At 43.0% G+C, this 125,809-nt stretch overlaps 2 protein-coding genes across 5 annotated transcripts; both read left to right on the plus strand.

Annotated features, from left to right (window-relative positions):
* The first annotated feature begins 2,417 nt into the window (after positions 1-2,417).
* Positions 2,418-58,641, plus strand: CLPTM1L (CLPTM1 like). Its single transcript, XM_090039120.1, has 17 exons — positions 2,418-2,683; positions 5,481-5,581; positions 6,211-6,400; positions 14,874-15,016; positions 16,725-16,803; positions 18,120-18,237; positions 23,287-23,381; positions 27,258-27,342; positions 29,037-29,140; positions 33,067-33,132; positions 38,752-38,802; positions 40,065-40,147; positions 44,415-44,449; positions 44,967-45,022; positions 45,125-45,169; positions 54,575-54,690; positions 55,716-58,641. The coding sequence occupies exons 1-17, from the start codon at positions 2,522-2,524 to the stop codon at positions 55,792-55,794; spliced, it is 1,608 nt and encodes a 535-aa protein (XP_089895246.1). The 5' UTR covers positions 2,418-2,521; the 3' UTR covers positions 55,795-58,641.
* Positions 58,642-59,976: 1,335 nt separating this feature from the next.
* Positions 59,977-116,099, plus strand: TERT (telomerase reverse transcriptase). Of its 4 annotated transcripts, XM_090039121.1 has the most exons (16): positions 59,977-60,231; positions 62,123-64,031; positions 69,872-70,064; positions 72,550-72,739; positions 73,611-73,793; positions 75,455-75,616; positions 76,024-76,119; positions 82,695-82,780; positions 84,750-84,863; positions 87,315-87,386; positions 89,653-89,844; positions 94,076-94,202; positions 94,531-94,592; positions 101,277-101,401; positions 101,961-102,098; positions 115,636-116,099. In XM_090039121.1, exons 1-16 carry the CDS (start codon positions 60,004-60,006, stop codon positions 115,737-115,739), a joined length of 3,981 nt encoding a protein of 1,326 aa, XP_089895247.1. In that variant the 5' UTR covers positions 59,977-60,003; the 3' UTR covers positions 115,740-116,099. The 4 variants fall into 4 exon arrangements, 3 of the variants coding, with proteins under 3 accessions (XP_089895247.1, XP_089895248.1, XP_089895249.1); XR_016441327.1 differs by lacking the exons at positions 101,961-102,098; positions 115,636-116,099 and having other exon boundaries at positions 89,653-89,699; positions 101,277-101,346; XM_090039122.1 differs by lacking the exons at positions 101,277-101,401; positions 101,961-102,098; positions 115,636-116,099 and adding an exon at positions 94,863-101,263.
* The last annotated feature ends 9,710 nt before the right edge of the window (positions 116,100-125,809 follow it).

A 125,809-nucleotide genomic window follows, 5' to 3' on the forward strand; every position in this document is an offset into this window, starting at 1 on the left:
TCTGTAAAAGGGAGAAAAAAAAAATTTGGTATGAGTAAACAACTTGTGATCTAATAGCATATTAAGTTTTTAAACCAAATTATACTAAAAAGCAGTTAATTACACTATCCTGAAACATGATAATAGCACATCTTTACATTTAAAAAAAAAAAAAAAGAAAGGATATGTTAAGGTATATAATTAGATCCTCATTATTATAGAATTCTCATCTACTTGCCCTTAGTGTGTGGATCTAGAAAATAAAAAGGTGTGTTGTCTGCTGCAAGTGAGGTTATATGGCTGAAAAGGAAAGTGAGGGGAGTGAGAGAGAATCCCTTATTGTACTTGACATTACGATAAATTACTGTACAAGAGTCCAGACAGAAAAGAAAGAGGACAACAACACTAGGCTTGAGAAGATGAAGTCTCCTAGTAACCTTTGTTGGATATCAGCACCCCTCCTCCTTTCAGTGGTACCCTCTGCTGTGAGCAGGTAGGTGGATGCACAGAGTAAGCCACACCTTGCAGCCTACCTTGTCCCCTCCACTCCAACCCACTCCACTCCTGGCACAGGCAGAAGAGGTGGTGGGGATGGTCACTGGCATGCAAGACCCTGCACAAACAGCCTCAGTGGAGGGGGAGGGCTGCCCTTGGTCTTGCCCTTGCCCCCAGAGGTACAGATTAGAGAGGGGGAAGGCATGCATGGTGAAAGAGCAGGGCACAGCAGGGTGGGGTCCTGCCCTTGCCACCCTTAAGTGACACCTGCTGGGTCAGTGGGTTTTTTGGTGGTTTTTTTTAGCCTTAAGACTCCCTCCATATCTTTTCTGTATTTACAGCTATCTTGGTGATTTTTGACTGGGGTATTGTGAAATTCAGACAAGTTATGGAGGGGAAACCTTGAAGTGAAAGAGGTTAAGATCCATCAGTACAAAGATGAATTATTTACTGAAAGAAAGATGTATTTGGTGCTTCTGTGTTTAACACAACTTCTTCATCATCGGTGTGATTTCTTTTGGCTAGGAAATGGCATGTCATGTTTTGAAATATATATGTCTTTTTAGACTTAACAAAAAAGTGTGCTATCAATTTTAATCCAGAAAAAAGTATCAGGAGTTTAGGAAATATGGGTGTAGGGACTGGTGGTATAAAGAAGACTTTATGATGCTGGACTATTGGGATGCATTTACTGACAGACTTTACCTGAAGGGTGGACTCCATCTGAATACCTGAAGAAATAACCTTTTCTTACCTTTTTTTAACTGAGGTAGGCACAGCTGGCATAACATCTTTGAATAATGAGGACTGAGTGTCTTCAGTAACTGAAAAGACTGGCTTCAATGCTCAGAAAACAGAGAAACAGGGAAAGACTGTGGCAATGAATAAAGAAATACCTGTGGGCAGAGAGCTGGACAGCACAGAGAAAGTATGTGATGACAGTGATGAGAACAGTAGCAGGCAGGTAAGTGACAAAGTGAATGCAAGGACTACACACAAATCTGGTTACAATCAGGCCAAAATGAGTGAAAATCATCTGTGAAAAGGAAAATGAAAGTAAGGGAGAGACAAAGCGATGGAGACATGAAGTTTGGGATTCCTTCCCAGCTTTGGGGGATAAATGAAGCATTATCTTAAGAGCTCAGCAATTGTGTGTGTGTGTGTGTGTGTCAGGGTGTTTGGTTTTTTTTGGGGGGGGGGATTTTGCTCAGCTTTTAAATTAGAAAAGTCCAGATAAAAACAGCTGCATCCTAGGTTCATAGCTAAGTAGGTCTGGAAGGGACCTTATAAAGCCCTGGAGTCAAGCCCTGCCATACCTGACTAAACCAGCCCAGCCAAGTGTCTGTCTAACCTGCTCTTGAGTGTTTCCAGGGATGGGCATTTTACTATGCGGCCTGTTCCAGTTGCTTCGAAGCCCAAAGGAGCGGCCCTCTTAAAATTCTGCCACGCGTATGAGCTGGTATAGGTGGAGAGTCTTAAACTGACCCAACTTGGACCCTGGATGAAGAAGGGTTAAAGCTGGAGCAGTCTCGCTATACTTGCATTACTAAAGCCTCCTGCGCAGTAGCTCTGGCTGTCCTGGTTCCCACGTGATGTGAAGCGTTCAGCTTTAGTGGATGCATTTCTAAGGGCACTACTCTAGCTTACCCTGCAACGTACAGGCAGGACACTTGGCCGTCTCATAGACTGGTCCTCCTCACCTGCAACCTAAGTGATCCCTTCTGCGGCTCTAGGCCACTACTACTACTGTTCCTGTTCCCTGGGGCGTGGGGCGCTGAGAAGCGCTCCGGCCCGCGGAATCTAACCTACAGCACCGCGCTCTGCCGGCGCCACCAGCCGACTGGCGGTGCGCGATGACGCGCGGGACACGTGACCAGCACGCACTGACGCGGCGGCCGGGGACAGGGTCGGGCTCACCGGCTTCCGTCGCCGCCCGGAAGTGAGGCGCAACGGGCGGGGCTGAGGATGCCGGGGCGCGGCGGCGGCCCGGGGCGGCCCGGCTGAGCCGGGGGCGGGACGGGGACTGGGACGGGGCACTGGCAGGGCCATGCTGAGCCGGAGCAAGTTCACCAGCCTGGTGGTGGGGGTGTTCGCGGTGTACGTGGCGCACACGTGCTGGGTCATGTATGGCATCGTCTACACCCGGCCCTGCCCCGCCGGCGCCGCCGCCTGCATCTGGCCCTACCTGGCACGGCGGCCCAAGCTGCAGGTGAGCGCCGGCCCCGTTGCCAGGGCGACCGCGGAATGGGGGACCGGTCCCCATGGAACCGCCGTTGCCGTGGCAGCCCCGGAATGGGGCAGGATAGCGCCTCCAGCGCAGGCCTCCGTGGCGAGGCTGAGGGTAGGATCCTCAGTGGCAAGGGTGCCCTGTGCTCTCCATGCATAGCCTCACTTGGAGAGCCAAAGGGGCCCAACAAAAATCCTGCTGCTTTGCAGCGCCTGGGCTTATTTCCTGTGTTACATTCACCCTGAAGGGGCGGGTACGCTCTACTGCCGTGCTTCTCAGCCTTTTTTGTACCAGGACTCCTAAACATCAATGGCCAGTCCCAATCCAGTAACTAGGTTAAGGAGAAAGCAGGCCCTTGACCCCCTTGCTCCCAACCTGCTGCCCCCAGCCCCCCCAGTGTATGTGTGGGGCATGGGGGGGCTGCAAGCAGCCTTGTTGCAGTCTGTCAAGGGAAAACCTGCCACTTCCCACATTTTTCTCCTTTAGAGGAAAATCAACTTTTAAAGCTTCTTTGTGACCCTTTCATATATTCTTGCCACCCGCTTTTAGGTTGTGACCCCTAGGTTGAGAAACACTGCTCTAGAGGGGAAAAAAAAACCCACTTTGAGATGTGTTCAAGGCCTATCATAATGCATACGGTGGGGGCTGAATATAGGATGTATGGGACGTGTCAGGTCTGGCATTTCCTAAACTTACCATGCTTAAGTACATAATGCTGATGCTTAGCAGTTCCTATGGCCACTGCCATATGTTGCACAATTAACTGATTAGTCACGCAATAAATTTAGACTGGCCGCACGTGCCAAGGAATTATCACACGAGAAAAATGATTATCCATCTATAAAAAGAGCCAACCAGCTATAAAGTTAGTGCTTGACAATGTGTGCCAACTCTGTAGCTAGTTTCTATCCAGCTGTAATTTGAACATGTAGCTGGGCCCTCAGTTTTAAAAAGGCAGACTGAAAAGACACGCGCCATTGAGTGGAATATTTGACGCATGGCATGGCTCCATTTGAATGTGGGATCTCTTGTATCTACAGAGTAGACTTGTCCTTTTGGACTTGCTTTTTTTTGGTCCTGGGCATGACCGTAAACTGCATCAGACTGGGGGGGCCTGGTGGCAACATGATGGGGCTATTGGTGGCAGGGTAGCTCTTATCAAATACTAAAATGTCACAACCTCCAGAGTAAGATGAGTATAGGGCACCTCAAAACCCTAGCTTCCATTGCCTTGTGGGTACTCCTTGGTTGGAGAAAGACCAAGGGGCATCACCGTGACAGAAACATACCTTGCTGAGGTGTCAGACAATTCAGCAGCAGTACATATCTGTTGCTCTCTGGCAGAAGCTACAGCCATTGAAGCACTGAACACCTGGACTTGGTCTGACATTTGGATTCTGTCTCAGTGGTCTAAAGGGTGGATGGTAGATCTTAGGCAGCCTCCACCCTTCCATAGTCTTGCCTAGATTTATATGCTAAAGGTCTTGGTGTAACTGTTGCAGGACTCCATACAAGCAGATTCATCAGGTACCTGACTAGACCTTTTACATGTACACCATGATCCAAAGGATCAACGATTGCCTACTCTTAGACCTTTTTTAGATTCAAGGCACCCCTCCATAACTCTTCTGAATATGATGGCACCGGGGTTGGGAGTCACCATTCTTAAATCTCCGTTTGCCTACTTTATCTCTAAGCTGTCACCAGGTGAACCTGCCACATGCATCTGTTTCCAGGAGGGGTGTACAGAGCCAGACTGGGAAGCAGCTGCAGTAGGAACGGGCACTCCTTGTGCCTTTGGTGCTGAAAAGCTTGTCTAGCATTCCCCTCTTTCATTTTGGGGTAGGCTTCTTTGTTCTCCCAGAGGATTTGGCCTTAGAGTTGAGCCATGGGCATTGGCTTGTATTAGTAATTTCTTGATATCAGGTTTCCTACTTGGGATTCAGATAGAGGTGTACTGATACCTTGGTCCATATCGTATCAGCACCAATAAAAGGAAAATTGACATTATCAGCAATCGGCTTTTTTGGGCTGATGTGGTCGATAATACCACCAATAAATAGCGTATGCACAAGCGCAGCTACAACATGCACACAGCCAGTCCGGCAGCTTAGAGAGCAGCGTCTCGCTGCTAAATCTGTTGGGGGTTGTGGGGAGGGGAAACCGGGGGCAGGTTGAGGCCCCCATGGTGAGGGAGGAGGGGAGCTGAAGCAGGGGTAGGTGCTACCCAACTGGGGCAGAGTGGAGCGAGGCAACCAGTGGGATGGAGCCACTCCCCCCTCCTCTCCCCCAACAGACTTACATAGATTTCATAGACATTAGGGCTGGAAGGGACCTCGGGAGATCATCGAGACTTACCAGCTGGACACTCTTCTCTAAGCTGCTGGGCTGCGTATGGGCAATTGGATCAGTATTGGCCAGTATAGTACATTAATAATTGGCCATTGGTATTGGCCTAAAAAATCTTTATTGGTGCACACCTAGATTCAACTGTGTGCATTTGTAATGTTATACCCAGCTTTTTGAAAAAGGCCTGTTTGTTTCACTATTAGACCCTTGTATCTGTACATATCGGTATCCTGTGTATAATGATCTGTGGGGGTACAAAAATAGTATGTTTTGTATTTTCTAAGTAATTTTCTGCTCTTTGTAACCTGCTGCCATAGTCTTGCAGCTTGATGAGGGGAAAGTTAGTGAAACTGCTAAAGATGTGCAAGGTGACTTTGCTGGCATAAAAGAACTTTTTTAATCTATGTGCTGATTTTATCCTTTTTTTCAGTTGAGTGTGTATACTACTACACGGTCAAACATTGGTGCTGAGAGTAATATAGATCTAGTTTTGAATGTGGAGGATTTTGATCTTGAATCCAAATTTGAAAGGTAAAATTCAGTGTTATCCTTCTTTATGTAGCTTCTATATAGTTGCAAGTTTTGCAGTGCTGACAGTGATATAATTATTTGTTCCTGAAGTATGTAGTTACTTCTAAATACTAATAAAGGAATATCTACAGAGAAAGTGTGTACAATTTTAGTCCAGTTACAACGCAGAAGCATACACTGTTGGTTTAACATTTTAGGAATTTTAGATGCATGCATTTCACAAAACTAAGCAAGCATTCTACTTTAGAGCCTCTGCTGTTTCGCTGGGTTTTAGCTAGGAAGAAAACTACCTTTTCCTTTTCAGGCTAGTCTCTCAGGTACTCACTTTTTCCCTTATACTAACAGAAGGGCCTTTGTTGCTGCTCATGTTAAACTTCATCTCAAGCAAACCAGTATTAGAAGGTAGCATTGCTTTATTGTGATATATTCTTCTTCTCAGGCTAGTTAGTGTTCATTGCTGGACTAGTCTCTAGTAAACCTAATATAAATATAAAAGAGATGATACTTTTCGTGCCCTTTCTGAATATGCTTTTTAAAGCTCGATTGTATCGTTTTAAAAAGTAAATAGTATTCTTTATTTCAGCAGATATTACTATGCTATTTTATTATGTATTTATTTTGTATTTTAGAACAGTCAATGTCTCTGTACCAAAGAAAACTCGAAATAATGGCACGTTGTATGCATACATATTTCTTCACCATGCTGGCATTCTGCCTTGGCACGATGGCAAACAAGTGCATATAGTAAGCCCTCTAACCACATACATGGTTCCTAAACCAGAAGAAATTAACCTTCTCACTGGAGAATCTGCAACCGAGGTAGGTGTTTTTTTTCATGTTATTAAAAATGTTATTAAAAAAAAAATAGCAGGTGGCTTTTAATAATTGTAAGTGCCAAAGGGAGACTAATATGTAAAAGAGCACATGGCTGGTTTGTCAGAGGAGTGGGTCGGAGGAGTGCTGGTCAGAGCACTACAAGCAAGTTTCCAGTCAGTAGGAACTGGACGGGTCTAGTTCAGGCTTGTCCAACACATGGCCCGCGGGCCACTATGCAGCCAGCCAAGCCATTTTCTGTGGCCCATGGTGCTGCGACAGGAAACGAAAGTAAATGCTGTTTACTTTTGTTCCCACCCCTTGTCCTTCCCCCAGCCCCTCAGCAGCTTCCTAATGGCTGCTGAAGGGCTGGGGAAGGGACAAGGTTCCCACATGCACCGCGTCAGCTTAATGTTGCCGATGCGGTGCGTATGGGAAGAGGAGTAGCCGGCAGTGAAAGCACGGGTCGTCGGTGCGGCGTGGGGCGGTCCCGGGAGAGCTTGCATTGCCAAGCACCGTGGACGGCAAGCGGAGCCCGGCTGGGCACATGCGGGGCGAGGGGAGTGGGGACGAAACCCCCCCAGACCTCCCCAGTCAGCTTCCCCCGCGTTAAATCGCTGCTTGCATCTGGCTCTGCCCCTTGGGGCTGTGGCTGGGGAGGAGGAGGTCCCCCGTGCCTGCCCCACTCCATGCTCACTTGCGTGATTCATCTTCCCGGCGGTGGGTAGAGAAGTTGCAGCCGGGGGCTGCCTGGGCGCTGCCCCGTGCCAGGCTCGCAGCCTGGGCTCGCTGCGCTGCCTCCACTTCCTCTGCTGCCTCCTCCCTCCCTGCAGAGGAAGCCCCTTTTTCCTTTTTTGTTGGCTCTGGGCTGGGAGCTGTCAGGTGGGCTTGCAAGACGTGGCGGGGCCTGGGGTGGGAGGCTTGGGTGGCCTGGGTCCCTGCCCTATGACTGCTCCACCTGTAGAGCCTGGCATGTGCGCGCTGTAGCATCACGGCCTTCGCTCAGCTCCTCCTGTGCATCCATTAGAAGCTTTGTGAGTCCATCCTGTACATCCATAGGAAGCTTTGTTCTTATAACTCGAAAGGACCCCATTAAAGGTGGAAGCGATGGGAAGGTCTGTGGCACCCTTGTAAGATTCTGCCTCATCCAGTCTGACGTCCAGTGTAACGCAGGCCATAGAATTTCACCTGCTGAATTTCACCATTTCCTGTGAGGTCTTTGAATATGGCTCGCCTGCCTACTGGGTGATAAAAAGTTCATGATCCAGCCCCACATTCAAAAAGGTTGGACACCCCCAGTCTAGTTGATTGCAACCAAACAACTAATGCCTTAGGAGAATGTTTATCAACAGGATTTAACCCTGGTGGGAGAGATCCTGATAGGTAGTCTGATGTGGTGAATTATGGAAAGCTTTGTGACTAGAGCAAGGCAAACATCACTCCCTTGCGCATGCTTCCTTCCAAGAGTGGATATTTTCTGTCTTTTTTATTTCCCAAAACACAAATGTATTTATGCTTGTTTATTCCATGGTTTTTACTTAGTGAATATGAAGAGTGGATGGTGAAAATCTGGTTTTGAATAAAGGTTTGTTGAATAGAAAGGTTTGTGAAATACTACCTTAGGACATGAGTTCTTCATCTGTGGTGCAGACAGATTTTAGGGGCCTTAACCATGTCACGTTCTTTAAAACTAGAAGAGAGATTTGGGTTCTTTAGCTGCTTTACAGGCTGTTCCCTACATCTGAAAGGCAAGCCAGCCTCATTTTTGAGCCAGACTAAAGCTAGCTGTTTAGCATCATCCAATGTATGCATTGCAGGATTAACATTAAGAATTTTAAGAAACGTTCTTGCTGCACATGTGATTTTGAAGACATGCAACCTGTAGGCCATAATCATGTAATTCAGCACTAGTTGTTTAGGCTAGAAGGACAAATAAATTTAACTTGCTGGCCAGTCCAGGAGTATGCCACTTATTTTCGGCCTGATTAAAATTCACAGTGTTTTTGTTGTATGTAAAAGATTTCAGAAGAGATGTTTGCAAGTTGGAAAAAGGCCTTTTAATCTAGATCAAATGAACTGAGACACTTCATTGATTATATTTTCAAAGTTTCTTGCCAAAATATAGCAGAAACGTAGGTTTTACTGTGTATGTGTTGAACAAGTTATCTATCAGATTTCTGGTATATTGGAAATAACTGTACTGTTTATTATAGAGCAGTGATATCGCAGAGGGAATATAACAGCTTCCAAAGACAATGGGCAGACCTGAAGTCACATCTGGTTAACTTGAACATAGATGATGCATCAATGAGTGTGGGCTGTTCTGATTGTGTTCAGGCCTAGATTAGGGAAGATGCATCCTTTTGTTGTTAGCATAGCCTGATACAACCTTGACTTTTCTGCTAGGTCTCAAATGTTACTGTAAATACTGAAATTAGCTGCAGCTTCAAGCTCTTACTGATACCTTGAGCAAATGATTTGGTGGTATCCACTTGCGTATAGTACCCTGGTAAGGCCGTTTCAAAGTGATTATTTGGCTTTATTTGGAACATATAGTAGAAGCTGAGCAGGTGATTTGTGCAGCCTGAATTAGAGGTGTTCTTAAGGAGAGAGAGATTTCTAAATGTACTTTGCTTCATGTTAGACTTAAAATAAATGCCCTCTGGTGACTAAAGTAGTCCTTTTTAGGGAGAGCCTTGCAAAAGCTAAGATGTATGGTGCTGAAACTTACTGAAAGGAGGGTAGATTTGCATTTTATAAACCAGTGGTTTTACACTCGATATTCATCTGGCCCATAGGATGAGAAGTGTGGTTCAGCATCCATGGTCCATGGGCTGAACCATGGACCTCTTCCCCTTCTGCTGCTGCCCCCCCATGGCTGATCTAGCACAGGTGGCACGCGGCCAGGCCAGGCCAAGATGCCAGCCCTGGGGCTGGTCCCAGGCTGCACTGCGGTGGGCAGTGCAGCCTGGAACCTGACCCCAGCAGGCTGTCTCTCTGGCTGCCAGTCCTGGGCTGTGCTGCTTACATTGTTCACTGGGGTCGCATCCTAGGCATACTATCCACACCATGCACTGAGATGGAGGTGATGCAGCCCAGGACTGGCAGCAAGCAGCTTGGGTGGTGCAGCCCAAGCAAGCACTATGGGCAGCGTACTTCCTGGGTACTGCACAGGGGAACTGGTCTGTTGCATCAAAAGGGGCAGTACCCTGCGCTGGATTATAGGGCTTTGTGGGCTGGATCCATCCCACAGGCTGTATATTTGACACCCTCATTATAGACTAACCAAAGTGGATATATACAGGTCCTCCTCACTTAACATCATCCCGGTTAACGTTGTTTCATTATTATGTCGCTGATGTATTAAAGAACATTTTCATTTAAAGTTGTGCAATGTTTGGTTATAACGTTGTTTGGCCGCTGCCTGCTAGTAGGTAACTACTGACATCTAATTGGCTTCACTTAACATTGTTTCACTTATTTGCATTTTTCACGAACATATCTATGACATTAACCGTGGAGTAGCTGTATATAGCATAAATTTTTGTGAGCTCATGCTCACTTTATAGTCTGCTTTCTGCATATTCTTTCACAGCAGCTGATTAAGAGAGAAATTAGAATACAAAAGATGAGGAAGATGGGGCAGAGGGGGCAGTACAGGGAGGGACAAGCAAACAAGCAGTAAGCTTATGAGAACAAAGGAGCCACCAAAGCTAACCAAGGTAATGGGATATGAATCTATAGTCCCTGTTTAAACCGGGCCTAACACAATCCAGTCTGTGGATGATTTCTTGCTCTGCAATTTCCTGTTCAAATCAGGTTTTAAAAAATGTATCTGAGAACAACTGCCCTCAGTGATGAAGAGTCTGCAGAGGTTAAAGTGTTCTGCTACAGGCCTGCATGTCTTTCTGCAGTTGATGTCAGATGTTCATTCATTCGTAATGTAGGGATTACCCAAACTGCCAAATGTAGACAGTAGAGGAGAGGTGATGGCATATATGACACTGGTGGAGTTGCAGGAGAAAATTTCAGATGTTTTAAGCCATGTTATTTAGTTCAATGATGATGTACTCAGTAGGGCTGTGCAAAGCTTCAGTACCTGATTTGATTAGGCAGAGATTCAGCCCGATTCGGTGGCCAAATCAAATCAGAGGACCCTTTAATCTCTCTGAGTTGAATTAGAACCCTCCAAATCAATTTGGAGAGATTTGGCAATTTGGACATAGACACAGCTCTAAATGTTTGTTCTACATACCTCTAGGTAGCAGGCGGTTTGCGAGTGTTGTGATGATGGGGCGCGTGGAGTGTCCCACAGAAGCGTGGAGGGCTTGTGCTCAGCAGCAGACCTGGAAGTGGACCATAAGCACTTCTGGTCCACTTTCGGGTCCGCTGCAGATCATGCAGGGCCCTCTCTGCACTCCCCCCGCTCAATGACTGGTGCCTTCTGGGTCTGGGGGGGGGCACCCAGGATCCCCTTGTGGCCAGTCACTGAGCTGGGGAGGTGCAAGGGGGGTTCCCTCATGCATTTCCCAGTGGACTTGGAAGTGGACCAGAAATAATTCTGGTCCAGTTCCAGGTTTACTGCCGAGCCCGGGGAGGGACACACGCACTCCTGTGGGGTGCTCCATGTGCCCCAGCATCGTGACATTCACAAGATGTGCTGGTATCTTGAGGTATGTAGAAAAAACTTTTAAAGCTGTGTCTATGTCCAAATCACTGATCCTCCAAATCAGCATCAAATCTTCAGATTTGGATTCGGATGAATTGAATCGGGGACCATGATCTGAATCAGTGAATTGAATCACTGTCCTGGATTTGGCCTGAAACCAAATCCTAATTAAATAGGGCCTGCTTCGCACACCTCTGGTACTCAGCATTGATGTTGGGGCACAGAAGGCATTTGGGTTCATTGCAAGGCCTGGTGCTTTAGTGAGACTGGGAGTTAAGTAGCCTGTTGCTTAAGAAATACCACTTGAGGTTGGGGAGCTGTCTGTTAGCCAGAACTGGTTTGTCCCCCATGACTACTTTGAGATGGTTATCCTTTTCCAGGGTTGTTAGAGACCATAAATGACGTGGCATAGGTGTTCAAACTGGGGGCTGTAGGTGACAACCAGAGGGACTCTGTTCTCCTTGTCCAGGAGTCAGTGTTGGAGGAGGTTAGAGTCTGGCTTTGCTGATTTGAGTGGCTCCAGTTTTGGGGTTGTGTTGTAATTGTTGAAACCTGTGCTCCAGATCCTTAAGGTTTGCGTCCCATTTGGTAGGATCAGAACAGGTTTGATTGTAATGTAGAGTTTGGCTGTAGACAATTAATTTAGTGATGTGCTTAGAATGAAAGTAGTGGTGTGAAAGTAGTTGTGGCAGTTGGTAAGTTTCTAATACAGTGTGGTGGCAATGTAGCCATTGCAAACCTTCAATTTAACTCATACCGTGTGAAAATGTTCCTGGTCCTTGCACTTATAATCTTATGTCTGGCAGTGGTACATTTGTGGAGAGAAATCCTTTTCAATCTACACTGCTGTAAAAAGTCAGATCTGTTACTTGAAGTCCTTGTTAAAAGGCAGACACATAAGTGTACAGCAATCAGTATTTATTAGGGGTCGCAATAACTTAGTGGTGACTTAGAAAGGAGAATCTTTTATGGCAATGTATAAACTAGGTCATTTTGCACAGCTGTGTGAGGCAGAAAAGGCAAGTACCCTACATCAGGAGTTGACAGCATATGACCAGGGGGCCAGATCTGGCCTGTGAAACTACTGGATCTGGTCCACAGAGCTTGAAGGCTGTGCCTGGGCTCAAGCTAAGCAGTGAGGAATTGTACCGGGGCTGAGCAACTTGCAGTTGCACCTTTGCTGCTGCTGCTGCTTCTTCTCCCCATCTAACCCAGGGATTGTCAGCTGGAGTACTTTAAAGGTCCCAGGGGTATGTGGGGACAGAGCGCTGCCATCCCACACTGTTGCCTCATAGGAGCTGGGCTGCACAGACGCTGCGCGACCGCCGCTCCGCCACCCTGCCAACCCCGTGTCCATGTCTAGCTGCTCAACCCCTCCCTGCTTCCATGTCCAGCTGTTTGCCACTCCCCCCCCCCCCAGTGTGGGAGTACACTTACCAAAAAAGGGGCTGCCAGGGATATACTTATTAAAAAAGGTTGAAAACCTCTAGCCTCCCCAGGCTGTGGCGCGGGCTAAGCTTTCAGCCAGTGAGCAGCTACACTGGGGCTGAGCAGCTACAAGCTGCGTCCATGCTGCTGCCAGTTCTGCCCCCTTCCCTGCTGAAACACGGGGTGGGGGGATGCAGCTTCTCCAGCTGTTTCACCCCAGCTCACCTTCCCACTGGAAAAGTCTTCTTTCCTGTGGCACTGTCATGATAACATGGTTTTTATACAGTGAATTTTGATCTAAATGATGTCACATGTACAAAGCATAATTCTGAACTTAATTCTTCTATTAGTAAGGGGCCAAAGCATGGTTTCTTACCAGCTCCATTAAACTATTCATGATCTTGTGAAGGGGAACCAAGAGTAAAATGGACGCTTTGGTCATAGTGAGTATTCAGCAGCAAAACTAGGCAGCAATAATGGATAAAATGCCATCCTGTATAATCAGATCCTGGTTTCCACTGTTAATGGATATTATACATTAATAATACTTCAGTATTAGGCATAAAGATTTTTGGATTTCTTTTGGAAATTCTGCCCTATTTTTTTCTTGGAATTTGAAATAAATTGAAATGATGGTTCCATCAGCACTTAATGTTAGATAAAGTTCAACACTAAAAATATTAGAATATGGCACAGTGGACTGAGGCAAAAGAAATGAAAATGCAGAGGAATAAAAGGAAATAAAACAATCTCAAGCTCTCTTTAGTTTAAGAGGATGAGTTCACAGCCCAAACACTGGTATGAGGGCTTCTTCTTGAGCAACTTTGTTCAGAAATCCTAGCTGACTGTAGTCAGCTGCCTACTAGAAGCTAAGATATTGTTACAAATAACATGTGGAAATGGTGTTAAGAAAGATTCAAGTCTATAAACCTGATGCAGTTTGTCTTGCTTCAGTCTTCCAAATCCTGATACAGATCAAGCTGTTATCAGCATCTGGGCTAGGGACAGACATTACACGTAAACTGGTTTAAATGATTAGAAACTGGTTGAAACATTTAAACAGAGCATAAGTTCAGTGCACGTAAATCAGTTTTAAAATGGCTGAAACTGGTTTAAGATAAACTGGTTGAATGTAGTATCAGACTTAACTGATATGGGTCAAACCAGTTTATAAAATGTCTGTCCCAGACCCCTCTGGTTAAACTACAGTCCTTCAACATCCCAGATGCTTTGCAGCCCTGAGCTGGGCTCTCTGCTCCAGAAAGCAGGGCTGGCCCCATCCCTTTCCTCCCAAGCCAGAGCTCCTGGGGCAGACTGCAGGCATAGCAGGGTCTGCCTGGCTTCCCTCGCTGCTCAAACAGGGATTCCCCCCTCCCTCCCTCCCATCTCCCACAGCACAGACCCTAGGCATGTGGTATGCTAGCTAATGCTTAGTGGGGTGTGTGTGTGTGGTGTGTGTGTGTGTCCAGTTTCACTGGGACTGGCCGACAGAGCAGTGTCCATTTGGGGCTTCTTGGAGCTAATCAACAGGTCAGCTGGTAATGTTGCTCTGTTCCTTCTTTGGAAAAAGCTGTTTAAGAAGAGCTTGAACTAATGAGAGAGGCTTTTGTTTTGTGGATCGGCTGATAAACACTGTGTTATCAGATCCCTGCTGGTTTGCAGCCCTGTCAGGTTTGTAGACAGAGAGATCAACAGATGGATGCACTGCACACACCACCTTTGCCTCAGAGATCTGGCCCCGGGGCTGGGGGCTGGCAACAGTCCTGCCCCTTGAGCAGGGAAGAGCCTGGGACAGTGCAGGCCAGGTTAGGGTTTACACTCCTCCCTAGTCAGAGTGTAATGTTGGGGCCTGGCCACCCTCCCACCTCAGCTCAGCAATGTGAAACGGAAGGGAGGGCTGCTCTAGCACCTCCCAGCTTCTAACCTGAGCTACTTCAGGCATGTGCCTGTACTTCAGTCCAGAGGAAATGTCCCATGTGGTTGCAAAGTGGTTCAACCTAGGCAGGTTAGATTAACCTGCAAAAATCGAATCAATTCAGGCTTATGCTTTTTAAAAATCTGTTCCTGTTGTTTGAAAAAGTATTTGAGAGTAACCAAATAGCGGATTCAAACATATAAATATTTCAAACATAAATAAACAGTTAAATCTTCCCTTTAGCTCTTTCTGACCATGTAGTTGTAGTTTTTTCTAGTTTCAGCTAGCAATCAGCATATATTCAATTCCAGCACAGCTAGAAAAATATTGATGGATTAATCTAAATTGTAACCATTTTCTGATTTAGCTAATCTCAGTCCAGGATTTGAATGCTTTTAACTTTGTCTTTCTAAATTAATTTTGCCACAAATATATATAGTTATCTACATTTTTCTCTTATTTAAAAGCAAATTGAAGCAGAAAAACAGACCAATGCCTTAGATGAGCCTGTCTCACATTGGAGATCAAGATTAACATTGAATGTGATGGTTGATGACTTTGTTTTTGATGGAGCCTCTCTTCCAGCTGACGTTCAGCGATATATGAAGATGTAAGCCAATGATGTGTTTGTTTTGATAGATTAAGCCATATAAATGGAACGGGTCATTCATTCTCTTTCATAAAAATCAAACAAAAACCCAGAAAACCCCACACGGTGGTAATATAATATTAAAGTGTACAATTAAAAGTCAGAACTTGTGAGAGAGGACTGGGTATGTTAACGTTTTACTTACACTTCAGTAGTGATTGTGAACAGCATTTAAGTAATTGAGTCACTTGGTGTAAACTGCTTTGACCCTTGTTAGATATATTTTTTTTTAATTCAAAAACAAAGACTTCACCAGATTTCACCATGCAGCTCAAAATGCTTTAAAACACTTTTTATGTAGCAATACAGCTACAAAATACTAAGGAAGTAATTGTGCCTGCTGTGTAACAAATATAATTTAATAACACAAGAAGGCAACTGTAAGCCCTTGACCTTAAAAATGCTTCCATCTAGATACCTTATGTATGCAGGATATGGATGGCTCACATTCCTAGTAGGGGATCAGCAGTGCCAATTCTGTGTTATATATCTGGGACTGGTATTCTTCTAGATGGTCACAAATGCTGTAATAGTCCTACTTAAGAATGTTTTTAATTTAAAATAAAGTGTGTAGAATGCTAACATCAAGGATAGACTTGGGATTAGGTTAGTAGATGAGGACTCTGGAGATGCAGATTCTGCTTCCAGCCCTGTCACGAACTTCCTATTTGACCTCGGGCAAGTCTCTGATGACCTGGTTCTGACATTCATATTTTAGCCATTCTTAGTATAGAAGAAGGTTTCTATCCTTTGGAACAGTGAGGTCCTGTACCTGCTTTCTGGTCAGCATATTAAGAGCAATAAAATCAAGCGTTTTCTAGAAGGACCTCAGTAAGTTTATGAAGGGGATATGTTACAGTACTGTGCCTGCTTGGCTCTTCCCTGCACCTCTGTTGACTTTGACAGAGCTATATTTATACTGGTGAGGCATATATCCTTCCACTATTACAAACATATCACTAGTGGTGACAGTGGCAGCTGTAGTGTGGACAGGGCAAAGTGTTTGTACCACTATGGCATTAAGACCCCTACTTAGATGACCAGGTAGCAAATAAATCTATGAATAGTCTACAATAAAATGGAGCAGCTCTAGTGGTGTTATGTACATGTAATTTTTCCCGGCACTTATAAGATATGGGGACTTCACTTATGTTTGCACAGTATTCAAATTCTGTGGTAAGACTTGCTGTACAAGAATCTAAGTTAGACTAGTTTCATAGGTTTAGTTTCACAGTTGCGGGTATTTGCCAGCCTCGTTACTGATCTGGCAGTTTCTTGTCTTTGCCAGCCATTTTTACGTTCATGTTTTAGGTTTAGCAAATACCCCCACGCAGCCAATTTCCTTCATCTTTCCTTTACATTTTATATATACTTGGAACTCTTAACTTATCATGCCTTTCTTTTGCTAGCCTCATAGTTGAAATTAAAAAAAAAAAGAGAACCCCAAATGTCTAATTGTCATTTACAGCATAGTCCCTTTATTACATGTAGGTAATTAAGAAGGTCTAGGCTGGGATTTCTTTTATGTTGTATGTGTCTGAAAACAGATAACACAATGAAAGTATATACATGGGTGAGCCCAGAAATGATATCTTAATACTAACATGACTAGAAAATAGTTTTATTTCTAGAACAATGTAGTATTTAAATCCATGTTTGACTGTTCTAGGGTTCAGTTGGGGAAAACCTTGCATTACCTTCCAATATTATTTATTGATCAACTAAGCAACAGAGTGAAAGATTTAATGGTGAGTAGTAGACTGCCTTTTACTTATGTTTTGGAAGTATTATAACATGAATTTAAAGTATTGCTATTATTAGAAATTTGTCACAGTTTTCATTGCAGCAGCCCACCTCAGAGAAGTTCATAATTAAATATCAGCAGCTAATAATCAGTTATTTAATCTGATGTTGGTTACATGGTCAGAAAGTTCACTAATGCATAATTAAGATTTTTCCAGTGGTGTTTTGTGGCTGTGCAAAATGTGGTGAGTGGCTAAACATTTGAAAAACAGGAAATACAAAGTAAGGTCTGTGCTTGCAAGTTATGAGCTGCTTGCTCCCTTAAAACTGTCATAGTGTTGTAGTTATGATGGTTCACGGAATATGCAAGAAGCAGGGTTTGTTTGCTAATATCTTATATTGGACCATCTATATAGTTGGGAGAGATGTTAGATAAGCTTTTGGATGTTAGATGCCCTTCCTCAGGTCTAAGCAGCAGATACAGCCTAAGGTCAGTACCAGGTTGAACAGTTATTTTTATTTAACCCTAATATTTAAATAGGAAATCACTTTTTTCACAGAAAATCCACTCCATCTCTGCCATTGTACTTATACACACTGTCTTCAGGAAATGGTCCTAGGAACAAAAATTCGTAAATACTAGACATGAAAAGCCATGGGCTTGACAGCCCAATCTTTTTTCCCTGGTGGGCTGCCAGTACCTGGTCTGTCCATGGGCTGGATCCAGCTGGTGATCCTGATCCAGTGCCTGCGTAGGTTCATTGGGCACTATCTAGCCACACAGAGAGTGTCGGGCACAGGCTGGTTCTAACACATCTCTGCAGGGAAAGGAGCATGGCCTGTCCTCACAGTGGGGAAGGGAGCATAAGCTGGCTGAACCCTGACCCTAGGAGCGGCAAGGAGATGTGGCCTGACCCTGGGAGGCTAGTAGGCGGGGGGACCTGACCAGTCCCCAACCCAGCCCTGTGGGGAGGGAAGGAAGTGTGGTCTGGCGTGACCTGGCCCGGTCTAGCTCTACTACATGAACTACATGTAACACTTCCAGAAGGTACTTGGATGCTGCAGAAATGAAGATGATGTAAAAACCTGATTAGTACAGGTTCTCAACATATTGCTTGTATTTTTTATTATGGAAATCAAGCAGCTCAGTAATGTAAGCAGTATTTATTTCCATTTGCAAAATAAAGTGGCTGTATTAAATATCCTAAAGGTTTAACCAGTAATAAAACCACAGTATGATTTAAAGTGCAAAATAACCTTATAATGACTGCTACATGTGTAGATCATATTTTTATAAAGACTGTTTTCTTTCAAAATGTAGATAATAAACCGGTCGACGACAGAGCTACCTCTTACAGTGTCATATGATAAAATATCCCTTGGGAAGCTCCGATTTTGGATCCACATGCAAGATGCTGTGTATTCCCTGCAGCAATTTGGTAAGTGGACTCTTCATTTTTCTAGAGTTAAGTTACTAAGTGTCTAATTCAGCTACATAAATTACATCTTGACAGCATTTGGGGTTCAGCTGTATTAAACAATATATTGTATTTACTCAAATCCAGAGTTTTTTCCTCAGTCAACATTGGAGTGGGGGGAGAGTGGGGAAGAGCCTCAGCTTAGATTCAAATATCAGCTTAGGGCAGGTGCTTGCTTTGGCCCCAGCTCTGGGCTCAGGGCCAGAATTAGGCTGCCATCTGCCCCAGGTTGGGGTGGCTCATGCAGAAGGGCAGGGAAAGGGAGGATTTCTGTGGTGAGGGAGGCATGGGTGGGGGAGACCCATTTAGAGGAAATATAGGAGATATGGCACAAAAGTTTGTGTCAAAAGTTTGTTTATTTATTTTTCCAAAACTCTGTAAGTTTTTTTTTGCAGCTTTACCATATTCTAGTCTGTTTAAATGTGGAGATTAGAGGGTAAAAATATTCTGCCCTGTCTTTGAAATGCACAAAACTTACAGTTCTGGGAGAAGGAGAAGCAATGTAGAGTTAAGTCAGCTTCATTAGTTTCTGATTCTGGGCTGCTGCCCAGGACCATTATAGAATGCCATATATCTGGCTATGCACAGTCTTCCCCCAACATTCTAAGGTTTCTTGTTAAACAGTCTGCTTAGTGTAAAAGAGCTCTGTAGTACTGCTGAAACTCTAACGTCTGTTGATAAGAACTTAAAATAGAGGGGTAAGCAAATGGATTAAGACTACAAAAACTACTGTGATCTGTTTTAACCTGCATAATATCAGTCACATAATTTCACCTAGTAATTCTTGCATTTAGCCAAATAAACTTGTGATTGAGTCTTTTTCAAAACTCATACACTCCTGTTTTAACAACTAACTTGGTGGAGTTGTTAGTACAGCCTTGGTAATCACCCTTGGGAATTATTTCCTTCACTGTAAAATTGCCCATCATAACAGCAGGTTGAATTTTGCTGATTTAGCTTCTTGCTACTAGATTATATTATGCTTTTTCCTGCTAGCTTTAAAAAACCTTCTAGGATCAGTATCTGCTCCCTGTTCTGGTATTTATAGACTATGATTGTCCTCTGTTAAACAAATTAAGCTTTTTAAAGAAGTTTTATCTTCCTGAATCCGTTGTTGCACACCCTGTTTTTCAGGCTCTTAGGGTAGCTTGTGTACACAACCTCCAAGATGAGCATGGGGAGGTGCTAAGAACCTCTCACTATGCACTAAACCCAGAAATGGGGTGATATTGCTGCCTTAGGGCCCTGCTACATGTTTAAATTAAAGCTGGATAGAAAGCTCAGTATGGGGGAGTATAGGGAATGAGCCCCAGAATGTGCTTGTTGTTCTTCTCTAATTCCCTCCTGTTTTCAGTGTCCTTCTTAAGAAGGAGTATTGCAATAATGTCAGCAAAGCTATATACTGGGGTAATATCTCCCTACTCCTTAAAATTGCCTTTCATGTATCTAGAGATTATTAGCCATTTTATCCAGAGCTTGAAGTCATGTTGGTTAATCTCCATGACCTATAAAGGCAATTAGAGTGCCTAAAAAAATGAGTCACTGACTCTATAGAGATGAGTCCGAGAAATGGGATTAGTTTTATAAGCTTCCTATGTCGTTTCCAAAGGACAATTCAGAAAGCCATGGCACTGAGCAGGAAGCAGCCTTGAGCAGGCTGACGGGAGATGCTGAACTCAGAGGTTATAGCTGAAATCCCACAAGTCTCTGGGGCTTAGATGTTTCTGTCCACACGGAATCCAGAGAGCTGGATATTCTGGAAGATAGGTGTGCAGTAGGTCTGTACAAAGCTTCAGTCACTGATTTGATTCGGAGGAGATTTGGCCCGATTTGGTGGCTGAATCTCTGAATCGGGAGACCCTTTAATCTCTCTGAATCAAATCAGAAGCCTCCAAATTGATTCAGAGAGATTTGTTGATTTGGCCATATACACAGCTTTACATGGTTTTTCTTCTACGTACTTTAAGGTACCAGGCACAGCTTGTGAACACTAAGATGGTGCAGTGGATAGAGCATTCCACGGGAGTGTGGGACCCGGAAGTGGGCCAGAAGTTCTTCTGGTTCACTTCCAGATCTGCCATGGAGTGTGCGGGGGACCCTGCTACCCCCCAGCTCAGCGACTGGTGCCTCCTGGGTCTGAGGGGGTACCCAGGATCTCCCCCGCAGCCAATTGCCAAGCCATTGGGGTGTGGGAGGGATCCCCCGTGTACTCAGTAGTGGAAGTGGAACGGAAGTACTCCCAGGGGACTCTCCATCTGCCCCACCATCTCAGCGTTCACAAGCCACGCCTGGTACGTCGTGGTACATAGAAAAAACATACAAAACTGTGTCTATGGCCAAATCACTGATTCTCTGAATCAAAATCAAATCTTCAGATTTGGCTGAATTGAATCTGGACAGTGATCCGAATCAGCAAATCAGATCACTGTCCCCTGAATCAGGCCGAATCTGAATTGAATACTATCTGCTTCACACACCTCTAGTATGCAGTATTGTTGCTCTCCTTTGTATAATAACTTGGGGTTGGTTGACTTGCCCACGAATTGGGACTGCTTGCAGATGTGCGGAGGGAAAAATGCTTTAAACTCAGCACGCTCCTGCACTGAGCCCAGCCCCTGCCCAGAAGAGACAGTACATTAGTTACACCTGGCTTTCCCAATGTCTGTAGAGGTCAGACACTTTAATGGGGCTTTTGGGGCACTTTTATCTAAGATTGAATCAGCTTTAGCTAAAAGTGCCAAGAAGTCCTGCTATAGCACCCAATCTCCACAGATGCTGCAGAGCTGGGTTGAACTAACATGATGCTGCTTCAGGTAGAGCATGTGGGTTTTTTTTTTTATTGTTGTGGGTTTTTTTCCCTCACAGCTGTCAGTACTCTAGGAGCCCTGGGTTCTAGGTTCTTCACATCCAAAAGGAGAGTGCCCTAATCACCAGAATATCATACACTTGCTTGGGGCACTTTCCAACAAACCTGTTGAAGCTGTACAGCCAGGAATGTAAGATTTACAGGGCTAGAAGGAAGAAGCAAGAGGGACAGTGACTAATACAGCAATGAGGACACCCAGTTCGGGGGGGAGAGTGTTTGTTTCTGCTACCTGCTCCAGGAACTGTTTTTGCATTCTGCATTAACAAATCATTAGGTAAAATACATCAACTGTTGTCAGCAGGGATCAGAATCAGGACCTCTCTCTTTTCTTTCAATTCCTTGGCCCTTGTTGGTGCCCTCATTGCTGCCTTTACAGAGTTAGCATCTTATTCTTTCTGATCCTGTGAACATTGTATTTCTTTCTACCTAGTAACTAGGCTTCAGCTGGAGGGGTAGTGGGAGCCCCTTCATTTGTCTAGCCCATGGCTTAGTACCTGTGTACTGAACCCTCACTTTTTCTTGTTTGGGAACTTAAGCATCTCTCCAAGCTGCCTGGTTGCCAAAAATCTTGTAAATGGATCATGTAGGGTGTTTATACATGTGGTCCAGGAGTGTGTGGGGGGCAGCGCTTTAATTAGAATGGCTCTGACAACCACTCTAATTAAAGCGCCTGGAGCATCTCATATGTCTATGTCCCTGTACTTCAAAATCGTGGTGGGGGTGCTTTATCTAAAGCTTGTTGAATGAGCTTTAAATAAAGCACTCCAACACTGCCATTCTGAAGTGCGGGGACACTGATGCATGGGATGCAGGAGGCTGCTGGAGTACGGTAATTGCCACACTCCAGCAGGCTCAATTAATCAAGTCTGCCCCAACGTGCTGGAATTCCAGTGCATCAGAGCAGCCTCCCTGCTCGTGTATAGGTGCCCATAGGGTGTTTCCACTTGCTGTCTGCTGGTGGTGAGGCTCTTCATGTGAACACAGACAACATCATTTTGATAAAGTTTGATAGAACAATTCTTAAATCTGTTAGGCTAAAGGTAGCTGAAACCCTCCCCTGCTGCTGTTCAGGGGAGGTGTTGCTTGCCAGTCACTGACCGTGGGTTCCACACTACAACATTAAGAGAGGACTGGTGTCCTATGTAGCTGTGGATCTTTGAGATTTAGTCAGTGTGGGTGCCATGACTGGTTCCACTGGGTGGAACTAGTGTGGGTTCCATCCCCATTCTTGGTGACCTCAGCAGCACAGGCCTTTGACTTGCAATGAAGAGTTATGGCTCAGAAAACCATGCATGGCCCAATGGATAATGCTAGTCAAGGAAATTCCAGCATTGTATGCACGCTTTTTCTCAGATTTGTGCTAACATCTCAAAGCACCACAGATCGTTTATTATATGCTATTTTGTGCTTCTCTTTGTATTAAAAAAAAAGGCCTGGAACAGGTGCAGTATCAGACTAAGATGATCAGAGGGATGGGGAGACTCTTACAAGAAGGTTATTTCAGTTGGGCAAAACAAGCAAAGGCTTGGAGTGGATGACTGCTCTCTCTAAATACATCAGGGTAAATAGCAGGAAGGGAAAAGAACTATGTAAGCTAAAGGAGACTATTGGCACAAGAACAAATTAATATAAACTGACCATGAAGAAACTTAAGCTGAAAAGTAAGAGAAGATTCTAAGTCATTGGAACAATCAAGCTCTGAAGCAGTCTTCCAGGAGAAGCAAAAAAAATACCACTTTTAAGCCACTGTTAAGTTTATTTAAAAAAAAAAAGAAAAAAGAAAAAAGGAATGTAATAGCATAATTAGATAGTCCCATTAATTGTGGGGAATTTGACTTAATAATCAAAGTAACTTTCAATCTTATGTTTCTAAATTATTATACAGCTGATCTTTCCAAACTTAGAGGCAAATCTCTCTTGGTTGGTCAAGATCAATCATAACTTCCAAATTACCAGTCCAAAATTGTAGATAAACTCTTTTATTTGATTTTTTTGCCAACAAAGCTGGTGTCTAGTGTTCAGTTACTTAGAAAAATACGCGTAAGTAAAGTAGGGTGTTTCTTTTATACTGCAGTCTAGTAGAATAGTAGCTGTACCTTTAATTTCTTGGTGCTCCTTTTACATTTATCTATTCTTCCTTCTAGGCTTTTCAGAAAAGGATGCAGATGAAGTGAAAGGAATTTTTGTGGATACTAATCTGTACTTTCTGGCTCTGACATTTTTTGTAGCAGCATTTCATGTAAGTGACTACATTTGTTCTTTTTAAGAAGACACTTTAGACTTTGGTTTTCTCACATTTCTCTGAATACCAGTAATTGTTTTGGGAAATGTTTTAATTTCAAAATACAGGTATACCTCAGAGATATTGCGGGTTTGGTTCCAGACCACCGCAATAAAGCGAATATCGCAATAAAGCAAGTCATACGAATTTTTTGGTTTCCCAGTGCATATAAAAGTTATGTTTACACTATACTGTAGTCTGTTAAGTGTGCAATAGCATTATGTCTAAAAAAACAATGTACATACCTTAATTAAAAAATACTTTATTGCTAAAAAATGCTAACCATCATCTTGAGCCGTCAGCGAGTTGTAATCTTTTTGCTGGTGGAAGGTCTTGCCTCGATGTTGATGGCTGCTGACCGATCAGGGTGGTGGTTGCTGAAGTTTGAAATATTGCGAGAATTACCAAAATGTGACACAGAGACACGAAGTGAGCAAATGCTGTTGGAAAAATGGTGCCGATAGACTTGCTCGACGCAGGGTTGCCACAAACCTTCGATTTGTAAAAAACACAATATCTGCAAAGCGCAATAAAGCGAAGCGCAATAAAACGAGGTATGCCTGTATACTGAGATACAAATTACTTTGTTTCATCACAAATAGCAAACTAAATAGAAAGACTTAATGCTCTGTAGGTGAACACTTAGGGAATGTTTTTAAATTTAAGTCTGAAAAAACAGATTTCTGTTCCAAGCCAAACTTTGAAACAGTGGTTAAACCCTTAATGCCTTGCCTCTATTATCCCGTCTCAGAAAGACTGGAAAAGTTTCCTTGGGTGTTTCGCTGTTTTACCCCAGTGTTTTGTGGCTTGCACTATACCTGTGGCATAAATAGGTCAGGGGCTTGAATTTTCAGTGCTGGTTGCCAGTTAGCTTGCAAGTAAATTTCATCTGACCCTGGAACACCCATCCTCTTGATTACTAAAGAACAACTGGACCTTCTGCTACATATAAGTGTCATGTAAATGAATGTAGACTAAATAAATGGAAAGCTTAGAATTGAAAGGAGATTCATATCAGATTCTAGGTAGAAATAGATAACTTCTAATCTTCTTGGAGAAATTACCATTTTAATCATAATCATGTTTATTTAAAACATTTGGATGGGTAAAAACAGTTCCCATCTAAAACAGTTGGATGGGTAAAAAATTGGCTGATGGGATGCACCCAGAGAGCAGTGGTGGACCGGTTGTACTCAACCTGGCGTGATATGAGCAGTGGGGTCCCCCAGGGCTTGGTCCTCAGGCCCACACTGTTTAACATCTTTATCAGCGACTCGGACAAGCGGGTTGAAAGTACATTGTCCAAGTTTGCTGATGACACTAAGATATGGGCACACTTGAAGGGAGAGAGAGGCTGCAACTAGATTTAGACAGACTACAAAAGTGCCAGATGAGAATAGGATGGGGTTCAACATAGACAAATGCAGGGTGCTGTACCTTGAGAAGGAATCCACAGCATACATACAGGCTGGGGAGTTCCCCTCTTGAAAGCACAGAGGCAGAAAGGGATGTTGGAGTCATTATTGAATCTAAGGTGAACATGAGCCGCCAATGCCAGACTGTAGCCAGCAAGGCCAGCCATATCTTGTTATGCATCCAAAGATAGTCCAGAGAGGTGATACTCCCCCTCTATCCGACATTGGTCAGGCTGCAATTGGAGTACTGCATCCAGTACTGGGCACTGTACTTTAAAAAGAACGCAGCCAGCCTGGAGAGAGTTCAGAGAAGGGCCACCCTTTTGGTGAGAGGGCAGTAGGACAAGCCCTTTGAGGAGAGACTGAGGGACCTGAACCTGTTCAGCCTCGTCAAGAGGAGGCTGAGGGGGAACCTGGTGGCTGCCTACAAACTTATCAGGAGAGATCATCAGCAAATAGGAAGAGGCCTGTTCTCCCCAGCACCACCTGGGGTGACAAGGAACAATGGTAATAAGCTGGTGGGGTATAGGTTTTGGTTAGTGATCAGAAGGCAATATTTTACAGTTAGGGTGGCCAGAATCTGGAACCAATTTCCTGGGGAAGTGGTTCTCACCCCTACCTTGGGCAAATTCAAAAAGAGGTTAGATGATCACCTGTCTGGGATCTTCTGAACTCAGCATTCATTCCTACCTGTGGCAGGGGGTCGGGCTAGATGATCTGTTCAGGTCCCTCCTGACCCTAGCTGCTATGAAACTGGAAACCTAACATCCTTCATTGACAAGTAAAAATATATAACTTAAATTAATACTACACTATTTTATTGTTTATCTTTAACCTGAATTAATTCAAGAAATTAAAATTAGAATATTTGTGAATGTTGGCTCTAGTTCTCTGCCCTTCTGTGTTTCCACTTCACATAGCAGAGAGGGGAGAACAAATAGGATGCAGATTTTGGTTCTTTGATTCTCAGGCTGGTTCTATATTATCCATAACCCTGTGAAATATTTAAGTTGGCTTCAAGGCCTTTTAAACTTGCTAGTTGGTAGTATTGGTATTTAGTGTTCTTAAGTAATCCCTTTACAAGATGAACATTATTGCTGAGAGCCACTAGGACCTAGTCTTACAGATTTCAGAAAACTATCAGGTCTTTAGCAAGCTGCTTTCCCCCTTCAAATACACTTCTAACCTTTGTGTCACTGTCTTAACTCCTCTCCAAACAGTGAAATTCATTCTGTTACTACTGCTTCTGATGGACGGTAACTTAAAGCCATGATGGCATTTGATGTGTGATCCCAAAAACCGTGTTTCTTGCAATGCCATGCATGCATGGCAGGAGGTGCAATTGTGAGATTTGAGCATCAGATCCCATCACACAAAGCTTGATCCCAAGCTCCCTCTGCACCAACAGGTAGCAGCCTTGGCTGTCTGTGGTCCCCTGGCTGGGAACTGTTGAGCCAGTCCCAGCCCCTGGGACTCTTTAAGAGCACTGGTACACTTTGGTGGTTGGGAGTACTGGCCATACGCTTAATTAAAAGTGTGATAGGAACCACTCACAAAGTTAATGCATGTATTTTGAGTTATAACTTTGTAGCTCAGGGGTCATCAACCCCCAGCACGCATACCAGCCATGGCATGCAAGGCCATTTTGCTCAGCACATGATTGCCAGCCTGGGCTCTAAGCAGCTGCTGCCAGCCACGGAGCCCAGGCTGCTCCCAGCAGGCGGCTGGGAGGCTGCAAGCCCTGCTGCAAGCAGACTGGGCTCCGTGGGTTGGCTGCAGGCAGGAGCTCCGGTGTAAACAGCTGCTCCAGGCTCCAGCATGTTGGCACTCCGGCACTTTCCAAGGTAGACATTGTGGGTTTTTGGCACTCCGGCCAAAAAACATTGCCTACTGCTGTTGTAGCTTATTCTTCATTTTATCTTAATTAAACGAGCATGTGGTCAGGTCAGTACTTAAAGACATGATTTACCAACTAGTTAATCGTGTCTTAAGTGTAACATCTGTTAGGGGCCTACCATTCAGCCCCCAGGGCTGGAAGACTCCTCCTACTCTGTTTTGTTTGAGGTTGTAAGAGTTGTTGGTCCCTTTAGCTCCTAATGTGAATTCACAAGGTGCCTGGGAGCCCTGAATCCCTCTGTCTTACTACACTTTGGCACTTTCTGGGTCTGGGAGTATTCTGTGTCCCTAGTTGCTCTTGATGCTTTGCAGTGAATTGTGAAGCTTGAGTCTCACTCACAGACTATGTTGTCTTAAGCTTTTTCTTAGGAGAAAGTAGGTCATTTTTGTCTCACTTCTATGTAATGAAACCAGCTTGCCTTAATTATAGAATAGTAAATTAATTTTTTAATCAGCTCAATCATCAGGCTTGTTTAAGCTAAGGTTTCAAGCAAATCATCAGTATCTGTCTTGCCGTTTGCAGCTTCTTTTTGATTTCCTGGCATTCAAGAATGACATCAGCTTCTGGAAGAAAAAGAAGAGCATGATTGGAATGTCAACAAAAGCAGGTATGGCACGTTATACAAGGGGTACAATAATTAAACTATGGATTTAGTCTTTTCATTTTAACGTGAAAATAAGTGAGATTATAAAAAAATGAGATTATTTTTGTATGATCATCAAGCAGAGAGTGGTGTGCCTTAATCACAATATGTAGTTATTTTATCAAAAAATTGAAGATGGACAGATTCTTATCTGATACTTAGATAACATTAATGTTTGCATTCATTTGGTAATGGATTTTATTTTGCAGAATTTTTCTAAAATATCTTTACAAATGATTGATTATGGGGAATATGATTTTTAGAACAGAGTGAACATTTCCAAATTTAAATATTTGTTGTCTTCCCATCCGTATGTGGAAAAAAATTTCTGCTGCTTACAAAAACTGAAGGCTAGTGGTTGACCATTGTGCCCTGGAAGTTTGGAAGTAATCTAGCTGTCTAGCTATAGCACTTTATTCACACTCTGATTGGCTGAGTGAAACAACCAATCAGAGTGCAAATACAACATTGGGATAGGAGGTGGCAGCGCGAGGGGGCACAGCCATGATGGTGGGGACACTGGGGGGTGGAGGAGGTGGGTGGGGGCAAGGCCCCCCGCCCTGCTCCCTGCAAGTGGCAATGGGGGCAGGGAGGGGGGGGCTAAGCCACTGGCGCTGACCTCGGCCGGCCCCTCCCTGCTTCTGTCGTCGCTGCCTGCAAGGCCAACGCAGTGGTGAGGGGAGGCGAGCAGTGGGTCTGGGCCTGGGCTGACGTGGGGGAGGGGAAGAGAAGTGGGTCTAAGGGTGGGGTGGAGAAGCTGACCCACCATGGGAGGTGGGGAGCAGCTGGCCTGGCCTGATGTGGCAGCAGCGGGGGAAGGGGAGGAGCAGGCTTCCTTTCCCATCCTCCCCGTGTCAGACCAGGCCTGCTCCCAGCTCCCTCCCCCCCACAGCCAGCTGGCTTCTCCCTACCCTTGGGCTCGGTCATCTCCCACACCCCCTGCATTGGGCCCAGGCCTGCTCTTCCCCTCCCCCCACCGCCACGGAGGGGAAGTGGGGAGCAGGACCAGACCCCAAGCCGCAGGAAGGAAGAGGGGAGCAGGCCCTGACGCTGGGGTGGGACATGGGGCTCTGTTCCTTCCTGCCCCGCCCTACATCGTTCCTGATGGGCAGTTGGCTAGTATTTTGTATAAAGGCCTTACAGGAGTTTTAAACATAAATTGATCTATAAGAATTTCAAAGGCTAAAATTGTTTTATTGCCTGTAGATTTCTTCATAACAAATTTCCTCTTAACATGAATAATAAATGTGTGTAATATCTCAAAATGCTCACATACGGCATTGCTACAGCACGTTAAACTGTATAAATAATTTGTTTACATCAAGTATTACATTTTTATACCCCCATCCTTAAATATAAGAGGAAATCAGCAGTGTTTTGTTCCTCAGTTGTTTACTTTGCTTATTTTCAGTAGGACTGAGCAGAATATTCATTTTCAGCAACTAGGTACTTGTTGTGTAAAATTGTGATTGTTGTGATGTAATTTCCTGTAATCATCTATAGTCTCACAAGTAATTTTACATGAGGAAGCAACTCAAACAGGTAAACACAAAGACAGTGAGAAGTACAGGAAATGGGCTTACAGTTGGTCTTTTGCAGAGGTGTCAGTTACTGTAATATCTAAATACTATTAAAATGTTTGTATATTTTTTTACCAGTGCTTTGGCGATGCTTCAGTACTGTGGTGATATTTCTGTTCCTCTTGGATGAACAAACAAGTTTATTGGTGCTGATTCCAGCAGGTATTGGTGCAGTGATTGAGGTGAGATCATGTAATTCTGAATTGTGTTTATGTCTAAATATGTATTTTATTGCTAATGCTCTTGCACCTTATGTCTTTAGGGGGATGATATTTAATTAGTCACTAAAGGCATTGCTCATTTAATATATTTACTTATTAACCATGTTTTTTAAACAGATTATTTGAAAATATTTTCTTTTGCTACAGGAATCCCATTCAAATTGTCCTGAATAATTTCTTTTAATTTGTTCTCTTAAGCAGTGGAGGTATTGTTTCCTTTTATGATTAATTATTTAAACCATGTAAACTGTCCCACGTTGTGAAATGCACAGGTGGACTGGGAAACACATCTCTTTACCCAACGGAGTTTTAGCTCAATTTTTGGAGTAGTGATTTTATCTCTGTGTACAAGGGTTTTAAATGCTGCTTCTAAATTAATCATGTCCTTTAAGGTTGTAAATAGTGAGCACAGGAAAGAAGTACCTCATAACACATGTTTTCAATTGCTTTTTAAATTGTTAAATTTTAAAATTGTGTGTTTGTGGTTAAAATTTGAATTTTTCATCAAAAATGCAGGTTAATTTTTATAAAAGTTGCCAAAAACACTCCCCCAAATGACAGCATTTCTCTTTGTATATTCCCAGGTTAATTTCAGTTGCTTCAGGAATTAAATTTCTTTATGGACCGATTTCATAACCGATTTTGGACTTTTTAAACATTTTTTATGCCTACCCTGCAACAGTGCAGACCTTGAAATTCCCAAATAGTTAGCTCACTGAAATTTTGTACAAAATCAAAAGTGAAATTCTTCAAGATTTATGGTAATTATTTTCCTGCAACAAGGGATTCCCAAACCAAATATTTAACTTTAATATCCTGGTTTTATACTCTTATTTTTGGGAATACATACAACATTGCAGTATTGTGTTTTTATCTAAATTACTGGTATGTGTATTCAATTTTAGCATCTTATCAAGTTTGATTTATGGTTATACAGTCCACAAAGTGCTGCTCTTGGAATCTTAATACAATATTTTTCTAATGAATAAATTTGAAATGTTGACTTCTGTATATCATTTTTTTAAAGCCTGGGAAGCAAAACAGTTTATCTGTTACCATATGATGTAATTTACCTAAACAAAACATTTTTAATTTTTACTTCAAACTTATTCCACACTATTTATTCATTTTCATGGATTTTTTCCCATCATTTTCAAACAACAAATCACCGTTATATTAGAGTTTAAGTATAAAAAATGGTAATTTGAAGGCATCAGCCGTGCTTCAGTTAAGGTTGAGATGATTTTTTGCTTTTAAAGTAGGGATTGGACTTAGTACTAAGGAATCAATAACATTCTTTAAAATTTCAATATTTCATTGGTAAATGCTTAGAAAGTTGCTTCAGAATAGGTTTTCAGATTTAAGACCAGGACTAAATTCTTTGATTTGTTCTGACTGAAGCTGGTCAAATATCTAATTAGATGTTTTTCTTTTTGAATGGGTTGAGTCTGTGAAAAAAATGAGGAAATCAGTCTGGGTGGCAGGCAAAGAGCATATTTAAGCATTTCAGATTTTATTTTTTGTCAAGACTCAGAATGGGGAGAAAAATAAAAATGGAAACTGTTTCCACAGAAGAAAAATCTGGTTTTTGGCTGACCATAACTCTCAGTTTCTCATAAGCCATTGTCATATGCCTAATTTAAGGGTAAAATACTTTTCAGGAGTATAAGCTTTTCCTCAAACACATTTAAAAGAATAGTTAAAACTTTTATCTCTCAAGTTTAAAAAGCTTTTATTACTTATAACTATATAATTTATCCAGTATAACTCTGGCTTTTATGCTTTCTGAATATTTAAATTAGTTGAAAGCAGTTCCTCCACATACAACATAAATAGATATCAGAAGGAAACTGCCAAAAAGAAATTAAAAGTTCAGAACCTAACAGTGCTTTCTACCTGAGGGCATACACCTTAACATTACTACAGATACTGTATACAACAGGCTATATGTGACAGTCGTAACTCTGTCTCCTTTTAGCTTATCTTTATGCACATTTTCATTGGGATTTTCATCAGAATGTTAGGGGGCTGGATGTCTCATGCTGGCAGACTTAAATTTGTGGCTGTACAGTTTTGCATATGCAGTGCTGCTAAGATGTGCACCTCTAGGTAGAGGCATAGAGTCTGTATAACTGCATATAAACTAACTTCTTAATTTCCTTGCTTTTGTGGAGTTTTATTGACTATGACCCCAGGGAGACATTCAGTTTCTACTGGGAGAATTGTGGCCCTCCCAGGAGAAACCATGAAGTACACATGTTCATGGTTTTTCAAGGTAAAAATGACTAGGAGAAAAATAACACGGGAATGACCAGGGTCAAATAATTCCTGGGACTGTTTCTCCTGGGACAGTGAATGTCTATATGTACCGTGGCTCACTTGGAAGAAAAAATAGTCTTTCAGCGTTTCCCCCCCCCACCCCCCCCCAGGGAAATAGCATGTTACTCACTGGACTCTGCTGCACCAGCAAGGAGCAGAACATGCTTCCTTTGCAATCCCTACATTATGCTGCACAGAAACACAGGCTGACCATTGGCAGCTTGGATCAGCCAGTCAGGGCTGCCATATGCACTGCTGCTATCTGTTGCCAGGCAGACTATGGGAGCCTGTAGAGCATGCTAAGATGTGTTCATAGCATCCCCCTGCTCCCCTCCGCTGGCTATACAGTGTCAGCACTGGAAGCTCTCCACTCTTCAGGGCCTCAGCATTCAAATGCCTGTACATGCGAGTTTGGGAAAGTTTATCAGAAGAACAAACCTGGGAGAATTCTCCTAGATTATTTAAATGTGTACACAGCCTGTGTTATATAAAACAGCCATAGTGGCTCCAACAGCTTTTTGTTTTTAGGTGTTTAAAAGCTGAAGTGGAATGAGGGTCATGTTGTTGGAGAGCGTAGGAAGTGCAGGTGGTAATAAAAATCTTCACCTTTGCCATCCATGCAGTAAGCTTTGTGTTGTTCTACATGGTAAGATTACATTTGGCAGTGCCAGTTCTAAAACAGCGTGTGCACCTGACCTTAGTAAACAGGTTTGTCTTACTCAGTTTTTATGATAATGAATAATCATTAAACATGGCCTGAGTCCAATCCGTTTGTTTAAATAATATGTTCTTATGGCACCAAAACTACCCAGGATCCAGTTCGTTAACAATTTTCATGTAGTCAGTCTTGTATTAAAAATGTCAACAATGAGAATTAGGGCTGTCATGGACAAATTTTAGCCATAGCTTAATTTCACAGATTTCCTATTACAATGTGTAAAGAGAAACCAAAAAAGTCCTACATAAATATATATATATAATATAGTTTTACATTGATATGCTAACTGTTTACATTCATTATAATTCATGACTTGTTTTTAATTCTGTTTTTGAATGCAAACTTAAGTTTGAAGTTGTATATAGATGGCTAATCTTGCTTTTGTCATTGACGTCTACAGTAAAACGATGGCAGTTATCTCTGATAGTTTGTCGTTTCATTTGTACGTTACATTTAGAAATTAGAAAAGTGGAATAAAATTGTTGGAAAAACAAACATGGTATATAGAAAATGATTTCCATGTTTTCCCTTATAGCATTTCACAGGGTACAATTCTACTTAACCAATCTTATTTTCTAATTTTGTAGACATTGAAACTAAATAGTAGGGGTATCCACTTTACTTGAGTTTGTTACTGCTCACTTTGTATTTTAGGGTTAGATTTAGATACTCTTATATCTTGAATAATTTGTAGTTCCAAATAATTCAGTTGACTTATTGACTTCAGTCTGCTACTGCTTCAGGAGTCCAAGTGTTCAGGTCTCACAAATAGAATCAGATAGCCTTACTCGTGTTGGATAAGTTACTCTTGATAACAAAAATGTTTGTCTTTTTGTAACTTGCACCACAGCTCTGGAAAGTGAAGAAAGCACTGAAAATGACCATTAAATGGAGAGGCATAAGACCAACATTTCAGGTACTGTATCTTTGTTCCTTCATAATTACTGGATGTGTTCAGCTGTCTGTTCCAGTTCACATTACAACAGGGCTTGGCTGGAAATAAATGTCAAATAAACAAAATAAGGTATATCACATTATACAAAAGTTCAAAAAATTGTTCTGGAACTAGAGTTGGTTTTTCACTAGTCAGCTTTTGCATTAGGACAATTATTTTGTATTAGATCATTAATATGAAAAGATGAAGACATTTTCTGCAGAACAATTAGCAATGTTTGCCATGTGGAAATATGTGTAAGCCTTGATGTGAAAGTGGCATCTCTGCATGTTAGGTTTAAGAAACCATTCAAATACTTTCTTTTTTGAAGCGGCCAAAAATGTTACTAATTATGATGGATTTGGTGTGGATACAACACTAACAAGGAATGAGACTATAAATTAGTTGCACTGAAATTTGATTTTTAATTGATGAACATGAGATAAGCCTGCATATTTAGTCACCAGTCTTCAGAACCAAGTAGTTACGCTTCATGTTCAATACATCCCAGGCTTTCTTTCATTTATTAACATTGAGTCAGGCAGTGCGCTGTAGTGAACTTTTAGTTTAGGTGTGATATCTCTCTGAGTCACTGTGAATTGTCTTTGAAATGTTCTGCAAATTCTGTGTTGGATTTCTGAAGCTTTGAATTATTACATGGTGACTTAGGCCAAGTGTTTCCATGTTGTGGAGCAGTCCTGTGAAAATGAGCTGCTGCAACTGCTGAATCCTTTCAGGCAGAAAAACTTCCACATTCATCATCTCATATCAGGTTAATTGGGTATATAATGGCTGCTCTTATCATGGGGTAGATAGTGAAATTTCCTAGCCCTTTAGTGACAGTTAGCTTATGAGGGTAGACTCTTCTGTGGCAGGCTAATGAAATTTGCTTGGAGAATACTTTCAGCTGTTATACCTTAGCAATATCAGCATCTTCTAAGATGCCTAGCTGCCTGCTTAATTCTGGAGGCTACCTTGAGAAAAGAAGCAAGGAGCCATATGTATGTAGATTACTTCATTCTTCCATCTCTCTAAAAGTTAGCCAGTGAATTAAAAGTGATATGTTTAACCTCACAACACAGTTGGGTGAAGAGTCTGCTCTCCTTTACTTTATTTTGGTGTCTCAGGGATGACAGGAAAAAGTTCCGCAATCATTTCTTTTTAAAAAATAAGATAAAACCAAAAAGCCACATGCTGAGTTCAGCTGTTTCATGTTCTTTTGCAGATTAGTAGCCCATTTAATCCTGCATCTTGTCTGATAATAACTAGCAGTGGGAGGCAGATCTATAGCTGGTAAAATTGCCAGAGTTCTAGTGAAGTCAGTGGAGTCATTGGTTGCACCAGCTGAGGATGTGCTCCCACAGGGAAATATAAGAAAATAATTCTTCCAGTGCAATTCCAGATCAGCCACCATAAGAGAGGTTTCTCTCTAACATAATAGGTTGGATATGAACTAAATCATAGCCAACCTGTCCTTTCCTAAATCATTTCCAACCTATCCTTTCAGACCTTTAATAATCCTGTTTAACCTAAATATCCATATTTTGATGTCCGCGTCTTCTGAATTTTGCCAAACTTGCCTTCTGAAACTGTTCCACAGACCTTAACTTTTGTCTTGAATGCATTCCTTTTTATTAACTGTAATTTGTCTTTCAGTTTCATTAAATATCATTGCTAATATTATGATGATGTGTACATAATATTATATTTTCAAGAATTTTAAATATTCCTCCCCCTTTTGCTACAGAGCTAATAGGTATTTCATTGACCTACCTACAATGATATTTGGCATTCTTCCTCAGTTACTTGTTAACTATTTGACTAAATGAAATGTGTTAATATCATTCTTTCCAATGCATAGTAACTTGCATTTTTCAGCTCTGAATTTCATTTGTCTCTGTGTTGCCTATGTAGGTTGGATAAAGTTTCTCTGAAATTCCTTCCTTTTCTCTAGTCTTGGTTTATCTCTATATTTCACCATGCTGGTACACCACTTGTTAACTGTTTGCTATGATTAAAATGGATTGTTACTTTTTGTTTCTTGGCTAGTTGCAAATCTGGCAGAACTTTACTCTTTGCCCCATGACTGTGCTTGGACTTTCAGAAAGCTTCTTGATAATTCTTCAGCAAACTTTAGGGGAATTGTTCACCATTTCTCTCCATTACTGTTTTTATGGTAGTTGGGTGCAAATTCATAGATGCTAGGGTCGGAAAGGACCTCAACAGATCATTGAGTTTGACCCCCTGCCTTGGCAGGAAAGAGTGCTGGGGTCAGATGAACCCAGCCAGATGCCTGTCCAGCAAATTGAGCTTATTAATTGTGTCTCTCTAATGAATGTCATTGAGGAAGATAGGTTGTTAGTTCTCTTAGTTCATTCAACAAACCACAAAGCTTAGGGAGGTTGTCAAAGAGTTTGAACTTTTGCAGAGTCATTTAGGAAAGCTTGATAGATTTTATTACTTCAAATGCAGACCTACAGGCAAGTTACCAGGGGTGTGGGACTTGATTGTGCATTAGCTGCTCCATGATAAGGGCTGTGTGCACCCTTTTACCCTGCCATAAACGGAAGCTAAATTGTGGTACTTTAGCTCAAAGTGAAGCCGGTAACTTTCATTTTACTGTAGGGTAAGTATATACATATGGGCAATTACTGTGGAACAGCAGAAATGTACCACCCACTTTTTCATCCCACAGTAAATTGTTTGTATGCTCATGTCCTTTCTTAGTAGGACCGAAGTGCATCAAAAGTTAAGCATGGTTGCACCTAACATTTTTTCAACTTGTTCATTTTCAATTATGTTTTCTAAGCAAATGGCAAAGTTTCATAGATTCATAGAAGTAGGGTCGGAAGGGACCTTGTAGATCATCAGGTCCAACCCCCTGCCCTGGGCAGGAGAGAAAAACCAGGCTCAAATTACTCCAGCCAGGCAAACGTCGAGCCTCTTCTTAAAGACCCCCAGGGTAGGAGCCATCACCACTTCCCTTGGAAGCTGGTTCCAGATCCTGGCCACCCTGACTGTGAAGTAGTGCCTTCAGATGTGTAGTCTAAACCTACTCTCTAACAACTTGTGGCCGTTGTTCCTTGTTGTTCCAGGGGGCCCTGGGGGCAACAAGGTCTCTCCCAAACCTTGCTGGTCCCCCCAAGTGACTTTATAGATGGCCACCAGGTCCCCCCTCAGCTTCTCTTGCAAAGGCTGAACAGGTTAAGGTCCCGTAGCCTCTCTTCGTAGGGTCTGCCCTGCTGTCCCCGGATCACGTGGGTGGCCCTCCTCTGGACCCTCTCAATGCTGTTCACATGCTGTCGCCAAGACAGCTGACATACGCAAAATTCTCCAGTCTCTGATTTTTCTCTCTATTCGTGGATGGCATTTTCAGCAAGTTGGACACAACATTTTGCAGTTTTCTTTTCAGTGGAACAATATTGTTAAGCAATAGCATATTTTTCCCCTATTGTGCATGCACATAGGTACAATTTGGTCCTTTCTCACATTTGGCCATCCTTTCATATCAGTGTAGACTCCTTTTATTTCTCTTTTTATGATGTCCTCCATTCCCTTTTTATCCATTAATGAGTTGGCTATTTAGTTTAAATAGATCTGGAAGAATACATGCACACACACACAAATATACGTATTTATGTATTCTTCAAGCCAAATCTATGTTTACACACACACACACAAGCACAAATGTCTGTCTGTCCACATTTAGTTTTACATATATGTAATCTCTGTCTCTTTCTAATCAGTCCTCTTCTTTTCAGCATGGTCTCACATAAGCAAGTCACATTCCTTTCGCCAGTCATTCATTTGTCCTCTTGCTAGAACTTTTAGACAGTTTTTTCTTCCTTCTGATTTAGGCAAAACAGAAACCTTGCACTTATCTTTTGTTTTTTTCGTTTTTTTTGAATGTCTGCTTTTATTCATCCTGTGAATGAACAGTACTTCTCATATGCCAAAGTTCTCAAATAAGTTAACCAAAATAGTACGAGTCACTATAACAATAAATGGACTTGGGAAAGGGAAGGATTACCCCTAAGCCTGCACTTTTCCAGGCCTACATTGAACACCTTCAAAAGTAAATTGGATGCTTATCTTGCTGGGATCCTATGACCCCAGCTGACTTCCTGCCCTTTGGGCAGGGGGCTGGACTCGATGATCTCCCGAGGTCCCTTCCAGCTCTAATGTCTATGAAATCTATGAAATAAACCCATTTATATTTTTAAAAACAAAAATAAACTAGAAAAACAATTTTTTCACAATTTCTTTACTTAACAGAACACTCCGACCCTTGCTGCAGTGATATCTCTGCTTATATCCTGAGGAATAATGCTAACAGTACTTGTGAGGGGGAGCAACATAATGGCTTCACTAACAATGTTGTCTGCTTTGAAGATGATCAGTAAAACTTTTTTTTTTTAAGTGGAATTGAGCTATTCTTTTAATGAGGCATAAAGAAGACCAAAAAGATACCCCTACCTATCCTACCACCACAAACCCCTTTCTTGCTACTGTGTTAAAATTACCAGGAATATTAACTTCTTATTCGGAGAGGGAAGATGTTATTTCATAGATTTCATAGACATTAGGGCTGGAAGGGACCTTGGAAGATCATTGAGTCCAGCCCCCAACCCGAAGGGCAGGAAGTCAGCTGGGGTCATAGGATCCCAGCAAGATAAGCATCCAATTTTCTATTGAAGGTGTTCAGTGTAGGTGATTGAACCACCTCCGATGGCAGGCTGTTCCAGACTGTGGGGGCTCGGACAGTAAAGAAATTCTTCCTTATGTCCAGCCTGAAACGGTCTTGCAGGAGTTTGTGACCGTTCGACCTCATCATCCCTTGGGGCGGTCTGGTGAACAAACGTCCCCCGCATACTGGTGGTCACCCCCGATAAACTTATAGGTGGCCATCAGATCACCCCTGAGCCTGCGCTTTTCCAGGCTAAAGAGTCCCATGGCTCTCAGCCTGTCATCGTAAGATCTGTTTTCCTGACCTCTGATCATGCGCGTGGCTCTCCTCTGGACTCTCTCAAGCTTCTCCACATCCTTTTTGAATTGTGGAGCCCAAAACTGGACGCAGTACTCCAGCTGCGGCCTCACCAAGGCCAAGTACAAGGGGAGAATGACGACCCTGGATTTGCTTGAGAAGCATCTATGGATGCAAGCCAGCGTTTTGGTTGCTTTACTAGCCACAGCATCACATTGCAGGCTCATGTTCATCTTGTGGTCAAGATTATAGCGAGGGTCTGTGATATTTGTGGACTCATACCTTAGCTGAGGTTGGTTATTTAGCCAGTAACTGACATGTTCTTGTCCAAAATGGTTATTGGGCATTGGAGGTAAATAGGCCTTAACTGAAAACAAATCTAAAAGGAGACTCCTTCCCCATGAAATAGTGCTTTGTATTGCATCTGTTTTGTCCAAATAGGTTTTATTTCCCTTGTTTAAATAGGTGTCATCTCCCTTGTTTTAGTGCATAAGTAGACAGGACATTTTTCATTTAACTTTGATGTTATTATTTTCTTCTAGTAAGTACAGTTCTGTATTTCTCCCCCGTTTTGTATAAACAAATTGCATCTTTTCTTTCTTTAAAAATTGTTACAGTTTGGTAAATACAGTGAATCTGAAAAGAAAACAGAAGAATATGATACCCAGGTAAGACAAAGTCCTCCAGTTATGTTGACTTATCATTAAAAATGTGGTTTGTCTGTTACTCTGGGATTTCTTTCCCCTCTTTCCCACCCAGCTCCAGCCATGGCGAAGCCCAGCATCAAGAGCCCCAGGAGGGTATGGGGGAAGGCAGCCCCTGACCCCTACCTTATGGGCCTGGCCCCGCTCCCCCCAGTACCTCAGGTGGAGTAGCTGCCAGTGGGGAGGGGAGCGTGCAAGGCAAGGGGGCTTCCTGCCCCCAACTTCTGCCCGCACCTTTTGACAGCAGCAGCACGCAGCTGCAGGCTAAACTTTGCCATGGCCGGAGCTGTGGGGAGGAGAGAGGGAGGAAGGGCCAGCTGGAACAGAGGTCCCTCGCCTTGTGGACCTGGCCTGACTCCCCCCAGTATCCCAGCTGACATAGCTGGGGTGTCCTGCGAGTGGGCTTCCTCTCCACTCCACCTCTGGCTGTGGCAAAGCCCAGCTGACAGCTGTGTGCTGCTGCTGTCAAGAGGCTCCTACTATGGGTGGGTGAAGGGAGATTCCCACCCCCGGCTCACACCCCAGCCTGAGCCTCTTGAAAGGGGTAGTACATAGCTGCTGACTTGGCTCTGCTGCAGCTGGAGCTGGGATGTGGGGAGAGGGGCATTTTGGCAGCCTTATGGGAGGCTGCTGGAATGCCACTACCCGTGCTGGCCAGGGCCAGTGCAGGCAGGCTCAAGCCAGGTGAACTGTCAGTTGGGTTGGTGCAGGGTGCTGTAATTCATGGTGCCATGAGTAAGAGTGTGACCCCTAAAAGTCTGTAGGCACCCTTTATAAGCAGATTTAGAATTCCTGCCTATATTACATTGCTAAAAGTATGAATCTAGTGACCTCTGAAAAGCAGGACTACAAATAATTCTTGTATAAAGATGTATATCTTGGGAGCTAACCCCTCTCCCATATTCCTCATAGATTCTGAAGTCTGTGAAATTCATACCCTGCTTTTCCAAATGTTTTGCCAGTTGCATTGATAAGAATTTTCACTTTCTGCTTCTGAAACAAGCGTACTGTGTGCCTAGCAATCTAAACTTATACTTAAACTGTAGCCTTTCTGCCCTGTTTTGCACTTGGGGCACAGACTCAAAAGTGTAAATTGACTGAGATGTAGATCTTCGGAATACAAGAAATTCAAATATTTAACTTTTGTGCGCAAAAAGAAAACCTATTACCTAACTCCATGAAGAGCTGATGCACTTGCTGAAAATAACTTTTCTTTTCCCCCTTAGGCTATGAAATACTTGTCCTATTTATTGTATCCACTGTGTATTGGTGGTGCAGTTTATTCACTGTTGAATGTCAAATATAAAAGGTAGGGTATTATACATTAATTTTCTAAAAGTATTTTATCTTTCTGTATGTAAACTTGTAAGAGAGAGTGGGATGCAGAATATAATTGCCCAGTTATTTTTGTTCAGTTGTATATGTCCTGATTGGATACTACTACTTGTTTCATAGAGTGTAAGAGCAGGAGGGATCCCAGTAGAGTTACTAGTCTGATCTCCCATTTGTCACAAGCCATTGTTTCCTCAACATAGTACTCTGTTAATCCTAAAGACTTTATTCCAATGCAGGCTGAAATTATCTAATCTAGCTGAATGGTGCAAGAGGCAGAATGTCATCAAAGCCTGTGGCACCTGCAACAACAGAAAACTGATTAGGTTGAGCTACCCAGGTAACCTGAGCAGGTGAAATATAACCTGCCCTATAGAGGAAGGTGAACATAAAGTATATCTCTCTGAAGCTGGATTAAAGAATAACTCTTGAGATAAAATTAGATATTTTTTTCTAAAGGTTCCAGACAGCGGGAAAACCAAAGCTTTGCTATATTCCATTGTATAATTTCCCTTATGACTAGAAGATTGCATCTTATTTAATTTAAACTTCCAACCACTTGAGCCTTGTTACGCCTTTCTGAGTAAGGTTGAAAAACCTACTATTCTACCTTTCCTTGGACAGTTACCTATATGTACTCATTCAGCTGCCTTTCAGGCTTTTCATTCAGATATTGATTAGATTGATCTCCACGAAGTTTTCTTTCCAGCCTCTGGATTGTTTGTGGCCTTCCTTTGTACTCTATTCAGTATTCCCACATTCCTTCTGAAGTGTGGACACATGAACTGGACCACTTGCATTCTGATCAGTCTCACTGATGGTTTGTTCAAGGACACAACCACTTGCCTACTTTGATAACATGGTTCTCATTTAGCCAAGGATCCCATTATTTCTGTTAGCCGTGATGTGTTGAAGTGATTATCTGTGAAGACTCCTAAGTCACTTTCCAAAGTAGTGTCCAGGCTTGCATTTTTGTTCCTAGATACATAACTTAGCATCTGCCTGTATGAAAACACCATTCAGATCAATCTGTACCAGTAACTTGTTTACTACCTCAACAGTTTTTGTCATCTCCAGTCTTTGCTGGGAAAGACTTCCTAGCCTGGTGCACTGATAAAAAATATTCAGTAGCATCGATCAGACAAGCAACAGTTCTTGGATGGCTCCTACAGAAATAGCCCCCCTTGTTGATGGCTTCCCTTTAACACCTGCCTTTTGAGATCTGTCTCTGATCCAGGGATGGAAATGTCATTTAAAAAATTATGCGTTTAACCTCCTCTAATTACATTGGTTAAATGAATGGTCCTGCAGCAACAAGGCAGGATGGTGTAAGGAGCCAGGGCCAAGGGTGGGATTGTGGTGAGTTCCATCACCAGCCAGGACTGAATCCTGTGGCCACACCAGGGTCTGCATCATGAGTGTGTGGGAGCAGGCAGGGAGAGGAGCCAGCAGCAGCACAGGGCATCAGGTTCTGGCAGGGTCCCCAGGTTGTTGTGGCCTGCTTTTGGGGGAGCAACTCCAGCAGCAGCTGCCCAAGAGGTGGCACAGATCCAGACTGCAGTATCACAGGGCTGCTGCAGCAGGTAGGTAACTAACAGTTACTTGGGGGAGTAGACCTAGGCAAAGTTGCGTGACTAATCCAGCAGGGCTTAAATAGGAGTAAGCACTATGGTGGGGCTGCCAGTAAGTGCTGCAGGGGCAGGCTGCACAGAGCTAAGCATACCCCCCAGCCCCATAGCACCCACAAAGGCTTCTGCCTATCTGCCTATTGGGACAGGTATGCTGTCACACTACACCTAAGCAGTGCCTTCAGCCTGCGGGCATCCAGAGCCCCAGGCAACCCCTCCCTCTTGTCCCCCTGCCTCTGGGCTGCTGCAGCAGCTGCTACTCAGCAAGGACCTGTGGCAGCTGTCCCAGCCTGGGGATGTGGTGCAGATGGACATGCCACACAAGATCGTACCTGAGGCATCCACCTGTGAGCTGAGCACCCTCTGCTAGGAGCCTCAGCACTAGGACAAGCCCTCAGCCGAGCAGGAGGAGCATGGAGCTAGCCACAGGTCACTGCTGAGTGGCAGTTGCTGGGCCCCAGAGGGGTGGGCAGGTAGGAGAAAGGTGCCAGCCAGGGTTCTGGGTGCCCACGGACTGAAGGCATCACCTGGGCATGGTGCAGCATGCCTGCCCTGGCAGGTGGGAGCTCCTGTGGGTCCTATGGTAGAGAGGGGTACCTGGCTCTGTGCAGCCCACCATTGTGACACCCAGTGTCTGTCCTGCTGCTGCGCTCATTCCTATTTGAGCCCTGCCAGTTCCACCGCACAACTTTGTCTGGTGCCACTCCCCCAGGTAACCACTAGTTACAGCAGCCCTGTGATGCTGCAGCTTGGATCTGCGCCACCTCCCAGGAAGCACCTGTCGGAGCCGCTCCCCCAACAGTGGGCAGGAGGTAAATGGTAAACATTAAACAGTATAAATTTAGTTACTGTTTAACCTTTTATATCTCTACTGTGAGGCAGGATTTAATGTATCTAATGTGTACCCTGTTTATTCCACATAATGCAAATTTCAATGAAATATAGCTTGCTAAAATTGCTGTAGTTGAAATTGCACAATGGATACATTTTTGCTCACTTGATATCTGATTATCACACTAGCATAGATTTTTTTTCTTCCAGAAACACATTTCACATTCACCTTTTTACTGCTGCTACATTGCAAACTCATGTATTGTTGTCTACTGCTGTAGCACCAGTGCTGTAGATATCTGTACTCTGTTCATCTCTTTTATTAACATATGCTTTCCCCAGTTTAATCTCACTCATTACCTATGTTTCTAATACCTTTACTTGTAAAGGTACTGTATTGTCTCCAGCTTCATTAGCAAATTTGATTTGGTATAATCTGCAACGTGATAATGATCCCTATAGTGCCACATAAACTGTCTCTTCTTTCTTTCCATGAATAAGTTTCTCATTCTTTGTGTATAGTCCATTGGATAGTTTTCAGTGCACAATAATGTTTTTAGTAAAGGTAATTGAAATGCATTATTCTTACAAAATTATGAAATACTAACCACTTGCCCATCAGGAATAATTGGGGGGGGGCCAGAAGAGGAGCATGTGTGGATGGACCCCCATGCCCCCCCATCTGGGTCCACTCCCCTCCTCGCCACCGCCGCAGGGGAAGGGGAGGGGAGGAGTGAGCCAGAGCTCAATGCAGGGGAGGACTGGGCCAGAGGGTGGGGAGAAGCTGGCCCACCACGGCGGGGGGAGCAGCAGGGCCGGGCCGACCCAGTGGCAGCCGTGGAACCGGAGGAGCAGGCTTGGAGCCAGCTGGGGGGAGGTGGGGGGAAGTGGAGGAGTGGGCCTGGGCCCAAGGGTGTGGGGGAGGCTTATTACTCCCCTTCCCTCCCCTCTCCCGACCGCTGTCGTGTTGGACTGGGCCTGCTGCTCCCTGCCACTGCTGTGGCATACCACCTTCTCCCCTGGCTTGGGCTCGGTCCTCCTCCCCACCACATTGGGCCTGGGCCCACTCCCCCACTTCCCGCACCACCACCGCCATGGTGTGCTTGCTATTCTGCCAACTCATGTCAGGCCTGCTCCTCCCACCACCGCCGCTGCATCGTCTGGTGTCTGGCCCTGCAGGCGGCAATGACAGAAAGGGAATGTGGAGCAGGCTAAGGCCAGAGCCATGGCCTTTCCCCTCCGTTCTATCCACTCCATTGCCCCTGCCTCCAGGAAGCAGGGCGGGAGGTGGGGTGGGGGTTGGCCTTGCGCCCCCGCTCTGTCCCCTGTGTCCCCACCATCATGGCAGTGCTCCACCACACTGGCAGCTCCTGTTCGAACGCTTATTCGAACTCTGATTGACTGTTTGTCAGCCAATCAGAGCATGAATAAAGTGTTACAGACAGACTTAGGCTTTTATAATATTAGAATGATTTATTAAAATGATTGATAAAGCTCCTTCCACTTAGCTAGCTACTTGTGATGCATTACATCACAGTAAAACAGTTTCTAAAAAGTGTAAAACCTTTCTAAAACTTCATTAAATTTTGAAGAGGTGAATAAGGAGCATCTACCCTCTTTTAAAAAGTAGCACAATAGTTCAGTAAGTTTTTTGGAGTACTTGGCTTCACCTTTCATATTAATGTGTTATCAAGAAGATAACATAAAAGGAGAGGTGTTACTAGTTTAGTGCTGTGTATTGGTTAGAAGAAAAGAGACAATGATTGTATTCTCTCTTATTTATAGCTGGTATTCCTGGTTGATTAACAGCTTTGTCAATGGTAAGTGTCTGCCTTATTTAAAATTGAAACTTTTCTAACTAAAGGCCTACATTTATTCTGACATCAGCGGGAGATGTTGGTGCTAAATATTTTTTTTAATTGGGCAGCTTATTTATCTATCTAGGACTGGGCTTAGAAGTCTAGTTTTATGTTCCTATGTTTTAAGATTGGCTCAGGTTTAATTTTACAAATGTGAAAATAGTATTTGGGCTTCTCATTTCTTAGAACAGTACAGTATGGGAAAAGAGTGATTTTGTTTGTGAACCCAGAAATGATAGTAGTCCCATAGGGGATCAGTGAGCCCTAGAATAGTAAGTTTATAAAGGAATCTAGATTATTCTGATAATGCTATGAAGATAATTATATAAGCATCTTCTGCCTTTGCATCTCCTCTTTGTTAAGGAGTCTTGTTGATATGATGTGGGGAGGGAACCTCTCAGTCTGAAAGTGTTTCAGTTTACATGAAATACTTGCTCTGAGGCATTTACCTTAAAATGCTTTAACATTTTATCTCCAGGGGTATACGCTTTTGGATTCCTGTTTATGTTGCCCCAGCTATTTGTAAATTATAAGGTAAGTATAAATCTTGCTTATAATAATAGGATGTTTTTATTTTTCTGGATCTGCTTTTTTCCCACTTTTGTGACAATTTTTTACGTGTTTCTTTTCCTCCAGATGAAATCAGTTGCACATTTACCATGGAAGGCATTCACATATAAAGTAAGTAAAGCTATAATTTCAAAAAGATTTGTGCTGCCAAGCCAACAATAATCTTTTATTTGAGAAGCATAGCTTAACGAGGAATTTTTAAAAATTTAAATACTAGTTTAACACAACACATTTGGAAATTGTCAGGACTCCCCATGCTTTCCCAAGCCAATGAGTTCCCCACATTGCAGAACAACTGTGCTGTAGAATCTCATGTCTGGATCCTTGCCCACCTTTAAGATGTTTAAATCTTTGCTGCCACAACCCAAAAAGTACAGCTTGCCTCAGAATTGCAATTAATTTTACCCAGATTTGGTTTGCAGCTCTCTTCTTCTCTCAATGGACAGCCTTGTGGGTCTTTAGGGGCTGCTTCTATTCAGAGATTAGTAGTATTTCCAATCTGTCAATGGGCAGATGTATCACCTTGTGCATCTCTAAAGGGAGATCATGTTTTGCCAGGGAAGATATATTGCTCTCCTGTTCTATAACTCCTGTTTCAGCAGTAGACAAGAGTTACGGGCAACCTTGTGTGCTTTGGTCATGTTGGGTTCCAGCTTTCTCAGATGAGTCATCTGCCTGAACTGGCATGTTTTACTGACACCAGTGTCAAATGGCTGGTTGGTGTGGGTTTTCTTTCTCTTCCATCTGAAGAAAGGAGGGACTTGTGTAGAATTTAGTGCCTCCCAGTTGGAACTGGATCACAACAAAGTTAAGGTGGAAGTAGACATCTGCATGGCTGTACTAGATTGTTTCTGAGTGTGCACAGTAGCACAAGTCTAGATGCACAGGGATCTTTCCAGGCCAAAATGGATGTGTTTAAAACATTTAGCCATATGATGGAGCTTCAGTGGACTTGCAGTGGAATGGGTGACATGCTCTGGATTTCTGCTCCCCCACCTCTCTGATTTCAAGGCCTTCATGTCTGGGTGTCTGTGCCACGCAGATGAAGAGAGATTAAAGGGATTTTAGTGAGAATTTGGACATTTCAGCATATGGTGATAACTTTCATTTTATTAGTAACATAAAAAGCTTTCTCTTCCTACTCTACACACAGGGCTGAATGCCACTAATGTACAAGAAGCATGCTTCACCTGTCTGACAGATTTTTAAGAAGCTATAACTCATGTCAGATTACTTGAGATGAGAAAATACCGTATGGGCATTCTTTTAAGTATGGGGTTTACCCAAACATTTGCACACAAGAGAAGTAATTGGTAATGAAGCATTCCGAGGGAGTGAATTTGTTTTTATATCTCCTGTAATAATTTGTGACAAACAAAGATAAATAGTGGAATTTCTTTTCTAGTGTAACTGAATTCTTGTACCCCTCTTGCCAGTTATAAACCTAGTATAAATGGGAACGTACAGTATGTTAGTATCAATTGGTTCTGTTTGTGTTAGGATAAAAAGGCATTGCAGATCCCTTTGGTTGGAAGACCTAATCTTGCATTATATGTGCAGTATTTTGCATCCACAAGTGGCAGCTGTCCTAAGTGGTTTTAGGAGAAAAAATATAAAAAATTAAGTAACTAAAGAAAAAAAAAGCTCTGCAGGTAGAGACTGGAGAGGACCATGCTCAGCAGCTGGAGAATGAAACAGTGCTCTGCAACAGACTTAATTTTGAAAAAAAGATTAAAGGAGCTGGGATAAGTTTATGGAGAATATAGGTTGACAGAAAGGGGAATTCTGGCTCTCCAGTTAGGGTACAAGATGAGTATAATTGTGTTAGCAGTCTCCAGGTTGTTGAGCAGAGTGGAGGGTGTTTGTTTGTTTTCTGCCCATGCTTCTGGACTTTGCTGGTTGACACATGGGGCTGGAAAGGAATTTTTCCCTTCCTGGTTTTCACAGGTATCAGGGGTTTGTTTTCTTTTTTTCCCATCTCCCTCAGAAGCATTAGATATCAGCTGCAGCCAAGGCTTTAGCTTTTGACTGGGTTATGCTGATGCTGCAGCTGAGGCCAACAAAATCCAAAGGTTCCTGATTTAGAGGGTCTTGCATCTCTGCTGAGGGTCAAACCCATTGCCACATTTAGGATCAGGAAGGAATTTTACCTCACTGCCAGAATGGTATGGACTGTGAGGGTTGTTGCTTTCCTTTGTAGCAGGGGCCATGGTTGTCTTCTTTGGATCTCACAAGTATATTTTATCAACCTCTTCCTGTCCTTGCAGCAGCAAGAAATTGAGAATGTCTCTGTTTCTCTGCTTTACCTATAGCAGATTAGGGCAGGGGTCAACAACCTACTGGCTACAGATTGGATCTCGCCTAGGCATATGGGTTTTTGATAGGGTTCAGTGAAGGATGCTTCTTCCGTGCCAGGGCAGGAAGAAGCAGTGGTGGCAGTAGCTGGGTCATAGTGCCTACCTCTCACCCGAACTGGGTTGCTGACCACTGGGTTAGGGTGTTCTTAGTGTTTTGGGGCAGTGTGCTTAGTAGTTGTGCAACAGGGTTGTTTGTATAACTCCATGAATATGTGAAGCAAACACTTGTATAGGTTGGTTTGGGTAGGGAGATTCCTGCCATGAACAAGGTATTAGATTGAAAGGAACCATAGGCAACTTTTTGATTCTGTGCTGCCAGATGACATGGCAGCCTTAATGGCTGCTTATCACAGAGCCGCACCATAAGCTGATGCCGCCACATCTTTTGAATCATGAAAATTGCACTTGAACTAGGGGAAAATTGATCTGTGAAATATGTAGACAAGATGCCCTCTCCATGGACTGCCACCAATGACCCTAAGAGCAACACCGTTGGGAGTTTTGTACTCCTGGTAAGGTCACCCACGGCGGTATGGTCAAAGGTGAGGTATCAGATAAAGAGCAGTCCAACACAGGATAACATAGACATCAGTGGTGGAGCAGGTTGATAAAGAAAGCATACTTCTTAACAGCTGTGAAGGTGAATGAAAGCTGCAGTGGAAGAGTAACCCCAGTCATCCTGAACCTCCTTGCCACTGGACACAGGTTTCTCCTCTGCCAAGATCTGTGTGGTTTCCGATGTGTAATGACCTCCTTATGTAAAAAAAAGCCACGCACACGCTTCTCCCACTGCATCCAACATCTACCACAATAACCAGTCACGAATACCCATAACATCTACAAAGTCCTGTGGTGATGGACGAGTGGTGATGGGGACAGATGAAGTAATTGCCAGGAGTCTCTAGTCACAAGTCCATATTCAGGCAGCAGTCACGTGTTGGGCCCTTCACCCTTGGAGTGGAACAGCAGAGTGATAAGGCAGCTGTGACTGTGACAGAGCAGTCCTTTCTTAGATTCCCATTGCTCATCCTGCCTGGGGTTTAGAAAAGGTGCCCGAAACATAGGCTTTCCTACTTTATCTTACCCAACTGGATAGCTGCTTTCAGGGAAATCGCTCAAATTGCAGTCAAAACACAAAAATGTCCTTTGCATGCCAGAATATATGAAACCTATTGGATGACCTGAGCAGTGAACCCTAATGAACATGATTGATGTCACTAAGTGACGATTGGTCCAGCAATTATCGGCTCCTCTCAAACACAGGTCATATGAATGGCTTTTAGATCTTGCACTCTTACGATGATGTAGTTGAGAAAGTGCCGTTGTTCTGAGCGGAGGTGTTGCCATGTTGTTTTGTACCTGTAATGTCATCTGAAGATAGTAATAACGAGGTCATGGTCTGCACATTTACTGAGTAAGAGGATGCCATTGGAATTGGCCTTGCCCACTCCTTCCTTCCTAATGGTGCCCCTCCACATGCTACATCCACTTGCATTGAAATCTCCAAGGAGGAAGATCTTATCCTCTTTCTAGATGAGTCAGGATTTCATCAAGGTCAGCAAAAACCTGTTCTTTGTTCTTCCCCAGTATCGAGTGTTTTGGCGTATGCACTAGTAATGGTAGTAAACAAATTGTTTGTCAGTTGAAGGTGGAGAATTATGAGGCACTCATTAATGCCAACAGGGAATTCAGTTCTTTGGCTGCCAGTCCAGTTCTTACTGGTGAAACCAGTGCTGTGTACTTGCCTGTCATTCACATGTTTCTCTTTCCAGAAGGATATATAGCCACCCCCTCCTCCATCAGATGGCCTTCATCTGCATGCCTGGCCTCACTGAGAGCAGCAATATTGATGTTGTATTATGAGAGTTCTCAGGTCACAGTAGCTGTTCTACATTCAGATCTGTCACTACTCAGGTCTGAAGGTGGCAGTACTCTCCTCAAGGATTAGTCCATCAAAAAGTGCTAGAAGGAGCACTACCAAAAGCTCCTGAACCAAGAATCAGCGGTGACTGAAATCATCAAATCCATCCTGCAGCATCCAGTAAGGGAAGCACTTGCCAATCTACCAGGTGTTAAGACAGATGAAAACAACAAAGCATCTGGCCCTGATGGCATACCAACTGAGGTCTTCAAAGTTGGTGGGGAAACTATGACCAACAAGCTCCACACTTTTTCAATATCTGGAACACTGAGGAAATTTCTGCTGACCTAAGGAATACCAATTTTGTCACCATTTTTAAAAAAGGAGATAAGTCTGTCTTTGAAAACTATCGCGGTTTTGCCGTCTTCTCCATCCTCGCTCAAATTCTGATGAGCCAACTACTCCTTGCAGAAGAAATTCTTCCCAAGTCTCAATGTGGCTTCAGACCATCGAGAGGCACCATGACATGATTTTTGTGGTCTGGCAGATCCAGGAAAAATGCCAAGAACAACAGTAGGAACTACATATGGCCTTTATCCATTTGACCAAAGTCTTCAACCCTGATAACTGTGAGGCTTTATGGAAGATCTTATCAAAGTTTGGCTGCCCGGGAAAATTTATCAAGACTCCTTCGTGACCAGATGACTGCCTCCATCCTTTGCAGTGGCTTTGCTATGGAGCCCTTTGCCATTTGAACTGGCGTCAAGCAGGGCTGCGTGATTGCATCAGTTCTGTTTTCCATCTTTCTTGCAGGGTCTGCTCCCTCCTGGGGTCTCTGGCGCGCCAGCTGGAGGAGCTCCAGGCCACAGTCCAGAGACTGCGTGCCATCAGGGACTGTGAGCAGGAGATAGACTCCTACTGCCAGGCCCTTCTCCCCCGGGAGCCGCAGGGGAGAGCTCCGTCTCCCTTCATGACTAAGGAGGACTCTGGGACCTCCCGCTCTGCCCAGTCAGGGGCATGGACCAAGGTGGTCAAGGGCCCGAAGGCTCGCCACACCAAGGGCCCTCCCTCGCTGGAGCTTAGCAACAGGTTCGCACCTCTTGCAGCCCCAGCAGAGACTGCTCAGTTGCCAGCTCCCGCAGGCAACCCAGGCTCGACCACAGCTACTGGCCCCGCTCTCCCCAAGACAAAACGAAAGGTGTTTGTTGTGGGAGACTCCATCCTGCGGGGCACTGAGGGGGCAATCTGCCGCCCCAACCCCTTAGCCCGGGAAGTCTGCTGCTTCCCGGGGGCCCGCATCCGAGACATTGCGGAGAGGATCCTGCAGCTCCTCCGGCCCACAGACCACTACCCCATGCTCCTTATTCACGTGGGCACCAATGACATGGCTCGGAGCACCCCCAGCCAGGTCATGAGGCGCTACAGGGAGTTGGGAGCGGGGCTTAGGGGTCTGGGAGCTCAGGTGGTGTTTTCGTCGATCCTCCCAGTCTCAGGCTATGGGCTGAGGAGGGAGAGGAGGATCCACACAGTGAACCAAAGACTGCAGCGCTGGTGTCATCGGGAAGGCTTTGGCTTCCATGACCACAGCCCGCTCTTTGGTGAGAGAGGCAGCGAGCTGCTGGGAAGAGATGGCCTCCACCTCTCTCCCCTGGGGAGGAGGCTTTTCTCAGCCAGGCTGGCTGACCTGCTCCACCGGGCTTTAAACTAAGCCCGTTGGGGAATGGGGGGACTACTGCCACTGCTGGCCCGCTGAGCGACCCTTGCAAAGCCAGCGGACCAAGGCACTTAAGGGAGCCCACCCCTGCCCCAGTCCTGGCACAATCTGTGGGCAAGGCTAGAGCCCCCAAGGGGACACTTGCCTGCCTGTACACTAATGCCAGGAGCCTGGGCAACAAGCACGATGAGCTCGTCCTCCTGCTCAGTGCAATGAAATACGATGTCATTGGGATAACAGAGACCTGGTGGGACTCCACCCATGACTGGACCACGGGTATAGAGGGCTATACCCTGTACAGGAGGGATCGTGTTGACAAAAGGGGCGGGGGTGTAGCTCACTATGTGAAGGAAGGCTACATGTCCCTGCAAGCTGATGTTGGCGACCGGCATGGACAGCTAGAGACCCTCTGGGTAAAAATTCGTGGGGAATATGGCACAGGGGACACAACGGTGGGAGTCTACTACAGACCTCCCACTCAAAGTCCCGAGCTTGACCAGGAGTTCGCCCGGGAACTGACTGAGGCCGCTTGCTCCAGGACCTTGGTTGTCATGGGTGACTTCAATTACTCGGACATCTCGTGGGAAGATCACTCAGCAAAATCCGAGCGGTTGCAAAGCTTTCTCTTGTGCATGGATGACCTCTACCTCACTCAAGAAGTCTATGGGCCAACGAGAGGCAAAGCGCTGCTCGACCTGGTACTGGCTACGGTGGACGACCTAATCAGCGACCTAGTGATCGATGGGAAGCTGGGTGACAGCGACCACGAGCTGATCACCTTCACCATCCGCCGTAAAGCTGGCAAGTCAGTCAGCAACACAGAAGTCCTTGACTTCAGAAAAGCCGACTTTGACAAGCTCAAGAGGCTAGTCGGTCAGGCCCTCAGGGACCATAACCCCAGGGAGATGGGAGTTCAAGAAGAGTGGTTGCTTCTCAAGGAAGCGATCCTCAACGCACAAGCTAAATCTATTCCAACACGGAGGAAAGGCAGCAAGAAGGCACAGCAGCCCCCCTGGCTCTCCAGGGACCTAGCGGACCTCCTGTGGCTTAAAAGGAAAGCCTACAAAGGATGGAGGATGGGATTCACCTCCAAGGAGGATTACTCCGCGCTGGTCCGGTCCTGCAGGGAGCAAACCAGGAAAGCCAAGGCTGCAACTGAACTCCAACTAGCTTCAAGCATCAGGGACAACAAAAAGTCCTTTTTCAGATATGTGGGGAGCCGGAGGAAAAGCAAGGGCAACGTTGGACCCCTGCTAAACCAGATGGGGCAACTGGCAACTGACGCCCAGGAAAAAGCCAACCTATTAAATAGGTACTTTGCGTCAGTCTTTCATCAGTCCCATGGGACGCCCATGCCTGCTATGGGACAGGGAGATCCGGGTGATGTGGATCCCCTACCCTCCATAAATGCTGACCTCGTGAAGGAACACCTTGAGAAGCTGGATACCTTCAAGTCAGCCGGCCCTGACAATTTGCACCCCAGGGTACTCAAGGAGCTGGCGAGCATCATAGCCCAGCCCCTGGCACGGATCTTTGAAAACTCCTGGCGCTCTGGTGTAGTGCCCGAAGACTGGAAGAAGGCCAATGTGGTGCCGATCTTCAAGAAAGGGAGGAGAGTGGATCCGGCTAACTACAGGCCCATTAGCCTGACTTCTATCCTGGGGAAGATCTTAGAAAAGTTTCTTAAGGAGGCCATCCTTGAGGGACTGGCCCAGGCTAACATCCTAAGGGATAGCCAGCACGGGTTTGTTGCGGGTAGGTCTTGTTTGACCAACCTCATTTCCTTCTATGACCAGGTGACCTATCACCTGGACAAGGGAGAAGAGATTGATGTCATATATCTTGACTTCAAAAAAGCTTTTGATCTGGTATCCCATGATCACCTCTTGGCCAAACTGCCCAGTTGTGGCCTTGGCTCCACCACGATCCGCTGGCTGGGAAATTGGCTCCGTGGTCGGACCCAGAGGTATGTGATTGATGGCAGTCACTCATCGTGGTGCCCTGTGACCAGTGGGGTCCCTCAAGGCTCTGTCCTGGGACCCATACTGTTCAACATCTTCATTAACGATGTGGACATTGAAGTCAGGAGTGGACTGGCCAAGTTCGCCGATGACACCAAACTTTGGGGCAAAGCATCTATGCCAGAAGATAGGCGGGTGATCCAGGCTGACCTGGACAAGCTCAGCAAATGGGCAGACGAGAACCTCATGGTGTTTAACACCGAAAAATGCAAGGTTCTCCACCTTGGGAGGAAAAACCTGCAGCACCCTTATAGGCTCGGCAGTGCTACGTTGGTTAGCACTATGGAAGAAAGGGATTTGGGGGTCATCATTGACCACAAGATGAACATGAGCCTGCAATGCGATGCTGCGGCTAATAAAGCGACCAAAACACTGGCTTGCATCCATAGATGCTTCTCGAGGAAATCCCGGGACGGCATTCTCCCCTTGTACTCGGCCTTGGTGAGGCCGCAGCTGGAGTACTGCGTCCAGTTTTGGGCTCCACAATTCAAAAAGGATGTGGAGAAGCTTGAGAGAGTCCAGAGGAGAGCCACGCGCATGATCAGAGGTCAGGAAAACAGATCTTACGATGACAGGCTGAGAGACATGGGACTCTTTAGCCTGGAAAAGGACAGGCTCAGGGGTGATCTGATGGCCACCTATAAGTTTATCAAGGGTGACCACCAGGATCTGGGGGAACGTTTGTTCACCAGAGCGCCCCATGGGATGACGAGGTTGAACGGTCACAAACTTCTGCAAGACTGTTTTAGGCTGGACATAAGGAAGAATTTCTTTACTGTCCGAGCCCCCAAGGTCTGGAACAGTCTGCCAGCGGAGGTGGTTCAGGCACCTACATTGAACACCTTCAAGAGTAAATTGGATGCTTATCTTGCTGGGATCCTATGACCCCAGCTGAGTTCCTGCCCTTTGGGCAGGGGGCTGGACTCGATAATCTCCCGAGGTCCCTTCCAGCCCTCATGTCTATGAAATCTATGAAATTGGATGTAGGCTTCATGGCATATAGAGAGAGCTACACCTCAGGTTGATGGCAATTTAATCATCCTCGTTGAAGCTGTTCTGATCTAATAGGCTAATTGTTAGGTTTGAGGGATTTCTTGTAGTAAACTAATGAAAATTATTTTACTTTGACAGTCCTATAAGGTTTTTAAAATATTCTGTTCTTGTACTCCTAAAATATGCCTTTAATTTACGGTAAAATAGGTTGAAACAGAAAGTGAGAAAATAACTGTTTCATTGCTTAAATTACTACATTTGTTTCCCTGATGCATTGTCTTACTTCTTTCTTGTGTCTTTTGCCTGGTTTAAATATGATGCAGGCTGAAACACCTAGTACTTTGTTTTGTAGTCCATTTAATTAGAATTTTAACTTAAGGCTTGAATATTGGTAGAAATGTTGAAGTAATTTGTGTGTGGAGTTAATGTTCTATGTTTCTCAGCACCTGCTTTTTTAATTTGTGAAAATGTTTCCTTTTTGGAGATGTGAATATAGTATTGCATTGTTGGCAGTACTACCAGCTGAATTGTACTGAATATCTTTACTGAAAATAATTATTTTATTTATAGGCGTTCAATACCTTCATTGATGATATCTTTGCTTTTATCATCACTATGCCAACATCTCATAGACTGGCATGTTTTAGAGATGATGTTGTGTTCCTGGTCTACCTTTACCAAAGATGGTAAGTTTTTCTCCTATGCCTCTTCTTTGATACATATTTACTATTGCTAGTCAAAATATGAAGATCCATGTAACTACATCAGCCAAAAAATAAAGAAACAAAAATAATAGTTCAGTGAAGATTTAAAAGTTTCCCTTTTATTGCATATTAATGTATAGTATACTGTGTTTTAAAATCAAGTAAGTCTTGAACATTTACCAGTCTTTAGATCCTCTTAGAGATCACTCAGACGTTCTTTCAGGACAGCACTTATCCCCAATCTGATGGCTGATTCTTATTTACATAATTAGGCTCGCCTGCCTTTTAACATTTGCTTGAAAATCCCTCAAGACCAAGTAGGAAGCATATTCTGGTAAAGCAGTTCCTTCAGTAAAATCAAATCTTGCTTTCTTTAAAACAAAATTCTAGCCCTCAGTTTACAAAGATAATTTTGCAAATAAACAAATAGCATAATCTTCCCAAATCTGTGGATGACTCCATTGGTTTCTGCTACTCGGTTTTGCCATGCAGCAGAATAAAATTAACCACTTCCCCTGCTGTGCTTCAGACAGAACCTTGTATTAGTAGTGAGGGTGTCAAGAATTGACTGCAGCTTCATGTTTGTTGGAGGGGGTTATCCAAAAGTAGACTCTCGAGTTATTGTTTGAAGAGTAAGTTTTGAAAAGGAGATGTGGAGAGAAACTTTTCAGTAGTAGCAGAGACCTTCCATCCCCCATTCCTGCTCTCAGCCCCTTTTAGCATGCAGTGAGTACTGGAGATCATCTTAACAAAAAGGTTTTGAAGGAGACCCAAGGGGACCTTCGTTCCGTCTGTTAAAGATGGGTTGAGCTTCAGATTTGGAAGCAGAAGACTGTTCTAAAGGATTTTCTACTTGAGGACCTAATAGTGTTCGTAGGCTGGTGCTCAGGAGACAAAGCAGATGATGAGCAGGGAATGCTCTTTTAGCAGACTGAGCAGCAATTGATACGGTCTTTTACTAGGAATCAACCCTACATGTAATTAATTCATATTATTTTTCCCAAAAGGCTTTATCCCGTGGATAAGAGCAGAATGAATGAATATGGAGAAAGTTATGAAGAAAAGCCAAAAATCCACAGAGAATAATTAACATAATTCTAGACGGTTCTTTCCTTGGACTGCTACTGGCTACTTGTATTATGTGGTTTGAAGGAAGAAATAAGATTGGATTGCGAAACAAGAGTATTTTAAAGTTATGACAGGACTTCATGGACAATACATCTTCTACATTGCCAAAATCTATTTTTGATGATTCTCCAACATTTCAAAGTTCCTTTTGTTGATTCCTTGAAGTTATCAGCGTGTCTGCCAGATGTCACTCAATAGCTAGACTTCTAAACTTTTCCATGAAACTTAAATATTAATTTGTCTTCGTTGTTGTAATGACTCTCTAAATGCGTCTTTTGAAACAGCTCAGTAACTGGAAGTGTGGTGCCTGCACTGACAAGGGGATGCTAAGCCATGAAAACTACAGTAAGCCAGTGGTTAGGTTACAACAGAATTAATGTCACTGCAGAACCACATACACATCCAAATGTGCCACACAAAGCCATGTTCAGCTGACACAGGATATGGAAGTTTTGAAGCTGATTGATTTAAGCTATATGTAGACTTTAAAACAAGCTCACTGTTTCAAATATTCCTCCTGGATGGAAGGGGAAATAACCCAAATGAACAAAATATATGACAAATATTTGCCAGGCTTTAAGCCCATAATAGGATTTAGATGTTTATTATTAAAAGGCAGAGGCTTTTCAGTAAGACAAAGGAAAAAAAATCCAAAAATTCATGAGCATGTGCAGCAAGTGATTTATTTTTAGTACATATCTAATGTTGCCTCAACCCTTTTTGTATTTGCTAGCACAATACCCTGCAATTTCCCATCAATATAGGTTTTTATATTGGCACGTGAGCCATTGTGGTATACCTCTTGCTACATATATGTTTGCATGATAGACACTGTTGTGATCTATTGTGCCAATTCTCTTTCATGAGAAATGTTTTCTTGGTTCTCTCGATTTCTATAACATTAACTGGGAAAAATAAAGCATAATGCATTCAAATAATGGGAAGGTACTTTGTTTGACCCAGTAGATGCTCAGAAAATCAGTGCATAAAATCATCTTTTAAAAATGTGCCTGTTAAGTTAAACTGTTTACTAAAGCACATACTTCCAGTAACAGCAATGTTGCTTAAAAGGCAGTTTCTCTCTAGCTGTCTATCATGTTATCAATTTGGGTATGTGTTAATCAGATTTCAATTCAGCACTTTAGAGAGTGTTTAGACTGTGCTGAAAAGAATGTACATTCAAACTGCAGAAAAACCTTATGCATTTAGAGCCCCTATTTCTATGGTTTTATGAAGCAAATTTCCATTTCATTGGCTATGCTTGAAAAGACATGTTGCTTCATTAGTGGCAAATAAAATGTCTGATTCTGACAACCAGGTTCATTCCTTGGCAGTGACTTTTGTTTTAAAGATAATTTGGCAACTTTTAATGAACATAGATTTTATTTCTCCAGAACATGTTGCTGGATTTTGAATTTTTGTTTTTTAATTACTCTGTTTTTATTGGAGTCTGTCAATTTATTTTAACTTCATGATGTCACTAATTCAAAATGTAAATGATAAATGATGATTTGTTTCATGAAATAGTTTTTTACCATATCCTAATGTTATGGTGGTCTGTAGGCACTTGTTTTGGTTATTCATGAGAAAACAGGAATATGCCTGCCTGACTTGTCCCACTGGTGTAAGCAGACCCCTTTACACCAATACAGCATAGTAAAAGAGACTAACGAGAGATATGAATTTAACTTGTGCCCAGTTCAAGACCTCTTTATACAGGCATACCTCGGAGATATTGCAGGTTTGGTTCCAGACCACCGCAATAAAGTGAATATCGCAATAAAGCGAGTCACACGAATTTTTTGGTTTCCCAGTGCATATAAAAGTTATGTTTACACTATACCGTAGTCTATTAAGTATGCAATAGCATTATGTCTAAAAAAACAATGTACATACCTTAATTAAAAATATTTTATTGCTAAAAAATGCTAACCATCATCTGAGCCTTCAGCGAGTCGTAATCTTTTTGCTGGTGGAAGGTCTTGCCTCGATGTCGATGGCTGCTGACTGATCAGGGTGGTGGTTGCTGAAGTTTGAAATATTGCGAGAATTACCAAAATGTGACACAGAGACACGAAGTGAGCAAATGCTGTTGGAAAAATGGCGCCGATAGACTTGCTCGACGCAGGGTTGCCACAAACCTTCAATTTGTAAAAAATGCAATATCTGCAAAGCGCAATAAAGCGAAGCGCAATAAAACGAGGTATGCCTGTACTGGCAGCCCTATACGGGAGCTTTAATGAAAACAGAATCAGGCAGTGAGACTACCAGCGACACTGTAGCATGTCCATAAATATTGGTAGGATTGGTACTATAGTTCATATAAACCATGCATTTATTTTATCCTGATGCCAACTACTGCTCTTTGTTATTAGAGACTTGTCTCATCTGTTTCATAATAAACAATGATATTTTTATGTGTTGAAAATAATTGTTCTGGTATTAAATAATTTATTGAATGTACCCTTTTGTGACATTTTAAAATCAATTTGAGGTGACCTCTGAAAATCTAATTTACTGTAGTCAGGTACTTCTAATATTTCAGCATTCCTTTTCTGCATGTAATTATTTGAAAATCATTCCTTAATCTTTGTCTTGCCAGGTTTTTTTTATTATCCTTTGTAACTTTCCATGTTCCATAACTTTCCGATCATGATAAGTGATTAATCACTTCTCGCGCACGGTGGTCATGCTGAGTATAAGGTTTGAGGTTTTAAGGCAACAAGACTTTGTGAAGCTCTAATGAGTCAATAATCTGTTTTCTGCAGTCAGTGTACAAATAAAATAAAGCATTTATGTCTGAGACTGACTGAGTTCTGATTTCTTATTGGAAAGGGTGTGAGAGAGAATTTGTGTTACTGATGGTAGTCGATGCATAGACTAAACGAAATAAACTTTCCAATGCAGTAATCTTTTTAATAATCTTACAGAAACCATGGAGAAACATCCAGTTGAAAATTTTGAGTGTTTGTGTACTTAAAAACACTCCTGCTTAAAAATATCTCAGTGTTACAGATGTGGAAATGACTGCCATGAATCATGCTCTCTAGACCGCTGACCATTTTTGCTTTCCACTGGACTCTTTCCAATTTATCCATGTTTCAAGGTGCAGTGCAGCCAACTGGATACGGTGCTCCAACTGAGCCTGCACCAGTATATTCTGGATGGGCAAGGGACACTCTTGTTCATACCTAGTATGCTATTGCCTTTTTTTGCAATAAGAGCACCCTGTGGATTGATTCAGCTTGATTCAGCTTGTGGTGCACTATAATGCACCACATATTTTTCTGTAGGACAGCAGCCTAACTAATAGATTTAGATGAGAAAGGCACCATTTAGAGCAGGTTACTACTACTTTACCACAGGTTTTTATTACCAGTTTCCCTAGATTTTCATTCAAGATGGCAATAATGCAGTTCTACTACCACAGTGTATGTTTTTATTAAATGCTATGGTTTATCATTTCACAACCTTGCCATTGCCCTTTAGCCCAATTGTCGTGTTAATGTGTCAGTCAATGTAGGAGAGGCCAGGATTTCTTAGGGTGTTGTCTTTCCTTGGACCAACTGTGTAGTAGAGTTGGACAAATTTTCGAGAACTTTTTTCCTCAGACAAAGCACGCAAGACAAAAATTGCTTTCAAAAGCTTGTCTATCTCTACTACACAGTTGGTTCAACACAAGGTATTGCCCTAAGAAATCCTTGCCTCACATAACCTGGACCCTTGCCGCTTAAAACATCACCTACACGCTCAGTAAATGTAGGTCTTCGCTGGGGCTGGGTCGGGAAGGCTCTTGCGCCCAAGAAAGCACAGAGCTGTTTGTGGGAGAGGTGGACGCGTTGCAGCCGCAGGCTGGTGAAACGCGCGCAGGTAGAAGCGAGGAAAGGGAAGAACGGCGGAGGAAGAGGGGAAGCAGCACTGCAGCGCCTCCCTCCACCTGCTCTTGCTTCAGATCTAGACCTAGCCCGCCTAGGGCCGGGCTCATCCTTCGGTGGGCTCTAGACAAGCAGATTCGTGGGCCGCGGTGCGAGGCAGGGAGGGGGTAGCCGCCGCCACCCTCACGCGCGAGGAGGCGGGGCTGCGTGGGGCCCGCACGTGTGTCCGCCCCGCCCCGCGGCTGGCGGAGCATGTGCGGCGGGGACCTGACTGGCCGGGGTTGGGGGCGGCATGGCGGGCGCGGGCTGGGGGCCGCTGGCGGTGCTGCGCGGCTGCTACGCGGAGACGCTGGCGCTGGAGGCTTTCGTGCAGCGGGAGCAGGCGGCAGCGGAGGCCGGGGCCGGGCCGGAGCTGCTGCGGCCGGCGGACCCCGCGCTCTACCGCGCCTTTGCGGAGCGCCTCGTGGTGGCGGTGCCGCGCGGCGCCCGCGCCCTGCCCCGCCCGCTCTGCTTCCGACAGGTACCCCCGGGGGCGGGCCACGGCACGGGGGGGAGGGCGCCGTCTGCTCGCCTCTGCTCGCTGCGGCGACCCCGGGTCCCCTGTGCCCTCGCCCGCCTGCGGGCTTGGGAGAGGAGACGGCGGCGGCAGCTGCGCGCGCACCGGGTCTCGCCGCGCTCCTGCACACGTCCCGCTCCACTCCACGCACCCCCGCTGCTTCCTGTTCACACACGCACTCTCAGTCTCAGTGTTCCCCCTACACGCGCGCACACATTGTTCCTCTTGCGCACCCCCCATTGCTCTCCTTACACGCCCCATTATTACCCCCTACAAACACACTCATTGCGGCCCCCCCCACATGAGTACACATGCAGGGGGGTGCCCTGGTCCCAGGAGGGAAGGCATTTAGGTTGGGGGGGAAGGGAGATGGAGCTCCCCCTTTTCCTCTCCCAAAAGAAGATGCTGCCCTGAGCTGGGGGCCTGGCTTGAGGATGTGGTGAGCAGGGATCTTGGTTTTCTCTGATTTAAAAAAAAAAAAATCCTTAATTTTTGGTTTAAAAAAAGTAACTCCAAATCCATATTTTTCTGTGATTTTTTTTTTTAAATGTAACACCCCTAATATATAGAGAGAGAGATAGTGGTGTTTCATTTATATCACAGACAGCTGTGGCTTTGAGGTTACTTTTTTTTTTTAACTGAAAAATGGGCATTTTTTAAAATCCAAGAGCACCAGGATCCCTGCTCATGAGCTCTCTCCAAGTTCAAGGCACCCCAGGGTTCAAGGCATCAGTGCAGTAGGGCTGTCCCTGCAGTTTTAAAATGAGGTTGGACCAATGATTCTCTACCAGCGTGTTGCCGCGCCCTTTGCGTGTCTTGAGATTCTCTTGGGTGTGCCACAATGTGTCATGCGAGGCTAGCACTATCAGGTGTGCCACCATGGTTCATAAGATGTACCCAGAGATGTCAGACAGGAAGAGTGTCCAAAGCGTTCTGACTGGCCCTTGTATTTCTGAGGCCTTTCATCTATTTGTAGTAAAAAAAGTACAAAAGAACCCAGTGAGAACTAGGAGCTAGTATTTTCAAAGGGGGGACCTCAGGTCTCTTCGAGCGGGGGGGGTCATGTTTCCTGAGAGGTGCCTTGAGTCTAAAAAGGTTGAGAACCAGTGCTATAAGCCGTGCAAGGGTCGGGGGAGGGGGTTCCTCTTTTCCTGCTGAAGTGTGAGCGCAAAGTTCCTGGTCCCTAGGCTGGGGTTGGGTAAAACAAAAGGTTGGGTGTCCAGGGCTTGTTTGCTCTGCTCTTTCTCATGAAGGAGCATTTAAAAATTGAACAGGAACAGCCTTCATTGTAATTGGGGCTGAATAATGCAATTCTCGTGTTGCAGAAAGAGAAGAGCGATCCCCTTCAGTTGTGTTCAGTAAACAGGAGAGAAGATGATCTTGCAGACTTCTCTCTTAAGTTGCTGCATAAACAAAGCTATTCTTCTGTTGACCTGTTTGATTCTTATGAATTGAGATAATTGAATTCATATTCCTGGAGGGATTAGGTCTATGGTATAGTAAGTGCTGTAAATGCAACTTGGTAGATCCTCTGACCTGAGGATCCTGCAGTCTAAACAGACAGGATGGACTGTGGGTGAAGAGAGAGTATTATCCCAGTTTTATGAAGGGGGAGGGAGTAAGTGACCTGCCCAGATTCTTCATCCCTGCTTTCAGTGTACAAAAGTCTGTAACATTTGAAAATGCCTGATGCAGTGTGGCACATGCAGGCTGACCAACTTGTTTTGAAGAGTCATAATCTACAACCAGAGTCTGGGGCTGAGCACGCATGCTTTTGAAGGTGGACTTATAGTTTGTCCCCCGCAAAAAAAATCATAGGAAAAATTAACTTTTGTTTTATTTTTTCTGTTTTCAGCTCTCTACTATGAGTGACGTTATCAAAAGAGTTGTTCAGAGACTTTGTGAAAAAAAGAAGAAGAATGTGCTTGCATTTGGGTATTCCTTATTAGATGAAAACACGTCTCATTTGCTGGTTACATCTACTGTAGGTCTATGCAACTACCTTCCTAATACTTCAACAGAAGCTCTTCACACTGACGGCCTTTGGGAAACGTTACTGAGCAGGATAGGGGATGACCTGATGATGTATTTGTTGGAACACTGTGCTGTCTTTATGCTAGTGCCTCCTAGCTGCTGTTACCAAATTTGTGGGCTGCCTCTCTATGAACTCATTTCATATAACTTGGAACCATCCCCAGTGTTTGTTAAGCAAGCATATTCAAAGCGTAGAAAGAATGTATTGCTTGATTATGTGCAAAAGAAGTCTAAGTTTCGTAGGAATTACCTGTCCCAGACAAACTGGAAACGCAAGCAGAGCTCTGAAATAAGTAATGTGATGACACAGAGACAAAAGAGTAAAAAATCAGGAGTCCCCATGTCTAATCAGCATTTTGCTATGGCTGAGGAACCTGTTGGACAGAATAGTAGGACAAGCAAACAGGACAGGATGTCAACAGGAGACCTGGGAAGTTGGAGAAGCCCTGATCTATATCCAGCAGCTGCAGTTGCACCTTTCAAACGAAAACGTGGAGGGGACCAGCTTGATATTTCAGTCAAAAGGGTGAAGATAACAGCAGAAGAGCTGGAGAAAGAAACTGAGAGCCTTAGTTCTAATGTAGACAAAAACAAATCCCGAGACGCTGGCTCGGGATACGTAGAATCATTTCCTCAAGGGAGTGAGGGTGGTTCATCAAGAGTGCCTGCTCCTCGTCAAGCATTAGACACTCATGATAGCCAGAAGTTTGTGGCAGATAGTGAGAATTCATTTTTGCTACATGATCAGAGTAACAAGCTTTCTAAACCTAGAACCAAAACAAGGACAAAATCTAACAGAGAGCAAGATGCCTGTAAATCTCAAGCTGGTTCTGCAGAAGTCGCAGAAGTGGAAGACGATTCTTTAAAATGCAGAGGCCTTAAAAAGAATCCAACTGACTTAGATAAGAAGTTACCAAAGAAAACTGTGTGGTCTGCTGTGTACATTAGGACAAGCTCTCTCTTATATTCTCTCAGAAGCTTCCAAGAAGGTTTTCCTAAACCATTTTTACTGAACCGCTTAAAGTGCTCCCCGAAAGGGGGTCAGCAGCTTGTAGAAGCCATATTCCTAAATGGGAATACATTGCAGCAAAAGTGCCACCAGAACCCACTGAGGCACAGATGGAGAAAGAAGAGATTTCCCAAACGCTACTGGCAGATGAGGAATGTGTTTCAAGAACTGTTAAAGAACCATGCCAAGTGCCCCTATTTAGTACTTTTAAAAAAGAATTGTCCTGTTCAGCTGTCTGAGACCAGCTCAGGCAAAGTGGACCCATTGCATCAGTCACCAACATCTGAGGGGACACAAATTCCCAGGCAAGGGGAAGATCCTCTTAGGGAAGGGCCAGGTTTGTGTCTGAGAAACAGCAGTGGAGAAGGCAGCGGCGAAGGCGGTGCAAGTGATTCTCGTCCACTTCTGAAAAGGACCTCAACTGATTCAAACACTCTCCCTGAGAAACCTTTATTGGGGCACAGTCCTCAAGACCTCTCCGATTCTACTTTCAGGGAGCTTCTTAAGCAGCACAGCAAGCACTGGCAGGTGTATGTTTTTGTGAGGGAATGTCTAGAACGAGTGGTCCCGGCAGAGCTGTGGGGTTCTAGCCATAACAAATGCCGGTTCTTCAAAAATGTAAAAAGGTTCATCTCCTTGGGAAGGTTTGCCAAGATCTCTTTGCATGAGCTGATGTGGAAGATGAGAGTGAACGACTGTGCATGGCTTCATCTGAGCAGAGGTACTAATTTTCATACTGATAACAAAATATGGCAGCTGAATGGTGTTCGAATATTAAGCCAAACCCAGGCAGGTGGGGTGGGGGGTAGAGAGGCAGGCACCTGGGGACCCAGACACTGCAGGGTGGGGGCAGATGCCAGGGGGGCTCAGTTGTGGGAGGGGCAGGTGACAGGAAAGGCAAGTGCCAGGCAAGGCAGGCATTGTGGTGGGGGAGCAGGTGCTTGGGTACACGGGGGTTGGGGTAGCAGGCTGCAAGCAGTAGCGGGACAAGTGGTTAGGGGGGCAGGGCAGGGGTCAGGCTACTTGATTCTCCTGCCCCCTTACTGCCTGCACCACTGCTTGCTCTGCAACTTTAAGATGACCTTCCTGTAATTCTAACAGATTACCGTATTTACTGGACTAGATGACCCTGATTGTAAGATAAGCCCCTAGTAATTAGATACTATATATGGAAAATTTATAATTTTCCAGGTATAGAATCTAATGGAGGTTTGCCTTGAATGTGTCCCCTTTCCACTGCTACAGCAGGGAAAATAAATCTGGGGGCATCAGGTAGCCCGTTTGCTCTCTGCTTCCCCTACTTTTTCCCCTGCTAACAGCCCCTTCCCCTTCTCCATACTATCAGACCCTGCTCAGCCTGAGCATGTGTAAGTGAGGAGCAAATTTGAAAACAATAACCTTGAAATTAAACGTGACCAGCAGTTTGCATATAGTACCCATACACTTAGTTCATCCACAATTGATGCATGTTATCTTTTTTTTAACTGCTTCAAATTTAGCACAGGTGCTCCATAAACACGTTTGAGCAGTACTTTGGCACTTATTTATGTGTAGCACAAACTAAGGTTTTGTTTTGTTTTTTGCAAAAATATGTATTTATGTACGTAAATAAATATTGTATATAACTGTACGTCTACCAACTTGTCAAGCGACCCCTGTGGTTCCCTAGACGGACCAAAATACAGTTTACCAGTTAAACTATTTTAGTCCTGTTACAGAGTTTGCACTGTGCGCCCATGCATCCATCACCATTCCAGTGCTTTTACTTGTTGTCATCATAGTTGTCGCTGTCCTCACCATTGTCCTTGTTATTTCGGAGGGCTTGCCTCTGAAAAATGTATACCAGTCTGTCATATGAGGTCTGCAGTCTCTTTCCTGTTTTCTTCTGTCTTCCTGTAGTACTGGTATTTTTCACTCAGCCCCATTTTAATACAGTCCTTGACTGTAGGGTCTGAGTACCTATATGGAATGGGTTCCTGGTTTTCTACAGAGCGTACCTGAAGCAGGAGATGAATTGGTCAAAGTGGGCTGTCAGGGCCCCTTGAGTTTGGTCAAGTACCCGTAGAGGACCTTCTGGTCAGGATTTTGACACCTGTCACCACCAGAAGGAGTACACGTACTTTCTTCCACACCTCTGGCATATGGGCCAGAAGAGGTGGTCGATTGTTTCTGCTTGCTACTGGCAGATTAGCCCAGGGCAGTTTGCTAAAACTCTGTCCTGCACTGTTTCTCCATGCCCATTTGGAGAATGCCCAGTGGACTGTCTACTAGTTCAGGTCTTTGTGCTCCGTTTGCAGGTCCTTGTGGAAAATTCGCTCCCACACAGCCTGGCAGCTGTCACTGGGTAGCAAGTCCATGTGTGATATCTCGCCCTTACCACCTCCTGTATCTTGCAGTGGTTACCCATGGTTGCTAAATTAATATTGTGCAGCTGGTATTTTTCCTGGAAGCATTGCAGGGCCTCATAGAGCTGTGGGGACACCAGGGTCCATGGGCTTCCTTAGATCATCATGTACACGTACCACTGTCACAGCAGCTGCCCTGCAAAATACATGACAAAGTGAGGTTGTCCCAAGGGAATAAAAATGGAGGCTCTAAGACAACCCAAGGAAGGGTGACATGCCCAAGGAAAGGGGGAAGGAGCCTTGAAAGGAAGAAACACTTACTACCTCTTGCAGGGCAGAGCAAGCTGCGCCAAGGAGAGCCACTTGCACGGTTCATCAGCCACTTTTATTGCTGGCTGGTGATGGCGCCAGCAGATAACGTCATAAAAAACCGCCACCCGGCGGATTTAAAAGCCGGTGGCAGGTAAATGGCGGGAGAGGGGCCAGGACTCTGAGGGGCAAAGGTGCTTCCCAGCCAACGTCCCAGGGAAGCCGACAGCCCCGATAGGGGCGAGATGGAGATCCCTTAAAAGGGGCTAACCCCACTCTGGTGGAGCCCACCACATAGACCAGCAGGACAGCCAGGAAAGAGAGAGATGACGTTGGGGGACCAGAGACAGGCTAAGACAGTGGACTGCTTAGTGGGGTGGGCAGAATCCTACACCCAGACCTTTTTCATTATTTTTATTCTCTTCTTTGTTTTTTTTGTGACTTATCCTATCTTGGAGGGTGCATGGAGGGTAACCCCAGAAAACCCTCCACGGGTCCAGGGCCATGGAGAAAGATCAGGGCCAGTTTGGGCAAGAGCCTCAGAGGAAGGGCGGCAGCGAAGGCGGAGATAACTGTACACCCCATGATCATCGGGAGTAGCCGAACTGAGGAGCGGGCCAAAGGTTGGCACTTGGTTGGGGTGTAGGGGAGGTGGAGCCCCAACAATGCCTCTGGTGAGAGATACCAGGAGTAGCAAGAAACCCCGGGAGGGACCCCACACCAGGAACATAGAGAATCAACCCATGACAGGAGACTGTCAGGGCTCCCCTCAGGGTGGAGCGTAACCCGACACATAAGTTCCGGGGGGAGGGGGTATGTTTCCTGAAGTTCTTGATTTCGTGTTTCTTGAAGTTCTTTCCAAATTTCAACAGCATCTGCATTACAGCAGCAATCTTTCTGTAGTTTGTCCAAGGCTATGGAAATAGGTTTAGTACAGTCATCTTATCTTCTACGTTTCTCTTTAGTTCTCTTTAGACTACTCTTGCTATGATACTTCCAGCAGTTTTGTCACAATTTTTAACATAGATGGTCTTCAGAATAGGCCTCTACTGGAGTCAAGAAGCAAGGTTCCAACACCTGTGATGCCTTTGCTGATTCTTTGCATTGATAGTATATACCATGCATCCCTTGCAGGGTCACAGCCTTTATACATGAAATATTGTACCATATTTTTAAAGCCTGATCTCAAAAGTTAGATATTTTCCCCTTTGTTTTTATATAGAAGAATATCAACCTTTAACTCCAGAGTTTTTAGCAGAGGCTTGTTTACTCAATGTATTATTTTATTTAAATTATTTTAATAGATTGTACTAAATGTTAGGGCTGTACGAGGCTTCGGACTGTGCTTCAGATCCAGAGAAGTTATGGACACTTCAGAGTCTGAAGCAGCATGTTCGGATCAAAGCGCTGGCATCCTTAGGCTTTCTGAAGTGGTTCGGAGCTTCCAGAGCACTTCGGAAAAGCTTCGGCCATAGGGTATAATAGGGAATGAGTGAAATACCTATAACTTTGTTGTTTTTTGTCTGATTTAGATGAAATTTGCAGGGATGGTAGCCTATGCTGAGAGCATGAAGCCTGTCGAGCTTGAAGAAGTTGGGTACAGGGGTTTGGGGGGAACTGCACCCCAAATTCTTGAAAGCAAAACTCATGTCACGTCTATGTGTTATGACACGGGGGGGGGGTGAAAAATGCAGGGATGGTAGCCCCTGGTGAGGCCTCAAAGCCTGCCAAATTTCAAGAAGTTCAGTGCAGGGGTTTGGGGGGAACTGCACCTCAAGCTAGTGACAGGCAAAACTCATGACACAGATGACCCTGCATGTGTGTAAAGGTGCAGTGGGCTGAAAACTACAGGGATGGTGGCCCCTGCTGAGGCCACAAAGCCTGCCAAGTTTCAAGGACATAAGTGCAGGGGTTTGAGGGAAACTGCACCTCAAGCTGCGGACAAGCAAAACTCGTGACATAGGTGACACTGTGTGTGTTAATGCGCAGCAGGGTGAAAGCTGCAGGGATGGTAGCTCCTGCTGAGGCCATATGAGAAATTTCATTGATTCCCCATTATACCCTATGGCCGGATCTCCGAGGTGGCTCCAAAGCGTCGGAGCCGCTTTGGCCGGATCAAAGCGGGAACCCAGTCCAGAGCTCTGGATGGGATCACTGCCATCTGAAGTGGCTGGATTGAACAGCTGCCTACTCGCACAAGCCTACTAAATGTATATTGTAGCCTATGGTGTATTAAATTCAAAGTTCATTTGAAGCAGGTTTGTTTTTAAAAAGGAAAACGTAATTATAATTTAATTTAAAAAAACTAAAAACCAATTTAAAATTTGAAAAACCCATCTTTTTATTTATTTTTTTTTATCAATTTTTATCCACCCTGCTTTGGATAGATTAGAAAATACATTTCTAGAAATGGAGGCAAACATTTTGAGTGGTTGAAAGTTCTACTAAAATCTTTCTTCCTTACAGTATTTCTGAATCTCCTCCACAGAACCTCTGATAGCATCTTATTCTTTGGTCCCTCTCTGGTCAGCCCTAAAACATGTGCTTGACTCCTAATGAAGTCACGTTCAGGCTTAGAGTTTTAAACACATAAGTTCTTTGCTAAATTAGGACCTCTTGTCTCCTTGAGTAGCTGCTTCTTGCCCATCTCCTGTCCCTTTTCCATTTCGTAATACTGATGTATACATCTGTTGTCAAGTGTATAACTTCTTATTTTCGTATGTATATTTTATTGGTTGCATATTATAGCTGTTGTTCATTTTAAGACTTTTCTAAAGTTTTTTGTTTTGTTTGTTTTTTTTGCCTCCTGCATGTTACCTGAACTCTGCTGAAACTTGCTTTATTTTTTTTCCTTTATGATAGTTTCCTACCAAGCTCAAAGCCCTCTGGTGTAAGGTGCAGTACATGCATATAAGCATATATGTCCCTGCCCTGAAAAGCTTAAAACCTATATAGATAAATAGTAGCTGAGAAGAAAAGACTATACCCTCTTTTACAGTTGGGGAGACTGAATTTCACCCTAGATTTTAAAGCATGCTACAGAAATTGAATTATAAGTTTAACAGGAACGAAAAACAGGTGTCCTATGGCTGAGTTCATGTTTCTGTAGGAATCTTACCTTATTTTAATGGATCTACCATATTGTATTAAAAATTGATTTTGAATTAATTTGAAGATATTTCTGGTGGACACTGTGAATCCAGCATTGCAGAGCAGCATTTTTAGTTGCCTTCATTCTGTCACTGCCAATAATATCCCTCCAGGTATGACTTTGATGGTGGTCAGATAAGATATGGTGTGGAAAATAAGTGAGAGATAATTTGCTCTGGGCATTAAAATGCTACACTGCCTTAAGGCTCACTTAAACATTTTTATTGGCATGCAGTTAGACAGAGTGACCACAAACAGTTCTCTGTCTTTGTACAATAGAACCTAAATCATTCATATTCAGTTGGCTTGCTATGCACTTAATTTGCCAAGACTGTTGGCTCCGGCTTTGTCTTCAAATTGCATCATTTTTCCATTCAATAAAAGCCAAAGCAGATAGCTGAAGCCCTTCAATGGTCCTATGCAGCTGTTGTACCCTGTATAGCCTTGCATATTTTGTAAATCTTCATCTTTGCAGAAGAGTTTAAAACTGAACCCTACAAAATATCCAGGTTCTACTGTACTCAGTGTGACCCAAGCTTAAAGTCTGCCTAAGTGGGGTTTAGGCTAATTGGAGGATCAGTTGCTGTATAATTGTTTTGCTGTTTTTCTCCTCTACTTTCCTCCACCCTCTTATGTCCTGAAGCGTGAAAAAAGGTTATGTGTATATGTGCTAATTTTTCCTATTTCTCTTAAGCAATTTACCAAGTATAATTGACTGTTACCAAGTATAACTGAATTTGATTTCTGCTTCTTGAAGGTGGTCGCGTTCCTGTCTGTGAACACCATTTCCGGGAAGAACTTTTGGCAAAATTCCTGTACTGGCTGATGAATGCCTATGTCATAGGGCTGTTCAGATCATTTTTCTATATTACTGAAACCATGTTTCAAAAGAACATGCTTTTCTTCTACCGGAAGGTTATTTGGAGCAGGTTAGAGAACATTGGAATTAGGTATGTATTGTAAAGTTAAGTCTAGTATTAATACGTTACTGTCTCTCACAATATAAGAACCAAGGGTCACAAAATTACATTAGTAGGCTTAAAAATTAAAAAAAAAATGAAGTTTTTTTCACATGGAGTATAAACAAAGGGTGGAACTCATTGCCACGAGATGTTGTGGAAGCTGACAGTTCAGCCAGATGCAACAAAAGGGATTGGACAAATTCTTGGAGGAAAAGTGCAACAGTAGCTATTGAGCATGGGATAGGAGTGAAGGGTGCAGCCTGTGAATTAGCACTTCCTTGACCTTAAATTTCAGAGGCTGTAAGAGAGAGAGGAAAATCCCTGGTCGTGCTTTGTTCACTCTCCCTTTCAACATCCATTCTCTGCCGTTGTGTGATATAGGATACTGTGCAAGATGGACCTATGGTCTGACCCAGTAAATGGCAGTTCTTATATTATGTAAAATCTGGGTATATTATATTTTACAAAGTAAGGATACAGTTCTATCTTTATTATTGCACTTATGTCCCTTTCTTTTGTTCACTTAGTTTTTTGGGGAAAAATCATTTTTGAATGCTTTGTCATGTCAAAAGTGACTTATATGAGGAAGCTGATGGTTTTCTACCCATTTTTGATCTCTCCAAGAGGGGTTTGGGCTAGGAGAGAGATATTTCAGATGTTCATAGGAAAACAAAAATATCTTGCTGCTAGATAAGTCAAACCTATGTACTTTTATTTATTTTGAACAAAAAAAAATGCAGCCAAGTCTCATAGAATAAGCTTGTAGGGAGGAAGTTGGAAAACAAAACCACTTCAGGGAAGGTTCAGTTTTAACTAAAACTGCACATGAAACTATATAATAATATGGTATTGCACTATGGGAGTTCAGAGTATAACAACTCAGCTTTTGCATTTTTATGAAGTCATCAGGTTTGAAAGTTGTAGTGTTTCCCACAGTGTGTTTCCAAAACTCAATATTGGGGCTTTTTTTATGTTTTTAAACCAGGGATGCTCAATCTCTAGTGTATGCGTCAGATCCAACCCCTGGTGCTTTGACATCTGGCCCAGAGGGCTCCCCACAAGTCCTAATATTTGGTGGTGAGGGAATGGTGGCTGCTCCCCTAATGACAGATTTACAAATCCATGGAGAGCCCCACAGGCCAGATAGCATGGCCATACATGCTAGATCAGGCCCACAGGGTAGCTTGGTGCTTGATCAGGTGTGTTACTGGTGTGCAGGGTGTGGCATGGGGCATCAGAGCCCAGTTCCAGCACATGGGGCCTAATCTGGTCTGCAGACCAGTCCCATTCTCTGGCCTATTGGATGAAAAGTTTAAGCATCACTGATTTAAACAAATGAAGTGATTGCTTTACATCCCTTGTTAATGCAATATTTAAATAGGTAATTTTCAGCATTAAAATCAGGAACTGAAAAGTCTAATGTCAAAGTTAATATAACTACATTGTGCACATATAATTTCAGTTAATATATGCTGAAGTTAATAGATTAGTTCTTTGGGGCAGCAACTTCGCATAAGTGCTGGTACAGCATCCAACCCAGTGGGCTTCTTTTCATGGAGGGAATTACTGCACTATAAATATATTTAATAACAACAGAGTCTTACATTTAGCTAGAGGCATTGCTAGGGGAGGCTTGAGGGTGGCTATAGCCATACCAAAATTTGCCTTAGCGCCACGCCCCCAGCGCAGAGGTGAAAAGTAAATTTTAATTGCAACAACAAGTCAACGGCTCTCACTGTCAGCTGCAGCGTTTTTACAGGGAGTCCTTTATACAGTATGTTACTGTGAAACTGAGTATCTTGTGATAAATAATAAATATTAGCATAATCTCATAGTACGTCACATGATAATAGGTTGGAGGTCAATGATGTGATAGGGTGAAGCAGCAAAGTTGAGTTATCTACGGTTTTTTCCCTAGAAGTTTGCATTTGTTTATTGTTATTGTCAATATTCATTGCCTTATTTTTTCCTATTGATTTTCTGTGAATAAATGTTGCACTAGAGAGCTGCCATAGAGATTAAGTTAAAAACCAATCTGTTTGCATGCCGTATATATTTTTATTTTCCTTTTGCAGATAACATAGATAAAACATGTTTAAGTGGGTATTGTTAAAAAAATAAAAATGAATATGTTTGGCCAGACCCCTAATTTTCTTTCCAGCCCACCTTGGCCCCTCCCCACCCCCCAGGAAGAGGCTAGCAGCTGCATTTAGCATAGCTTTCCAGTCTGTAGTAAGTCAGAAATACAAATAATATTGTTTTTACATTATTTAGAAACATATGATGGTATGAAGTTAAAAATACATCATTGTTATCTTGGATTATCCATTGGCATATCTTTCACACAGGTAATTGAATATCTGTGGCTATCTTCTGAGAAAAATATTAAGGTTCAGTACATATACAAAAAATAAAACATTGTAATTTACTGCATTTTGGTTTATTTAAACCTTAATGTCCATTTATATTTTAGAAACCATTTTGCCAAAGTGCATTTGCGTGCCTTATCTGCAGAGGAGACTGAAGCTATACAGCAAAAGAAATATATTCCTGCAGCATCAAAACTCCGGTTCATCCCCAAAAGAAATGGATTACGACCTATAGTAAAAATGGACAGTTTTGTTGGCTCAAAAAAGTTTAGCAAGGGAAGGAGAGACAGGAAGGTCACTATATTCTATATTGGCTCACTTTTTTTTATTTTTGCCATATGTAGCTAATGCCAAAGGAGGGTGTATCTACAAACCTAAACACAACATTACTTATTATATCTAATTACTAATTTGATGTCAAATTAAGGTTGCATGGGGTATCTGATTTCTGGTTTGTTATGACTCCAGTATTTCAGTCTACAACTGTACATGTTTTTAAAATGTATTTTGTTTTAATGTACTAATGTTGTATAAAACACCAAAATTAAAATAGCTTTGTTTTGCAGTCTAAGCTGGTTTAGATTTCAAAGCTTTTTATTTAAACCTGTAACTGATTTTTCGTTTAATTGCTCTGAACCAAAATAGCCATTTTCTGTCTACTTTAGTGAGCATGACCATTATGCCACTGACTTAGGGAATGGGTAAGATCTCCTTTTCTACATATAAATGTTGGAGGGTACAAACTCCCCAAGATCTAAGGCTGGCAAGAGAAGGGAAAATAAAGGGAGGCAATTTGTGTTCCTTGTGGGGTAAGGAAAGCTCATAATTTCATCATTATTGAACAGCCACATCTGGCACATCTTAGATGTTGTTTGCTGGTTTCACTGGAAGAAGTGTACAACTCTGCAGGAAAATGTTTGCGATAAAGTACAGAAGTAATAACCTTGAGGTTATTTTTGTGATGTTTGTGATGAGTGAAGTACTGAGGCTTGTTGTGTAGCACAGCTGACAAAAAAAAATCACAAATACAAATCCCTTCTCCTCCCAGTGCATTGTGGGTGTTAGAGATGGTTAGAGACCCAAGTACACATCTTTTATGTCTGTAAGTAAAATGTAAATATCGTGTGAAAGGTAACATTTTGAGTCTGTTTTTTATTTCCCTTAGGCTCATTATTTCAACACTCGACTTAAAAACCTGTTTAGTGTTCTGAATTATGAAAGTACTGTAAACTCTAGTTTCCTGGGCTCCTCAGTGTTTGGGAAAGATGATATATATAAGGTGTGGAAGAATTTTGTTTCCAAAGTTCTTGACTCGAATGACAGAATACCTCACTTTTATTTTGTAAAGGTAAGTATGTTTTCAAGTATATTGTCTTTCCTCTGTTCAAACTGATCTTCATTTGAACAAGAATGAAGATTTTAATTACATTGGATTTGTCTCTTCAACAGTGAGCTATTAAAACTTTTTTATTAGCCATAAGTTGAGACCACGATTCTTTCAGTGAAAGCTAATTTTGCTACTAATTCTGAATATAGTACAGAGAACTGTTTTTATTACATTCCTCTGTCTCCATAGTGCTGCTTTTCTCTTTTTATCTGGTGTTCTTTATTTCAATCCTCCATTCAGCTTTTGCTAAAATAAAATTATTTCGGCAGTACATGCAATTCTTAGCTCAGGAAATAACCCAACTATTTTGAATTGTAGATGTGCTTTTATTAGCTTCTGGCATCTTGAGTGTAAGGGAAAATCAGATTATGTGAACTGCCTACATTTGAGATTTTTTTTTAATGTAAATCTGGGACTTGAGAAACTTGCCAGACACATTTTAGTTGGAAAGCTCTGTTGACAATATGCCTGTTTGAAAGATGACAAAGATGATGACGTTCAGGGGTAGTGTTCTGTACCCCACAACTTTTGCTACTGCCTCCCCCCCTTCTTATTCAGAGGCTTCATTTTTCTTCTCTGCCTCCAGCTAATACGTTTCTTGGGTGGAGTTGAAATTTCTTACCTGGCTGTCCTATTGCTTTTAGAACTAGGGCACCCCAACTTCCTTCTGGTGCCTGCTGGCAATTGCAAGTATAACCCCATGCATCTTTCTCTCCCATCCTTTCAAGACTTCTCTACCTAAGATGTTATACACCTGTGACAACTTACAGATAAGATAGTTTATACTTTAGCTGAAGCAGCAGAGACTCAAGTTCTTAGTGTGGAAGCTTGCAGTGTAGTATGCCCGAACTCCACTCAACCTGATGGTGGTAGTAGCTGCACAGTGTTTCAGAGGGAACTATCTTGTCTTATCTTTTGACTGTTTCTTGAGAATAGCTGCTCTTCTTGCTTTTTGTGCATCTCATTGCTTTTGCGAGCAACTACAGTGAAACAGATTTAGTTCCTGCCACTTGCCCCGCAGGCCACAAGCAGCAGTGATACCAGCCTGTCAAATAAAGGCAAAGTAAAGATTGTTCCTTGAATAGAGCTAGCTGGAGTCGCAGCAACTAGATATCTGTAGGCTTCAGGGGACATTGTACATATTGCTTTTATAGCCATAAAGTCTAGAAATTATTCTAAAAATAGATACAAAACTGTTATAATGTATTTAGGTTGCTGAGTCAGACATTCTAAAGCTAAATCTTGAGTTTTAATCTTGCTTTACATGAGATATTTCTATATTCATTATCATATTTTTTTAACAATGCAGGTTGTTATGCAACTTAAATCTAAGTATCATTGCTATCTCATATTAACAAAAGCTTAAATGATGGTTTGAGCATCTCTTTTTTGTCAGGGGAAGTTACTCCTTTCTGAAGAGTAACAGAGTAGATTATTCCATATAAACAACATCAGGTCATTTTTCCTCTTTCTCACTGAATCAGGCTAGATGGGTCAATTAACGTCTTCACACCTATAAGTTCTGTGCAGTTTATCCTTTTACTTTTTCTCCTCTACAAAATGGCATTGTTGAGAAGTAGCATAACAAGGGAGTGAATAACATTTTTTTCCTTTCATTTCAGGCTGATGTCTCTGGGGCTTATGATACCATTCCTCATGATAAACTGGTGGAAGTGATCTTACAGATCCTAAATCCTGAGGAGAGAACAACCTATTGCATACGACGCTATGCAGTGATTAAAATGTGTACAAATGGACAAATCAGAAAATACTACAGAAGACATGTATGACTAATTGTTTGCATCTTGACATTCTTCTGCACTAGTAATGTACTGGTTTATACCTTTTTAAATAACAAGTCTCTCTTTCCATTATGTTGTTACTACATGCAAAGTGGTACTTAAAATACATGGAAGGTTTTGTGATCAGGCCTCTTCCCTGGAGTGCCTGTGCAAGGAGAAAAATCAGTGTTAACCTCTTTCCTAATGAGCTGCTATTGCCTATTTCATGTTATGATAAGATGTAAGATTGTGATAACAAAAAACTTCTTAAAACTTTTAAAGAACTGCACTGTTTTATAGGTATGCCTGGAAGATAATATCTGGACTAACATTCTGGGTGTTTGTTTTTTCAGCACAAAATTTGGGCCATTAACTGAAAATATCCATTTATATCTTTCTCTGATACATAGGTTGCTACTTTCAAGGATTTTATTTCATACATGGGACCATTTGTGTCCAGTCTGCAAGAGAGTACTTCACTGGAAAACGCCATAGTCATTGAACAGGTAACGGTTAAAAGATTCTCTCTATTTCTTCATCAGCAGTAGAAAGCCAGTGAAATGTATTTCTTATTCATGTGTCATAGGTGGAGCGGGTAGTGTTAATGTTACCTATCACTGATGCTTGTGTTTGATTTGCATATGTGATAGGCCTTTGATATTTAGCCCTCAGGCCTTGGAATGCCTTTCTTTTGTCCTATGAAACTTCATTTATTTTTTGCCAAAACAGACCTGTGGTAGTACGTACAATAAAACAAAGCCCCTTCAAATCACTTAATGGATGTTCTAAAGCTGGGCTGCTGCTACTTCAAAGTTATGATCAGTAAGATGGGCTTACTGGGAATGCCAGGGACCTGGGGGAGCAGGGAGAAGACCAGACTGGGCTCCCCCCACATTTGTTCTAGCAGTCTATCACCCCCATGCTGGCAGGGCCTTGTGTCCCATGTGGTTCCTGGGGGAGAGGGAAGGAAAGATGGGCTGGGTTCCAGTGTCCTTTCATCTCCCTTGGTCCCTAGTCTGCCCCTCATTTGAGAAAACGGCTTTTTCCCACTGCTAGCAATTATAGTTATTATTCTTGCCTTTGCTGTTCTGCAGTGCCACCTGTTCAACTTTAAAACCTATTGATTCCTCATTCTGTGGGGCTGGAGGACCTTAGACTGTTCATAATAAAATGTGTTAATTTCCTTCCAAAACAAAATCAAGCATGTAAAACTGGTTCTCAAACTTTTCAGCCTCAAGGCACCACCTGGGAAATGCTAGCTCATAGTTTTCATTTGTTTGTTGGCTACAGAAAAATAAGAGTCATTCTTCAGTTGTGAAGAACTGAGGGAGACCACACGATGGTTTACTATTTAAAATCTACGTATTTGTGAATTGCACACTTAGAAGAATCTTGCGGCACCCTGATTGAGAATCACAGGCTGAGCCATTAATGCATTTACTTAAACAAGTACAACATTTGGGTTCATAATCACTGGTTGTGAATCACTGGTGTAAAATAACATATGATTATGCACACATATAACACCCTAAAACCTACCTTAAAACATAGGGGTGCATCAATAGAGATTTTCTGGGCCGATACTGATGGCTGATTTTTAAGGAGCCATATCTACTGATCCGATTCCGATATGCAGCCAGGCAGCTTGGAGACCAGCGTCGTGCTGAGAAGCCTGTTTTGGGAGGGGCAAATCAAGGCCCCTGTGTTGAGAGAGGGAGTGGAGCTGAGGCAGGTGCTGCTCAGCCAAGGCGGGGCACTGGAATGCAGTATGGAGGGGGCATGTGTCTCCCCGGATCTGTGCAGACAAGGGCAGGCTGCCGCTGGGGCTGGGCCTGCACCAGGCTCTTCCCAGTGTGGGCGGGGAGAAGCTGAGCCAGGGATGTGCTCAGGGCTAGCAGTGGTGGCGCTGGGAAGGGGCTACGGGGGGAGGGGGTGTAGCCACCCCAAAACTCGCTGTAGCTCCCCTCCCAGTGCTGCTGCTGCCTGCCCCGACCCCCCACTGGGAAGAGCCTAGCCCGTAGCAACAGCCCACCCACACCCTGCACAGATCTGGAGCTTGTCCAGCCATCCCCCCCTCTATACTCCCTGGTTGAGCTGCAGTGCCTGTCCTTCCCCACTCCCTCCCTCACTGCATGGGACTCAATCTGCTCCCCCCCCCAGCCTACACCCCTTCCCTTCCCCCACAACAGACTCATTAGCCAGATGCTGCTTTCCAAGTTGCTGGGCTGTGCTTTTGGCCACCTGTGTGCTGTGCTTCAGTTGCACGCATGCACAAGGCATTTATCAGCCACATTATCTGCCATATCAGGCAAAAAAATGATTTCTCATGCTCTCAATTTTTCCTATTTCCCTGCCGATCCAATATGGGACCAGTGTATTAGTGCACCTCTATTAAAAACAAAGTTGGGTCCTTGGAAATAAGAAAGCCTCCACCTTGATGATTGAGGTGTGTTCATAAACTGGCAATCTCTCCTCTTCTTTCTATAGCAATATATTTGTTTCATAGCCATAGATGCTATTAACTTTTGCTGTACTGACAGAGTAGGGCTAAGGCAGTTGCAATGCCATAAATGTGTATTTCTTAAGGATACGCTTAAGAATTAACTCTGTATTTCCTGGTTGTATAGTGTTGTTTAAGAATCTGTAAACTCATAACAGCTAGGTACAATTTTTATAACTTAGAAATGAGTTTTTAAATGCACTTCAATATAGCAATACATACAATATCAATTAAAGTTAGCTGTATGGAAATATTGAAGTTTCTTTCATTTTATCTTTCTAAGTTTGAACAAAGACAACTAAGACAATTACGATGACTGTTTTCCATACTTGAATTCACTTTTATTTATTTAGGAAACGTTCTCTGCTACTTTTGATCAGTAGATGGCCCTGGATAAAAATTTTCTGTATATTGGAGCCCTGACAGATGTTGTGTGGTGTGATTTAATGTAGCAGCATGCCAAGCAGTCAGCCAGTTTGTGGTGGGGCAGGGTGGGGGCCTTGCAAGCAGTGGCTGCTGTCGCACCCCATGCTGCCTTCCTGCGGCCTGCCACATGGCTCCGCAGGCAAGCTCTGTGGCCGCATGGCTCCTCATGAAAGTGGCTCAGAGCAGCGATGCTCCTCTTCAGGCTGCACGCAAGCCGCCTGTCCAGCCGGGGTGGGGGTTTGCACGTGACACCACTTGCCTGTGGAGTCATGGGGAAGGCAGTGTGGGGCAGTGTGGCGACCGCTATGTGAGGTCCTGCCCAACCGGCCAGGCGGCTTGTGTGTGGCCCGCAGAGGGGCCCTGCTGCCCTGTGCCGTTTGCCTGCAGAGCCACTGCACCACCACTGCCATGCCCAGTGCTGCCTCCCCACGGCCAGCTGCATGGCTCCGCAGGCACAGCTCCGCAGCTGCTTGGCTCTGCAGGCAATTGGGACACGGCAGTGGTGGGTGGGGTAGCGTCGGTTGTGGCTGCCATGTGTGAGCCGCCTCTTCCAGCCAGTCAGGCAGCTTGTGTGTGGGGCACTGCTGCTCTCGTCCCCCGGCCCTGCTCCTGGGAGCAGACATAAATGCCTCCCCCACAATTCTTGATCTGGCCCCCCCCAGCTCCTTCCCTTCCCTTCCCCTCACACACACTTACCTGTTGGTGTATGTGCGGGGGGAGGGAGGATGGGGCTGTTATGGGGAGAGTGAGGGGTACCAGCATTGCCAGGGTGATTGTGGGTGGGGCTTTAATTTTAATCATGGAATTTGCAATTTTTTTTATCAGAGAATTTGCGGTATTTTTATCAGGGAAAACCAGGATCCTTGTTGATATGTCATTAGGCTTCTCCCTGTTTTCCTTCTAGGCTATGGGTACTAATCCCCCTCACTCCTCCCTCTCTCCTGCCTGCTCTGCTGCCTTCTGATTCCTGCTGGTACACTCCCTTCCCCCACTTCCCTGCCAGACTGTGCCTCCTGGAGCTAAAGGAGAACCAGTAAGCTGACTGGTTATCCCTGCACTTAACAGTCAAACGATTAATCATTTGACCTTTCATGTCCCTACGTTCCACAGGATTGGGGCTTGTGAGCTGCAAGTTTGATGCTCCATGCAGGGGTCTGCTTGAGACCTTTTACAAGATGGGTTGACACAAGGATTCACCATAAAAATGGCAACCCATAGAGGCATATGACCATCCCACCAGCAGCATTTTGGTAATGGTCATAGTAGAAATACAGTAAGAGTAAATGAAGAGGAATACCATTCAGTTGAAATGGCATTGGTCACAACAGACTCATCCATGCTTGTCTGATGAAGCTCATTCTCAGGATATTCAAGGTTGGGGCTTGCACAATCTGCAACAACCTGAACTGCATGGAACATCCTGGGGCTTCAGGCCCTGCACTGGGTACTGAGATCCCTCTTCTATTCCTGTAATTTCCTAGTAACACAATATTCTTCCTTCTCTCTGCTGTCTCCCTGCCACTCTCTCTGACCTAATCCCCACCTGTGCCAGACAGTGAATCCTTTTCCTCTCTTTTGCAGGAATTCCCTGTATATCTCTAGCTCATCCATCTTACCCTCTTCCTTTTATTGCATGTCCACATTCCCAGTTGCCTCTTAGTCCAGTCCTCCACTCCCCTCTACTTCCTCTTGCTTCTCCCAGAGACTCCTTTTCTGTTTCTAGAGTCCGCCCCTTCCATAATCCTCAGTTGATACCTCCTGAGGTAAATCAACGCTGTATTTTTTTTTAATTCTATATTTTGACAGTTCAGGTTTCACTAGTGATGAATCAGCTCTAAAACTCAAAACATGGACATTAAGAATTAAGGGGGAAAGTTGCCTATATTCCTTGTCTTTCATATTGTACAGAACCTTCAACTGCTAATAATCCCTCCTCCCCACTTGAATACCCCGTGTATGCAAAACAAATTAAATTGGGATTCATCTAGTGTAAAACCTCTGTTCCTCTGACCTCAGGTGGTCTTGTACTGTCAGATTGGCAGGTGTGCTTATTATATAAAAAATGCATATAGTATTGAAGTATTTCTTCATTATTCCTAAGTACTGACCAAATCAATTCACCCACCTTGAGCATAGACAGATGTCCAAAAGGCACCAGACCACCAAAGGTTAGTGCTGACTTAGTTAAGGAGCACTTGGAAGGGCTGGATGGGTACAAGTCAGCCGGCCCAAATGACCTCCATCCATGGGTGCTGAAGGAATTGGCCAGTATCATTGCTGAGCCACTGGCACAGCTGTTTGAACTTTCATGGTACTGTGGCCAGATCCCTGAGGACTGGAAAAAGGCCAACGTGGTGCCCATTTTTAAGAAGGGGAGACGGATGAGCCGGGTAACTTTAGGCCAGTCAGTCTTACTTCTATCCCTGGGAAAATACTGGAAAAAATCATCAAAGAGTGCATTTGTGAAGGCCCAGCAGGGGAAATGTTGCTGAAAGGAAACCAGCATGGATTTGTCACAAGTGGATCCTGCCTGACAGACCTTATAGCGTTTTATGACCAGGTCACACACTGCCTTGACACAGGAGCTGAGGCTGATCTCATCTACCTGGATTTTAGGAAAGCCTTCGACACAGTTTCACATCCTATTCTCATAGGGAAGCTAGCAGGCTGTGGAGTAGATGCTTACAGAGTCAGGTGGGTGGCTAACTGGCTTAGGGACCGCACCCAGGGACCTCTCTCACCCCCCACGGGTCATTCTCAGCCAGGAAGGAGGTGGGCAGTGGGGACCTGCAGGGTTCAGTCCTTGGACCGGTGTTATTTAATAACTTCATCAGCGATTTGGACAAGGGTGTGGAGAGCTCCCTCTCTAAGTTCACAGATAATACAAAGTTATGGGGCAAGGTTAACACACCGGAGGGCAGGGAGCAGATACAGGCTGACCTGGACAGGTTGGATCAATGGGCGGAATGAAATGGGATGCAATTCAACAAAGATAAGTGTAAGGTACTCCTCCTAGGAAGGAGGAATCCCCAGCACACCTACAGGTTGGGAGATGATCTCCTCTGCAGCTCAGCAGCTGAGAGAGGTCTTGGAGTCAGAGTTGACTCCAAGATGAACATGAGCCAGCAGTATAGCAAGACCATCAACAAAGCCAATTGCACCTTGTATATTAGCAGATGCATGATCAACAGATCAAGGGAGGCGATGCTCCCCCTCTATGCAGCATTGATCAGGCTGCAGTTGGAGTACTGTGTCCAGTTTTGGGTGTGGCACTTCAAGAGGGACACGGAGGATCTGGAGAGGGTTCAGAGGAGGGCCACTTGCATGATTAGTGGCCTCTGTGAAAGACCCTACAAGGGGAGGTTGAGGAATCTGGATCTCTTCAGCCCTCACAAGAGATGTCTGAGGGGAGACCTTGTAGCCGCCTATAACTTCATCAAGGGAAGACAACAGGGAATTGGTGATGCGCTATTTACCAGAACACCCCAGGCAATACCTAGGAATAATGGGTGAAGAGTAGATTAGGAGGAAATTTTTTACAGTAAGGGTGGCCAGAATCTGGAATGCGCTTCCAAGAGAGGTGATCTTCAAGAGAAAGCTTGATAGTCACCTGGCTGGGGTCATCTGACTTCTGTCTTATTTCCTGCCGGGGCAGGGGGTTGGACATGATGATCCATTGTGGTCCCTTCTGACTCTACAATCTATGAATCTATGAGTATCTGCGTGTAGGAAGCTGTTTCTGTTAAGGGACGGTAGCTCTTGCTAAATGAAAGTCTTGCTGTATTCTGAATGCAAAAATGTACTAAAAAATGTTGAACAAATCACTGGGAGCAATAGTGTGAATTAAGTGGGCTTTAAGGTATTTAAAAGACAAGTATGTCAGTATGAGGGGATTATAATAGGTGTAACAGTCTGGTAGTATACTATAGAATTACAAGTTATCAGGTATAAAGTACTAAACACAAATTTATGAAACACGCAGATGTTTGTATATGTAGGAAGGTAACTTGCTGCTTTTATTACAGATTTTCAGAGTTGGCTGTTAGGCTTTATTTCAGGAGGTTTACATTGACAACTGGAAATCACACTTAATTTGAAGAGATGCATTTTTTTGAGTTCAGATAAAATCCTGTGTTTATTTGTATTTTATTTTAGAGCCTATCTTTTAATGAGACAAGTTCCAGCCTGTTTGATTTTTTTCTACAAACGATCCGTAACAACATCCTGGAAATTAAGGGCAGGTAAATAAGCTTGTGAAAGGAGGTATCAGCCAGTCTGTGCCTCTACTCTGTCAACTGGAAGATAGTTTTTTAACTCTTTCATTAGATAGATATTATTTCACCTTTCTTCAAAATGTGGTTGTCATTTGAGTTTAGCGTAAGATCTGTAAAAACATCAAGTGTCGTGGAACTTAAATGTTCTGCTTCTCACACATGAAGAGGTACAGATAAAAAGCACATTTCTCTCTAGTTTGTAAATAAAAAAATAGTTTCACTTCAAAATTCATGAATGTGCTTTGAAAGCTATTTGAAAAACTTGATATGGTCTTAAGAGATTCAGAATGGCTACAACCAATAACAAGGCAAGGTAAATTTGCACCTTATAGACAAACTAAATAAGAATTGTATTTAGTTATTCTATATGGTGCAGGTCTACCTTGCCTTCTGCTTGACTTCAGACTAACATGACTAATGTCTTTAGACACAATTAGACTTAAAACAGGTTTGCAAGCCTTGTTAAACACTTTTGAAGTGTGCTAAATGTAACTTCCTTTTTCCAGTTGGTCCTATTGACAGAGGCAGACTAGAGGCAAAAATGCTGTTGCAGCAGTTATTAAACAGAGCACTGACTATGAAACCTGAAGAAGCATGTTGTACATTCCAAAGCTTGTCTAGCTTTATCCCAGCTATGCAGTTGGTCCAGTAAGATATCACCCTAAGAAATCCTTGTCTCTACTAAACTAAAATCGGAGACTATTAAGGCTGCACATGCTGTAATTGCTTGTTTGTGCTCAGTTTAGTTTGGAATGTATTTATGGCCACTAGGTGGCAAATGTGCACTTTATCTACAGAGCAAGTGTTTGCAATCCACCTGCTATTTTAGTCTGAGCTCAGTTAGAAGAGTGGTGCATGTTGGGGTGAAATAGGGTGAAATTATTGACACTGGTCTTTGACAGACCTTGGAATAGAGGAGCTTTCCGACTCATATGGCACGTCTAGACATGCCAATATAAGGCACTTTAGCCTGATTTAAGGCACATTTAAAGGTGTGTATCTATACATACATGCCTTTAATGCACCTTACAAATGGCAATTTTAGCCTATTCCTGCCTAAATTGGATACCTGCAAAAGCAGGTATCCAATTTAGGCGGGAATAGCTAAAGCACATTAACACACATGTAGATGCGTTAACGCTGTGTATGGACTGATTTGGAACTAACTTTGGTTCCATGTCAATCCACACACGTAGTTAACGTGCTTTAATGTGTGCTCATGTAGACATGAGTCTAAATTGCCTTCATGCACATTAAGATAATGCACATTAAATTTAGGCGTGCCTAAATGCGCATATAGACACACCCATAGGCAGTTCTTTAAATTTTTGGTTTATATGTTTTCTCCAAATAAAGGTGCAATGACAGTTTTCATGGGAGTTTTAGAGAGCTCAGCATTTTATAAATTATAATAAAATTAAAATACATAGTTATTTTTTTTTGCAATTTTCAGTTTCCCCATCTAAGCTAGAGTCACTTTTTTCCCTGAAACTTTGACAAGTGTATGGGACCCTTTAATATGACCTTGAACTCTGTGACACATGCCACATGTTTACAAAGGAATACTGGTAGTAAGCCATTACAATCAAGATATGTCTAAACATTATAGCAAGGTTCAACAGAAAAAATTACTACCTCCTTGTATTTCCTTCAAGTTGGTCCAGTTCTATTGCATTTCCAGGAGAGTTTCAGGCAAGGTGTTTTCCCTTGTGTTGTCAGCATCACTGTGCCCCTCAGTACATGAATCCAGAATTCATGACTGTGAGGTTCATATCCTTTCTGATTTTAGGTAAGTTACTCAGAGCAGTTTAGTATTCAGAAATGTGCTTTACTTACTGTTTTAATAGCCTATACCTATAAAATTATAGGTTAACTTCAAGTGGCTAACTGAAGCTTGCTATGACCAGTTTTGATTTACATATTTCTTATTTACTAGGTGCTATTTACAATGTTGTGGAATTCCACAAGGCTCCATTTTATCAACTCTGCTCTGCAGTTTATGCTATGGAGATATGGAAAACAAATTGTTATGTGGAATACAGCAAGATGGGTAAGGAACCATTTTGTACTTGGTTTATTTGCTTATCCCAAGCTATATTATGCTCTGTATATTTGTTCTGAGACTTGCTTAGAGTTCGGACATCCACACACACCTCTAAGTGAATTATGATCCACACACCCTAGATTAAAAGAAAAAAAATGACGGTATATTAGTTAATATTTGCTCAGGCCAACATGGGAAAGTATATTAAAAAGTCATAAGTATGTGTTGCATTGCTTTTGATTTCAGGAAAGATACATGCACGCTGGAGTGAGGGGAAGCCCCCTTTGATAATGTTTTTCTTCAAAGAGCTTGCACTGGGGAGTTATTGGTGGCTTTGGAGTTGCAATCCAAGTATCCCTGGATTAGAATAAAATGCACTATGGTTGGAATGATCTCCTGCAGTAATTCAGAGTAATGTAGTGCCTAGACCTCTCTCATGGTAGGCTCAAACAGTTTGCTTGAGCACCCTGCATATTTGTGGAGTGACTGCCAATCGCGTTCTTGATATATTATAGAGTGGTTTGAGAGTTTGCCTTTATTAGATCTTAATAAAATGATTGTGGAACCTTAAAAGTTTAATGTTAGTAGAATTTTCTCAAGAACCCAAACCTGAACCTGGAAATCCTCAAGAGAAGCTGTAAAGTAACTTTCACTGTGCTCTTTACTGAGATTTTATTCTTCTATAGTCTTTTTGTGTAGAGGATCCCAACCATTCATTGTCCAATACTTAGTTGTATACTTTTTTCATGCAGCAACATTAAACTGATCGATATTTTACCATGCTTACCTTTTCCCTTTCCATGCAAGAGCTCCAGTTTCATTAGTTATATGGGTAACACTCTAACTCTGCCCCTGCCATTTAAACAGTTGGCCACCCCATTTGATCTTTGCCCCAAATCCTCCTAGCTCCTAGATATTCTTAGTACCTCAGAGCCAGGATAGGTCACCCTTTTCCATCTGTGGGCCAGAATAACCCACCCTGGGCGAGAGGTGGGCATGCTCTAGGATCCAATTACCACTGCTTGCCCTCTCAGCAGCACAGGGAAAATGCCTGCAGTTGACAACTGTCCCTGCAGCAGCATGGGGAGTGGGAACACAGCCAAACCCCACATCCCTTCCAAATGTCTCCAAAGCCCCACTTCTGCTGGCTGGATCCAGTGGCTCTATGGGCTGGATTCAGCTTCTGGGCTGTATGTTGCCTGACCGCTGCCTCAGAGGGCCAGGCTCTTTCTAAAGAATGGGAATCAATTTCCTCAAGTATGTCATTTAAATATTGTCTTAAGTGCATGATCAAGGATTTTTAATGCTAAGTTTTATGTTATTTGTAAGAAAAACCAAATCCATATGATGGCATAATTGCTGTGTTGTTAATACAGTTGAGCAAGTGGGTGACTTTTTGTTATAGGGTGAGGTAAGCAATATGGAGACAGCTGCAGCTTTTTAAGGATTAGCTGTAGTCTGTGGGTGCTTGTAACAGCATTTTCCTCCAGCCACAAAAATTCCCTAATTTATAATTCATTTGGAAAGGTTGTGCTGATACCAGGTTTTGAGCCTAACTATCCATCTTTCCTCTTTAAGAAATTGTTAGTAAAATTGTGAAAAGTTGCATGCTGATCTTTGAGGTGAAATTGTCTCTATAGGAATTATCACCCTTTCTGTTAAATAGCTGTTGAGTGTAATGGGTAGTCAGAAGTTTACATGTTGATTTGATGGGCAGTTTGAGAGTTAAAAGACAGATCTTTTTAAAGATGTTTGACTGTCTAAAGATACAGATAGCTGCTGCTGCTAGTTCTTTTTCTTAAAAAAATATCCTCCTAGGTGCCTTTCTACATAATTTAAATATTTTTTAAAAAGTCTGGCCCTTAGCCTGAGTTTTCAAAGAAATCTAGGAGAATTTGCCTCCCTACTTCCTTTTGAACTTGTACACAGACTAGGTAAGAATTACTGGATGGAAAGGCTAGAAAATCTGAAATTCTCTACCTAGAAGAAAAGTAATAGAACTGTTGACAATACGATATACTCCTCCAAACTGATCAGTGAACCTTACGTTATGTTCTGTTTATGTTGCCATGAAAGTGATGTGTTGTGACTGTATTTGATATTTTGTCCCAGCTACATGTATGGGCCCGTGCATTATGTCAGACTACAAGATATTCCTTGATTCATGAATTCTGTAGGGGTGAAATGACCTTATTAAAATTCAGTACATGTATGTAAAGAAAGTTTACAGCCCTACTGGTGCCTTATTAAAAAAAAAAAAAAAAACTTGGGGGGAAGATAAAGGTATTTTAATGGAAATTTTATATTGTCGCATTGGATATCATGTTGCTCTTTTATGAGTTTACTGAGAGAAACTGAGAATTATAATAGTCCATAGCTTGTAACTTTGATGAAAAATTGAAAAGAAGAATGTCCATATTAAATATATAAATATATTATATTATTATTTAATTTCAGAGTGCTTATACGGTTAATTGATGACTTTTTGCTGGTCACTCCTCACTTACTACAAGCCAAAAATTTTCTGAGGTATGTCATCAAAGACATGTTTCAAGTATTAATATTCCTTAACTAGCGTTCTTTAACTCCCTTTATAGAAATAGATGTATTTTATTGACTAATATTCGGGTACTGTAAGGAATACATCTTCTTATACAACCAAATGCACTCCCCCAAATACTTGTACATAAGGATACCCTTGGTGCAGTGGGTGTGCATGCACCTTAAGCACACGAGCTCAGAGAGCTTTTACCTCAGCAGTACCTTTACAATGCACCCTTGACTTCATGCTTCATGCCCCAGTGATAATGGGCGAGGTATGATCCTTGCTTTTCAGCTCCTCTCAGATGCTTTGGATTGATGTGCAAAATGAGGCAGGGGTTCTCTGAGCAGAAACTCTTGCATGTAATGAATGTTTCACCAGAAAAGGCTTTCTTTTGCCTTTTTCTTTTCTAACCATCTAATTTTGTGTGAAATTCCATATATGCAGTGACCATATTCTTAAAATCAGAACCAGGAACACTTGCATAGGGGAAAATTGTATTTATTTTTTTAGCACTGTAAAAAACAAACAACAAAGATAAAAGTCCATATTTTTTTAATCTGCTCTTGCAGATTTAATGTGTTGCATTGCTTGTGATTTTGAATCAAACTGACAGTTTTTCAGAGGTTTTCCCCTGCCACTTAAGAGTTCTGAATTTATTTATTTCAAAACACCAAGCATGTGCCATTAATGTCCCCCATCAGCTTAAAAAAAACAAAAAAAAAGAAAAGCTTTGATTATATTTATGGTCACTAAGTTTTGGGATTTTTTTTCACTGCAAACATTACACCTACATGCTTGATCCACTGTACTGTACTGGTGAACAAAGAGCACATGTTTCTTCTACTCTCATGCTGTTGTATACTGATATCTGGTATTATTACATTGTATTACTTGACGTTTCCTAGATCTCTTTCAGTTACCTATGCCACTGTTGATAAAGAATCCTTTGTGGCCTTTAGTTTAATTTTAAATTAAAACTACTTTACCCTGCCCCAGACCTTCACTGTTCTTCAGGTTTTTGTGTGAGCTGTTGGGGCAAAGTTTAGTTATCTACAGCCAGAGGGGAAGGGGACATATGAATTAATTGGTACTACTGAATGAGTTATATTCATGCTCCCTTCCTACTATGGAGAAGAGCAGAGGTAACTTTTAAATTTGACAACTGTTTACACTGTGCTACAGTATCCAGGATCTTTAATAGACATTATAGCTTGATAGTTCTGCTAATCTTGTATTTGTGGTTTAAACAAGTGTAGAGTTAAGGTTTTAATGGTTCTAAACACTGAAAATGTTTCTGTTGCTATGAAAGAGAGAGAGAGAAATGTTAAGGTAGCTTTCAGAAATGTTTAAACTTAACATGCTTGAATATTTTTACATTGTCTTGTGTCTGCGTATTTTAGGATTTTCTTTTATTAATCACTGTAACTTTTTATTGACAGGGTCTTTTTTAACTTAAGTACATTCCACTTCTGGCATTTTTGGCTGTATGTGCTCAGCTAAGGACTTTATGCAGGGGTTTTCAATCTTTTTTAGTTTAAGTATTCCTGGTGGCTGGATGCTGAGCAGGAGGAGGGATGGGGGTAGCGTGCACTGGACACCAAGGGGCTGGGGCAGGTCACACACAGACAAATGCTGAGCCATGGGGAGGCGGGGAGGGCCACTGAGGGGCAGGGAGGGGAGGGGGGGTGGTTAGCACACAGCCGGACTTGGAGCAGGGTGGTGGGGACCACGGGCAGGTGGGGACAGAGCGCTGCTGCCTCCCAGGAGCACGGAGAAGGAAACTCACCGGGCTGGGCTGAGGGCAGCAGTGCCCCTCTATGAGGATGGGGAAGCTCACTGGGCTGGTGTGTGGCAGCAGCGGCTGCCTTGTGCAAGCTTCCCCACCCTGCAGAGGGGCGCTGCTGCCCTTGTTCCACACTGGCCCTGCTCCCGGGAGGTGGCGGCACTCCGTCCCTGCCCATCCACATGTACCCCCTAGGACCTGTCCGTGTACCCCCGGTTGACAACCCCTGCTTTATAACAACCTTTCTTTGTATTTTGTAATATTTTCTTTTGCATTTTTCCCAAGTTTCTCTTGTTGCATGCAAGTTCTTTCCAGTGTTTTCAGTAACCCCAAATACATATAGTAATTGGAGTTTTGTTTTTCACCAACTTGTAGCCATAACATTTTTGCGTCTTTTTTGACAAGTTTCAGGATAACAATACCTCTCTTGTAGTTCATTTTGGCTAACATCTTATTGTCTGATTTAGGACTCTGGCAGCAGGAATTCCTGAGTACGGCTTCTCAGTAAACTCCGGTAAGATGGCGGTGAATTTTCTAGTTGATGATGATGATATCCCAGGATGTTCCCAGTTCAAACAGTTACCAGATTGCCGTATGTTCCAGTGGTGTGGTTTATTACTAGATACACAGACCCTTGAGATTTACTGTGACTATTCCAGGTAAATGTAGATGCTGGATAAACTTTCTAGTATAAATACATGCTACCTGAAATATGCAGGTGAATACCAATATATGGTATTGGTGAATTCACTGCAAAGTTAATCTGACAATTTTGCTTCTTGTGTGGTGTATTAGAACACTGTTGTGCCAAACAAGCTATGTTAATCTTCACCCCATTCTGATCTACTAGTTTAAATCTGACACAGGTCATCATAGAACATTAGGGTTGGAAGGGGCCTCAGGAGGTCATCTAGTCAAACTGCCTTTTCAAAGCAGGATCATCCTCAACTATATCATCCCAGCTAGAGTGTTGTCGAGCTGGCCCTTAAAAAGCCTTCAAGGATGGAGATCCCACCACCTCTAACTTGTTTCAGTGCTTCATCATCCGCCTCGTGAGAAAGTTTTTCCTATCGTTCAGCATAAACCTCGATTGCTACAACTTGAGACCATTACTCCTTGTTCTGTCATCTACCACCACTGAGAACAGTCCAGATCCATCCTCTTTGGAACCCCCTTTCAGGTACTTGAAGGATGCTATTAAATCCCCTCTCAGTCTCCTCTTCTGTAGACTAAATGAGCCCAGTTTCCTCGGCCTCTCATAAGTCATGTGCCAGAGCTCCTTAACCACTTTCATTGCTTTCCACTGGAATTACTTCAGCTTGTCCACATCTTTTCTGTAGTGGGGGGCCCAAAACTGGACACAGTACTCTAGATGTGGTCTCACCAGTGCAGAGTAGAAGGGAAGAATAATTTCCCTCAATCTGTTTGCAGTGCTCCTACTAATGTAGCCCAGTATGTTGTTAGCTTTCTTGGCAACAAGGGCACAGTGTTGGCTCATATCCAGCTTATTGTCCGTTGTAACCCCCAGGTCCTTTTCTGCAGAGTTGCTGTTTGGCCAGTCAGTCCCTAGGCTGTAGCAGCATATGGGATTCTTCCATCCTAAATGCAGGACTCTGTACTTGTCCTTGTTGAACCTCATGCATTTTCTTTTGCCCCAATCCTCCAATTTATCAAGGTCTCTGAATCCTAGCCCTACCCTTCAGCATATCTACTATACCCCCCAGCTTGGTGTCATCCATAAACTTGCTGAGGGCGCAATCTTGCAGACTCTTAATGAAGATATTGAACAAAACCAGCCCTGGGACCTACCCCTGGGGAACTCTGCTTGATACCACGTGCCAGCTAGACATTGATCCATTGATTACTACTCTCTGAGCTCCATGATCCAGCCAGATTTTTATCCACTTTACAGTATATTCATACATTCACCTTATAGTACATTCAACTCATATTTCCTCAGCTTGCTTGCAAAAATGCTGTGGGAAATGGTATCAAAAGCCTTGCTAAAGTCAAGGTATGTCACATCCACTGATTTCCCCTCATCCATAGAGCCAGTCATCTCATCATAGAAGGCAGTCAGGTTGGTCAGGCATGACTTGCCTTTGATGAATCCATGCTGATTGTTCCTAAGCACTTCCTTCACCTCCAAATGCTTAGAAATGGATTCTTTTAGGACCTGCTCCATGATTTTTTCCCAGAACCGAGGTGAGTCTGACTGATCTATAGTTTCCTGGATACTCTTTTTTCCCTTTCTTAAACATGGGCACACTATGTATGCCCTTTTCCAATCATCTGGAACCTCCTCTGATCACCACAAGTTTTCTAAGATAGTAGCCGGTGGCTCTGCAGTAACATGAGACAACTCCCTCACCACCTGTGGATGCATTACATACACCCCAATGGACTTGTACGTGTTCATTTTTTTGGCTAAATAGTCCCTAATTTGTTCTTTCACCACGGAGGGCTGTTCATCTTCTCCCCAAACTATGCTGTGTGATGCAGTAGTCTGAGAGCTGACCTTGCCTGTGAAGACTGAGGTAAAGGCATTGAGTATTTCAGCAGTAGGTCAAGAAGAGCATGGCCCCTAGTTGGTCTCTCCAACACGTGTACCAGGAAGTTGTCTCCAATGGTCTCTAAAAACTTCCTGGATTACCTGTGCACTGGTGTATTGCCCTCCCAGCAAATGTCAGGGTGATCGAAACCCCCCATGAGAACCAGGGCCTGTGATCTGGAAACTTCCAGTAGTTGTCTGAAGAAGGGCTCATCTACCTCATCATCCTGGTCTGGTGGTCTATAGCAGATACCCATAGCGACATCACTTTTGTTCTCCCTTCTGACCTTCAACAGGCGTATCTCCCATTTCATATTGGACCTCTGAGAAATCATACAGCTCTTTTACATTATAGCACAACTCCTCCTCTTCTCTCCTATCTGTCCTTCCCAAACAGTTTGTACCCATCCATGGCAGTGCTCCCATCATACGAGCTATCCCACCAAGTCTCTGTTATTCCAGTCACACCGTAGGTTATGTCAGCTGTTATCGTCTGATGGTCACATGGTTTCTAGTACTTAGTTCAGTTTCTATGGGGCAGATGTGTTGGACACTACAACTCCATGCCCACAACTTGAGTTACTTGGTGTCTAGCTCACCTGCTTAACAAAAAGGCCAAGGACTGAACAGATTGTAGAACTGGATTAAATTTGCGTGAGCTGTGAAACTAAACATCTTATCAGCTTCAGTACTGTTCTTTCAGGGTACGTGTGTAGTATAAACCACAGAGTGGCGGAGAGATACTCAAGCCCAAGCCTAAACTTGATGATACTAAAATTCTGCTGTGGCTAGATTGCCTTACCGTGGGCTCCTTTACCCTGCTGAGAATCTGCACAGTTGCACTGAAATCTTAAGAAAGCAAATGAAGAAATGATTTCTCTCAGTAAGTACAGGGGGACGGAAGAGCAAACAGCAGGAGAAGAGCTGTTTAAGCTAAAGGACAATGTTGGTATAAGAATATGGTGATTTGAAATTAATTCAAGCTGAAAATTAGAGGGGGCTCCTAACCATCAAAACAGTGAGGTTCTGGAACAGCTTTTCAGGGAGCAAGTGGGCGTAAAATTAGAACTGCTTTTAAAATGGAGCTTGATCAGTTTATGGAAGTGATTAAACAATGTGATCACAGGGGGCCAGACTCGGTGGATCTAAGACATCCCTTCTAGTCCTATATTCTTCTTGATAGTATGAGTCTGCTTGATGGAAGTGTCAGAACATTAGGGTGCTACATACAAGTATCCCTGATATGTAAGCTTTGCTTAAGCAGGTGGGATTTTAGGGTTATTAGTTGTTGCAATAAGCTTGTTTCAGGTTCTTCTCCAGCATATCTTTTTAAAAGACATCCAGTTTTGAATTAAGATTTTAATTCACTGAGAATTATTACATCCCTTGGTAAATTGGTACAATAATGAATTAAAGCCCAGTTAAGAGATTCACCTTATTTCAAGATTCAGAGTCCTGAGCAGTGCTCAAATATAGATATTTGATCTTGCTATGCCTTTGCTAGATTAATAACCCCTTTGCCATCAGAAATCTCCTCATAATGTTATATGTAGACATTGATCAACACCTTTGTAACCTTCTCTTTTGATTAAGCTTAAAGCTTAATCTATGGAAAGCATCTCACTGTAAAGGTAGGTTTTCTAGCTCTCAGGACTCTACATAATGGTTTTCTGAACCACTTAAATTTTTGTCAATCTTTTCAGAAGTACAGACATTATGGCATATTACAGTAGTCCACCTAATTCCGTATACAGAGATAATGTAAGCTTGTTAGTTCTTCTGGATCATCCCCTGTTTATATATCCATTACAGCCTGTGTTCAAAGTATGGCCTGCGTTCTTTGTTCATAGATATATATCGTTATATTTTGCCTTATTTGGTGTATTCTGTATTAGTAATCTCTTAGACTGTTTAACACTTCCTTGATTGTGTGTGTGAGAGAGAGAGAGTGTGACTTGCAAGCTATTGGTGCATTGAGGGAAAAAAACAGCTAAAGTCTTTGTCAATAATTATATTAAATCTCAAGAATAGGTCTCAGAGAGCCCACCTAGAAATACTCCCACTAGAAGGTGAATCCCTGCCTTGGGACCTCTACTCATGCTTGAAATAATACTAAATAATACAACCAAATACAGGGTGAGCAGATAGGCAAAATGACCATGGTAGTCAGAGTACGTAAGGGAGATGAGAAGGGCTGCTATACCAAAGGAAAAAAGTGTTCTGAGTAGTTTAATCTGTTGCTTGCAATTTATGTGACTAATAAACTGGTAAAAAAGGATCATGAGGTCACATAATGTGTTAAAACCATTTTGTTAATGCCTTACCTTTTTTCTTTGCAGTTATGCATCTACTTCTATCAGGTCAAGTCTTGTCTTCAATTCAAGCAGAACAGCAGGGAAAAATATGAAATCCAAACTGAACACAGTTCTGAAGCTCAAATGTCATAGTTTATTTCTGGATTTACAGGTGAGAATTTAAAAATAAATGTGTATGAATATTTTGATTCATGATTCGAAAGCATTTCTAATTGTCTTTAGTTTTGATGCTTATGACCTAATTCAAGAAGATGCTGTGTGTAGCTGGAAAGTGGCTTAGTCATGCTCAGAAGTTAGTAGAACTGAGTCTTTACGGTAATACATGCTTATGTGATATCAGGAATCTTTGAATGATGGTATAACATCTTATTTCCCTGGTACCTGATTTTAAGTTGCAGAATTTTAATGAAGTACGCATTTTTGGGAACACTCTCTAGGGCATATCTGTATAGATTTACTTTTTTTTTGTTTTATTCCAGATCAACAGCCTTAGAACAGTTTTCATGAACGTTTATAAGATATTTTTGCTGCAGGCGTACAGGTATGTCTTCAACTTCTCCACTAACTCCATATCTTTCAGGACTGTTTTCATGCTAAACGAAGTTGCTGTGGGTTGAGAAAAATATGCCACAAGAGTTTACAATTATAGATTTTGCAGTGAGTGATGTATTTCTTTCTAAAATTTTTCTTTAAAATGTATCCATTCCTGTAAAATGTATGATAAAGGAGGTGCTATTATACTGAAGTGTATGGTTAGACTATGCTTGAAGCAAGTCAAGGGGAAAATCATTATGATTTTTAATGTTTTAAGTGTCTACAAATGCCCCAGAGAAGAAGGAATCTGGAATGCAATACTGCTTTGCTCCATTAGGAATACCAGAAAACATATCAGTCATTAACCTGATTGTGTTGAGAACGCTATGTCTTTTGAATAACTACCAGGACTCTGACTTGTATCCTTTTTCTCTGACCAAAGTTTAATTCTTCCAAGTTAACTGCAGATTCTTTACTGCTGATAATTTCTTAATTACTTTATGAGTAATCAGGTATAGTTGTTCTCTGCAAACATTTGCTGATGATGAAGTTTTGATTTTGTCCAAGGGTGAATGGAAATGATTAATAATTGACAGCCAGCTGAAAAAGGGACTTTTAATCCTGATGCATTGAATGTTGGTCTTCACCCTTGCATATGGGGTGGAGCAAGTTGAGGGCAATGGGAAGGAAAGGCCAAAACTTCAAGAATGGGGGACAAGGTAGTATAGACAGTCCTTGACTTACGGCGTTGTGCACTTGCGATGCTCCACCATTTACATCCATGTTATTACTTACGGCACTGGATCCTCACACTTATGGCATTACAGGGAAATTTACAGTGAGAAAAAGAGGGCAGCAAAACAAACATCCCTGGATCAGCTTCTCACAAAACCATCAAGTGGCCCTCAGTCTCCCCAAAGAAGCCCTTCTGTATTCCATGACCCTGATGAAAGTGTTCCTTCACCTTCTGATTAAATAAAATGTTATGTAATTAATTACTGTATCGCCCTGTTTAATCAATTTATATACAGTACACTTTAGAAAGCTTTGTACTGTACAGTGTATATCATTTATAGTTGATTAAATAGTTGATTTAAATATGGTGTTTATGGTCATATCTATAGAAAGTTGGGCATCAGGCGCTTGGTCAGGAACATTGTTTCTATGGGAAAATCAGACTCGACTTGCATTGTTTCAACTTACAGCACCTTTTCCAGTAACGTAACCCGCCGTAAGTGCAAGGACTGCCTGTATCAAGCTGCATTACTAGAGTGCAGAAGTCTCTTAGCAAATGCCATTTGGTGGGACTGTTTATATGATCTTGTAATTCTGATAAACTAATGAGTCCTTTTTTCTGTGTGTGTCCAGTTCTGCTGCCAGTCTTCATGGTTCTCACCACCACAGCCATTTCGGGTGGCTGTAAGTGGGAGGTAGTATGATGATAATGCATTGTATTCCCAAAACATGCAATTTATAGCTGAAAAACTATGGCATATTATCCAAGACTTGTGAAAAAAAATCGTTGAACAGGAAAAGAACAACGGCTATCTCTTTTCACTCTGACTTATGGATCTAGAAACAGAATTTCTAAAAATTTAAAATAGTTGTCAGAAATTGCCATATTGGTTTGTTCTTTCCTGGCAGATCCATGTGATCATTTCATGGCAGTGATCTGGTGCTTTTATTTTCCAAGGCTAGTCAGATGATGATATGGCCAGAGGGGTGATGTTTGTTTGTTTTAATACAACATTTGTATGATTCCACCCTATCATTTAGTTGGGTGTGTTAGACTACTGCACTTGGCATTCATGCTTGCTTCTAGAATTTAGTGAGACCTTGGTGTATTTCCATTGTACTTTGTCATATATTGCCCTACAAGGACTATTAATTTAAATAAGGGGAAAATAAAAAAAGAAAGGGGTAATTAGCTTTCGAGAATTCTTCTGAGAATTCTCCTAAAAGTCAGTGGCAATATATTGCACTTCACTAAGTTATTGGGCAAACTATGCTTCTGAACAGCTTGTGGTTGTGTATCAGCTTTGGTTATTGTATGTTTTGGTGAAGCTAGAAAACCACTCGTGACACCTGCATATGCTCATCATACTTTTTTATGAAGTGAAATTTATTTATTTATTGCCTTTATTTTTGTGTGTTCTTCCTTTCATGTCAACTTTGTAATTCACATACCTTAAGTATTATAATTGAGTTAATCTCAGCTTTTACTTTTATTTACCAAAACCTTAGTGGCCTTCAGATCTTGTCCTAATCTTATTGCTCTCTTCTTGTCAGTTTCTCTACTGATGTGCATGTAATAAATTGTAGGTGGTGTAATAATAACTTACGTAACATCTGGGAGCTGCCATAGATCAGGGAACTGTGGAGGTAGGAGGGATATTTTCACCTTCAATCCTCATTGCTTAAATTAATGAGTAAAGTACTTCACTGCTGTTATGGAAACTTCATTGCAATGCAGTCTAGTTAAGCGCTGTGTTTTAAACAGGATCAACATCTAACACAATATCATGGATCAATGGAAAAGAAGCAAATTCATCCATGTATTGCAGGGGGAACTGGAAGTAACCTTTATATTTAAGCTGCCTGACGCTTTCCATTAAAAAGGATTTTTGTCTCCTTTTCTTTGAGAAGCTCTCCCACCCTTTACATTACAGTAGGCCTTTTCTTGTATGAAATTTTGTTCAGCCTTCACTAACATGCAGGTTGCAGAAGTCTCTCTTCTTTCACTTTTGTTCCTTAGGCAAGTCCATTCAGCCTGCCAAGGGCTTGGACATTCCTAAGGCCAGGCCTGCACTGTCACAGCATATGCTATGTTACTGCCAGAGCAGGTAGAAATAAGACTGACAGTGCTCTTCTGGGGGAGCCTCATCCATTTCGCTGGAATTGTGCATCTGTTTCCACCTTCCACTCCCCTCTCCTCTGTTTTTCCTTGATGCAGTAGTTTATTTCCTTTTTCGAGGTGAAACTCATACTGTACAAATAATTCCAGTCCTGCCAAAATCTCTCTCTATGTACTTCTTCCTTGATATAAAGTTATTAAGAAGGTAGGGGTGAAGCAGCTTTGTTCTCAGATGAACACTTGGCATTTCCCTGATTTCCATTTTTACTTGTTATGAGTCTTTGGAGCCTTTGTAGTAATAGGTTCTGTTAAGTTGCCCATGTTGAGGTTTTTTTGTCCTAGAGGCAGCAGCTTGTGAAATCACTAACTATGACAGTATGGTTGAATGATTTCCAGACACTGGCTGGGATAGAGAGGCATCACAGTTGAGTGGCTTTGCCGTCTTTTTTTAAAGAGATCCCAGAGAGCAGTGGACAATTACTTTTCTGCCCCAGGATCAGGGTTCTTCATTGTTCCACAAAGATCAATTCTATCACCTTTCCTTCTCAATAAGTGTGAAAAGCAACTAGGATAATGTGGGTTGTATTGTTGTCAGTAGGAGGGGATAAAAGTCACTGAGTCATACTAATCAAACTAAGGTGGTTTTTCATAGGAAAGTAGAACTGGAAGGGACCTCACAAGGTCATCTAGTCCAGTCCCCTGCTTAAGGCTGAACCATTCCTGACTAAACCATCGTGGCCAAGTGTTTGCCTAACCTGTTCTTGAAAATTTCCAAAGAGAGAGATTCCACAATTTCTCCAGGTAGACTGTTCCAATGCTTGATCAGTCTCATAGTCAGAAAATTCCTCCTAATCTCCAATTTAAATTTCTTCTACTGCAGCTTGAGGCCATTGTTCCTAGCCTTGCGTCCTACAGCCCCAGAGAAAAGTTCATCTTCATCCTCTGTATAATCACCCTTCAGGTGTTTGAAAACTATTATCAAATCCCCCATCAGTCTTCTCTTCTTCAGACTAAATAACCCTATTTTTTTTCAGCTTTTCCTTGTAAGTCTTCCCTCCCAGGCCCCTAATCATTTTTATTGCTCTGTGCTAGCCTCTCTCCAATATGTACACGTCTTTTTTTTTTAAGTGTGGGATCCAAAATGAGACGCAGTACTCCAGGTAAGGCCTCACCAGTGCTCAGTAGAGTGGAAGAATCACTTACCTTGATTTGTAAGTGATACTCCTGTTGATACAATCCAGTATGCTGCTGTTGGCTTGTTTTTTTTTTGCAACAAGAGCACACTCACTGTTGGCTCATATTTATCTTATAGTCCACTAAAACCCCAGGTTCTTCTTTACAGTGTTGCAGCCTATTTAATCATTCCCCCGTCTGTGTTTGGTTTTGTTTTCTCCAAGCCTTGCTAAGATTTATGCTTTGGGTAGAAATGATTTAGATAAAGCTCAGTTGTGATGAGCTAAGGGATGCCGAGACTATTACAAGGATGGTATTTGTCAAATCATTAAGGAAGTTACCTTCTCCCTTATATAAATATGACAATCATGGGTTTTTGTTAGTTGCTCCCAAATTCTCAGGTAATGTTGGTGACCAAAAATCTTCCTTTTGCTTTTGACAAGAAGGCAGTGCAGATTTTCTTCTGACTCTAACCTAACCTATCCACAGTGACCTATACGTATATAAGCTCCGTATTATATTTTTAAAATGTATTGAGCCTGAGAATAACCTTGAATATGACTCAAATGTATAACAATAGGGCTTGCTGTCCAGTTGGTAGTTTTGGCCGAAAGGAGCCTATTATACAAGCTGCCTGTCCTGTACTTACTTTTGGACAAAATTCAAAGACATGATATCATAGACCAAATTTTCTATTAGTAAGTGAAAAATATTAATGCAGTGTTTACTTTCATATCTCATACATGCCTTCTCCTAAAATCAACACTCCAAAATTAGGGTACCTGCCATAAGCAGGGAGACCTGTGTTTACTTCACTGAAATAGAAGTATGGTAGAATAGAACAAGCAGATACTATAACTCATAACTGCACTTCTCCGTGGCCCTGCAAACAGCAGGGGGAGATGCCACTGTTAGTCCCCCCCACAGCTGCTGATGAAGCTGTAGCTTTTGGCCTGTGAAAGGTTAAATTAATCGTTTAACTGATAAGCCCAGTGATAACCATTTAATTTACTGGTTATTGTGTAGCGTGGGGCTGGGCACAGTTTGGCAGGTAAGTGGAGGAAAGGAAGCCATGAGGTGCTCCAGCAGTAACGGGAAGCCTGCAGGGCAGGCAGGAGAGATGAAGGGAAGAGCAAGGAGGAGGGTGGGGAGGGGTGAGTGGGGACTAGTTCCCCTCTCTCCTACAAGGTTAAGAGGAAAATAGCGGGCTGCTCATTCACAGGTGCCCCAGCACAGGGCTTTATGTGCGCTTTGATGTCTGGCTGGGCTTGCTACCACCTACCACCACCGCCCCACGAAGGGCCTGGGGATCACCTTCCAGTAGCAGTCATGTCTAAGCTGCTGTACTAGTTAACTGTTTAACCAATCTAATTAGAATAGGTTAAACGGATACTTTTTTTAACAGTATTTACATCCCTAAGAGCCAGTAAGCTGGCTGAGTGAGCTGGTGAATGCAGTCCATAGCATCTTGATGAGGCTTGTGGTGTGGAAACAATACTTTATAATTCACAGGAACTTTATATATAAAGAACTATTTACAGTAAAGAAGTAACAGTTTTATTAGTGCCCTTGCAAGGATCTGGGGCCTAGCCTTGTTGCTGTCCTGTCACACCAGAAAGTTCCTGCTGCATCACTAAGACTGTTTCCTCAGATGCCACGCTTGCTACAGTGTCTTTGTTACTCTGTCTCAGGGTCAGCCATGACTCTGGGAATATCTTTCTACCTTTTGTCTTCCCAAAACAAGTTGCACATCTTGACCCCATGTCAAAAAAAAAAAAGCGGGGCAACACACATGGTGGCAGCACATGCCAGCCAAAACCAGAGCTTGGCTGGCCAAAGCCACGCTCCCAGCTGCAGGTCCCCAAGGCCCTCAGGACCCCAGGTAAGGCTGCTGGGGTAAGCACAGTTGGTGACCCTAGCCTCCCCTATACCACCCGGGGTAACCTGCCATGCGCCAGAGGGTGCATGCCATGGTTGTTCTTCAGGGACAAATGTCCGTGCTCATGTGAACATGGCATGCAAGATAAATACATTAGTCTGGGAATTAGGTCATTTGAGGAGTGGTTTGTCTGTCTGTAAGGGTCTCTCTGTCCTCAGTGCCCTCTTTGGCATGCTAAACTTGGACTTTAATGAGCGTGTGTGCATCTTCTCTATTCCTTACTGAGTGGCCAAGGAGAGCATGATCTCCCTGGCCAGTTTCGTGCTGGACCAGGCCAAGATGGTGGCTCTGAAAAATCTCAGAAACCAGCTTGCAGGGGCCAGCTCTGACAATGCGTGCCGACTCTTTTGCTTCTTGATTTGGGTGCAAGTCATTTAAATTTGGGATACTTCACATTACAACAAAACGTTGGACCAGTTTGTGATGCTCTGAGCCGTCAAGGGGCCATTCTGCAAGATGGAAGACAAACAGCTAGTTCTAAACATGTAATCCCTTGAAGAGTATTGGAGGAGACAGGGTTCAGTCTGTGGTGGTAAAGTGGTTTTGTTGCTAACAAGTGTTTCATGCTCAAGTGTTTACTTCTTCAAAGGAGGCCCCAAGTTTCTGACAAAGTAGAGTGATTTGTGGATACTGTATAATGTCCTAGGTTTCTGGACATTAGTTATAATGTTTTAAAATGTATTTTGACTTACAGCCAACTAAACTATTTAAATTTTATTTAATAGGTTCCATGCATGTGTCCTTCAGCTTCCATTTAATCAGCAAGTTAGAAACAACCCTTGCTTTTTTCTAAGGATTATATCAGATACTGCATCATGCTGCTATTCTGCATTGAAAGTAAAAAATTCAGGTACGACAGGTTAAGCAGTGATGAAATAACACAGCGTTCCTCTTTAAAAAGAAAGCTTTATTTGCGGTGCCAGCCAGCCAGATCCAAAGCTTCCAGTTGTTCTCGAGCTTTTATCTACTGTAAAAAATCTGATGGTGAGGAGCATGTTAGTGTGTGAGAAGGTGGGGGGTGGAGAGGGGAGGTGTTTTAAACTTTTTCTTTTCAGCAATTAAATATTTTTGTTTATAATCTCCATAAGTCATGTTTCCCACTAACCCCCAACATACCTTTTATTCATGATTTACTGATAACAATCTTGTGGTTACATGTTTGTAAATAGGTTCAGATCCTTACTTTGCCCTATGCTTCACTGACTTCAGACCATTTATGTAATGTGCCTGTGCCTCATTCTGTCTTCCATGAAATGGAAATAGAGGTCCCTTGCTTTTCTGGGTTTTATGGGACTTAATCCACTTGTACTTAATATGCTTGTATATAAAGGTGATTGGGTAGGGGCAGAGGGCAGGCCTTCAGATGTTAATCAACCGTAGGTAAAATTTTATATATGTTTTATCTTCAGGAAGTGATTTAGGAGCCAAAGGTGCTTCTGGCCCGTTTCCTTCTGAAGCAGCAGAATGGCTCTGCTACCATGCCTTTATTCGCAAGCTGTCAAAGCACAAAATTATTTACAAGTGCCTTCTGAGACCCCTACAAATGTGTAAGTTCATAGTAATATCACAAGTAAAACTTTTGAAGTATAGTTATATCTGATAAAACACTGGATGTAAATATATCTAGAAACCATTTTCTGATCATGAATTGCTCTTGTCTACTGATAATTTGTTGCTGTACATATGAGTTAATTATTCAAGTCACTTTTACATATGCAAACTACAGTGGCATATGCAGCATTGCTGTACATAAAAGAGCTGCCATTGCAATTAGCTGACACGTATGACTAATGTCTGCAGATTAGTCATGTAACGTCTGTGAGCTTGAATATTAGTCTAGAATTTCTCAACCTATTAAAAGAGATGAGATCTGAATGCTCCTCCTTATCACTGCCCCCACACTGTGCATAACAAGCACCTCCTAGATCTTCTACCCACAATGTTGATATTTGGCAAAAGACTGAGAGCAAGAACCACTAATTTTAACAGAAAAAATTATCAATGAGCCATTTACCCAACTGGATTGATGATGGTAACATTCTTCAGTTTTTTTTAAGAGTCATTATTTTTACTCTCTCTCCCCCCACCCTTTTCTGTAACATGATGGAATTTAAACTAACAAAAAATTAATTAACATTAAGATTTTTCTATGAATCCTCCAAATTAATCGTTCAGATAACAGCAGAAATTCTTCCTCAAACTCTGCAATTAACCTATCTAAAATTATGTGTAGTTCTGTTTAAAGCTATTTAAAAAGATGTACCAAGGGTTAAACACAGGCTAGGAGGACCAAAGCAAGCTAATTTATGTGATAAGTTAACAAAATAGCTTGCTGACTCATTGCTCCCATTCCCTATACTATAATATGAAGTATATGAATAATATTTTTATGACAGGATTAGAATAACTTTCTTGTTAGATAACTTAATATACACATAGACTTTTGCTATATAACAGAAACAAATGTCTGTTTGTCATTGTTTCTCTTTTGGACTTGAGTACAATTATTTCTCCTGTTTTCTGGAAAACTGCTTTCATTGTTTTCTTGTTTTTCTTTGTTCCTAATTTTTACTATATTGAGATAACTTACGGTGTTTCCCAAACTTTCCCTAACTAGCCCTGCTATTTTCAGCTAGACAAGCCAAAACATGATTTAAAAGCTACAAATCCAGAAGAGAGGTGGGAACCTGAATTGTGTAATTTTTTTTAAAGTCGACTTCACAAATTTTGTCACTGAACAGTCTAATCCTTCATAATGTTGCAGTTACCTTGTCTTTAAAATGTATGGATAGTAATGTTTTGTTTTTCTGCTGCCAAACAGGAAACAGAATGTTTATTGTAAGAATAGTATGATATGATGGGGAACAATGAACACTTTCATTTCATTGTTGGGTACTGATAGGTGCTTGAAGATGTTCTGAGTTACTTCTTGAGTGACTGTCCACACAGATCCCTCTTATGGTAAATATGCACACATGGGAGTGGTTCTTTTGAATGGCAGTGTCCATTGGCATTCCCTTTTTCAGAGAAGCCTAGCTATAAGAGTTTCTTTCAATTCAGGAAGCTTCTTTTGGTTCAGACACATCTGTACATGAGTCTCACCTTGTATATAAAAAGGCCTGTGCCTAGGTGCAGAACCCCAGTAGCCAAACTTCAAGCACTGCCCATCCTGTGATGCAGCCATCCTTGTTACTGGTAACCATGCCTACAGTATATTGTGTTTGGGTAAAGGCTGTGTGCTGGCATCCTGATTCATCTGTAAGGTACTTTTCAAAGGACCCTGAGGGCAAGAGCACCAAAGTTAAAGTCTTTCTCATAGAATCAGTGAGTCGGAAGGGACCTAGACAGATCATCGAGTCCAACCCCCTGCCATGGGCAGGAATGACACTGGGGGGTGGGAGGGGTCATAAGACCCCAGCCAGGTGCCTATCCAGTCTCCTTTTGAAGATTTCCAGGGAAGGTGAGAGCACCACCTCTCTGGGAAGCCCATTCCAGGCTCTGGCCACCCTTACTGTGAAGTAATTCTTCCTAATATCTAACTTAAACCTATCCTTCCTCAGCTTGTGGTCATTATTACTAGTGACTCCAAGGGGGCCCTGGTGAACAGACTTTCCCCGAGTCTCTGCTGCTGGCCCCTGATAAAGTTGTAGGCAGCCACAAGATCCCCCCTCAGTCTCCTCTTGCGGAGACTGAAGAGATTCAGGTCCCTCAGCCTCTCCTCATAGGGCTGGCCATGGAGGCCTCCAACCATACAAGTGGCCTCCTCTGGACCCTCTCCAGGTTTCCCACGTCCCTCTTGAAATGCGGTGCCCAGAACTGGACACAGTACTTCTTCTGTGGCCTGACCAGCGCCACATAGAGGGGGAGCAAGACCTCTCTGGACCTGTTAGTGATGCCCCTGTTGGTGCATGACAGGGTGCGGTTGGCTCTGCCTTTTGCTTTGTTGCATTGGCGACTCATATTCATCCTCGAGTCAGTCATGACTCCAAGATCCCTCTCTGCGTCTGTGCTGCTGAGAGGGTCAGCCCCTAACCTATAACCATAATGCTGGTTTCCTCTCCCCAGGTGCAGCACTCTGCACTTGTCCTTGTTAAACCGCATCCTGTTCAGATCTGCCCACTTCTCTAACTTATCCAGGATTGCCTGGATGAGGTCCCTGCTTGCCGGTGTGTTCTCCTCAGATAGTGCAAGTGGCCTCCAATCCAGATGGGCCTTCTGAGAAACTCCCAGTCCAAGACACGCAGGCACTTTCCAAGCCCTCCATTAAGTTCCTGTACTGCTTGGTACATGCCCCCTTTATCAATTGCACTGGTGCCATTGAAGTCTTTAGTGGACACTGTCACCATACCAAGGCTTTTGGCACACATTACCCACTTACTGTTTTACTGCATGCCAGCAAAAGATCCTTTAGTCCAAGTGCAGGATTAAGTGTAGCTGTAGTAGCCATGAAACTTCCCTGAGTATTGTTACTAAATTAGAGCATACCAGAGGTGTTGCTTTTGCTGTTAGAAGAGGATTTTCCTGTCTGCAAGTTCCATGGCAGAGCCTTCTGTCCTGAACGAATGGAAGTTAGTCAGGGAACACAGTGAGTACTCCCTTCAGGGGAGTAGATTGTTGGATTCACCTGGAGCCGGTGCTTTCTGATACCTGATAATGTGTCTTCCGCATGTTCTGTATTAGCCATAGCCATGCTGGTCTCCCTGAAGGTCTAAGCACCTATTCTAGGCAACCTTATTTGACTAGAGGTCCAGAACTACATTGTCCATGATCAGAAAACAAGCCTAGCCATCCCAATCTCATCCAGTTAATAGAGTGAGAGGAGAAGCACTATAAGGGGAAAATACCCATGAAGGAAGACTTCAACTACAGTCCATTTCAGCTGCATCTCTAGACTGATCAGTCTACCCTGCCCATCTTCTTCCATCCCCATCCTCCAGTACGTCCTTGGCAAGGTTCATTGAAGGGCTATCAAGACTCACTAAGCTGCATGGCATAGACATTAAGACTCCCTCTAGAAAGCATTCTGGAGAACTAGTAAGTGCTGGATATCAAGCAGTCCTCTGCATCCCAGTGATTGGTTATAACTATTATGATGATTGATTTATTAGTATAGTACCAAAAATTCTACTTGAGCCTCCAGAAATCACATGGCTACTTGTAGTTTCAACTCTTTCACCAGCTTGCTTTCCCCTTTTACTCCTATAGCTGAATGGGAAGTGTCTGTGCTGTGGTAATTCAGCTTGTAGGTTCAAACCCCAGTGAACAAGAGGAAGAACCATGAATACTTGTATAGTTAATGTATTTGTTGAAATGACTTGGTATTGTACCACACCACCTTGAGAAGTTACTTTGAATGCTGTGTTAGTATTAGAGGTGGCACTTCATGCCGTATCAGCACTGATGCAAGAAAAATTCACATTATCAGCAAATGGCTTTTTTTTCAGTGATGTGGCCAATAATGTCGCCAATAAATGCTGCATGCATGTGTGCAGCCTGGCAGCTTGGAGAGCAGTGTCTGGCTGGTAAGTCTGTTGGGATGGAAAGGGCATGGGGTAGGCAGATAGAAGACCCCACAGCAAGGGAGGGAGAGGGGCAGAGGCAGGTGCTGCACAGCCTGGGTGGGGCACAGGGCAGAGCTGTGGGTCTTTGGGGGGCTTCTGCCACTGTGCACACCCTGGGGGAGGAATGGGGGGCCTGTGCCCCCTGGATCTGTGTGGGATGAATGTGGGTGCCACCGCATGCTTGGGGCCAGAAGCTGTGCTGGGCTCTTCCTGGCTGGGAGGCTGGGCCCGGGTTGTGCTCAGGCTGGGCAGGTCAGGGTGGGTGGCAGTGGCACTGGAAGGAGGGTTTGAGCAAATTTTGGGGTGCTTGTAGCCCCCACACCGTAATCCCCCTGTCCCAGTGCTGCCGCCTCCTACCCTGCCTGGGCAGAGAGCAGCCCTGGCCCATCCCTGGCCCTGACCACACGTCGGCAGCCCACCCTCACCCTGTGCACAGATTCAGGGGGCACGTGCCCCCCATGCTTATGTGGGGTGTATACAGTAGCAGGAGCCATTCCCCTGCACTCCCCGGATGAGCCGTGGCTCCATCCCGTGCCTTGTCTTGGCTGTGCAACCCCTGCCGCAGCCCCACTCCCTCTCTCACCATAGGGACCTTGAGCTACCCCCTCCGTGCCCCTTCCTTCCAACAGACTTATCACCCGGACACTGCTCTCCAAGCTGCCAGGAATTGGATCCATATTGGCTGATACGGCTGGTTAAAAATTGGCCATTGGTATCAGCCTAAAAAATCTTTATTGGTGCACCCCTACTTAGTATTTGTTGTATGTGCCTATTTTTAGGTTAATGGGAGCTTTAAGAATAGGGTGTGGCTGACAAGATTGAGTACTTGTCACTAAAAGCAAAAATTTTGCTTGCGAGTCAGAGGAGTGGAAGAGCCTACTTGTGCAATAAACACATCTTTTTCAGAAAGTAAATCTCATTCTTAAAGGTGTAGCATTAAGGGGGCTGCGTGCCGTAGGTCATGTGCTAATGGGTCTTTCCAGGTTACTAGTATGAACCCTGCCTGTCTTTGCAGGGGTTAAAATTGTTCCCATCTCTACTTATATAAGGTACCTTTCTAATGAAAAGGCTAGATCAGCTGTAAGTGTTGTATTGGTGTAGCTATACAGTGAAGTCTGGTTAGTTAGACATTGGGATAACCTGTTGCTATGGTCTTTATTAGTCAGTACACTGAATTCCTGCCAGAGTCATATTGATATGTGCACAAAACACTTTGGTGAATTTAGTCATCTGTTAAAGTGTAATTAGTCATTTCCAAATGGCGACTTTTATTAAATCAGTATGGAATTGCTCCTACTAAATAGTTTGCTTAAAAGGTACTGTTCTATGCCTTCCACGTGGCACCTGTCAAGCCAGCTGATGCTCACAAAGCATAGGATACTCTTTACCTTTTGCTTGGCTCAACAAGATGATCAACCATTCCATTTCACAGAATTTTTTTTGTGTTGCTGATAAGTGCATGTAAGTGTGCAAGACAAAAACCTTTAATTACTTTGCTAGCTGATACTTTGGTATTTGGGGATTGGTAGTACTCTGCCACTTGTGTGTGATTGTTGAAAATATTTTTTTTCTGTTCTCTAAGGGCATTTTTAAATGATAAAAAATCCCGTTTAAAAAAAAAAAGCAAAAGAATGATTAATTTAAAATCCAGTCCTCTTCTGAAAAGTGACTCTTAAAAATAGCCTTCTTGCATTCTATGTTCATTGTCTCTTAATGAGTGTTGCATCAGATTTTCCCAATTCACAAGAAAAAAAATTTTTTTAATGGACACTGACGTCTGTCAAGCTGTGTGTTTTTTTTTTTTTCCCCTCATCATCACCACGATTATCTGAGTCCAATCTGAGGTATTTATAGATGTAGTTAAGGTGCAATTAAAGTATATATGCCTCTAGATAAATTCTGTGTGATGGGATCTTAGGTAATAATTATGTTGATAATGAGATTAGGGAAAAAATGCATATTCCTCTCAGACTGCTGTAGGGCTCTACCATGCTAAGACAGCTAAAGGAAGAAGGCTAACTTTTTTACTTCTGAAAGAGTAGCTCCGAAATGGAAATACCCGTGGGAAATGTATCGCACCAGGACAGAATGTATTTACAGTCAGATCGGGCAACTGTGTATAACTGGATTTCTTTTGACTTAAAAGAAGAGAGAATCAAAAGTAAGACTTTTTTCAGGGACCATGCCTAAAGAGCAAAATTATTCTTGAAACACTAGAAACTTCAAAGTTAGCCTGTCCTATCAGAATTGTCATTCTTCAGTTTAACTAAATTATTTTAACATGCTAACTCCTGTAAGGGTTGCAGAGACTTTTCTACCTGTTCTACCGTTTCCTGTTCATGTACACAAACTTAATGATGATGGGTTGAAGGCACTACTGCCTGCCAAAGTAATTTTTTAGTAAGTGTTCCTTTTCTGATGAAAATAAAAACAAAAACCTTCTTTTACAAATGTGTATTCCCTACATCATGTTATCTGTGTTTACATTTTTTTATCTTCAAACTCTATTACCCACAGTTATTCTAACACGTTACCAGTCATTTTTTCTCTGCCATCGAGTTCTCCTCTATTTCTTGAACACTTCCCAGCAAATTTGACTTTTCTCCTCAGTGCTCTTGTAACTAACGTTCAAAAAATGATCCCTCATGCATACCATTTTGATAGCCTTTCACACACATGACCAAAACGCAAGATGGGCACAGTTCATTTTTGCTTGTGTTGTCTCCAGCAACACTGCACCCTTTAGCCACCAGTTCTATTTCCTCAAATACACCACAGGCATCACTGTACCCCCTTTCTCCTGGTATAACCAATGCAGTCTCCATACGAACACCTCATAGAGCAAAACAGAATTTTAATCCAGTTATGTAGTCTGACTGTGGAAAGGTACAGGTGAAGGAATTGTAATGCCATCTATATATCCCTAGAGGAAAGGGGAGAGGCATCTGTCTGCATTGTCCAGGCTCATATTTCTCTGTTTACTTGTAGTCTAACTGCCTGCATAATATAAGCCAGAACATTTTGTGCTGTAATTCTTATGTGAAGCTCATAACTTCTGTTTTAAATAGGGGATATTTTATTTTTTAAATACCCACAGTCTTGATTTAGGGAGCTTACACAAATTTCTTTTTTTGCGCAATAAGGCCCCTGCTAATACTTTACAGTCATGGGCATAACACATGTTCATGGCTGCAGAGCGCTATTAAAATGGCCAATCATGCTAAAAATTATCCCTTGTTAAAATAGCTATTAGCTGTAGGTACTCTAGAGCAGAGCACCTTAGATTCCCTGCAAGGGTTAAGTGCAGATGATTCCACCCACATCCCATGCTCCTTTAGGAGCTGGGCTGGTACTTGTGCCTGCAAGCACCATCACAGCCCCGTTCCTGGGGCTGTCACAGAGAGGAAGGAGTCTCCTCACTGTGCATCAGGGGATGGGAGCTGGGGGACGGTACCCTTCTGGGTGCTTGGGGGGAGCTGGCCTGGGCTGCAAGGCCAGGGGGTTCCAGTTCCCATCTGCCCCTCTGTCTGGCTGTGGCAAAGCTGAGCCAGCAGCTCTATTTGTGTGGGAGGTTGGGGGAGTGGAGCGCCCCCCACCTCATGGGTCTGGTCTGGCTCCCCCCAGTACCTTGGCAGGGGGAGGGGGAGTTTTCTTCCCCTGCCCAAGCCTCTTGATAGGCATGCAGCTGCTGACTTGGCTTTATCTCAGCTGGAGCTGTGGTGGGGCAGGGCTGGGGAGAGGAGTGGTTTAGCAGCCTCCTGGAAGGTGCTGGAGCACCCACGCCTGCCGGCAAGGGCTGGTGCAGGCACGCTTAGGCCCCACACCCCAACTGTTAGGTTCAGTGGAGTTGTAAATTATAGCATTTTGTGTAAAATGCTGTGAGTTAGAGCACCTCCCTGGCTGGCTGCCTAAATGTCTGTAGGCAGCCTTATGCTTCAAATTAGAGAATCCATTACATCTCTGATGTATTCTTTCTAATGCCTAATTACCACCACTCTTATTTACAGTAAGTATTTATCTAGTTTAAGTTTCTAGCCATATATCTTTGCTAGGCCAATTTGAGAGCCTTATGCTGACGTATCTTCTACCCTTTTAGTAACTTATGGACCATAGTCACTTCTTAAGTTTTTCTTGGTTACACTAGATAAATAACTCCTTTAGTTTGCTATAAACCAAGTTTTCTAGACTGCAAATCATTCTAGCTTTTTTCTGAACCTTTTCAAATATGTTCATTTCCTTTTTCAGACTCTAGGACTGGGCAGTGATTTTTAGTAATGGTCTCACTAACCTAAATATAGTAAATATATTATCTATCTGCTTATGTTCTGATCCCATTCCTAAACATCTCATTTACTCTTGTGGCTTTTTGCACCAGTTGGAATTAAATCAGATTTTAATTCAATAAACCATTGCATACTTCTGTGTGGACATTTTTATTTCAGCCTTGGTAGCTTATTTTAGCTTAAACTAGACTGAATTAGCCTAGTTTTAAATGAAATAAAATCATTCTCATGGTACATGCTAGATTAGCTGTGTTTGTTAAAAACCGTGCCTTCAGTTAAACTTATGCAAAAGTTTCTTGGATGCAAATTATTATCCACTGAGTCTTACTGAGTGGTCTAACTCAATTGATCAAACTTCAAAGTCTTGTCTTTTCTTTTTTGAGGCATTGCTTTCCAGATTCTGTCTCCCTTCCTGACTGCGCAACCTACAGTCTTTTTTCCTGGTTTCATAGTGTTTGTGTGTATTTAAACACATGTTCAGATGATCACTTGGTCAAATGGCTTCCAAATGCTGTGTAAAAACTGACCTGTCATTATTATTATTTAGCATTGCTCCAATGCACGTGTCATACACGCTGCTTTCTGTGATTCTGTAATTTTTTTCTAGATAATTGACAAGGAGATTGAATAGCAGTAAGTCAGCTAGAACATTTTTACCCAATTAGAAATAGCCCACTTATTGAGGCAGTCAGATGTTCATCCACTCTTGTTGAGATGTATTAGTTTTATTAAAAATTCATTTTAAGGTTTAATCCATTTAAATGTATATAGTAGAACTTTGTGCAGCACTGATATTTTAATCAGGTTGTCATGCAGTGCTATATCATATGCCTTTCAGATGTGTGGGGGTAGCAATGTAACACAGAAATAGCTAAGTCAACTTTAAACGATCTAATTTGGGTACTGCAGTAGACTTCTGTATCAGTCAATTTACCTTCCTTCTATGTAAGATTAGCCCATGTGGTGCTCTGTGCTGCAATTGCTTGACCTGCTACTTCTGGTAGGTGTTGCATCATAAAGGCTAGCTCCTATTTAACCCAGTAGCATGTGACCTTATTCCACCTAGTTCAAATCCTTTAAAAATAGTTAATGCAACAAGTAGGTGGGTCCTTATCCTGCTAACTGCTTTCTGTAACTTAGTTCAAAGGATAAGAAGATGGTGATTTGCCAAAATAGGTGTCTTAATGCTTTTTCAGGGACTTGAGCAGTTTGTGGATCAAACTTTGGTACCGAACAAGTGGAATAGGATCTAGCCCTAGGCACATTACATCTGCACAGTTTAGTGTTTCTCATCCAAAGTTAATCTCCTTGGAAAACAATATCAGGTTTCACTAAACCTATTTCCCAATAAAACTTTGTTGATTTATCATGCTTTTAATTCTTTGTGTATTGCATCTCATAGCAGACTTACCATAATTTCCCTTGAATTAAATTCAACCTAACTGGCAAGTACTAAGCCAGATTTAAACAGTGGCACAATATTAGCTTTTTTCACTCATCTTCAGCTTCCCCAGTATTCCAAAACTTGTTAACTATCAACCTCAGTGGCTTTTGGATATGAGTTATCCAGTTATCTTGCACAGTTAAAAAATATTTAACTTCAGCGGTTACTGTTTAACATCCTGCCTGTAATTAGCACTGGGAGAAAACTGTGCGATATGAATACATCATCCATCTTCTTTCCAAATACAGAACAAATATTTATTGAACACTTCTGCTTTTCTGCATCGACGGTTTTACCAGCTCTTTATCCAGTAACAGACCTGGACCATTGCTAGGATTTCTCTTGTTCCTCCTATATTTTAAATAGCATATTTACCCAAATCCAAGGTAACTTTGTATTTAAGATGATCCCGCCCCCCCCCCCCCAAAATAACTAGATTCTATACATGGAAAATTATAAATAGTGGAAGGTTGTCTTAAATTCAGCCCCCCACTGCTGTGACAGGGAAAGCAGTAGGGGCGTGAAGGGCCAGACCCCTGCCTGTTGCTCCCCTGCCCCTTTTTTCCCCATGCCTGTGCCTGTCCCCCTTGCGTGCATACCCTCGTGCTACCTGCCTCTTCATGCTTGTGCCTGTCCCCTATGCCCTACTCTCCACTACAGCCTTCCCCCCCATCCCTTGCCCCCATGCCTGTTCCCTCTGTTCCTTCATGCCCCTCTGTGCTGACCATCCACCCTCTTACCTTCTGCTGCAGCTCTACCCCTCTGGGGCAGTCAAGGGCAGCCACATCCCCACCCAACAGCCCAACCTGACCAGTGAGAAGCAGGGGCAGGTTCCAGCCAGGCCAGGTCGGGGTTGGAGGGATCAGAGCTGGAGCAGAAAGTAAGGGGAGAGGGGGCACCTGGATGGGGAGGGATCAGTGGATGGGGTGAGGGTGGGCACTCGTAGGGCACAAGGTTCAAGAGGTAAGAGGACAGTCAATAGGTTCCCCCCCACCCTGCAGTCCCCCCATGCTCTGCCCATTTCTGTGCTCCCTTCCCTACCAACCAAGCCATTCTGGCTGGGGACAGGTGGCGGCTCAGCTCTGGCTTCAGTCCTGAGCCTGGGGCCAAAACCAGAGCCAGCCGAGCAACTGCCTGCCCCTGGGGCCCTACTCAAATCCAAGATGAGCCCCAGCCCGTGCTGACTGGGAGAAACCTCATCTTGGATTCGAGTAGTTTCATGGTTTCTAGGCTCAGAAGAGACCTGAGTAGATCATCAGGTCCGACCCCCTGCCATGGCAGGAAAGAGTACTGGGGTCAAGTGACCCCAGTAAGGTGTACATCTAGCCTCCTCTTAAAGAGTAAATACAGTATTGTTTATGGTTTTTAACCCTTTTGACTTTTTCATGGTTCATCTGCTTTTCAAAACTGCTGACTGTATTGCAGACCTTTTCTGTAGACGCTAGACTCCAGAAAAGCAGACTTTGACTCATTCAGGGAACTCATGGGCAGGATCCCCTGGGAAGCCAGACTGAGGGGGGAGGAGTCCAGGAATGCTGGCTGTACTTTAAAGAATCCTCACTGAGAGTGCAGGAACAAGCCATCCCTATGTGCAGGAAGACTAGCAAAAATGGCAGAAGACCAGCTTGGCTTAGCAGGAAACTCTTCAGTAAACTAAATCACAAAAATGAAGCTTATAAGAAATGGAAACTTGGACAAATAACTTGGGAAGAATATAAAAGCATTGCTCAGGCATGCAGGGATGAAGTCAGGAAGGCCAAAGCACTACTGGAGTTGCAGCAAGCAAGGGATGTGAAGGGTAACAAGAAGGGTTTTTACAAGTATGTCGGTAGCAAGAGGAAGCTTGGGGAAAGTGTGGGTCCTTACTGAATGGGGGAGGCAGCCTTGTGACAGAGGATGCAGAAAAGGCTGAGGTGCTCAGTGCCTTTTACTTCAGTCTTCACAGGCAAGATCAGCTTCCAAACTATTGCACTGGGCAGCACAGTTTGGGGAGGAGGTGAGCAGCCCTCAGTGCTGAAAGAACAGGTTAAGAACAGAAGGCAGGGTGGACGTGTACAAATCCATGGGGCCAGATGGGATGCACCCGAGGGTGCTGAGGGAGTTGGCTGATGTGATAGCAGAGCCATTGGCCATCATCTTTGAAAACTCATGGTGATCAGAGGTCCTGGATGATTGGGAAAGGGGAAACATAGTGCCCATATTTAAGAAAGGGAAGAAGAAGGATCCATAGAACAACAAACCAGTCAGCCTCAGTTCAGTCCCTGGAAAAATCATGGAGCAAACCCTGAAGGAATCCATTTCTAAGCACTTGGAGGAGAGAAAGGAGATTAGGAACAGTCAGCATGGATTCACAAGGGGCAAGGCATGCCTGACCAACCTGATTGCCTTCTACGACAAGATGACTGACTCTGTGGATGTGATGTACCTTGATTTTAACAAGGTTTTTGATATGGTCTCCCACAAGAATCTCACAGGCAAGCTAAGGAAGTATGGACTGGATGAATGGACTGTAAGGTGGATAGAAAACTGGCTGAAGCATTGGGCTCAGAGGGTAGTAAACTATAGCTTGATGTCTAGTTGGCATCCAGCATCAAGTGAAATTCTCCAGGGGTCAGTCATGGGGCTGGGTTTGTTCAATATCTTCATCACTGACCTGGAAGAGGGCATAGTGTGCACACTCAGCAATTTGGCAGATGACACCAAGCTGAGAGGAGTAATAGATGGGCTGAAGGGTAGGGTTAGGATTCCGAGAGACCTCAATAAATCGGAGGATTGAGCCAAAAGATATGAGGTTCAACAAGAACAGGTACAAAGTCCTGCACTTAGGATGGAAGAATCCCATGCACCAGTACAGGCTGGGGGCTGACTGACTGGGCAGCCACTCTGCAGAAAAGGACCTTGGGGTTACATTGGACAATAAGCTGAATATGATCCAGCAGTGTGGCCTTGTCGCCAAGAAGGCTAACAGCATACTGGGCTGCATTGGTAGGTGTGGTGCCAGTAGATCAAGGGAAGTAATTATTCCCCTTTATTCAATCCTGATGAGGCCACATCTGGAGTACTGTGTTCAGTTTTGGCGCCCCCCCCCCCCCCCCAAATCCACTCCAGAGAGGATGTGGATGAATTGAAGAGAGTCCAGCGGAAGGCAACAAAAACGGTGAGGCGGCTGCCCCTGCTTGAGCAAAGGAGATGCTTTTCAGGCCTAATTCAGTGGCTCAAGCCATTCGTACTTGCTCTAGGAGTGTCTTTATTAGTATCACAAAATCCAGTCCAGGACATTTTGTCTGCCAGAAATCAGGTTTAGGAACAAAATGTAAAAAGTATGAGTGAATGGATCAGCAAAAGGAGAGATACCTAAGCACGTTTTAAAGTGGTATCTTTCACAGGCATATCTCCACTGTTTTCCCTGACATACCTTCTTATTGAGTGCTTATTTAGACTCGCACTGATTTCAGAATCCTGAAATTCTTGGGTGCTGGATAGGTAGGTTTCACAAGAGTGTAGAAGGAAAAGTTTTAGTTTTCTAACTTTCATTAGTTCAGTAATATTTTTAATTGAGGCATTTTTGCATTTCTTTAATTGTCAATGATCGTCTGTCTGCTTTAGGAAAGAATGAGAATGGCATGTCTTGCTATACTTTTACAAACTTAATAGAAGTTGCTGGTAATTTTTCAGTTCCACAGCAGTGTTGTTTGTATCCTGAAAATCAGCTATAATTTTTATTCCATTAAATCAGTGTCTTGGCAAAATTTTGTCATGGTTAATATCTTTCAGCAGTGATTTATTGTTTTTGTAGGTGAATTGAAGCTATTCAGGAAGATCGCAAAGACTACTATGCAGCTCCTGAAGGCAGTGACCAAGCCATCCCTCTGCAAAGACTTCAAGGACATTTTGGATTAGTTGGCTTAATATGTTTTTTCCATAATCCTTATAGGATTAAAATAAGTTGTGTGCTAGAAATAACCGTTCTTGTTTTGCTCCTTAGCAAAAGATGTGTCCACAACAACCTTTCTTAGAAATTTTCCTTAGTTGCTTCTTAGCTTGTAGTACTTTAACAAAACAAACTAAAGACCATATTACATTTCCATGACATCTGTTTTATGTGCTCCTACCCACTTTTACTTGCTTTACTCAGTTGTAGGCCTGTCATCTGTAGTTCTCATTTGCTGCAGTCCATCTTTCTGCATAACTGTTCTTTCTCTCTGCATTGTAGATTGCAGTAGTAATAATAATTAAATTGTTAGGCAGTTACAAAAATAATGGATGTTTGTCTCCGTATCTAATTTCACAATAATTTGCTACATGCATTAAGAGTCTGTCCTATAATAAGTATAAGACTACCTGTGCCTTTAAGTAGCTGTAGTACGGCTAACCGATAGGGTGGTTAGTACATAAGTGGTATCAGAGTTAACACAAATATAGGCCAAAATTTTTTAAACCGAGTCCACATGTGTGTTTTGGTGTGTAAGCCAGTGGCCTGATGGTGCTCAGAACCTACAGAAGTTGCTGAAGCACTCCATAGACTTAAACAGCGATTCTTCGCATCCACATGCTGCTTAGTTCCTGTGATATTTTTAACTTAGGATAGTGGTTCTCAGACTTTTTAAGACTCAGGGGTACCCCTCATTAGGCTCAGTGAGGCATCCCTCAGAAAAACGACTGCTCTAATTTTTCACTCTTTTTGAGAAGTAATAGAGTAGTTCTTCTGTTGTAGGAAACTCAGAAAAGACCACACGAGGTCAGAATGTTTTTAACACTGGATTCTAATTTGAAATCTCTGAGTTTATTGTGAATCATGGTTGCACATCTACCCATGCTAACATGCATGGCATCCTACAGCACCCTTGGAAAGGATCTCAAGACACCCTGGGATGTTACAGCATCCTGGTTTAGAATCACTATATTAGCAGTACCCATTCTGTGCTGTAATAATTTCCCTTCATTCTTACTAGAGGATAAAGAGCAGAGCAAATGCCTTCAATCCAGTTTTTTCTCAAGTTCCTCACTGAGTCAAGCATTATCTTTATCAGCTAGCTCTTGTGGCCCTCATTTGCCTAACCTCCTCTTACCTTGGCTTTCCAATCTAGTCCTCCCCACTACCTCCTGCTTTTTCCTTTTTTTCCCACAACTTGGGGGAGGGGTTGTTCCCTTCAAAGTCCTTTTTGGGGGTTTCCACATCTACTCTTCCCCCATTTTCTTTTGTAGCTATCCATAGTAACACTGCCATTTTGTAGCTCAGAACCTCTAGGCAGAACAGTTTCACTCAACCACCTATGGACTTTGTTGAAGTCATCCGGCTGTTATCACAATACTTTCACCCAAGTCACTGGATTTCCAAAGGTGTCATCCTTTGTAAAAGTCTGTTTCACATCTTCAGCCCTCACGTGAGGTGTCCTTATTGCTTTTGTGTCCTACACACCTGATATGTGTGACATTTGTCAGTCCTTCAAGCCCAGGATAAGAAAGTGCAAGATCAAACATGGCATGTTCCTGTTTGACAGGCCCCTCAGATGATCATCTGATCTTGGCACAAAGTTTATGCTAGCATCACCACTCTCTCAGCTCAGCTTCTTGTTGGTGCACCAGCACTTTGTCAAGTGGGACTTGGCCCACTGCTCCAAATTAACATCAAGGGGTTACTCAATGAACAGGTCTAAATGGAAACTTTCTCATCTCTGATTTCCTTGCACAGGGCATTCTCCTATCACCAGATTTATCTGTGTTGAATTGAGAATGTACTACACCCTATAATAATGATGGTCCTGATGGTTCAGTCTATGAGACCTCTCAGTCACATAAGGATCTGGAAGTGGTTCATAGTGCTTTGGGGCTTACTGTCCTAAATTTGTCTCCTGACTGCCACCTTCCTGTCAACTCAGACCAGAATTAATACTGACTGATAGGTCTCAGTATTTTCAAGAGTGGTTGCTATACTTTCCTCCCAAATCCTTCCTCCTGTGTCTTTTCAGGGACTATTCGTAGAAGAGGCGTTTATTCTTTAACAGTCAGTATCATTTATGTTGTCACTGGGCAGAGTGGAACATGTCCCCATCCATCTGGGAGGGACAGGGTTCTACGTGCCCTTACTTTCATTTCCAAGGAAGAAAAGGAGGATGGAGACCAATTCTGGATTTGAGAAGCTCAACTTCAAAGCAGTTAGCAACCATTGTTCCATACCTGGCCTCTTTTGACCTGTACAGCTCCCACTTTCATGTTAGTATTTGCTTCTCCCATAAATGATCCCTTCATAGACCTCTTCCAGCCATGAGGTGTGAATGACCAACAGTGCGGTGTGAATTACGAAAAAACAGTCCTGACACCAGTTCAGCTTTGAACATCATAAAACCATCCTGGATAGTATGTCCATGAGACCCTGCCTTCCCCAGGTGCTATTTTCCCATCATGAGCAGTTTGACCCTTGTAATTGGAGAAGCATCCAGGAAAATAGAGCAGATCACACCTTTCCCTTTTTGCCCATGTGGCATCCTGTATTTATATGATGCTGAGTGCCAGGCTACACCTCAAAGGTATGCAAACCTGGTGACAATCAGTCTATTTCTGAGCCAGGCACCACATCAGAACAAAGGTAAGGTTTTCCTATTAGTGCTTCAGTTCTTTTGACATGCTGGGAGGGCCTGAGCAATGTTTGCAAGGGGCAACCCTTTCAAATTCCATTTTCCATGGTTTTATTAGTGTTCAGCTCAGATCTCTCCCTGCCTCAGCATCACCTGCCCCTCTTTTTTTTTTTTCTCTGCTTTGGCCCCCAAAAGAGCATGGAATAAAAAGAGAGGGTAGATGAAATGCTCCAGGTAAGGAATTTTGAAGATGAGGTGACTTGTATCTTTCCAGTTTTCTATGTAGTGGAAGTGGGTGGAAGCCATACGTGCTATATCAGGACTGAAAATGGTGGTGTTCATCAGAAAACATACACTAAACAGCTCTGTTTTTAAGGACTGGCATGATGCTGGGAGGGTAACTTCAATCAAAGCAGTAAACTTTGGGTTTATCAGGTGAAAAAAAAATGTAATCCTGCTAAGTTGCACTAGAGGAAGGAGAAGGGTTAATGCACATTGGGCCCATTTGGCTAAAGGCATCTTTTAGATACAGCCCCCACCAGAGCAAGATGATTTTTTTAAATAAACTGCTCTGAAATCCACAGATGTGGAAACTGTCAGAAAGGTGCAAGATATTCCAGTGCTTGATGCTTGATTGTTGATTGCGTGTTGCTTGAGTGTTTGGGGGCTCCCTATAGATATAGGTCTCTATGAACACATGCATACATGATCATCTGTTAATTTTATATATGCTCTAAAATCCCCTTGCTTAGTGAAATCATCTTGAAAACCGCTATGCTGCCATGGAAGTTGTAGTTGCCTACAGGGGATTTGAGAGGGAAGGGGATGTGCATTGAGACAAATGGTCAAGACAGAGCTGACAACTGTGATGCTGGGGTGTTCCCCAGCAGCACCTTCTGGTTGTCCATGTGTCCTACTCACAGCCTCCACTTCCTTCAAGAAAATAAAAATTCACTACCCAGAATTTGTAATGTGGAGCTAAGCCTGACCTGGAATGCTTTCTCGTCACAGAGGTGTGTGGACTGAAGCGCACAAACCAGATATATTGGGATGAAAGGAAATCATACTTTACCATGCAACATCAGCTCCAAAGGAACTGCCTAAACTCAGGATTGGGGATCCATGTTCCACAGGCTGGATCCAGCCTGCCAAGAGATTGAATTTGCTGTGGGGCAGCATAAGGGATCTGGGTGGTATGCCCATCCCCTCCACAGCTTTCATTGCTTCTTTTACATCCCTGCATTACTCTTACTGCAGTGAGGCCAGGGACTGGCACCAAAGTTGAGCACATGCAGCTTGGGTGCTCTGGGAGACAGATGTGTTACCCACAGCACGGCGGGGGGGCAAGATGTAAGCTTTAAATTGTGATGGCAAATTGCTTATTGTGATGCTAACCATTGCCCAACCTGCATGCTCTTTCTTGGTGAAAGCAAGCTAGCCTGCATTAGCTTAGTTTCAGGAGCAAGGGATCATTTAAAGAGGGTTAAGCTACACTGCCTTGTGCTTGCTACTGGGGATATGGGCACTTACTGAACACTAGCTGACATTGCAAATCCTTATCCTTCTCTTGCAGTATCTTGTTGGGGTATCCATGCCCCTTGTGTACCCATACTTAACTCTTCCTTCCACGATTATCATCAGAAGTTTAAACTTCACACCAGCCTCAGCCACAAACTTAATTCTCCCTCATGATATCCCAAGTCCTCCTTTCCTGATGGCCATTGGCATATTTGCTCCTTCCAGATAATAGGGATTACATGTATTTAGTCATTCCTTAGTCCTTGCTTATTACAGGGTAAGTTTTAAGCATAAAAGTGAATCACACTTGAGCATAAAAGTGAGTAATACTTCAGTTTAAACAACTTCCCAGGTAAGAGGGGGAACAAAAAGCAGTAATAAAAATAATGAAAATGTAATAGTAATACATACCAACAGGCAATTTGGAACCATGCTGATTGAGAGAGAAAGGTGGATAATACCAATGAGATGACCAGTAGGGTTAAGGACAATGGGAAGAAAATATATCTGAAATTAATGAAATCCTGGCATTGGTACAGGACTGATGCTCTAAAAGGGTAGCATAATTTCTGTGGTGGTGTAAACTTCTGAGTCACTGATGGCATAGAAAGGATCTCATTATCACTAAAATGAGATATTTTCTCTACCATCAGGGATTCAGAAGGATATTAAACATTAGCTATGATGGTTAAACATTCAGCAGGGTTAGATAACCTGCACCCAGGAATATTGGAAGAATTGGCTAAGGATTCATCATTAATGATACAATAGGGAAATTCCAGAAGTACTGGGGAAGAGGAAGCAAATATTTTTAAAAGGGTAAATGGGGTGACACAGGTAGCTCTAGGCCAGTTAGTCCAACCTCAGTCCTGATGAAAATCATAGGAAAAAAACTAAGAACTGGCATAGGGTACAATAATCACAGAGGATGCAAGCTCATGGAGTCATAGGAAAGTTGGGCTCAAATCTAGCACCCTGTTCAAGGCAGGATCATCTCTGACTAAACCATCCTAGCCAAGTGACTGCCTAACCTGTCTCTGAAAATTCCCAGGGATGGAGATCCCACAGCTTTTCTAGATAGCCTGTTTCAGTGCTTGACCACCCTCATAGTCAGAAAATTCCTCCTAATTTCCAACCTAAGTTTCCTCTGTTGCTGCCTGAAGCCATTGCTCATAGTCCTGCCCCATACAGCCACAGAGAATAGTCTGTCTCCATTAAGCATGGTGCATACATTACAGAAGCTGTGTACTATAATGGCAGTCTGTATCTTGTTATGGAAAGCTGGGCTTATCAGATAATTGTGATTTTTTTGATAAATGGTAATGAAGAAATGTAGATGGGCAAAGTTGGTTTCCTGAGTAAGCTGTCAAGAGCGGAATAGACGGGCCCAAGATAGGCCACAACTTTTGTCTTCAGTGCTTCTGATGGCTGTTCTGTATGCTGATGATTGTGAATCCCAGTGTGAGGCACCCAACTCTACCCATGTGTTATATAGGAAGTCCAGGTGCCTCACTCAGGGCCAAGGCTTCTTCCCCAGGGGCCAGCTGCCTGCAAGTGAGGTGGTGTGATGCTGACTATCAGTGTTTAAGTATCCTGTGGATATAGCCCAACGAATCCATGCCGTACCTACAGACTGAAGGTCTGTATCCTGGAAAGCGGCATCTCTGAAAAGGATTTAGCAATCATAGAGGGCAGGCAACTCAATGTAAATGCTTTGGGAGATGCTGGGTCATAAACAGCTAATGTGTTATGGTTGTGACCAAGAAGCAGCAAACAGGAACAGAGTGGTGAATTTTACCTCTGTATATCGCATTGATCTGATCTGTACTGGGATATTATAGGTTTGAAAAACATGGTTACAGTGAGAGAGAATTGTGCTGAAAGAGCTCAGTCTGTCTAGCTGAGCAAAAAGATTATGAAATTAAGAAGTAATTTGATTACTATATATATAAGTACTTAGAAGAGAGAGAGTTTCTGAGAGTAGATGGCTCTTAAAACTAGTAGAAAAATGGCACAATGAGTCCCAGTGGTTGGAACCTGAAACTAGCTAGAGTAGAAATAAGATTTATTTTTTTAATACTGAGGTTAATATTACCTACCTATCTTGGTAACCTACCTGAGGATGGGATGAATTTTTCTTCATCACTTACAAGTTTTTAGAAGAAAACGATTTCTTTTTGAAATATATGCCATAGCTCAAACAGCAATTGTGGATTTAATGCAAAAAATACTGGATGGCGTTTTATGTTCTAACTGGGAGATCAGGCTAAATTGACATAATAGATCCTGATCTTAAAATATATATGAATCTAAGCTATTGGTTTCAGTCTCTGTCTCTTTCCCCCTCCCCCACACACACAAACAGATGGACTTACTAAAACAACACTGTATGGCATTCTATTCAAGAATGAAAAAAAATAAAAGCTACACAAATGTATTTAAATATGAAAAGAAAATGGTTAGAACTAGGACTGTCGAATGATTAAAAAAATCACAAGATTAAAAAAAATTGTTGCCATTAATCAGAATTTTAATCATGCAGTTAAATAATAATAGAATCCCAATTTATTATAAATATTTTGGATGTACACAAACCCTAGATGGTCTCTAAGACCTGGCCCCCCAACCCCTGGCCCCCCATATACTTACCTGAATCCAGCTGCTGAATGTGTGTGTGTGTGTGTGTGTGTGTGTGTGTGTGTGTGTGTGTCCCAGCAGCAGTGAGTGGGGAGGGACTGCTTTTCCAACACTAGCAGCGATTAACACGCGTTACAAAAATTAATGCAAAAACAAATTAACATGTTCATCACACGTGTTAACAGTGATTAATTGACAGCCCTAGTTAGAATTCATTTGTCATCATAAGACATTATATATTTATACACTGTAGCAATACTTTACATTAAGTCTAGGGTACTTAGAATCAATCATTATGTCACCAACAACGTATGTTTATCAATATGTGTTTGTTTTTCTTAAGTGGCAGATATCTGAACAGATATTTATTTGAGACCTAGGCTGTGGGCTACTTCCACCATAACTTAATGGCATCTAGTTAGAAACATTTTTGTTACCTATTTCCTTTCAAGGTTCCAGAGTTCCAAAGTTTTCTTAGGATCTGTAAGGCTGAATGGATGGGTTGAATGTGCTAAAACTGCATGATAACATAAGAATAAATTAGCCCAGGATCAGGTATAATTAAAGCACAGTTTTTCTTTTAATCACTAATTTTATTTTGCTTCTTGGAAGGAACTCCTAGGGAAAAATAAAAAATTATTCTTAAAGCAGAAGTGTATAGACTATTTTGCAAAACATACTAAAGACAAAACAAACTCTCATCTCCAAGAAGCTTACATGCTCAATATGCAAATGAGGCAATAACAGTTATTGCTGACGGTCTTTAAGGATACAGAGGTTTTGAAGAGAAAGGTGAGAATTGGCTTGGCATCTTTTGATCAGCGGTCATGTCAAGCATAAGAATGGCTGAGAAGAAAGTTGAAGATTGGCTGTGGGCAGAAGGGGCTAAGGGAATAGCAAAGATTGTAGGGGAGATGAGTATTTGGGTCCCAGAGCTATAAGGTTCTTTGAAAATGAAAAGAGAAATGCTTGAAATGTTTGTACTATGCTGCTCCTCTGAAAATATCAAATTAAAGGTAGGGGGCTGGCACTAAAATAATAATATGCTGCACATACAGTGCTAATGGCACTCTAAGAAATCTTAGAATCATAGAAAAATACGGTTGGAAGGGACCTCAGGAGGTTATTAAGTCCAACCTCCTGCTCCAAGCAGGACCATCTCCAAATGTATCATCTCAGCCAAGGCTTTGTCTAGCTGGGTCTTAAAAACCTCTAAGGATGGAGATTCCATAACCTCTATGGGTAACCCGTTCCAGGGTTTTTACTGCCCTCCTAGTGAGAACGTTTTTCCTGATATTTAACCTAAACTTCCTTTACTGCAACTTGAGACTGTTGTTTCTTGTCATCTGCCATCGCTGAGAACAGTCCTGCTCCATTCTCTTTCAAACCACGCTTCAGGAACTTGAAGGCTGCTATTAAATCCTCCTTCAATCTTCTCTTCTCTAGACTAAATAATCCCAGTTCCCTCAGCCTCTCCTCATAAAGCATACACCCCAGCTCCCTAACCATTTTCATTGTCCTCCGCTGGACTCTCTCCAATTGGTCCACATCCTTTCCATAGTGGGGGGCCTAAAACTTGACACAGGACTCCAGATGTAGCCTCACCAGTGCTGAATAGAGGGGAATAATCATTTCCCTTGATCTGCTGGCAACACCCCTACCAGTGCAGCCCAGTGTGCCATTAACCTTCTTGGCAATAAAGGCACACTGTTGGTTTATATTCATTTTCTTGTCCACTGTAACCCTCAGGTCCTTTTCTGGAGTGGTTGCCCAGCCAGTTAGCCCCTAGCCTGTATTGGTGCATGGGATTTGTTCCATCCTAAGTGCAGGGCTTTGCACTTATCCTTGTTGAACCTCATGAGATTTATTTTGGTCCAATTCTCCAAATTGTTGAGGTCTCTGAATCCTAGCCGTACCCTCCAGGGTATCTACTACTTCCCCTGCCTCATGTCACCTGCAAACTTGCTGAGGGTATACTCCATGCCATCTTCCAGGTCATTGATGAAGATATTGAACAAACCCCGGAGGCACTCCACTTGATACTGGCTGCCAACTAGACATTGAGCTATTGATTACTACCCTCTGAGCCTGATGATCCAGCCAGTTTTCTATCCACCTTACAGTCCATTTATCCAGCCCATACTTCCTTAGCTTGCCTGAGAGAATATTGTGGGAGACCATATTAAAAGCCTTGCTAAAATCAAGATATACCACATCCACTGGTTTCCCCACATCCACAGAGCCAGTCATCTCATCATGGAAGGCAATCAGGTTGGTCAGGCATGACTTGCCCTTGATGAATCCATGCTGACTTCCTAATCACCCTATTCTCCAAGTACTTAGAAATGGACTTCTTGAGGATCTGCTCCATGATTTTTCCAGGGACTGAGGTGAGGCTGGCCTGTAGTCTGTAGTTCCCTAGATCCTCCTTTTTTCCCCTGTCTTAAATATTTACCCTTTTCCAATCATCCAGGCACTATATTTACCCTTTTCCAATCATCAAGGACCTCTCCAGATCACCATGATTTTTCAATGATCTGCTGTCACATTGGCCAACTCCATCAGCATCTTTGGCTCCATCCCATTCAGCCCCAGGGATTTGTATATGTCCAGCTTTTCTATATAGTCCCTAACCTGTCCTTTTGCCACTGCTGGCTGCTCATCTCCTCCCCAGACTGGGGTGCCAGGTGCACTAGTCTGGGAGCTGACCTTGCTCGTTAAGACTGAGGTGAAAAAGGCGTCAAGTATTTCAGCCTTTTCTTCATCTTCTGTTACTAGGTTGCCTCCCCTAGTCAGGAAGGGACCCACACTTGTCCCACTTCTCTTGTTATTGGCAAGGTCACCCACTTCCCCACTGACCTCAGAGCTTTTGTTTCCACCCTCCAACGAACCTAGTTTAAAGTCCTCACTAGGTTAGCGAGCCTGTCTGCAAAGACACTTTTCCCTCTCTTTGTGAGGTGGATTCCATCTCTTCCCAGCAATCCTTCTTCTTGGAACAATATCCTGTGGTCAAAGAAGTCAAAGCCCTGCTGGTGACATCATCTACACAGCCATGCATTGATCTGCAGGATGTGCCTACTACTGCCTGGGCCTTTTGCCTTGACTGGAAAAATCAAAAAACACTATCTGAGCCCCCATCCCTTTCACCCTTGCACCCAGAGCCCTGTAGTCACTTTTGATCCGCTCAGGGTCTTCCCTGGCAATATCATGGGTGCCCACATGAATAAACAGCATGGGATA

This window comes from Crocodylus siamensis, chromosome 3 (assembly GCF_052110815.1).
Source record: "Crocodylus siamensis isolate JL-2025a chromosome 3, ASM5211081v1, whole genome shotgun sequence".
Lineage (NCBI taxonomy): Eukaryota > Metazoa > Chordata > Crocodylia > Crocodylidae > Crocodylus > Crocodylus siamensis.

Coding starts and splice junctions, on each gene's coding strand:
- CLPTM1L (XM_090039120.1), top strand. CDS start 2,522: ATGCTGAGCCGGAGCAAGTTCACCAGCCTGGTGGTGGGGGTGTTCGCG. Junction 18,238..23,286: donor GTATTCCCTGCAGCAATTTG/GTAAGTGGACTC, acceptor TCTTCCTTCTAG/GCTTTTCAGAAAAGGATGCA. Junction 40,148..44,414: donor TTGAATGTCAAATATAAAAG/GTAGGGTATTAT, acceptor TCTTATTTATAG/CTGGTATTCCTGGTTGATTA.
- TERT (XM_090039121.1), top strand. CDS start 60,004: ATGGCGGGCGCGGGCTGGGGGCCGCTGGCGGTGCTGCGCGGCTGCTAC. Junction 82,781..84,749: donor ATCCTGGAAATTAAGGGCAG/GTAAATAAGCTT, acceptor CTTATTTACTAG/GTGCTATTTACAATGTTGTG. Junction 102,099..115,635: donor TCTGAGACCCCTACAAATGT/GTAAGTTCATAG, acceptor TTGTTTTTGTAG/GTGAATTGAAGCTATTCAGG.